Source organism: Strix aluco, chromosome 28 (genome assembly GCF_031877795.1).
Source record: "Strix aluco isolate bStrAlu1 chromosome 28, bStrAlu1.hap1, whole genome shotgun sequence".
In the NCBI taxonomy this organism is placed as follows: domain Eukaryota; kingdom Metazoa; phylum Chordata; class Aves; order Strigiformes; family Strigidae; genus Strix; species Strix aluco.
This window is the reverse complement of record NC_133958.1, coordinates 6,962,749-7,075,352: the sequence shown is the minus strand read 5'-3', so window position 1 is coordinate 7,075,352 and position 112,604 is coordinate 6,962,749. Positions and strand designations below refer to the sequence as shown.

General features: G+C 54.4%; 6 protein-coding genes across 10 annotated transcripts; 2 read left to right on the top strand and 4 right to left on the bottom strand.

The window, feature by feature from the left end:
* Positions 1 to 6,491: 6,491 nt before the first annotated feature.
* ANK1 (ankyrin 1) lies at positions 6,492 to 74,696 on the top strand. Of its 3 annotated transcripts, XM_074807895.1 has the most exons (45): positions 6,492 to 6,632; positions 43,970 to 44,071; positions 49,638 to 49,736; positions 50,554 to 50,652; positions 51,336 to 51,434; positions 51,548 to 51,733; positions 51,872 to 51,970; positions 52,554 to 52,652; positions 52,989 to 53,087; positions 53,533 to 53,730; positions 53,814 to 53,912; positions 54,273 to 54,371; positions 54,626 to 54,724; positions 54,915 to 55,112; positions 55,279 to 55,377; positions 55,466 to 55,564; positions 56,685 to 56,882; positions 57,112 to 57,210; positions 57,587 to 57,685; positions 58,003 to 58,101; positions 58,203 to 58,295; positions 58,484 to 58,556; positions 58,957 to 58,980; positions 59,907 to 60,009; positions 60,297 to 60,444; positions 60,620 to 60,717; positions 60,802 to 61,026; positions 61,446 to 61,600; positions 61,774 to 61,985; positions 62,111 to 62,315; positions 62,503 to 62,599; positions 62,988 to 63,216; positions 63,381 to 63,506; positions 63,593 to 63,712; positions 63,929 to 64,013; positions 64,275 to 64,349; positions 64,901 to 65,032; positions 65,214 to 65,360; positions 66,973 to 67,525; positions 68,174 to 68,432; positions 69,442 to 69,543; positions 69,718 to 69,801; positions 70,067 to 70,234; positions 70,525 to 70,646; positions 72,433 to 74,696. In XM_074807895.1, exons 1-44 carry the CDS (start codon positions 6,507 to 6,509, stop codon positions 70,621 to 70,623), a joined length of 6,006 nt encoding a protein of 2,001 aa, XP_074663996.1. In that variant the 5' UTR covers positions 6,492 to 6,506; the 3' UTR covers positions 70,624 to 70,646; positions 72,433 to 74,696. The 3 variants fall into 3 exon arrangements, with proteins under 3 accessions (XP_074663996.1, XP_074663997.1, XP_074663998.1); XM_074807896.1 differs by lacking the exon at positions 69,442 to 69,543; XM_074807897.1 differs by lacking the exons at positions 69,442 to 69,543; positions 69,718 to 69,801; positions 70,067 to 70,234; positions 70,525 to 70,646; positions 72,433 to 74,696 and having other exon boundaries at positions 68,220 to 68,363.
* Positions 74,697 to 75,375: 679 nt separating this feature from the next.
* Positions 75,376 to 77,615, top strand: NKX6-3 (NK6 homeobox 3). Its single transcript, XM_074808266.1, has 3 exons — positions 75,376 to 75,757; positions 76,793 to 76,962; positions 77,039 to 77,615. The coding sequence occupies exons 1-3, from the start codon at positions 75,376 to 75,378 to the stop codon at positions 77,267 to 77,269; spliced, it is 783 nt and encodes a 260-aa protein (XP_074664367.1). The 3' UTR covers positions 77,270 to 77,615.
* Positions 77,616 to 82,842: 5,227 nt separating this feature from the next.
* Positions 82,843 to 90,100, bottom strand: GPAT4 (glycerol-3-phosphate acyltransferase 4). Of its 2 annotated transcripts, none has more exons than XM_074808262.1 (12): positions 89,931 to 90,100; positions 87,094 to 87,163; positions 86,492 to 86,789; positions 86,242 to 86,316; positions 85,720 to 85,809; positions 85,508 to 85,601; positions 84,929 to 85,044; positions 84,650 to 84,705; positions 84,234 to 84,319; positions 83,904 to 84,032; positions 83,744 to 83,823; positions 82,843 to 83,223 (listed from the first exon to the last, which is right to left on the bottom strand). In XM_074808262.1, exons 1-12 carry the CDS (start codon positions 90,093 to 90,095, stop codon positions 83,115 to 83,117), a joined length of 1,368 nt encoding a protein of 455 aa, XP_074664363.1. In that variant the 5' UTR covers positions 90,096 to 90,100; the 3' UTR covers positions 82,843 to 83,114. The 2 variants fall into 2 exon arrangements, with proteins under 2 accessions (XP_074664363.1, XP_074664364.1); XM_074808263.1 differs by lacking the exon at positions 89,931 to 90,100 and adding an exon at positions 87,576 to 87,692.
* Positions 90,101 to 92,825: 2,725 nt separating this feature from the next.
* On the bottom strand, positions 92,826 to 94,072 carry LOC141916127 (protein phosphatase 1 regulatory subunit 3C-B-like). The gene is given in 2 exon segments (XM_074808264.1): positions 92,826 to 93,312; positions 93,314 to 94,072. Coding segments are annotated over 2 exon segments (858 nt in total). The 3' UTR covers positions 92,826 to 93,213.
* Positions 93,940 to 100,679, bottom strand: GINS4 (GINS complex subunit 4). The gene is made up of 8 exons (XM_074808267.1): positions 100,578 to 100,679; positions 100,300 to 100,386; positions 99,902 to 100,015; positions 99,352 to 99,449; positions 98,951 to 99,039; positions 98,485 to 98,575; positions 98,267 to 98,373; positions 93,940 to 94,114 (listed from the first exon to the last, which is right to left on the bottom strand). The coding sequence occupies exons 1-7, from the start codon at positions 100,677 to 100,679 to the stop codon at positions 98,277 to 98,279; spliced, it is 678 nt and encodes a 225-aa protein (XP_074664368.1). The 3' UTR covers positions 93,940 to 94,114; positions 98,267 to 98,276.
* Positions 100,680 to 101,005: 326 nt separating this feature from the next.
* On the bottom strand, positions 101,006 to 107,760 carry GOLGA7 (golgin A7). Of its 2 annotated transcripts, none has more exons than XM_074808268.1 (5): positions 107,515 to 107,760; positions 106,053 to 106,205; positions 105,674 to 105,775; positions 104,875 to 104,938; positions 101,006 to 102,300 (listed from the first exon to the last, which is right to left on the bottom strand). In XM_074808268.1, the coding sequence occupies exons 1-4, from the start codon at positions 107,623 to 107,625 to the stop codon at positions 104,891 to 104,893; spliced, it is 414 nt and encodes a 137-aa protein (XP_074664369.1). In that variant the 5' UTR covers positions 107,626 to 107,760; the 3' UTR covers positions 101,006 to 102,300; positions 104,875 to 104,890. The 2 variants fall into 2 exon arrangements, with proteins under 2 accessions (XP_074664369.1, XP_074664370.1); XM_074808269.1 differs by having other exon boundaries at positions 101,006 to 102,297.
* Between the last annotated feature and the right edge of the window lie 4,844 nt (positions 107,761 to 112,604).

Sequence of the window (112,604 nt, the reverse complement as noted above, 5' to 3'; positions counted from 1 at the left end):
TGCCCTTCAGGGTGTACCTAAAGGATATTAGATCAATAATCCCTCTTACTTACAGATGAAGTCTGAACCTGGGGCTGGAGTCTTGCTAGATACTTCTCTGCTCTGCTTTGTGGGCAGGCTGGGACTAGGGGTATTTTGCAATTCATGTGTCTAATGGTTTTCCAGTCGTGATCAGTAATGCATAGGGCAACAAGGAGGGGGGTTTAAGATAAATGCTATGGCCAGGAACAGTCTTTGGAAAAGTTCTCTGCATCTCACCTTCCCTTTAGCATCCCTTCCCTGCATTCTAGTAAAGCTGTGCTTTAAGGGCCTCCAGAGGAGGAGACTGGGCCCAAACCATCATGTTCATTAGTCTGTGATGGACCTATTCTTCCCAAATTTATCTAACTCATGTATGGCTTGGTGTTCATAGAATCCCATACCAGTGAATTCCACGGTTCATTTTTATGTTGAGTAGAAAGAATGTGGGGTTCTTTTGGTTATTTTAAATGTGCTGCCTCTGATTCTTCTTCTGTGTAAAATGATGAATTGTTTTTATTATTATTTTTTGTGTTATCTGTATCAGTCATAGTTTTCTGTGCTTCTTTATGATCTTTCTTCCAGTCTGGAGATTCTGTGCTAGTATGTGCTGTCCCTTTGTGTATCACAGAATTGCAGAATGATTGGAAAAGACCTCTGGAAGTCATCTGGTCCAACCCCTTGTTCAAGTAGGGTCACCTAAAGTGAAGTGCAGACAATTCTGTGGTGCTTGGCAGAGCTGCTTTCTAAACTGCCTGCCAGTACTTGGGAGATTCCTTCCAGCCTTGCTATAAGCATTTCATGTCTCTTCATAGAATCATTAGCACCTTTTCCCTATTTTTATTTGAATGAGTGCTTTATTAAACAGAATGGCAGCTGAGCATCCAAAGAAAGGAGGCATTATCAGGTGTAAGCTTGCAGGCAAAGGTGAAGAACATTAGGATAGCTATGCCTAAGCATATCCAGGCCCCAAGAATGGCCACTCAGTTATTAAAGTCTGCACTTGCAGAATAGCCTGTCAACAGTGCGAGGCCTTCTTTGACTTGGTAGATAATTACATCTATGTTAATAGGACTTGCACCTTCTCTGAAAAATGTCTCTCTTATGGTCACTCCAGGCACTTTCATGTGTATCTCTGAGTTCTCCTGAATGCTACTAAGTTCTGAGCTGTGATGTTAGCTTGTAATAGTATGTCCCAGGCCTGTTTTGTTAATAATAACTTTTTTCTTAGATGGCTTTTAGAATTCTACCCTCTGAGTTTGTTAAATGTCCCTATTCTTTAATGCTGCTGCTTTTTTTGAGCAAAGCAGCCTTTTTTTTTGGAGCATCTAGCAACACTGCCTAAAGCTGCCTGGAAGAGGGAAAGAGAAATAGACAACTGAGGTCTCACACATTCTCTTTCACATGTTTCTCACTGTGTGGAAAAAGAAAGAACACAGTGCCTGATGCACAAGACAGCAAATGGATTAGCAGGTTAAAAGCAGCAGTGACAAAATACAAAACTTCTGCAAGAGACTCCTAGGCTCAACAGACTGGGTTGAGATGAGGGTTCTTAGCTCTTCTGCTGCCCCCGTGCTACCTTGGTCACCAGAAGAGTCATGCCCTAGCCAGCATCTTCTCCATCCCACTTCCTTGAATGGACAGTGTTGGTAGCAGGTGTGGGGTCAGGGCTGGCCTTTCTCTCACTTGCTGCCCTGATCATTCCCAGAGCAAACTTAGGAATTTTCCTTTTTAGCAGCTGAGAAGCATCTCCTCAGAGCTAGGCAGTGTCCTCTACAGTTGTGGGCATGCACAGTCTGATTTGCCTCAGCATGTCATTTATCAGTCCCAGGTTTTTTGCCTGTGAAGGAAAAATTTAGCACAAGCACTATAGCAAGAGGTCTTGAATTTCACTGTTTGACACCAGCAGCTTAAGCCATTGCTCCTGCTGAGTCTTCAGAGTCCATTTCTCTCCTCGATTGAGCATGAGAGCCTCAGTTCATACTGCCAGCCCAACGATAATGTGCTGTTGACTCATGAGCATTAGCGTTAGGGCTTGCATTGCTGTGCAGGCTGCGTGCTAGGACACTTGCTCTTACGCCCTGGTGTCAGAGCTCATGCCACGGCTGACGTGTGCTATAACTGTGCGTGCTGCCTGCCAGCCTCAGGTTGCAGGATGATTCACTACTGGTGCTAGTGCCTGGGTTCGTGCTGTAGCTGCTGAGCATCCCCTGATGTCTGTCCTACTGCACAAGCATCAGATTTGTGCTGTTAAGCTGTGTCAGTTCTTGTCCTGGTGTTAATGCCAGGGCTCTCAGTGATATTTGTAACTAGCTTTCAAATGAAACAAGCTAAGGTGCCTTTCTGCTCCTGGAACGTCAGTCCTGCATTGTGGAATTGCTCTGTACTGACCCTCCAGATTGCTGCTTTGATCTCACGGGGAGTAGTACCGTAAAGTGTAGGCTGGAGGAGGGAGCAGGCTGTTCTTGGGCAGCCAGGGCCTGCTGTGTAAACAGGGCTGGAGTGAGGGAGAATTCAGCTAACTGGTGTGGCTCTTCCCTTTCCCCGCAGCGGGGCCTATGTAGACAGCAGTGGCTGCAACAATCTTCTGCTCGCGCTCTCTTGTGTTTAAACTGTTCATGGGAAGCAGGCACAGTTGTTGCAGAAACAGTGTCAAATCTTCTCTCTGAGTGCTCTGAAGAGTTGAATCAATACAGGATTAATTTCCTCCCTTTTTTCTTCTACGGAAGCCTCTTGAATCATTCCATGCAGCATCTTTCTTCTGTAGCCATTGCTAGTTGCTGTCATATCCAGACATTCCTTACTGTTGTTTTACCATCTTCTGATACCAGCAAGCTGCATGGGTAATTTTTGCAATAGGCCAGAGCTGTGCGGATTACGGAAGAACTCTGCCTCAGGCTAGGGAAAAATACCATGCCTGCTCCACAAGCCCTGATGATGGCTCTCACTGGTAAAGACCATATCTAGTCCTCACTGGCAAAGGCCGTTCTAAAGTTGTGCTTGTTGGTCCTCGAGCTGTCTGACTTTTACCTGAAGTACAGAATAAAGTCGGCATACAGGGGAAGCAAAAGAAGGCAAGCAATGTTTCTGAGCCTGAGTGGAGGGAAGGGGGGAGAGAGTGTTTGTACCCTTTCCTTATTTGCCTGGGATCTTGTGTGGCAGGCTCATCAACTAGCTTTGGAGAATTGCCCCAGGTCCTAATAAGGATTCTTTTTAAGATACAAGAATGATTCCATGGCGAGAAAGTTTTGGGATAGGCGGTTGGCTCTTCAACTTGTGGGTTCCATCCACCCCATCCTCTTCAGCTTTTCTCTGTAATCATTAAGGGTTTAGAGCCATTTTTGAAGAACTTTTATTCTGATTTCAGAATCAAGGGCTTTTGAGAAACATATGAAAAAACATGTAACTTCTGGTAAACCTAAGAGAGATAACAAGGTCCCAGCGCCTTGCCTGACCTCTCTGACCCCATCTCTCTTTCCTGACTGCAGCTTTATGTAGTCAGTGGCAAACATGGGGCATCCACAAAGACTGCTGCAGGAAAATATTAGGTAGGATATAAGGGAATCTGCAGTGAATTGGCTCTGCTAACTACCTGGTTGACTGTGGTGGAGTTCAGCCTGTGGGCTGTAATGTGTCAAGGCAGAGTCCTGAATTCAGAATTGAGGAGTTCATTAAAACATTCTTGTTCCTTCTGTGAGACTGGATCTCCTTCTTCCTGTGTGCACACTGAGGGGGGAGCAGGTTTTCAGACAGTTTCAGGAAGGTGCTTTTCTGTTTTGTCCCCTGGACCAGCAAAAGCATGACTCTGCTCACTCCCATGTCTTTTTCCCTATATCCCAGTTCTCATTTGATGATTACTGCTCTTGTCCTGTGCTATGCTCACTCTATTCTGGCTTATAAGGAGTTAAGAGGTGGGATCTGTTTGTAGGAGGAGGCAATGTCCTACAGGCATACAGGCAGAGCCAGAGTGTACTGCCACTGCCTGATGCCATTTAGCTGTGTCTGTAGCAGATGCTTTGTTGACATCAAGAAAAAAAAAAAGGATGCCTATGCCAAATTCTGGAGTGTAGCACAGCTATCCCTTGACTGCAAGTGTGCAGACCCTGCCATGTAGCGAGGCTGGGTTTCTGAAGTCTGACCCAGCTTACGTCTTGGAACCTGGAAGGCAGGACTCAGGTTAGGGGTGAGGTGTAAAGCTACAGCAGCGCCTTGCTACAGGCTTGCTAGCCGTGCTGGGAGCTTGGTGTGCCCCGCAGCACTGAGAGGCTGCTGCCCAGACATAGTGAGTACATGGGAACTGATACTGTTGTATATAGCAGAACTTGGTTTCATTCCTGAGTACCCTGTTTTGAAAGAATCAGGAAATTCCTCAGAAAGAATTCTAAACTAGCAGAAAGCTGGTTTAGGATGCAAAGTCAAACATACAGAAGTGAGGAGCTCTCAGTGTATTATGGTTAATTGTGACAACTGTTTTGCCTCCTAGGTGCTTATTGTTGACCACAGGTAATTTTTTTTTGTTTGGCCTCTGCCTCATTTGTCCTGCAAAGTGCTCATGCGGAAGAGAGGCAATTTGGCTGACTAGTGCAGCTGTGCTCCTGGCACCTCCTGTCTGTGGAGCCTTTCACTATGAAGCTTCTATTTAATTTTGTAATTTTTTTTTGCATGGGCATTCATAGGACATTGCTATATAAAGATGTGCAGCTGTATCTAGACTTGAGTGTATTATTTATCCATGTGGGTACAGTACACAGAACTAAAGCTGTCCTTGAAAAGCCTTGTAAAATTTGATGATTTCCTGTTCTTCATATTTTATTAGGACCTTCTCAATCTTTTCAGTGGTCATATTCTTTAAAAACAATATGATACACCAGTCTCCTGTTTTTAGCACCCTCCTTGGTCTGTGGGTGAAGTAACAGAATTGGAAGAACTTCAAAGGGAAAAGAAATGTAGGAAAATGTACTCAGACAGAAAAGTGACCTATAGTGTCTGTACAGTTAAGTCTGCATCTCAGCTTCTTGCCAGTCTAAATAACCTGTAGGTGACTGTCACGTAGTTGCTGAGAAATGGACTTTAATCCCTGCTTTGCCACCTTTTGACACAAAAGGGACCCCATCTGTCTAGAATTGGGGGGACTGTGTCAGAAAAGTGCAGTGTGTGCAGGGCTTCCACCTGGGCAGATATCCTAGTGTTTTGTCCATGGGCTTGCACATAGGGGACAGTTCTTCTGAGGGAGAAGTAGTGAGCTGATAAAGGCAGGGCTGCTCAGAAGTGCCTGCATAGTAAAGCACACTTTGCTGCAGGTCATGTTATGGTCACCACTACCAAGTCCAGCCCAGTTTTATCCTGGCCCCCTCACACGCTGGTGCTGTGTGCAGGAACCAAAGTTACACCTCCAGGCCTGACCCCTGCGTTCCAACATGGAATTGTTTGTGCTTTTGGAAGGCAGTGGCAGGTGAAATGTATGGATGTGTGTGGAGGTGGGGTGGCTGACTCTCCAGGAGCCTTGACTGGGGATCCTCAGGGAGGACTTGAGCTCTGGTGATGCCTGGATGGGCAGGAACTGGTGGCTCTGGTTTACTTTTTTGGTGCTGTGTAGTCAAAGAGCAGACTGAGCCTTTGGTTTCTGTCTCCCATTCACAGCCAAGATCCCTCCCCTCCCCTTGCTGCTCACTCAGTGGAGAAATGCCAGGAGGAAAGGATGCTGTTAAGCTGCACTTTGCTCCAGTACTTGGCACATCCTTTGCAGTATCGGCTGTTTTCTGAGCAGAGATGCTGCCTGCCTCCTAACCGATGCAGTGATTCCCTATTGCTCCCCTTGAAAGGAGCTGGAATCATAACCCAGAGAGTGAGCGAGTGATGCAGCTACTGCACAGAGAGTGACTGAGAGGAAGAAAATTGGAGAGACTGGAATATGTGCCTGCCTCAGCAGCACTGCAGTGGTAAAGCCACTGACTGACTACATGCAGGTTACTGTTCTTTATGCATTGCTACAGAGAACCTAGAAGTCGGGATGAAATGCATCAGCCTCCTTTTCCACTGCTTCTCTATTGTCATCATGCATTAATTGCTGAGAGTTATTTTCCTTCCTGTGCCTGACTGCCTGCATCTCTTCTCGTACTGCAGGAGAGACAGTGAGGGAGAGAGCACAGCACCAGCCCGGTGTCCTGTCCCACAAGGAGGATTCTGCATGATGTGCCAGTGCAGTCAGGGACTGCTGCAATGGTGCACAGAACCTCTGGAACAGCTGGATTTGGGATTATTAATGCTTTATAAAGGTGTCCCAGACTCCATCTAGCAATTAGCTGGAGACATCAGCTGCCCTTTGGGGCTTGCTGACTGCTTTCTATTTTCCTCTCGTTGCTGGTTTCGCTCTCATCTGGGTCGACAGCATTTAAGCTAGGGGAAGGGACTTTCTTGGCCAGGAATTGGAGGGTGCTGTGTGGAAAGTGCAGGTGTGAGCTCTGGAAGGAACTGCAGTCTGACCAGCCATGGCTCAAGCAGCTAAACAGCTGAAGAAAATCAAAGATATTGAGGCTCAGGCTCTGCAGGAGCAGAAGGAGAAGGAAGAATCCAATCGCAAGCGCAGGAACCGCTCTCGGGACCGGAAGAAAAAGGTCAGTGGCACTGGGGCAAGCAGCCCTATATCCAGATGCCTGTGCTCGTGGCAGTGAATGCTGTTTGTGTTTCGGGGTGGGGGTGAGGGGGAGATGACAGAGGGGCAGTCTGGTCCCTGTACAGATCTATGTGCAGTCAGCACAAGAAACAGTCTGCCAAACAAGAGGGCAACTTTGGGGGCCAGGAATCTGCTGTTTGCCCTGACAGCTTACAGAGGGCTGTATAAAAAAGCCAGGTGAAGGGAGAAAGGAAGTGAGGGGTTTGTCAGGGCAGCTAAAGAGACTCGCTCAGCCCGGTAACAGATTTGATCTCTAGGATAAAAATTGCTGGCTTTTAGCTTCATGCAATTTCCCAGAGTTGCTCTGTTTGCAGAGCAAAGGTGGAAGAGACCCCCACCCCTTTCTCTAGTGAAGGAGAAGTTTTGATGTCCACTCCATGCCCTGCTTGATCTCTGCCAGAACACTGAAACCAGGGTACAGCAAGAGTAGACCACTAACAGAGAAAGCAGTTTTGTACAGGGGACTGTGAGCTCTGCTGCTGCTTAGGGCAGGCTATATTTGTGAGTGGGATACAGGTCATCCCTCCCAGTAAAGGCATGTTACTTGGTGGCAGCAGGTGAGTGGAGGAGGGTCAGGAGCAAGAAGAGGTGTCTTTCCCCTCTGGTGACACAGACATCCTGGAGCCTTGGGTCCACCAGCTGTTCCAAGCTGTAGCTCCTCTCTGGAAAGTCACTGCCAGTTTTTTCTTGCCACCAGGTTCCTGCAGGAACAGGCATGTTGTTAAGATAGCTTTTCTGCCCCTTGAAGACCTCTTGAACTGAATATTCTTCTCACAGCAGGGCCTGAGGGTGTATGTGCTATGCATCAATGCAGAGAGGCAGTGAGGAGAGAGGTGGAACCAAGGGTAATCAAGGATATATGTGAGAGGAGGTTGCAATACAGGGATGTCTTAGGTGGGCTTCTCCTCTGCCTTTAGCAAAAGTCTTGGAGATTTCCAGGTGCCTCCTCTGAGCACAAGCCTCACAGCAGAGCTCTACTGCTTGGAGCATCTCAATAGGTGCGCCCTGAGAGTCCCGAGAAGAGTCTTGCTGAGGTGCTGGGGACAGGCACTGCTAAGCAGCCCTCAGGCTTTTATTTTTCCTGCCATGCTGCTGGACAGCTGCCGGTTCAGGCTGTTTGGGCTAGTCCTGGACACTGGAATTCCTAGATTTCATTCATCCCTGTTTCTAGTGAAGGCTCAGTCCGTGACTCTTTGTGAGAACCACCCTCTTCCCTTCTGCACCCCCTGTCCCACAGTGTATCTGTGTCTTGGTGATGGATTGGGAGATCCAAGATACCTAAAAAGTGCTTGCACTTCCTCATGTGGAAGGTACTAGAGAGGGCACCTTCTCACCAGCTCCTTGTGAGAGACCTGAGTTGCACTTGCTACCAAGACACACTGTGATGCAAGTAAGGGAGCTGGAGAAGCACCACTGAATACGCCCAAAGGGATCTGCTTCCCTGGGATGGGATAGACCTTACAGCGATAAACAAGCCTTTTGTAGCATACTCTTTGGGATTGTCACAGCATGGGGAGCACTGAGCAAGGTCTCTTTGCAGACATCAGCAGGGCTCTGGCGTGCTGAGGAGGAGTCAATCTTCAGCCATCCCTTCCTGAGTGGTGAACCTAGGGAACACACTGGCAAGGGAGGCCTGCCTGCCTCTCAGCTCGGTGACTCTACAGTCAGGGTGGGCAGAGCCCCTGTTCACTGTCCTCTTCCTCTTGGGACCAAAGCTGGGTGTAAGGATGTTTGCTTTTCTTAATGCCAGGCCATCTGACCAGGGCAGTCCAGGAGGTGTCTGCGTCTGCAGAGAGCAGCTAATTAGGGGGAGATCAGTGGCATTCAGGACAGATGGGAAGTCTGCAGACAGCAGCTAGGAAGCTGGTGTGGGGTCTTTCAGCTGCCACGCTGTCGTGTCAACTGCTGCCTTCTTCAATGATAACTCCTTAGTGCGTGTAGGCCCAAGGCCTTTCCCTGCAGGGCCTCTTTTACTCAAGACTGACAGAGCAGTCTCCTACCTTGCCAGAGAGCTGTGAACGGGTTCTGGTGTGAAGAACCACCAAACCAGGAAATTCTGCTATTGGGCCAGCTCTCTCATCCCCTGCCCCCAAAGCCCCTCTAGTGGTAGTGGTTTATTGTACATGTCTCCTTGGGGCCAAACTGAGGGCTACCAGGATATGTTGGAGTTTCTCATTCTGTTTTGCTGCAGCAGTTGTGGGGGTTTAATCTGTGTTTGCCTGGGTGTCTGTTAGTGCTCCTTCAGTCTGCATGGGATTCGTGTTGTGTCTGTGCAAAAAGTCTGTCTTTTGAAAGGCTCCTGCGCTGGCCACTGGAATGGATAGAAACCACTATTGTGTCACAGGGTCCCTCTGCTCCTCCGCCTGTGTCTGCCTGTTGTCTCTTGCTTTGTATACAGATACAGGCTCTTTTGGGCAGAGGCTGTTTATTTGCTCTGTTTGTACGCTGCAGCATATCAGTGTCTTGATTTATGACTGAGCCCACCATGCACTGCCGCAATGCAAGTTACGAGTAGGGGGGTAACCTATGATCCAAGGAAGTGCTAGTGTGACACAAAGCAGTGGAGATGGCCAGAGGAAGGAGATGACGGCCCCAGAACAAATTTCTTCTCATCCCATGCAAGCTGATGTTATGTCTTGGGACATGAGAGCTTTGTGTCCTTTAGCATTTCCAGCCATTTTTGTGTGGATCCAGCCATGCGTGTGTCCCATGAATGGCACAGTTGAGTCCTGCAAGAACCGTGTGTCCTGTGATACCTGGAGGCAGTGAGTGAGTTCTGTTATTTAATGCTGTGTTACCCAAAACCCTTCTCCTTGGACCATGATTATATTTGTTGCTTTTTAGTTTCCACTGCAATTTCTTGGCTTTTGTATTCAGTGCATGTAATAAGAACCTGATTGACCTTGTTCTGTCCATTTTCATGTTGTGTGCCTCTCATTTGTGTCTCAGCACAGGGGCAGTCCAGGTGTATAACCTTGTCACTCCTCCAGTATTCCCTGCCTCCAGCCTCTGTAACTCAGATGATGAGAGCTGATGTTTCATTTGACAGGGGCTGCATCAACGATTTAAGGAACGGTGTCTTGTCATTCACCCTTGCTCTCTGTGCAGCCTAGCCACACTTGTGTTTTGGGCCGAGCTGTCCATTAAACAGCCAGACATGTCCTGAAGAGTGCTCCTGCTCTGTGGGCTCTGCATCATGGCTGGAGGTTGCCTCAGTCTGAGGATGACCCCAGGGAGCAAGCTTTCAATAGTCCTGCCTGTTCCCACATTTAGTCCAAGTGCTGAATTGTGAGGAATTATGAGGTCTAGTATAATGTGTTGGTGGCTTTTCAGGGTGCCCTGCAGACAGGCAGGTGTGACAGAGAGCAGCCCGTGAGCAAAGGAGGGTGTGAATTGAATAACAGAAGTTCACTTGCCATTAGAGAATTTGCCAAGCATCATCTGGGTTGGCTTCTTGCTGTTCCTGCCGCAGTATCCTAGCTTCAAATCTCTGTGCATTTTGCTTAGATGGGCAGTTCACAGGGGACCAGAGCCACTCAGGGGACCAGAGCCACTCAGTTACAGCTGCTGGACTGCATGTGGAGTCTCTGATATGGCCAGCTGCACTGACAGGCAAGCAGTGACGGACAGTAGCAGTATCAGTGCTTTGGATGCAGCTGTCTTTTTTTTTTTTTTTTTTTGCAGTTCTGGGAGGTAGTGATGGTCAAGAACACTTCCTTCCTTTCACTGCAGGTGTGCTGTGGTCAGGCAAGCTCTACAGGCAGAAAGCCCTCACTTGGAAGTCACGCAGAGCACTTAAAAGATACAGTCCTGCCTTCTGCAGGGTTAGTGGGGAGCAGGACAACACATGATGAGAATGTGATGTTTTGACCCAATTTGTGAGGCAGGTCTGTAACTTGTTATGTGAACACACTGTTATCGAATCCTTTTTGAGTTGCACGTGGCTTTGTTGTGGTTATATATTAAAGGTAGAAAATGGACCAAATCCTTTCCCAGGAATTTTGGAAGCATTAGCATAGCTCACCAAATGGATTGTTACAAAGGGCCCAAATTTCTAACCCCAAACTGGGGCCCAGAGTACTTGGCTCGAACTTTGTGTCAAACATGCAGCTATAGGCACCTTGCAGCTGTACCAAGTGCTCCCAGGATAGGTTGCTGGTGCCTGCAGTGCCTTGCAACCTGACAAGCTTTGACTGAGACCAAGAAGTAAAATAAAAGTTAATACTTTTATGAAAATCATTCTTCCTATTGAAGTATACTTATTCTGGTACCAAATTCAGCCAAATATCCAGTCAAGCATGAGGAGGGGCAGAGACGTTCATCTTGAGGAGTACAGAGAGGCAGATACCAGCCGTGCTCCTCAGTTGGCAAGTGAGCATGCAGGACTCATGAAGCAGGAAGCTGGAACCTCTGAAACATAGTCTATGACGAGAGTTATGCAGCGAATAAGACCAATGGCACTTCAGTAACAGCAGCAATGCTAATAATGTCCAAAGAACTCCTCAAGTGCACATGTGAGAGCATGTGCAGTCTGTGTGCAGCGTAACTGTGGCTACTGGATTAAATAACAATCTAACCAGATGCTCAGAAGGAAATTCCTATGATAATTGCTATCAATGTTTAAATGATAAGTTATTAGTATGAAAGATGTGATACATCCTCTCAGTACATTCAGAGTAAGTTTTGCTTGGACATCTAAAGAATAGAGGACAAAGCTGTCTGAATTTACCACTTTTTTTTTCTTCTTTTCTTTGGGGGGGTGGGGGGTGTTGGTTAATGAGGAACAAACGGCTTTTCTCTTTCCACTTCTGTCTGGTTTCTTTGTCTTGCAAGTGTCCAAGGATAAGACAGTCTCTTGTTACGGATTTGTAGACCATCTTGCACAATGCAGTCTTGAATGGGAAAAGAAAATGATTCCTAATAAGACCCTCTCTGCATAAAACTCCTTGCCTTTTTTCTAGTTGTCTGTTTCCTGGAAACAGCACACAGACCAGTTTGAGGGTTCATGACTCTCTACAGTACAGGCTAGCACCCATGCTTGGTGCAGTGTTTCTTATGCATGCTGCAGCAGGAAATATTTTAGTGCTCACTATATCATACTGAAATACATCCCAGCAGGAGAGGCTGGGAGGGTGCTTCAGAGGGAGACAAGAAATTTGTGAGAGAGGGTTTGAAATAGGTGGGAAAGAAAGAGAGAGGTGTTTCTGTTTGGCAGGAGCTATGGCGGAGAAAGCTCTTGCACCAGCTAGAATGAAATGGTGGGGAAGGCCAAAGGGAGCACAGAGGAGTGAATGACCCCCTTTGTGTTCTCGAGCATGCATAAGGAATAAATGTGAACATAACTGGCTGACATGAACTGTCAGAAGAAACTGAAAGCTGAGGTGTGTGAGGTGAGTTGGAAGAGGAGCTAGATCCTGGATGGGCAGCTCTGAGAAGATTGAGGCGACATGGAGGATGCTAATGAGAATGCTTTTGCATGAAAGAAATTTTGTATGCTTAGGAAGCTAGGGAAATGTGGGAAGTAGAACAAGTCAAGTAGGGTTTGGAACAACAGCCACAAGTTCAATTGGAGGAGCAATTACAGATGATTCCTTAGTAGGACAGTTGAATGGTCACATAGGGTGACCACGCTTGTGCTTGTTGTGTAACAAGCAAAACAGCTCAGTCACCTGCTGTTCACTGATGAGCTGTATCAGGGTGGAACTTAAGTCCAAGCTTAGGATCCCTGAGTTGGAAAATCCAGACACCCCTGTCAGAATTATGCAATAAGCACATGAAAAACTGGGGTGAGAAATCGCTACTGGAGTGCTGCCAAGGAGAAGCCACTGGGGCTATTCTGTCTGCTTGCCTGCCATCCTTTCCAGGGGCTGTCGCTAATCAGCAGCCTTCAGCTCACGCTGGGTTTAGAGGGGCTGCAGAGAAGAGTGATGGACAGAAGGAGGGCAAAGGATTTCAGCAGATCTGGGGTGCAGATGGCTTAGAACATCTCCAGGATAACTGGACTTCCGAGCACCATTGTGAATTCCTCCCATGAATGGCTGGCCTGATGCAGTTGCTGGATTGGGCTGCCTGGATTCTTGCATTCAGTGGCAGTAGATCCTGCCAAAGATGTGACATAGCTGTCAGCCACCCTGGGGCTTCACTGGCTGCTGGGAGCTGTGTGGTTATCTAGCCTGCAAGCTGGAGCTCATCAGCAGGAGAAAGGACCATGCCACCTGCAGTCTCAGAGCATAAAGCTGCTTTGTCTCCTTTCTCTGCCTGCTCCTAGAGCAACAGCTCCAGCTGTGACTTCTGTTGTCTCCCACTGCAAGTTTTGCTGGTTCCATCAGCCAAAACTCCTCCTGCCTCTCCTTGCATTGCAAGAGCAATGACTATGCAGGCACCTTCCCTGAGAAGTTAACCAGCTTGTGGTGTGGCACAGCATTGAGGAAGGCACCTTTGGGACCATGTGAGATCAGTGCCAGGTGAGGCCATGAGGACACCGGATGCTCCAGCTCTTTGCAGCCAGGATTGGGTGTCTGGACTCCAGTACTCTCTGTCTGAGGCACTTTTTTCTGCAAAGGAATTGGTATCTTCTGGCTGGAACATGATGCTACTGTACAGTGGCAGGGAGAAGGGGCATGGGATATCAGGATGGCTAAAGCCTTTCAGACTCAAGGAAGCCCTAGCTTTTACCACTCTGAATGTAACCAGAGGGACAGTGTAGAGGAAGAATTAAATTGTGTGACTAGGAATGGGCTCAATCGTTAGCTATCTATTCTGTAGGCTTTCAAAAGGATTTTGCAAATGAAAAGGTCTGTCTTAAATCTTTCTGTGGGTTGTATGTGTGCTAGGTTCAAAGCAGAAGTACAGTGTTGAATCGTTTCTGCTGTAATGTCCAGTGTAAAGCTGGGAAGTTGTTTTGTATACACAGCTGCTGGCAAATTGGAGCAAATTGTGAGCTCCTTTACAGGTGATCCGGTGCCCTGAGGAGGATTTGTACCCCACCTCTGCTCAGTGTGCCAATGTGGAACTGCTTTGTGTGACTACAAGGTAACTGTGACCCTCCAAGCTCTGTCAAGGTTGTTGAGGAAGCAAGTTCCATTCAGGGTTTGGGGAGAATTATGTCAGCTGGCTGCACTGTCGAGAGATTTGGACCTCTGATTCATAGAAGCTTAATAAATATTTAGTTCTTGCTTTAGGCTGGGTTGGGAAGTACAGGGGCTGTGTGTGACGATGACTTCCTCTGATGCTGTTTATCTGACCTGCCACTGGAGTCCTGTACAAATGGAAATTCTGTCAGGATTAAAAAAAGCATCAGTGCTGCTTTGTACTGTACTGCTCTGCTGTCTGAGGCCTATAAGGGGGCATTTTTCTCACAAGCCACTAAGGTTTCCACTCCATCTCTCTCTGTGTCTCTCTGGTATGGCCTCAGCAGGAAGAAGAGGCTGTTTCAAACTTACCGTTGAGTAAACTATGTCCAATTTCACTCGCTGCTGCTCACAATCACCCTGTAGCATTTTTCTATTAGGTTGCAATGCAGCATGCGCTGGTTATAATGGGAGCATCTGTGCTCCCAGCATTTGTATTTTCTTCCCAGTGTTTGCATTAAGTATGGGGGAGGGATGGCAGAGGACAGTGCATGGCATAGTTGTGTGCAGGAAGGAAAATGGCAATGCAAAAATTACACAGGTCTCAGTGTTCCTTCACAGTGGGGAGGTTACAGGAGTTTCTGGCTGAGCACAGTTTGTTGCAATGGGCACAGATCAAGAGCTCTCTTAGATGGCCCAGTTAGAAAAATCAGAACATTTATATGGTAGCAGTTCCTCACTGGTGTTTACCTTTTTCTTCTTTCGCTGTCTGCCTTGCCCTTTGCAGGATGTGGTGCCAAGAAAGCCTAGTCTCTCAGATAATGTGAGCTAATATATAATGAACCATGTTTGACTCGAAGTCCATGCCTTTCCCAGTAAATAGTTGTCCACAAATACTAAAGTCAGTTGTAAGTGAAGAACAGCTTGTACAGTACTTAGCTAGCAAGGCATTTTAGAGCCTGTGCCTGTGTCCTTTCCTGACATTTCCAGGCAGGAGGGAAATGCAGCGCCGTGATGGGAGGGGGAGTGGCTGGCGGGTAGAACGCAGGCCCAAGTCAGGCATCTGGATGTGAGGGATGCCAGGTCAGAGCAGAACTGCTGCTGCAGGGACTCGTGATGCGGGAGGAGGCACTGAGCGGAAGCTAGTGCCATTCTGCACTGCTGCTCTGCAGGCTCTTAAATCAGTCAGGTAATAATGGCATCTGTATCTGCTTGGTGAGCCCACCAGTTATCGAGGTACTGGAATGAGGTGAGCAACATTTGAAACCTTGTAGCATTCAGAAATCTGTTTCAGGAGCAAGTTCTTTCAAACTGTGCCCTATCCTCAGCACCTGGTCCCTTGGCCAAGGTGTCTCCCAAGCAGGGCACTTGCTGTGTACAGGGAGTGAGCCCCTTGCTCTAGACAGGAGGACGAGAAGCAAAGGACAGTGCCCTTTGTGAAAGTCCTGTGCTTCACAGCCTGTGGGGCTCGATTTATTCATGCTAGGAAGTCGCTGTAGTGTGCTGAAGCTGAGGTACAGCAAGCTAGATCTGAGCTCAAAGGAAAGCAGCTTTACTGCTAAAATTAGAAGTTTAGTCTGAATTATGCTAATTTGTTTTAATTGTCTAAGTATGTCAAGGTTCTTCAGAAATGTACCCTCTCTGTGCCGGTCTGGAAAGGTGCAGCATTGCTGGGGGCGTGATGGAAGGATGGGTCAAGGATTGCAGAGATTTCTGTGTTCCCTGTCCTACTTATATCTATCTCTCTAGCAGTCCTCACCTCCAGCTCTCAAAGTGCCGTGAGGGTAGATTCTGAAAACATTAGCGCTGGATTGGATAGACCAGCCTTGTTAAAACCTTGGATGAGTAGAGGGCAGCCTCCTGGGTGCAGGGAAGTTCCTGACACCTTCTCTCTCTAAGGGCACTGCTCAGTATGGCAGAACCATCTGAAAAGTCACATTTCCTTTCACAGCTGAACTATGTCATGTTTTGAGCTACAACGCTGCAAACAGCAGCAAAATTCAAGCTCCCTTCCTATTTGCAAACCAAATTTTGCTGACTGGGTGAAACATTAAGCCAGAGCCATACATTTCTGTGTAGGGGCTGCAAATGTAAAGGACTATGTTAAATTGACGGCTTCAAAATGTTACAGCCTCAGTGAAAAATTTACAGCAGAAACAAAGCAGCAGGTATTCACTGAAGTGTCTTGGGAGGTGGAGGGAGAGAATGCAGCAGCAGGAGAGCATTTAGAAAACAGACGAGGTTTCTATATTTATACAGAGATGAAGAAAGAAGGAGAGAGTGTGCGTGCATGCGCGTGTTTGTGTGTGTGTGTGTCCCCAGGTCACTGAGAAGACTTCTGTTTAAGCAAAAAGGTACCGCAGCAAGACAACAAGCAGAAATGAAGGCTATGGTCCTTCACTACACTGTGGTGATAGGACTTTTCAGGGCTTGTAGGGTGCATTCACATGCGTATGTTGGACCTTTTAAATGGGAAATGCAGAGAACAGAGTGCTGAAACCCTTTGCAGAGTATAAACTATGTTAGATTGTCAACTAATCTGATGGTTTCTGCAAAGGAATAATAAATATTTTCACCTTTTTACAGTGTCATTTGTCCAGGAAATGCATAGTGTATTCAGAGCCCATATAGTTCTGTCATGATGCCATGCCTGGAATGGGGAGCACTGTGTCTTTCCCAGGACTTGCTGATTACAGCACAAAGCAAAGAATAAGATAAATGCTATGAGAATGTGCTGTTTTGGTGGGTGAGACAGACAGGTGTGGGGTGAGCTGAGGACAGTTTCCAATTTAACAGTGTACTTCCCAACTTGTACAGAGCATCTCTGAATGCAGGGAAGATACCGCCCCTTTCTGTGGATGCCCCCATGAGCACTGTGCAGATATCTGACTGCTGGCCATGGGCAGCAAAGACACTGACCTATCAGTGTGACTGCTCCATCGAGATTGCGTTCCAATTCTACCCCTGTGTCATCTGGCTCTTTCATGGACCTTGAGGCAGTACAGATGCCTGGCGTCCTAATGCACTGGATGGGATGTACTCTGATGGTCTGTCATCTATTTTAACGGACATACTGGGAAAGAGAAGAGGGTAGTGTCTGTGCTGTCTCCTCACAGGGACTAAGCTGTCTGCTCAGCTGTCTGATCGCCTGAACCGGCCTGTGGTCACACAGGGCCTCAGAGCCTTGTCTTGGGCAAGTGTTGTGGGAAATGCTATCCTAGGTTTTCCAAGCATTTGACCCCTTCCATCTCCAAATATGCTCCTACTAAACTTACTGTCTTCTCAGATACTTAAGCAGGTTGCTCTCCTTCCTCTGTCCCCAGCTGGAGGCACTGCCTCTCAGGCCTGAGAGCTGTGTCCTAGCATGCATACATTGCTCTGCTTGGAGAAGCTGTTCTGCTGGGCAGTAGATGCTAGTTTCTTCCGTAGCCCAGATGTAAGTTGTCATTTACAAGTTAGCTGTTGTGAATGGCACTCGGAGACTTTGGAATCTCTTGTGCAAATACAGAGGGTCCTGGGCATTTCCCATCAACTTGCTAGCTCCTCTCATCTAGCAGCCTTCTGGGTAAAGTGCTGGTGATGTTGTCATGCCGTTTCCTGGAGTATGCCTTGGCTGTGCTGCTGGAGGTACTATAGTCTGCTCTGCTGCGTGCCTGGTCTCTCTGACTTAGGAGTTTGCCAAGAAAGACATGCTTGTGCTGGTTCTTTGAATGGACTTTGAACATGACTAGCTTTGCTGTTGGAACTGGAGAGTCCAAAAACAGTCCCTTTTGCTCCATTGTTCTCTATAATCTTTTAAAAACAAAGTTAAACTGGTGTTATCAGCATGTGGAAAGATTCAGAAACTGCCAGCCTTTTTAACACCTCGTATTAGTTGGCTGGGAGAAGCAAAATCTTAACATGCAACATCAAAACTGTGAAAAGATACTGCAACACAAGGCAAATTCTTACAAGTCAGTTGTCCCTCTTTTTGCAGGTGTCATCTGAGCTGTAGTGGTGGAGCAGAGAAATGGCTGCTTTGGGCTGTACTTTGCTTCTGCTGGAGAGCATCTGCCAGAGCTTTAGGTAGAGATGAGATGCCAACAAAGCTCTTTCTTTCATTCATGTGGATGGGGAGAGAGTAAAAGGCCTCTTCCTTTGGTCTGCCTGGCCATCAGATGTACTGTGTTGATGACTGAAGTGTGAGCTTTTACTGTGTGCTGTAATTGTATGCACACCTATTCCTTTTCTAGGTTCTTACTCTGCAGTTTGAATCAATAATGTTCTGCTGTAAATTATTTCCATGGACTGGGTTATAGGAGTAAATCGTGTCTTCTTTAAGGTGCTAAGCTTCAATAATCCAGTGTCCTTGACTTGCAAATCTCTTCACGGAGCTTTTCTTGTTTTGGGGTGTTGTTTGTTTTTCTTACCCCTTTTCCCTTTTTCCCCTCCATTTGCCCTGTGGTGGATGAAAGTACTCAAGCTGATAGTGGGCATGGGGAGTGGAGTGTGGCGTGGTGGTGTGCTAGAGAGTTGTCAGAAAGGGAAAACTTACCTTGTCTTGACGTTGGACTTGCTTTTACTGCAGTGGGGAGAGTTATGGTTCTGTTTCCCATCTTTAATGCTGAAACAGAAGTTATATCTGTGGGCCACTGTCTTTGGCATGGGGGTATTTCAGCTCTAGGAAATGCCTGCATGGGGTCTGTATTTGGCCTGCAGGCTGTAATTTTCTAAGCTTTTTCATTCTTCAGCTCTTTTCTTGGCAGAATCATCTCAGCTCACAGTGACAGTAGATTTGGTCCAAGCAAGAATTGCTCAGTGGAGCATGGCATGGCAGCTCTCTTTACACGCAGCTTAGACGTGCCACTGCACTGATGCATATCAACGTGCTCCTGTTAAAGAGCAACATGATGGTCAGCAGGCTGACCCCCTTTCTGTGAGTGCTGGGAAAAATGCTTCCTGTCAAGCCTGCTGTCAAAGGGCTGTGGAGCTGAGATTGCAGTAAGAGGAGCTGCAGTATCACACGACAGAAGTATAAAATATCTGCTGCCCATCAGTACTGTATCAGCAACACTCCTCAAAACTTGTGAACTCATCCTTGCCAGTGGCGAGATACGCCTCTTGGACCTGCCAGAGGAGTTCTTCAAGGCCAGCAGCAGCTCAATAAGGCATAGACAAGATCACCCCCTCTCCATCCAGAGTGTGAGGCAGTAGCATTCGCTGTCTCCCAAGAACATTTCAGCCGGGACCAGCAGCACCCTCTCAGTGCACCACCAGCAGCAGCCACAGAGGGGTCACATGAGGGACGTTTATTCTGCCTTTCTTGTACTGCCACAGACACTGTGGGTGAATTGCAGGTATTTGGGCAGAGGAGCTAGCATCTTTCACTAATTCACTCTGCTTTAAAGTTATGCTTTAGAGCTAAGAGTACACTGAGGACACTTGGAGCAAGCAGATCCAGAGGCTCTGGTCACAGCTGCAGTAGTGAAGCAACTTCCTCATGAAGCTTGGAGGCAAGGTCCAGTCACTGCCAAGGGGAATTGCGTACTGGGAGTTTTAGTCTGAACAGACTTCGTCTCTGATGAGGTGGTGTGTTTTGTCCATTTTGCTGGAAATAAATGCAGCATTGCACACAGAGGAGCAGAATGGAGGGTGCCCAGTAATAACTCATGCACCTGTAGTTTGTTCTGGACAGAAATAATCTATCGTAACATACTGGGAGAAAAAAATTGCTCAGCAGAGGAGAAAACTTCAGCGTTTCCTTTATTGTTCTTGTGAGATTTCTGGGGTGGGGGAAAAAAAAAAACAACAAAGCAAGTAACACACTTTTGTCCTCTTTCTGGAGCTGCAGCCACTGCAGTTATCTCCCCACCCTCAAGCTGCCTGCGGCTTACTGCCAAGCTTTGCCAGCAGGTTACTGGGATAATGGTAGGCTTGTTTAATGTTGAAAAGTGCCTGGAAAATATGCACACATCATTTTTATGTTTAAATTGAGAGGTACATGACATGCTAGTGATGTGATTGGGAGCTACCAGGAAACTACAGAGATTCAAGGAATCTCTTTGGGTGCCCAACCATGAAAACAAGGATGTATTTTTGGCTAAAGCAGGTACTTAGACTCTCCCTGTGCTCCTCCGACTTAAAAGGAGGAAATCTAAAGGTTTTAGGTTGAACTGCCTTTGTGAGCATCCTCTGTAGCTGCTGTCAAAGATCCTGTGATGCTTTTCCCAAGAAAGTGTGTGTGTGTATGCATGCATGCACACATGTGTGGATTGACTCCTCTGTTCAGCCAAAATCTTTCTCGGGTAATTGCATTCTGCTTCCTTCAAGTCCCTTGTTTCTCCAGTTCCTGGAGTTCTCTGTAGCATTTCTGTGGTCTGCTGAAGGCTGCCTCCTCTTACTCAGTGTATGAGAACACTAGTTTAGTGAGAGGGCGAATGAATATATGGGAAACTTTGCAATTGTGGAGTAGGCTGAGTCTTGAAAGTGGTGGAAATGGCAGAGTGCAGGACATAGATGTTCTCTCTGTAGGAGACTGCTTCAGGTTTCTGTGTTTCATATTGTAAAGCAAATTCTGTCAGAAGTGTAGCATAAAACCCCCTCGAATGTTTCAAATCTTCCTCTGTGCCCTCACATTTTGGAGCCTCTTGGATTGTACCGAACCACCCTAACCTGGTAGCTCAGTAAGGGCACGTGGTACGCAGGGGTCAGTGTCTAGCATTTCCTGCCACTGACAGCACTGGTTTTTTGCAGAGCCTTAGGGAATCCTAGTGCTAAATGCTACAAGAGTGTTCATCTTTGAAGGTAAGCAGTTGTGCAGTCCTTTTGAGCTTGGAGGTGTCCTTGCAATGCAGGGGATCTCTGTGAACTGCTGGAGAGGGGATCAAACTGCCTGTTCTTCCTGTGGTTTGCACAGCCTGTTTGTCATTTGGAATTACTTCCTCCTCCTCCGCCTGTGATGCAGTGGGAGATGGGGACAGTGTTATGCTGCATGTTACTTGGCTCCACTGGCTTTTCTGTGGCCTGTAACAGCCCTTCCTGATTCCCCATTAGCTGCTCTGTGGCTAGCACTCCTGCGGTGCTCAGCTCCCAGCGCTTGCTGCCGGCACTGATAACCTGGAGTAAGAGCATCTTATTTTTGAATCGGGGTGGGGGGACAATTTTTTATTAATAACCTGAATTACCCTGTGAAACAGCAGCTTGTCTGATGTTAAATATTAAATTTTACTAAGTGGGTGAGCTGGAGCACAGAAACAACAGAAGTGACTTGCTGTGGCAGGAGATGGCAGCGGTGCCTGCCAGTGTGCATTAATCCTTGCTCCTTGGAGAGTCTTCCATCTTCAGGGCAGTCAGGTGCTCCTTCATGCAGCTCCCCAGCTTCTGAATGGCATTTTGCATGCTTTAAAGAGATCAGCACATCAAAGGCTGGCGGATCCTCTCTCTGGCGTTGCCATGGCAGCAGCAGCTGAGAGGATTTGGATGTTTCTGGGATGGGACTGTGTTGCTGGGTGTGTTGGGGCAGAGCAGGGCTGCTCCCCAAGCACCGGCATGCGGTGTCGTCATGGACACGAGCATGCCTGGTGCTGCCAGTAGCATGTGGATCTTCTGCTGGTAACAGGACCGTCTGCCCCAGTTTAGGGGTGCTGTGATGCAGACCTCTGCATCTGAACTGCTCACCTCAGCTCCCTCTAGTCTGGGAGAGAAGGAGGGAGTCTCTCCCATGCTGCGCCGCACATGGAAATAGGTCAGCTGAATTATACCCTTAGCAATGCTTGTTTCTCTCCACTGGCTCTCCAGGGAGCCGAGGTGTTGCTTCAAGTGTTGACTCTGTAGGTGCCTAACACTGTTACGGTGAGCCTGCCCGCAGGATGTCTGCCTCAGGTGCCTCTTCTGTCCCCTGCAGCTCTGCACGTGCTGGATCCAGTGGATTTCCAGGAGTGAACATAAACCTGAGCTTTAAACACTGTGAAAATATGATACTGGTCTGGCTGGGCAGCACACTACAGCAGCATGATCAAGGGGTCTGCTGTCCTGATTCTCACTAGTAGTCTGTCAAGCTGTGTTTCCTTGGCAAAATGCCCCATCCTCCTTGTTGTGTTTTGTGAAACTGCCGTTTGGAATTCAGTGCTGTTTTGTGAGCATTTCTCTTTTAGGTGGGTGATCCTGGCATCTCCAGCCAATGTCTGCTGAGGGGACAGGCACATGTATGACTTACTCTGACATGCACATAGCAGATGTCCTTTGGGGGTGTGATGGTGGGCACTAAGGAAAAGCTGGGTGGTTTGATGAAGGAGAGTAGGCAATTTTGAGTACCCTGCCTGCTCCTTGTGCTGCCACAGCATAGACAACCATCAGTCTTGTGGCCTCAGTGCTGTTGGCCACTGCAGACTAAAGGAGATGATGAGGTGGTAGTAATATGCTGTACCATGGTTTGTGGTGAGTGTGGCAAGCTGTCAAGTTTCTGTGCCATCAGCTTACAAACTCATCTGCGCCAAAAGGTGCTTTCTGTTTTCATTGCCTCCATGTACACAGTATAAACTTCCCTGCTTTCCCAAGACGAGGCTAGGCTCCCTAATGGGGCTGGGGACCCAGTGCTTCTACAGGTAGAGGCATTCCAACAGATGTATCTATTTTCTATGTAATATCTCTGAAATTATGCTCTTGAAGTGGAAGGTGTGCCCATGGCAGAGGGGTTGGAACTCAATGACTTTTAAGGTTCCTTCCAACCCAACCCATTAAGTGCAAAAGAAGTGCATTTCTGTTGTCCATCTCCGAGAGTCAGGTAAAGTTCCTGTCTCCAGAGAGCTTCCATAGCACTAGCTGTGGCCTATAAACCAGGCTTGTCTTAGGGCATAATTGGACTTTTTCAATAGCAATTTCCTGCAGAAGGTCTAACAAGACCTGGGGTATGTCTGGTCTGTTTGTGCAGGCATCCACTCTCAGGAGCTCCTTATTGCAGCATGTCACAGTATTTTCCCAGACTGTATTTACATTGTCACAGTTCTGACCTGTGCCTGCAGGTGCAAAACAGAGGAGCTGGGGTGCACATCAGAGAAGAAAAAAGGCAGGTAAAAGGATGTTGTTGACAGGAGTAGAACAGAGACCATGAAAGTCATTATAATACATTCAATTTTCTCTTTGTGAATTTACCCTGAAGTAACTCTGAGCTGATTTTGCTGCCAGGCTGCAGGGGACCTGTGGGAGAACAAAACCTGATTTGTTCTGTAGCATGGATTCATAGGAGCACTTAGGGGTGCTCCACTGCTGCCTGGGTGGTGACTTGCCAGTGCCTATTCCCTAAACTCTGCCTGGTCCTGCTCTGCAATGCAGAATTCAATGCTGGACTGAGAGCATCTGCTGACATGCACAAGTTTTCCAGAGTTTAGATCAGGGTAAGCTAATCCAGAAACTACTGTTCTCTGGTCCTGGTTTTGCTTCTTTTCACTTCCACCTGTGCTTTAGTTCCCTGTCTCTAAAATCATACAATCATGGAATCACAGAATTGTTTAGGTTGGAAGGAACCTTTAAAGATCATCTAGTCCACCCCCCCTGCTGTGGGCAGGGACATCTTTCACTAGATTGGGTTGCTTAAAGCCCTGTCCAACCTGACCTTGAACACTTCCAGTGATGGGGCAACCACAACTTCTCTGGGCAAAATGGGGGTAGCTGAGTGAATATGTTCAGTCTGTGCTCCTCTGCTGGCTCAGGAGCAGATTAAAATGTGAGTGAGGATGTGATGTCCTTCCTCGCCACTTCCATTGAGGCTTCCTTCATTTACAGGTAGTGCTGGGGTGGCTCTCAGCGAGGGGTACAAGCTGATGCCAGACCAGTGGGTTTTAGAGCATTCTGGAAGGATGGGCAAAGCACAGGGACCAGCTCCTGCCAGCCCTGAGAGCAGCCTGCTCCCCATTGCTGTGCTGACAACATCTCACAACTGGGAAAGCAGTGAAGGGGAATGAACAGATAGATGTCTTCAGGCTACCTCCTGTGATGCTGCTGTGTCCTTGCTGTTACCCCATGTCTTCCTGGGTAGGCACGTCTAATGCTCTTGGAGCAGTTGGAAGGACCTCAGTACGGCAGTACTGATACTCCAGGAAGCTGGCTTAACCTCTGTAGGTGCTGAATTAAACTCACTGAATGTCTAAGACGGAGGAAATTTCAAGCAAGTGTGATTCTGAGAGTCAAGACTGCTGTCCTGAACTCCCCACAGCAAGGGGACTTCAGGGCGTGTCCTGGTCGGTCTGATGCATGATCCCTCTGCAATAAACAGCAAGAGGGCTGAATCCTGCCAGGGTGGCAAGGGGGGATGTGGACAAAGGCAGCATGCCCAGAAATCTGAATGTTTGCTCCTATCTCTGTGTGTATACTTTTGTAGGCACATTGGGCTGCAGGGCAAGTGTGAACACCAAGCAGGTTGCCCTGGGAAAGGCCACAGAAGGGCTAGCTTTTCAGAGGCCTGTTTGACTCCTTGGTTAAGAAGGGTTATGTGAGTTTGTACGTGGTGCATAAGTAAGCATGTCATTGGTATTCCTCCATCCTTTCTCATCTGTGTTGTGCCCTTCTCTGAACTTCACCCCTGGCCTCTTTTGGAGGTCAGATATGCAGTCCCTGTACCACAAGGTCCTTGCCATATCAGGCTCACAGCATCCATCTCTTGAGGCTGTTTAGAGATCCCTTTCCTGAAAATGGTGATCCCTGATCTTTTCTTCTGAAGTCACACATGGAATTTCTTCTCTGTTTCATGTTGCTGTCTGGGCTGAGCCTACAAATGGCCCCTCTATCCCTGCTGATGAGTTCAAAAGCATTTGCCTGATGTTGAAGGAAAAAAGGCTGCTGTTCCAGGAGTCCAGAGCTTGTTTTCTGGCATTTGCATGACATTTGAAGAAGAGAACAATAAATCATGTGCTAAGCGAGTTATGGGAAGAGTCTCCCCTATTTTCTTTGGCCTTAGTGCAGTGTCCTACGTGCCCCACATTGTAGAGCGGCATTTTTACAGTACACGTTGGGGGAGGAACGATGGGGACTGGGTAAGAGAAACTGTGTGAGACCTCTGTGACTTCTAAACAAGAGTTGCCTAAGTGAGGCTCATAGGGTAGGTTTGTGGGAGAGATTCTGGAAAAGCCCTCTGTGGCACTGGGGGAGTTAGCACTGGTATGGGTACCTAAGTGCTGCAGCACAGAGGTCCAGCCTTCCTGGTGTAGCGTCTAATGTTATCCTAAGTACATAAGGGAGCCGTTGTGAAGCTGTTGCAGATATATGAGGGCTGGTTCATGGCTGCTGTTCTGCAGAGTGCACAGTTGATGTGTCCAGTGATAGGACAGTTTTGTCTGTACCTGTGCTGTAGTGATGTTGACTGCTAGAAGCTTTGTCCTGCTGTGAGATTTCAAGTTGCAGGTGTGTGGTGGGCACCTTTAAGAGCAGAGCTGGAGAGTGTGATTTGTTCAGATCCCATTTTCCAGAGAAGGATTCATCTAGGCTGTGAAGAGGAGCAGTTGCACTGGTGTTTTGCAGGTGGCAAGGAAAGTTCACTTCCAGCAGTAAACACCCCCGCATGTCCTGTATGGTAGCTGACAGAGCTTTGGGAGGCAGGTTGCAGAGAGGCTTTGTTCCCAAATTTTTACTGCTGAGGCCAGGGAAGAGTGCTGATACTGCAGACATTCAGTGAAAAAGGTCCACTGGGAGAAATAAAATAGTTGATCTCCTTCAATTTTAGAACAATACTGAGGCTCCCATTAGCCCTGCTAGGTCAATGGAGCTCTATCCTCACTCCTATTCTGCAGAGTTGCTTACTTTCCAAAGTAGTGTATGAGTGAGTATTTCTGAGACTCTGGGACTCTGCTTCTCTCTCATCCAGAGGCATCTTATGTAATTGAATTAGACCTTAGGAAAAGCTACTGTGCGATGAAATCATCCTAAATGCTGATCAGTGAAAGCAGGGCTGTGGGCATACAACACAAATGTGCACATCTCTTCTGAATCATTCATTAATTACCCTTAAATGGAACTCATGGGTTTCAAGATTTCAAGTGGATTTTCTGCTGATCTGCCAAACTGTTCTTCAGATCATTGCAGTAACTGGAGAAAGGTGCAGGCTGTTGTACTGTGAGCAGGATGCAGTGACGTGGGCTGTTGTTCTTGCTGTAATGTTCATACCAGGTTGTCCAGGCGTGGCAAGGGTGCTCAAGAAATAATGAATCAATGGTATCTGGAAGAGCTAATCATGACGAAAAGTTGCATGTAGTCATCAGAACATGGATGGATGTGCATTGAAGAAAGCATGTGACTCTGTTGCTTGCTCAGCAAGGTGATTAACAAAGGCACAGGCTTCCAAGCTCTTAGATGTCTGTATGGGATTGGACTCTGGGAAAGAGTAGGAACGTGCAGTTGCACTCCAGACCTCAGGGCATTAACTTTTCAGTTCAGAAGGCTTGCATTAAGCCTTCAGGTCAGGAAGAGCAAGGACAGCAGGACTGAGAGGCTGGAAATGTGCTGTAGAGCTGCACTCTGCAAACAATTGCATCTTTTGGGCCTGTTAATATTGCAGCATTTGTTGTGCTGGTCAGTGTGCCTTGCTGTCATGTCATGCACAGTCACTCAGGAGTTGGATTACTGCTCTGAGTGGATTTCTTGGTGGAGAGGAGCAGCTGCTTAGTCAGCTGCTCCACCCTTGCAGAAACTGCCTTTCTCTGAGCCAAGCACTGCAGGTAGAGAAGCTGTGTGTTTGCCTTGCTCACTGAGACACAGCTGACACCTACTCGTGCTGATTGCAAGGTGTGTGATCAGTAGGCGTATGGGGCTGAGCAGGAACATTTCTCTGACTGCTTCCTTCATTTGCAACTTCCTGTGGTGGTTTAAAACATGGCCTTGAGCTCAGATAGTCACATGGGAAGTGTTTCAATTATAGTCTGGGAAACAGTAAAAACACAATGTTTTTCCACCTTCATCCCTCTCAAAAGTCTCATTAAGTTGGACTTCATTCTGTTCAAGTATTAATTGCCTCTGGGTGAAAACAACCATACACATGGCACATGCTTCTGCTAAATAGCAAAGCATCAAAATAGCACTGGAAGGAAGGGAGTGGGAAATGGGGACCCTGTCCCAGACTTCTGTCTTGTTGGGGCCAATACAAAATCTGCAGCCTTTATTTTCTATATCTTGTGGCTGTGGAGGGCCTGTCCTTGGCACTCTGTCTCTTCCATAAGCAGAAGCAGTATTCAGCTCTGATTACTGCTCAGGGCCCAGTTTCCACTCCCCGAAACTCTTCCTTGGCACCACCCCAGCCCAGACAACAGTGGTCTCTCTTGGAAGTCTATTCTCAAGTGGGTTTAGTTAAGGGAGCCCTTATGCACAGGAGCAGCTCTGTACACATTGCAAACTGGCTACTGGGTCAGAGGATTGCTTATGTAGGGCAGTTCCGTACCCATATGAGTGTACTAACGTTATCACAATCCCTTTAGACATCACCTCTAAAAGAGAGAGAGGAGTGACCTTGTGAGTGTGGAGTTTGCTTTCGGTGGAACTGAAGCTCTGAGCTCCTGGGAGAAGAGTTAGTGCTTTGTTTTGGGGTGTGGGGGTTTTTTTCTGTTTTGGAGTGGGTTTTTTGGTGGGGTTTTTTGCATGGGAGCCAGAAGAGCAGGGACAAGTCCTGCTCTGTGAGCTGCTGCAGCATAAATATTTCATCATAATCTCAGTGACTCTCTCTGAACAATCCTCAGGAGCAAATATTAGTGACAAATAGGTTTTGCTAGCACTTTATAGTTTTCACACACATTCTTTGCAATGCCTATTATGGACTTTGTTGTTGATGGTGTAACCCAGTTGTTGCTTATCCAGCTCCCAGGATGGGAGTGTCTAAAGACCCAGATCAGAGATACGCAGAGAATGGAGACTTCCCGTGACTTGTTTTCCTTTGATTGTACCTTGACCCTGTTACCACAAATTCATGGTAACCTGCAGCACAGCACTGTCACTGGTGTTGCCTACAAATGGCTGGGCTGCATTTATAATTCCACCAAGCTTCTTGCTGATCCTCCTCATTTTGTTAATTCTGCCCAGCTGCATGTCAGGTCTGTCAAGAGGAAAAAGCTGAAAGGGTTGCAGCCAACTGTGGTGTGAACATTGATTGGAATTAGTTTCATTTTTGGTGCAAACCTTCCTGCCTTGTTATTGATATCTAACCCCTTCATCAAACTCCAGAGAATGTCTGTGTCAAATCACAGGTGTACAGCTAGTTTTGTTTCTTGCTGTGAATATTAAAATAGAGACTTCCTCCTCTCCTCTATGAGCTCCATGCAGAACTCTGGAAACCCAGCACGTTGGCTGGAGAAGCAGGTGACAGGATTGCATACCTCACAGCGTGCCTGGAGGTTGAAGGCTTTTCTTGCTGGTCCAAGCCCAGAAGAAGATATTTGACAAATCTGAAGAGAAGAGGTTTGCAGAAATGGTTTCTGTGTTCTTGTCAAACTGCCTGAACTAACGTGACTGAGCAAGAAGTTCTTGGTGCAGAACACAGCATCTGGGTGTGTTACAGACTTCAGAGACCAGGTGGCTGCTGAGAATAAAGGTACACGGAAAGTATGGGGTGAGATTTGAGTTCTTGCTCTCCTGCTCGATGCTCAGCAGCAGAGCAGAGGATTTCTTTCCAAGAGGAGCAGAGTGCAGCCTGACAGGTGGGGACTATGCATTCATCTGCTCTCGCAGGAGGTCAGTCTGCACTGCCTCCAGGCATGTATTACAGCCAAGTGCTGGATATCTCTCCATCTTGAGATCCCCAAATAGGCATAGCATTTAGGCATCTCAGTGGATCTGTAATCTTGGAGTTACAGCAGGACCAGTGGATCCAATAGGATCAATAGCTGGGGTAGATTAACTGCAGCCTGGTAAGGCTCTCGTTACATCTTTCAGATTGGTACCTCCCTGAGTGAAAGCAGAAATCTGCACCATAAAGCAGTAATTAAGAAGTGATTTGCCCTTGGTCCATATAGTGGGCATAATGCCAAACTCTGAGTTCCCAGAACTGGGATTTTTCAGATTCAGGATGAGTTGGGTGATGCTTTTTGCTCTCAGAACTGCCTGGTCTCTAACAGGGGGAAAACCAGTGGATGTTAATCCTGTGGGCAAGATGTCCACTTCTGGTCCACTGGATAGGAGAGCTGGATGCAGAGGTTGCTGAACACTTTCTATCTGTGCAGAAATCTTCTTTGCAGCCAGGATAGCACAGAACTAAGTCATAGCATAAACAATGGGCCATGAATATTCCTTTCCTTTGGCAGCTCTGCAACTTTTTCATGTCTTCACTCTGTGAATCTGACTTCCCAAGTTTTTGTGCCTGAATGAGTATAAATAAAATAAATTGGTGTGATAAAATTTTCAGTTGCATTGCCTGGCTCATCCAAATGATGAGCAAGATGAACACCTTATGATTCATGTCATAAAATGCCAGAGGGGCACATGCTATGAAGCTGTCTGTTCAGTATGCATGCAGGGAGGGGCAAAGGGCTGCTTAAACGTCCCAGTTTTGGGCTCAGACTGCTTCCTCTCCAGGAACTAAACAGTGATTACGTTGGCACAGGGCAGCTGTCTCTTGGGAGTAAGAGAGTAGGCTGCTTCATCTCCAAAATCTTGCCTTTGGAGGCAACAGTGCACAGTTCAAGAAACACAACCTGAAGAACATCTATTCGTGTTTCTGGATTTCCTTTGGGAATCACAGCTCAAATAGTTCTGAATTGATGGATGACCATGAAACAGTTTCTTAGATCAGGGCTATGATGGAGAGAGATTTCGTATGTCCGTTAGCTGCTGAGCTTTGCAAACCCAGTCTATTGGATTTCTTGCAAGTTTTCATTTGTCCCATGCTTCTGCGTGCTGGTTTTTGGACTGATCTGGGGAGAAGTACATGTAAATTGGCTTCACCCCCACCCCCTGCAATAAAGGAGATGGAGAAGCAACTAGGGAGAGAGCAAGGGCTGGAAAATCTGTGCATAGCAAATCTTTGCCCCCCTCCCATCATACGACATTGCATAGCTCCTCCTCTGACAGAAAGCTGAAGAGCAGGTGTTGGTGTGGACCTTTCACATGGTTCCCCTGTTGCTCATGACACTTTGGAAGCTGAGGGATTAGCCATCTGAGAGGTGAGGCATCAGCAGCTCCTACAGACTTCCTGTGAAGTTGTGGATCACCTTGCCAGAAACCACAAATGCCCCAGGAAAGCAAGCCTCAGCCTTGCTCTGCTCAGAGGACTGCCTGCTCTGGGCAGCAGAATGTCTAGTTCAGCACTGCAGAGCATTGTTATCTGCTTATTTATGCCTACATCACTGCTGTTCTCTATTAGCAGGCGGAAGCAGCCTGACAGCAGCACTGTGTTTCATCCCAGCTCTCTCCTTGCATGAATCTGAGTACCTTCCATTATCCATAGCTGGGCAGCAGTAGCAGAATTGCTAAGGATTTAAATTATTCAGCTTCTGCTGCTGACTCAGCTTTAAAACTGCATTCATGTTTCCTAAGATAATCGTTTGTTGACCAGAACCAGGGAGCCTGGCTGCTCTGTGGAGCCTCAGCAGGGAACAGGAGCACAGGGAGTGGTTTCTTCTGTAAGCAGAAAGGGGACATGCTGGAGTAAGGTAGTGTACCCTTGTCCTTGTGCCAGGAGGGCACAGTGAGTGCTCGAAGAGGAGCAGCTCTCCTTCGGTGACTTCAGCCCCAGCACCGTTTCTCAAACTGATGAATTCAGGAAGAGCTGCACTTCATTCTCTGAGCGAAAGCACACACAGTTTTCTCAAAATATTGAAGCCCGCTGTTGAAGTTATTTACTCTTCTCCAAGCTAATGTGTTTAAGGTTCTCTGCTGCACACACTACGCTCCCCATTCCCTTAAATGAAAGGAAACGAACAGCTGAGGACACACTAGCAGCAGCCAGCAAAGTGTCTGGTGCTGGGAGATCACTTCTCTAGTTACATGGAAGATAACAACACAGAGGAAGGAGCCTTGCATTCCTTCACAGCTACATCATAGTGCAGTTGAAGAGTTTCTCCAAAGGTCAGAGGCAGAACTTTGTATCTTGAAAAAAACAGAACTCTTTGTAGGTGAAGGAGTACTTTTCTTTAGAGACCTCCTCTTCCTTCTAAATTTCTGACAGAGAGCTTCCCTCCGCCCCACCAACTCTGTCTGAAGTTGCTGCTGGAATTCAATGTTTTTATCTTAGGTGTAAACCTGGAATGCAGTGGCACTGAGGCACCAGGGCTGCTGAGCCTCATCTCAGGACAGCAGAGGGAGAAATTATTTTTCCTGTGGATATGATGGATATTACAGCATCCAGGGAACAGCACTTAAGACAATACTTGTAACCCTGGTTCGCAAAAATCCCCTGAAGCCCACAGCGGTTCACAGTGGCCTAAGTGGGAGTATTATTCGCTGTGACTCTTGGCCACTTTTTCTCAACATGAGTTTGCTCTTTCTTAGAGAGTATTCCTGTTATGTCCATTGTAAATCATTTCCCTTTGCAAAGCTCCAGTTTAACTCTGTGTCAGCCTTTGTGGGTGCAGTATGACACTGACCTGTACAATTTCCAAGGCTTTTCAGGGGACATTAATATGCTCAGATGTCACTAAGGAGAGGACACAGTATAAAATCTTAGGGAATGAGTAAACCAGCCAATCTCAGTTCATGGTCTGGAAACAGGTAAGTGTTAAGGAACTGCCTGAAACCTTAGTATTTTGAAGTGTTTTCATGGAAATGGAAAGAGCTCTTGAGATTAAGAGCTATTCATTTATTAGAGCTGTATTTGTTATTTTGCAAGCTCTCCCAGGCTCTGATTTCTCAGACAGGATTGTGTCCATACTGTTGGTTTCTCCAGAAGTGCAAGTCACGTCAAAGATGTCACTGTTAGGTATAACAGGCAAGATAATGGTGACAAACTGCTAGTAAAGCAAGTTGCTCTAGGGTATTAGTTTGCAGCACTGATACATGCAACTCACCTGTCTGCAGCTAGATAGGGGGAACTTCAGAGATGCCTCAGGTGAGGTGGTAATGAGTGAATGAGACCTAGTAGAGGGATCAGTTGGAAGTGTTCAGAAAAATATGATTAACAAGGGACAGCAATTAATATATCAAAGAGACCAGTTCCCTTAGAGATGGAGCATGCACGAGCTCCACAAACAGCCAAGGAAAGAAAAGGTTATTAGTGCACTACGTACTTCAAGGCAAAGTGCTCTGTTCTCCCTCTTCTTCAGGGAAGGGAGGAAGCAGGCACTACCTGCCACCTCACAGGACCCAGTTCACTCGTGCTCCGCAACCGTCTTCACTTCTAGAGCTAAGAAATGTGACTGATAGTGGAGTTAACCCTGTGAGCTCCATACAGTTGCCTCAAGACAAATATCTAGTGCCCTGTGATATGCCCGTCTGCCTCAGCTGCTGATCCATGGGTCTGCCACAGTCCAGTACCTGCCAGCCCATGTGGATGTCATGGATAGCCTGGGGTACCTCAGTGACCTGAGCTCTTGCTGCTTCCAAGCACCTCCTTTGAGGTATGGAGATGTTGCTGGAGGGCTGTTTGCAGGCAAAACTCCAGGTCTCAGTGCAGGAGCAAAGGCTTCGTGGCTTGGCCAGACTTGCCAGGACTGTGTCTGGTGGTAAAGTTTCTCTGTCCCTCAGAGGAACTCTGACCTGCAAATGACCCTGTCAGGGGCTCTTGAATTTAGGCACTTTTCTCCTTTCTCACGGTTGCAGAAAGGCTCTACCTCAGTGGTGGGGACCTGGGGCAATTCCTTGTTACCACTCACCACGTGGCCTGTAGGCATGTGCCAGAGCACCCTGTGGTTACCCTTGCAGTACCCCACAGTAACCACAGCTATTTCCTGCTTTGCACACAGTCTCAGGGTTTCCCTCCCTCAGCCATGCTGTGGCTGTTGGCCTGTGACGTGCATGAGGGAATCCTGGGCTGGAGCCAAAAGGTGAGCGCCACGTCCCCTCCTGCACTGTGCAGGGCTCACCTCTCCACCCTCACGAGGAGGACAAGGCATCATTGGAGAGAGATTATCCCATCCCTGAGTTAGCCTGTAATGGGTTTGTGGAAGTCACCGCTGCTGTTGCTCACTGGTGCCAGAGGCTGCACAAATCAAAGCTAAATCATAGTCCCGGCCTGAGAGAGCTCCCGTGATAGAAGGAGCGGGGGGGGGGGGGGGGGGGGGGGGGGGGGGGGCACCCATTCAGCAAACAGGTGGAGCAGTCTCATGGGGAACTTTTACACTGCTTTTCCCTGAGGTGTGTGGTAGGACATAACCCCAAATAGATTGGAGGGCACAGATCTTGTTTCTAGGGCTTTGTCAAGGGTGTGTTATCCTGGTGGCTGCAGGACCTGGAGAAAGTTTGCATTATGCTGAGGCAGCAACTTTGAATAGGCTCATAATCTCTGGCTGGTAAGGTCCTGTCTTCAGGGTGCAGAGGACTGGTATTTGCATTCATGACATGCAGTTATGCACGGGGGGGGAAAAAAAGGATCTGAGACACTGATGATGTTGCTCTGTAGGTTCAGAGCAGCAACAGTTTTTAGAGCAAATGTAGTGTGCCAGCCAGCAGTTGCAGTGCCCATCCTTCTGACAATTAACATTTGAGCTCTACCTGAACTGGAGGTGGAGTCTATTACAGCTCAAATACCAGAGGGATCCCAGACTTCCAGGGAAGTGCTTAATTGCACTGGACAAGGGGCAGGTGTTTTCCTTAGACTGAGGTAAGGACTCTGCTTTGCTCTAATGCTTCAACGCGGCCTTTGATCAGTATAAAAATCTTAATTTCTATGTAATGCAAAGCATTTTTCCATCCTAACAGGTTCTCTTGATTTACGTTTCCTGCCTCTCAGCTGATAGAAGCTTTCACAGTGGTGGGCTGGACTGTTTTATAGGAAGTCCCTAGAGAGAGAGAGAGCTGGCAGAGCTGTTGTTTTTTCTCCCTGAAGCTGCAAGTGTCACAAGCTGTATTTATCTGTATGCTGTCCAGGCCTTTCCAGGTGTGATCACCTCATGGCCTTGCATTCACTGGTTTGGCCCCAGTACGTGGGAGAAAGTGCCTTGGCCTTCTTGAACCTGGAACTGGCAAAAAGGGCCAGCTGAATGGTAGCTAGAAACCAAGCTGTGTGGCTCCCCTGCAGTCCCCCAGTGCTTTGTCAAGGTGGCCCCAGTGCAGCATCTGGATCCAAGGTGGGGTTAGCAAAACACTAGCAGAGGATGCCTTCTGCCAGCCAGCATCGCTCGGCACGTGTCACCTTGAGCCAGAGCACGAGGAGAGGGTGGGATGGGAGCGGTCTCCAGGAGGTCTGTTCCTTTGAACAATTGGTGTGACTCCCTTGCGTGTCTTTCAGAGAGGGCATGCACCAACCACTGTGGACCCCTTGCCTTCTTGCTGCAAGCAAGGATCTCCTGAAGGGATGCTGGAGCAGGAGTCTGCTGTGCAGGTAGAAGGGGGGAAGGGGCGCGTTCATTGTATTGCAGTAGGCTCCAGGCCCTTTGTAGGGCCTGGAGCTGCTGTCACTAGACCTCATTTGCCACTTCAGTTCCATCTCGGTGTCCTTCATTTGGGACTGTGCCCAGCCAAGGTCTGCAGAGACCGGTGAACAATCTGGGGTCTTCTGCTAACTGCCTCTGGCCCAGCCTGCTTTGTGCAGCACAAAGAGACAGTGTGGTTCTGGCCACAGAGCTGTTTCGTTTTGCTTTGTATTTCTGAAGTTCCATCTTCCCTTGTACTGTTTGAAGAGCAGGGTTCACGTGTGTGGGCTCCTCCCTGTTTACAGCTCACAGATATGTTTATGAAGTGCACCTCAGGCATGACGCTCACTAAACACTTCGTGTCCAGCCTGGCAGCTCTCCCCAGGCCCCTGATATGGGACAATCTGTAATCTCCAGACTCCAGGCAGGAGCCTCCCCATGCAGGCAGGCACGTGTGAGTGGTGATAGGGTGCAGTCCTGCTGCTGATAAACCTGTTCCAGACTGGCTGCTCACACTTGGTTTGGCTGCAACATTCAGTGTAAGTGAGCTGATCAGAGCTGCGGACCCTGGCTGTCCAGGGTGAGCTGACTTTCTCCTGCAGCGATGCCGTACCTGCATTACTTGAGGGTGAGTACTTGGGCATGGTAAGGGGCTTGCTGGGCAGCACTAGGGGGAGAGGAATCAGGTCAGTTCTCGGGGTGTTGGTTTGCACACTGGAGTTTAGGTATATCCTGGCCAGTAACATGGACTTAAGTCTGGTCCAGTGAAAATGGCCCTTGTCCCCAAAAGATTGCCACTAAATGGACCATAGAATGGCAGGAAGGGTTTGCTGCCCTTCTTAGGTCGCTGGGAACTTGCCTAAGGCCATGCTGGAAGCCAGTGGCAGAGACTGGTGTTGAATCCAGACTGGCTAGGTCCCTCTGTGCTATACTCGCCTCATCCTCCTCACCACTGCTTCGTTGGCAGAAGGAAGGTACCCTCAAGTGTTGGGTTTTTTCACTATTGTAATGGTTGATTTCTGTGCTATCACCTTTCTTATTTTACCCACCTGAAGCTCTGGGAGAGGTGCATAGGATGACGTTTCTTTCTAGGCACAGTGCTGCACTAGCTCTGCTGAGGAGCAGGTGGCTGTGCTGCTATGGCTTTGCTCGCATGTCCTCACCAGGGATCAGCTGGCAGAGATATATTGCCAGGCCTGTACTTCAGGTGCTTTCCTGTCAATGCTTTCGTCCCTGCATGGCTTCCGGAGGCTGCACCCTGAGCGCTGGCCAGATCAGCCTGGCTGAAGGCTGCTAGCCGTAAATCTGTTGCAGCCACGGCACAGGGACTGTGCTGCGACTCCTCGCAGCATGCAGAAAGCCCCCTTCTCTGCGCTTTTGCTCGTGTAGGCAGGCAAAGCAGGTGTGGAGTAGCCCTGCTGAAGCAGAGGTGAAGAATGAGTCAGAACAGACTGCAGAAATGAGGAGCAGTTTATAAGCATCACTAGAAAAGAGAAGGAATTTTCTCCACAAGGCACCGGGGCAGACCCTGATGGCACGGTCTGGACTCCAGCACATCTCCTGCGTGCAAGGGCACTGCCGGAGCCCAGGGCAGGCTGGAGGCTGGTCTGCAAAGTGTGCCTTAGTCCCTGGCTCGCATCAGGCGGGCTCAGAGCATGTCTCTGCTTTCCCTCTTGCACTGGCAACCTGCTAGAGTCCTCTCAGCTCCCCGGTGTTCATTGCACACACCTGCCTGAGCCATGCCATGGTCTAAGGAAGGAAGTGCATTAGGAAAGTAGGAGATAAAAAGCAGTTAAGTGCTGCTGCATCTCTCTCAGCAGCTGTAAACCCTGTTACTTTGTTAGAAGAGGTGTAGTGCCTGAGCAAAAAGCTCTTGTCTGTTGTCTTCAGTTGCAGTCTATGTATTTTCTGGTAAGGTAAAAATAGCTTTTCTTTTTCAGGATATGTAGAGAGCAGAGTCTCCTGCTAACATCAAAGGAGAGTGACAGCTTTCCCCTGGGTGTCCATGGCCTCAGCTGACAGGAGCAGTAGCTGTGTTAATTCTTGCCTTGCTTTGGCTCTGTGGGAAAGGAACAATGTCCTCATCTCCAGATCCCTGTTCAGACCTCTGACCAGCCCCTGTTCCTTTCTCCACTCATTGCTGCTGGACCTAGCACAGTACTTCATTGGGGAAGTGGTGGTTTGCAAACGACAGAACAAGATCTTGATGCTACTACTCAGAAAATTTATTAGTAGTAGGTGGGAACTGAAAGAGGCAGGCTTTTGTAGAGCTGTAGAGTGTAGCACCAGGGGAGCCCTATCAGAAGGATCAGTCTGCTATGTAGGGGCAGCTCCTAAGTCCTTGCTCCATGCAGATTAAGCTGTTTCTGATATGCACCCTCCTCCCAGTCCTGAACCTGTTCCAGCTTCACCATCTAGCAAAAGGGACCTGTGAGGGGGAAAGGAAGGAGCCAAAGGGCAACTCAGATGCTGTCTGTATCTGAATATGCTCAGCAGGGACCGAGTTAACCTTGACCCTGAACTGCACCACCAGCAACAGTCCAGCGCTACCTCTCCTGTTAAGAGTGTATAGAAATGGGCTTTCCGAAAGCTAGTTTCTCATGATTATGTAATGATGGAGGATTAGGCATGATGGAGGGGCCAGTCTGGTGCCCCCTCTTCAGTATTCTCAGGATGCTAATTGACAAGTTGCCTCCCTTCCCACACACCTGCCAGGGACCCTCCTCCTTTTGCTTTGGGATTTTTCCTCTGCCAGTTGTGCTGAGTTCTCTTCCAGCTCTAACAGCCCCTTGCCACAGGGACATGAGCAGATCTTTCATTTCCTGCATGCTTCGATTCACCTGCTGCAGAATGGTCTGGGGATCTCTGCTGGGCATTCAAATCATTGGCCTCTGTGGTACATGCTTTGGGGAGGCCTGGGGCTATTGTGAAGTCTCTACTCAGCAGAAAGGAGCATGGACAAAGGGTTTACTCGGACTGGTGCATGAAATGAGAACAAACTTGCTTGGCAGATGCCTTCCAGAGATGACCTCTTGTGCATTGACTGTCATCAGTCCTATTAAGTTCTGTAGACCTGTCCTAAATCATATGGGCAAAGGTGAGAAGGGTTAGAGAATAGAATCTGGGCATGTGGATTTATCTGTCTTATATCATGTGGACAGGGATGAGGATGATGAGAGACTAGAATTTGGGGATATGGGTTTATCCTTTTATCTGATGAATTTTCCCAGTTCTTTTGCTTTTCTCTTTCATCTGGGTTTGCAGTATGTGCCTGGTAGCCTGTTCTCCATGCTCCGCTGGCTGCCTGCCTGAGGATTTGCTACTGTGGTGTCTCTGGAGATGCTGAATGCTGTCTTCTACTCAGAAGGCAGAAACCTGCCAGTAGGTTTTGCTTCCACTGCGGGGACCACCGAGAGTGCCAAGTTTCTGTGAATACAGATAGGATAGAAAGTTCCTGTAAGGCGGGCAGTGTGATTCCTCTTTCTGGGCATTTTGAGTTGAATGTCTGATTCAATTTTCCTGATCTTTCCTGATCATCTCAGAGAGACCTTAGGTGCCACATTTGACTGCTCTTAATCTTAGCAGCTGTTTTAGTGTGTTTCCAGGACTGACATATTCTTCTCATCTGTTGCGAAAGGCTCCAGATTATCACCTGCAGACCTGGGCACTTGATATCTGCAAGGCAGGGAGGTCCAAATGAGCTCTGTCTCTGGAGAAATCCCTAGATTGGGCAATTGCTTAAGAGTAACCCACTACGCTGATGTCAGGTTTTGCTATCTCTACTGGAAACAGTGCCTCAAAGGTGAGGATCATGCCCACTACTGGACACAAGCCCACATGAGCAAAGAAATGTCAAAGCAAATGTCAAGGGCAGTTGCAAGGTTTATTGCACTACCTCCTCAGCTGGCAGTGCTGACCTTAGGTTCCAGCACCCTGGCACTAGCAACTGGAAGTGCCTGGATGACCTCCTAGACATGAGTTGGACCTTTCCACACTGTCTAGGTAGGATACCCATAGCGATACATGGCTTTGGTGTCAGGATTCAGGTTTGCATCTCACTGCCCGTCCTGGGGCTCCTTGGTTGCTGGGCTGATTGTGTGCTGCCCAGCCTGCCAGGTGTTTCCCGTCCCTGTCTGTCTGACTCCATTTTCCCTTGTCCACTGGCCGACTGGCCAAGTACAGGAGGAAGTGTGTCTGCTGGGCAGGGCCGAAAGTCACTGCTGCCTCCCCCAGGTAGGGCCAATGGTAAAACTGCGCCTTCCCCTTAGCAGCAGCACACGACTCTCGGAAGGGGTTGTGGCCTTCCTGTTGCTGTTTCTCTGCTGTTCACACAGCTTGCACATCCCAGTTTGCAAGATGCCTCAGCTGACTTTGCTCCTAATGTATCCCAGAGAAAGGGTGGCACGTGTTGCGCCTGATGGGGTTTCGAGAGAGTGTTAGAACAACGGAGCTGCAAACAGATGCCTGTAGTGTGCAGAGCAGGAGCTGCTAAGCTCCTTGCTGGAAGGAGCACACGGCTTCCAAGGCACACAAAAGAGTTTGAAGATGCAGAGTTATCATTAGTGGCAAAACTCATGAGACAGCAAGAAACCTGTGTAGTGGTGTAATTGGGTGTAATTGTTTTCAAGATCTTTGCTATAGAGCAGCCATAGGAAGCTTTTCATGCAGCAAAGCCTACTGCTCCTCACTGGCAATGTTCTCCAGTAGCTAGTCCTGGAAGAAACAAAACTGAGCAAGTGCCAGGGCTGGCAGGAGGGTGCCTGCCCCAAGGACAGTGTACCATGGGCCTGGTCTGCATCCTTCTGCATGCAGGGACTAAGGCAAACGTGCCACACAGACAGCTTCCTTCTCTTCCCATGCAGGCATCAGCTGTGTGGCTCAGCACCAGAGCAGACCCAAACTTCCTGGCCACTGGGTCTGACTGCCATTTGGCAGAGAGCGCTTTGCTCCCCAGGGCACGGGAAGTAATTTGTTATTTGAAAGTCTGCATTGCAATTCCTCTTCTCTGGTGTAAGAGCAGCACTGTTCTTCAGTGAGACCAAAGACTCTGAAGATACGCAGCAGAGATCAGGGAAGGGGAAAGGTGGGGCTGAATGATGTGACTGAGAATTGAGACTCTGGGAATGCGATACCTCTGGGTAGAGAGTGAAGAAAATACAGCCCATTTAAAAAAAACCTCACAGTGACCGCAAGCTCCCCCATTCTTCCCTCTCTGTAGCTAGTCCTAGCAGCTCTTCCAATGGAGCAGGGAAATCAGCTGGTTTCAGGTGTCAAAGCAATTTGTTCCTGCAGGCAGTGAGAAAGTCTAGTGGATGCTGGCAGCCTCTGCCTGGGTGTGCGACCCCTCACCTGCTTGTACCATGTCCTGGTGGTTGTGCAGCATGGGCAGGGCTGCTCTCCAGGGACTGCTGGAGTCAGATTTGTGGGAAATGGCACACAGTCCCTTTCTTTTGGCATCTTTGGCCCTGTTCATAGCAGGACATGTTCCCAGGCAGTCCCACAGGCCTGTGTGCGCATCCTTGCAGGGAAGGGGTCCCACCTCCTTTGGAGCTCCTCAGCAAGAAGCCAGCTCAGCCCTTCCTCATTCTGGGTGCCGTATAAACAATGAAGGAGTTGCAGTCCCTGCTCAGGCTGCCTCATTGCTCCAGCAGACCTGCAATCAGAAGAGACAAGTGGGCAGATAGGATAAAGAGCGGAGTGTAGCAGGATGCATGCATGCCTTTTGCCAGTCTGGAACAGTGTGTTGACTTGCTTCTTTGTGTCCCAGAAAAACACTGTGAGATCAGCACAAGTCCCTGAATTAATTTGGACTTGGGAATCATCTACGTGCAGCATTTAGCAGCATGTACAGTGGGCTTCTGACAAATGTGGCCACCTTTCACAGAAGGAGGCAATGTTGAGACCCTCCCTTCCTTTATCAGTGATGTGCAGAAGGAGCTGGTGGGACCTCCTCCCTGGGTGGGAGTGAGAGCAACTGCCAGAAGAGATTAGAGCAGGACTCCGACCAAGGCCAGAAGACGCAGCAGGATTACTGAACCTGTGACTGCAGCCCTTGAAATCCAGCCTGGGCCTCTGGTTTGGCAGAATTTCCCCTTTGCTTATTGCCTTAGCCATGGCTACAATGCAATGGGCTTGGTCAGGTCCAGGCTTCTCATGTTGGGGTGAAGGGGCTAGGACAGTGATGCTTTGTGGGGCAAGGCTGTGAGGGCAGGCAGACACGTGTGAATAGGAACAGAGGAAGCCGCTAACTAGGGCCAGGAGAGCAAAAGGGAAAAATTCAGATTGTCAGCAGACAAAGGGAGCTTTTTCCTGAAAGAAAGGAAAGAGGAGGACAGAAGTACAGCCTGATGTGCTGTGCTATGCTTTTTACTTTAGAAGGTCTTGGAGCACTTTGCAAAGTCCAGATCTGAGGCTTCTCCCTCAGGGAATTGCTGTCAGCAGCCTCCTGACACTTCACAGCTTGAATGTCCACAAGTCTGTGGAGCATGACACCTGTGTGTAGGACTTAGCAGCTGTGTAAGGGTGCAAGAGGCACACAATGGCAAGTGAGGCAGTTTATGTTCTCCCCTGGAATAGCTCCTCCCTCAAAAATTTATAGGAAGGCAAAGGAAAATCGAAAGAAACACTGCAGATTCCAAAGAAAGAAAAACCGGTAGAGGCAGTCTGCATCTGGAAGCCGTTGCGGTGCATCCTGGGGCACACAGATAGCAAGTGACTGCACGTGCGTGTGTGTACAAATACCTGGGGGTGCATGTAGCATGCTGTGCTACGCTTTGTGCTTATTAGTGGACGGTAACTGTGCAGTGTGTGTGTGTCTGTTTAGGTACGTTGGTGTGCTGATGGGGATGTGTGTGTGTATCTTTCAGATATGCGCATCTATTTGTGTCCATTGGGTCTCTGCATTTCTTGCTGTCACTGTTCCCTTTTGCTGAAATTCAGGAGATGGCAGTGACCCAATCTGTTCCCTGCCTAATCTAGTGACGTCTTGATCTCTGTGACACCCCAAAGTACAGGAAGCTGTTGTGAACAAATGCCCCGAGTGATAGGTAGGCAGTCCCAACATGCGCATTGACATCAGAAGGGCAATATGACTGCACATTTATTTCCTCTGCTTTTGCCATCTGAGCTGAGCTATCCCTTCTGCTCTGGATGCATGTGTTGTCTGGCTGCTGGTGTCTCATGTCGGGCATCCCTCTATGCATGCTGAGCATGGGGAGCAGAAGGGCGGTACCGCTGAGGCACTCAAGCTTCAGCACATTCTCCAAGGCCCTGGCCCCCAGCATCCAGAGGGTCAGGAGGGAACCACGACCCTTCTCCTCTGTGGCAGGTGTTACCTGTGAAATGCAGGCTCCTGGGCATGTCTGTGGGGCTGCTCTTCCCCTGCTGTTCCTGGGGTGGTACCTGCAGCTCTGACCCGCTCCCTGCATTTGGCAGCAGTCATCAGCTTTCCGGAGGCGGCTTGATATTAAATATCCTGTCTGACACAATAATGGAGAGAAAATGAACAAATTCCATTAGTGGCTGGCGATCCCTGCAGGGTCTACGTTGGAGCGAGGAGGGAGCCTGTATTTTTAGATAGAATGCAATGTAACTTACTGGCTCTCTCAAAGCTGGGGAGTAGATAACCAAGGAGGGAGAGAGGGGACACCAGGCTCAGGTTTCAGCTGAAGTGCCGGACTATGGCAGCACGAAAGGGCAGGTCCGGTCCAGACGTGGCTGTGAGTATACAATGCACTTCTCCTTCGTGCCCACAGAGACCTCTGCTTTGCTTTTCTGCTTGCTTTCTGCCTGTAGTCTCTGCTGCTAGGTATGCTGGGGCTTCGGGAGCCCCTTTGCTGCTGGAGCCTGTAGAGTTTTGCCATTTTAATCTTCACAGCTCCATGTGTGTCCCATGGGTGGGAGAGCCTGGCTGAGCTGTGCTTTGACTTTCCAAGGGCTTTGCTGTTGAAGGTCTGTGCTGTGGCTGGCATGCTGGCAGCACAGCTGAGGTGCTGCCCTGTCACTGATCCTGACCCGAGATGCAGAGGCTTCTAGCAGGGTCTGGAGTTGGAAAAGCGCTTTGCATTCAACCTGTTGCTTGAAGCTGTCAGTGTTTCCTCCCTAGACCCCAGACAGCATGCAGGGCTCAGAGTGCAAACGTGCATTTCTAAGCACAGCGCTGGTGCTGCCTTCTGCCTCTTACAGTAGATCATCCTGTACGAGCAGAGCCCTGAGGCGCCACGTCGCGTCTCCTCTGTGCTCACAGCCCTCCACAAAGCCGGCAGCTCTGCTGTGAATCTGGGGGCTCTTCCCAGATGGACAGGACTGTCCTCTGAGGTGGCAGCAAGTGGAGCCAGCTGGCACAGGAGGTCGTGCGATCAGCACATGCCCCCCCCTGCACGCGGAGGCTGCGCACCAGGGCAGGGCATGGCAGTGCTGCCCTCCACCACCCGTCCCTCTGGCCCCGTGGGCTGCCCCAGAAGGGGCCATGGCACCAGCCACTGCTGCAGGAGCCAGGGCTGGGTTCTGCAGGGTCTGCCCAGCACAGCAGGGGCCAGGACACCCTGTCTGTGGCCCTTCCTTCTGCAGGCGGTAGCAGGGCAGTGGGCCCAGGACGTGGCTATGCTTCTCTGGGGTAGGAGGGTCAGGCAGAAAGGATGGGCTGGGGGAGGCAGATGGAGGACAGCAGAAGGCAGCCAGGTTGTGCTACTCCGAAGTCCAGATTTGAATGGCTGAGGCTGCAAAGAGGAGGGAAGAGAGGAGCCCTGAACCCGTGTGGTGCATCATCCTGCCTAGGTCTGCCTCCAGTGCTGTCCTCTGTGGCCGTGCTGCTTCCAGCTCCTGTCCAGGAGCTTCCTAATCCTGGGTGTTCACAGCCAGGATGCGGGCACTACAGGATGGCCTGTGATGGTAGGGTGTAGGCTCTTGTAGCGCAGGACATCCCCTGGTCAGTCCCAACGTGAGTGGTGCGGGAAAGGGTTCTGTTTTTCTATTGGAGCTGAAGGCAGAGGAGTGTGGGCTGGACCTAGCAGGCAGGCACCAGCCCGTAATTACTGGTCCAGGGTCCCAGCCTCACAGAGCCACATCACTGCAATTCCACCCTGTTGTACTCCAGCTTCTGGTGAGCCATCCCATGGTCTTCATTTGCTGCCTTACACTGCTAAATAGTGTTGCTCAAAGTATTGCTGTGCCTTGCCTGGGGTGGCTGTGTTTCTGTGGTGCAGGGAGGCACTGCCTTGTTTCTGTTGGAAAAGAGAGTTGCAACTTTCCTGGCTGCGGGGTGCTCAGTCGGGGTTATTGTCCCTGGTGCTGGTGCTCGCACTCATTGCCGTGGTGCCCAGTGGTTTCTGGAGGACAGCAGGGGTGGGCCCACCACAGCTGCAGTCTAGACATTGTCCATCGCTGCAGTCTCTCAGCCAGGACGCAGAGGTGTCTCCTGGGCCAAGGGAGGCCGTCATGGTTGCAGGAGTCCCCTTAGAGCTTCCTCCCCAGCCCACCCGCAGTGCTGGGATGAGCTGCAGACCCGTGTGGCTCTCCTGCCCTGTCATCTGGATGCTCTTCACTCTAAGTCCAGGTCCCAGCCCTGCTTCTTCCTGTCTGATTTGGGGCACTTCAGTCTGTCCCAGCAGTTCCCACCTTGACTTGCCCGGCCTCTGCCTTTTCTGCAGGTCTCTCTAGCCATGTTCTCTGCAACTGAGTGAAGAGCCGGCCCTGTGCTGGTGATGGGAGAGAACTGGGGCACTCCGAGTCTCACGCTTTTCCTTTTTTTCCCCAAGGCTGATGCTGCAACCAGTTTCTTGAGAGCTGCAAGATCCGGGAATCTGGACAAAGCCTTGGATCACCTCAGGAATGGGGTAGATATTAACACCTGTAACCAGGTAGGTGAAACCCACAGGGCTTCTGATACCATCTCTAGTTCACTGAAAACGTGCCCTGTAGTGGCTCCTGCAGGCACAGGGACAGCCACGGCACCCCTTTCTTACACGGCTCCCATAGGACGGAGGCAGGGAGGTTCCCCATGGGTGCTCACTTGCTCTGCTCTGCATAGCTGATTGGGAGCAGCTGCCCCGATCCCACAGTTCCGTCTGCCGTGGAGCAGAGTGTAAGTTGGCTGGTAACGAGTTGCCTGGCAGAGGCATTTTAAAAGCTTTGTGGGAGAGGCTGCGTGTCCTGACCCCACGCCCCTCCTGTGCCTCATGTGCCTGGCTCCCGATGAAGCATCAGGGAGTGGGAAAGAGGAGGTGCTGCGTTAGGTGGAGCGCAATGGCAACTCTGCTGGGTGGGGGTGATTTCCTGGGGGTGATCTGCCCTGCAAAGACACTGTGCAGTCTCCAGGCACGTGTCTGCAGAGCTCCGGCATGCCCAGCTGAGACGGGGGGTGCACGCCACCCTGGCAGAGCTTGGAGCCATGACTGCCAGCACGGAGGGGGATCCCTAGGGTGCAGAGTCGAGTGTCCTGGCAGACCCCATCCTCCTCTGATATGCACCACCCCCTGCCAGGCTCCAGGCAACCTGCAGCCCCTTGTCCCTGCCTGTGCTGGGCAGCTGGCACAGGAGCTCCTAAGCAGAATTGAGCTCAGGGGAGAGGCCATGAAGGGCAGTCGGCGGCATGGTCCCTTTCCAGGGAGGCTTCCATAGCTGAGCCGGTTGGAAACAGGTTCTGTGCTGTGGAGGAAAACAGCTGACCAGAAGGCAGATCTGGACCAGTTGTCTTTGGGGCAGGGAGGGCAGCAGTAGCTATAAAGATCTGGGAAGCCTGGCAGTTTTGCCTGGAGGATGGCAAAGGGCATTAACAGGTAAGCAGAGAGGGAGATCTGAGGCTCCTTTAGGGTGACAAGCAACTGGGACAGCTGGAAGAGGCTCAGCTGCTTATCAGAGGGCAGAGCAGATAGCTGTGAAGAGTGTAGCACAGTGGCTGGGACATCGCAGGAATCACTCTTGGGGATATTCCCCTTGCCTGCAATGCTCAGGCTTTCAGATTCCCAGAAGCTGCAGCCTAACCCAAGCAGGGAATGTCTGCAAAATGCCAGTCTTGGTGGCTTGGGAGGGGCTGGGCAGGTGGAGCCCCTCCTAGCCCAGAGCAGAGACAGGTCTGCCCCAGGAGAGGAGAGCTGCAGGCACAGAGGAACTGTTTGCACATAATCGACGGAACATTTTGATCTGTGTAGCTGCCAAATGCAAGTAGCTCAGCCTGAATTGGGGTAGGTGCTGTAGGAAAAGACTCAGGCAGGGGGCTTGGGCTGAAGAGGGGGAACAGACAGACTGCACTGTCGGCTGCTTTCCAGAGCATTAGTGATGCTGGGGAGGCTGACTCAGCAGGTAGCATAAATGTGTATTCACCTGGTTCAGTATCAAGTCCCCAAACCACGCGTAGTTCAGACCTGTGCACTGCAGTGGCCAGTGCAGTTACTGCAGACAGGTTCCCCCTGCAAATGTCACCGTTTCCTTTTCTTTTCTGACTGATGGTACCGTGCAGGGATGCTGGGCTTCTGCAGGCCCCCAGGGCACTGCAGCTTGCATTCACCTCTCTGGGACACTAGATGAGGTTTGGGGAAAGCTCAGGAGATGCTAATTTTGTTCATTACTGTATTATCTGGATTATTAGTTGATAATCAGCATTCAGATACTCTCAAAGACTTCTATCCTGGGGCTGTGTGGGGACATAGGGGATTTAGATCAGAGGGCTCTTGCAGGGAGAAAGAGGTAGAAAATTTTCAGTTTCAGACTCATTTGAAGATGAGCTTTTCTGCTGGATCCCGTTGGTGGGTTAGAGGCTCTGACCTCATAACGATTTTGGAGATGTACAGGGTTTGAAAAGAGGAGAGGCCATGTGACATGCTCTTAGCACTGGGCTGCAGGACTTGGCTTGCACTCAGTACTGAGCAGATCGTGTGCTTGCACCCAGCAGGATCTTCCAAGTTGTTGTGCTTCATTTCAGTATTTGGGCCAGTCGTTAAACCCAACTACTGCTCCCTTAGTCTCTCTTGGGGGAGCAGAAGCCCCTGTAATTGAGCCACAGCAGCAGGGCCAGTAGCTGGAAGCAGTCTCACTGCTCCTGCTTCCAAGCGCTTAGCTACAAGTGAGCAGAGACAAATAGGTGTTTAATGCACCCACTGCTCCCTTGCAGACCTCTGGGAAAGCAAGTCACAAGGAGCAGGGAGATCCTGATGCTGATGTCTGTGCTGCTCTCCTCTCCAGGAAGGACTGGGGATGCTGCCATGTGTGGCACATTCATGTATGCCCTCTGTGCAGAGGCTGGAGTGGAACCTGGCAGGGAAAATCATCTTACTTTGCCTGTTCACAAGCAGCTCAGAATTCCTCCTGCCAGTTTCTGGGGTGTCTGGAGGGGCGAGAGTAGGTGGGGGCTGTGTTTGGTCACGCTGGCCCATGCCTTGGGGTGGGAGACTCCACAAGCAGAGTGCACCATGGATGTTCACTCATTTTCTATGACAAGCCTAAAAGCAGAGGGAGGATTTCTATGTCCGCTGCTCCTGTACCACTCTAGTGTAGAGGAATGGTTCTGGAGAGGGCTCTGCAAAGAGTTGAAACAGGGACACCCAGCCACAAGGTAAAGATGATGGCTTTGAACTTCTTCCTACCCCAGAGAGATGGTCAGTCATCAGCTGTCTCCACTGACTGGCTGCGAGTCCTGTTTCTAGTCAGATTTCTGGTGCTGGTGAGGGGATTTAATGCCTTGACGGGGAGCACATGGCTACAACAGTATGAGGCACTTCTTTCAGTGATGTCTTTGCACTGGTTCCTGCCATCTCCCTGAGGTTAGATGGCATTTTTGGGTTTTCTTCTGAGGAATATCAGACCTGTGGGAAAGGTCCAACCTCACATGTCCTGTATAGAATAAAGAGGGATATATGTGGTCAGACCTATCCCACAGGCCCTGTATTCTTACTCAAGTGCAGAGACCTTGACATGCCATCTGATCTTCATCCCGCCGATTTCATCCCCTTCATTGCTGCCATCTGCATCAGCGTCTTCATCATCCGCCTCACTCGTGTTTCGAATTCCTGCGTGCTCCCATGTCATCCATGAGGAGCTGGAGGCCTGAGGATGAGCGTGCCTTGCTGCCAGGACCCTCACCAGCCCGAAACAGCGCTGCACTAGCACATGGGTGCCAGGAGATAGTCTCTGGGGTGGCCAGTCACAGTCTGTCGGGCAGTCCAGGGCAGGGCCCTGCTTTGGTACAGGCTAAGTGTGAAGTCCCACCTTTTGTGTTTTTCTGTAGGGCTGCGTTTGTCACATTGACAGCCAGCGACTGGGATTTCTGGGAAGTGTTTGTGGTGCTTAGTGAGGAGAATACAGCACCTTTCAAATTAAGCACATCCTGTGGCGGTTTTGGGTCGGATGAGCTGTCAAGCCAAAGCAAATGTGCAAAACAGCCTGTATTGTTCCTGGAGCAGAAATATCGATGGGCCGCTGGGAAACAATCTTCTGCAAACATTGTGCTTATTGCTGTAAGGGCAGAGAATAATGATTGCTCACAGGTTTTCAGCATTCAAAAGGTTCTTTATGAATCCCTTGCGTAAAAGGGCATATGTGCTGAGGAGAGCAACGGAGCATCTGTGGTCTTGCATTCCAGGCATTTGTTGCATGAGTGTAACCAAGAAAAATCTTGTGTGTCTGTGGCCATGTATCCAACTTGTGAGCTCATGAAGGTAAGGGTGTCAGTGACCATCTGTATGGGGTTGTGGAGGTGTGTCTTAGCCAAAGAAGCTGGGCTTGACCAAGGCGATGGGCTCAGCGCAGCCAGGCCTGGTTGGGAAGCGTTTGCTTTCAGTGGCTCTGTTCTGTGGGTGTTGCAGCATTCCCACTTTGTTTTCCCTTGGAAGCAGGCCTTTTGTGCTTGAGGCTCTAGGGGACTTTGGAGTTGATATGCTGAGGAAGCCTGTGAATTTTTAGGTGTTTTTTCTTTGTGCTGTAATCAGAGTTGAGCAAAAGAATCTGTGACTCTCGACTATGAGCCTGGATAGCTGGTGCTTTGAGTGAGAGAGGGTGGAAAGCCTTTTTCCAGTGTGATAACACTCCTGAAGCTGTTCAGAGTTTAACTGGAGTGTTGAGGGCTGGAACCAGAGCCTCCCTGGGCATTTTCTGCTCCCCAACCTATATTCAGGTGGGGATGAAGCAATTCTGTGAAGTGACCTTCCTGTACTCTACAGGAGCCGAAACAGATGGTTGGGAGGTGGAGTACTTGGGCAGGACTGTGTGCTCCCAAGGAGCTGGCATCTCTCTGCCATGTGACAACATTGCGTAGGGGTGAGTAAACATAGTGCATCCACCTGGGAGAAGTGAGGGACGACGGAAGTTTGCCTTATGGGGAAAAAGTGACATCTGAAATTGCTGGTATTTAACCTCTTTGCCAGCAAATACCCCAGCCCTTTTGTTCATGTCTGGGAAGTGGAATAGGGTGTCAGAAATAATGGAACAGAAGCTCTATTAGCAACCTCTAGGATGCTGACTGGCCTGACACCTCCATCTGACAGCCCAGGGATGCTAAAAGGGCACTGGCCAGCCCTGTGCTCCTAGTGCTCAGATTCCATCTGTAGGAAAAAGGCGAGCTAAACTGGGGCACTTGCAGAGATGTTCCTGAGAAGTCACTTCAGTTGTTTGGGAGCTTCCTGGAACTGGTAGAGCTTAGCAGTGGCACAGTCAACACTTTCTCTGCACCCTTTTCTGCAGCTGAACTCTGAGGGAGCGAAGCTGACCCTCTGCTGAGCATGGGCTGCAGGATGGGGCTGTTGGTGGGCAGTCTGCAAAGCCAGGAAGAAGCCAGCTGCTGGACTGGAAGCTCCTGAACTGTTGTGAAATTTGGCTGCTGCTTGATAAAATCATTGACCCAGGCTGAGCTTCTCACTGCACCTCTGTCTGTGTAAATGTTAAAGTTTAAGGTTTGTATGTGCATTTACACAGCAGCTATGGTGCATCCTCACCCTGGGCCGTACACAAAGCTCAGCTCCGTGCTTTAGGTTTGAAAAGCCTGACTGTGGACTGGTGATTGGGGGGGGGGGCACCCCAAGGACAGTCTCTTGAGCAAAGACAGGAGTTGACACTGGGGGTGTGTCATGAGCAGGAAGGACTGAAACTGCCTATGGAGCCAAACGCACGCACACGGAGCTGTGGTGCCACCCATCCGTAGGAAATCGTCTACGGGGGCTGCACGTTTTGCTCATGGAGAAACCTCCAGCACTGGTCAGCACCTCAGCGTCCAGCTGTGTGCAGTTGCCCTGGCAGCATGGAGCTAACCGTGGCTGTCGTGCTGGATGCCAGTGCAGGGCTCAAGGGCACAGCAACGGCTCCTGCTCCCACCAGCCTGGACTTTCTCCAGCGTGGGCCAAGTGCCCACAGTCGTGTCTGCACAGAGCAGGGGGTTCCCCGGAGAGCCCCAGCCCCAGCAGGTGACTAATGCCCCTCTTCCACCTTTGCTCCCTCCAGAATGGGCTGAACGCCTTGCACCTGGCCTCCAAGGAGGGCCACGTGAAAATGGTGGTGGAGCTGCTGCACAAGGAGATCATTTTGGAGACAACGACCAAGGTGAGGACAAGGGAGTCTGGTCACATTAGTCACAACTCCGCACCCTGCTATTGCTGCCAGACACAGCAGCAGTAGCTGAGCAATGAATCATGCTGTTTGCTTTCAGCCCCTGGAAAGGCTGTGCTGGTGGCAGTGCTGCTGGGCTGGGGCCTGGAGAGCTGTGGTGCTCCATAAATAACATATCATCCTCCTCTTGCATCACCACGGCGGGGTGTGGTTCTTGCTCGGTGACAAGCAAGACAACGGTGCAAGCAAGCGGGGCTGACAAATGAGCAGCCTCCAGCACCATCTGAAGGGCTGTGAGAGCAGGAGGGGGCCTGGCTTGCCACCTCCCCAGTGCTCTGGCAGGGCTGGGGCGCGGAGCGGAGTCTGGCATTCTGCCACACCACCCAAAGGCACAAGTCGGAAGAGCCTGTGTCTGCATTTTCCAGCCTGTTTATCATCCCTTAGCTCTGCTGGGATGCCTTGGCTACCAGGGCACACACTGCAGTTTTGCCTGAAGACTGCCAGCTCAGCTCCCCCATCCTCCCTCCCCTCCTCATCTCTCAGTGCTGGAAATACACAGAGCCTGACAATGCTTTTGCTGCCAGTAACTTCATGGAGAAGATGAAATCACTCTCTTTGCTGGCCAGCAAATATGAAGGGCAGCTGCCTGGTCTGTAGCAGGGATGAGACATGGAGCAAGGGCTGCATGGCCCCACAGGCTTCCGCTGGCCAGCTGCTCTGTTTGCACGTGTGTTAGCACATGTCAGGCCCATCTTTCCCTGCCATCCTGGGCTGCTCCAGCCCCTGAGCGCTGCCCTGTGGTGTCTTTCAGAAGGGAAACACAGCCCTGCACATTGCTGCCCTGGCTGGACAACTGGACGTGGTCCGGGAACTGGTGAACTATGGGGCCAACGTCAATGCGCAGTCACAGGTAGAGTGACCTGGGCTGGGGTGGGAAGAGCACCCGGCATGCATGGTGGTGGTGTCCTCATGGTGGGAACTGGGCCCAGCATGGACATTTCAGCAGCCCTTGACAGTTTCTCTCCAGTCCTGTTCAGGGGCAAGGACTGCTCTGCCAGACTTCTGAAAGAAGATGAGTGTGTGAGTGGTGGGGGAGGGAGTCTTGAGGGATGGGGGGAGACCAGCATGGTGTCTCTGCTGAGGGAGTCCATGGCAGCACTCACAAGCATGCTGAACTCAGCTAGGAGGACTCGTGGCCAATGCCTCCCTGGTACAGCAGTGAGGTGTCCAGCAACCTCTGCAGCTCTGTACACTGTGCCTTCTTCATTCTCTCTTTCTTGGGCCTGGTGGGGCTGCAAGCTCTTCAGCTTTTGCCTGATGGGAGAAACGTCCCTGAAGCAAGGGAGAGTAGTGCCTCCTGGGTTGACTTATTGTGAAGCATCCTCTGGTTCCTTCCGGATGTGGGGAGCCTTGGGCTCCAGCTCTCTATTACTCCACTGTTGCCAATTTCTTCCTTTTTCCCACCCACACTGTGTGTGCTTTAGCCCCAGTTCGATGAGCTGGGGATGTGGGTGTTGATGGGGTGTGGGTCTGCAAGGAGCTTGAGAAACTTGAGGAGGAGTTGTGTTGATGTGCATGGCCCTGTGTTTGCAGAAAGGCTTCACGCCCCTCTACATGGCAGCGCAGGAAAACCACCTGGAAGTTGTTAAGTTCTTGCTGGAAAATGGAGCCAACCAGAATGTAGCCACAGAGGTGAGATCCCTGGGGAGGACCCTAGGGCCCTACTTGTTGGGGCTGCTGTTGGATGTGCCATGTGCTGCCATGGCTCCTCAGCTCTCCCCCTCTCACCTGCCTCTCCTTGGCAGGATGGCTTTACGCCACTAGCTGTGGCTCTGCAGCAAGGGCATGAGAACGTGGTTGCTCACCTTATCAACTATGGGACAAAGGGTAAAGTCCGCCTGCCCGCCCTGCACATTGCAGCCCGCAACGACGACACTCGCACAGCTGCTGTCCTGCTGCAGAATGACCCCAATGCTGATGTCCTCTCCAAGGTGTGTGGCTTTCCCATCCTGTCTCTGGGAGCTTTCCCACATCCCCAGGGAGAACAGCAGCTTGGTATGCTGTATTTATTCATCCTTTCAGCAGGGAGCATGTGTCTGGCTGGGCTGATCCCTCCTTCTTTCCCCTAGACTGGATTTACCCCCTTGCACATTGCAGCCCACTACGAGAATCTCAGTGTGGCCCAATTACTGCTGAACCGTGGAGCCAGTGTCAACTTCACACCCCAGGTGAGTGCAAAGTAGGAGGGCCGCTGGGACTAGTACTGCTCCAGCACCAGGGGAGGATGCTGTGCATCCTTTCCATGTAGGTACAGCGGCAGCTGCTGGGTGCGCTGGTGAGGTGGGACCATGCAGAAGGTAGCACACTGATGCATGGTAGGGGACCTGCCATCAGTAACCAGTGTGGGCCTTTTCTACTGTCTCCCCTCTGTTGGATGCAGCCATGCACCCCTGGAAGCTCTTGGGACCTTGTGTCCAGGCTGAGGGAAAGCTGGTGCTGACGCTGCAGGGCAGAGCTTATAGCCCCTGCAGTTGGCGTGCCTCTTCCAGTCCCATGGGTGCAGCCAGACCCATGAGCTGGCACTTTCCTGTGAGCTCTGCGCAGCTTCTGTCCGCAGCCTGAGCTGCAGGCAGGAGCAGGTGCTCACCCTCTCTCCAGCCTTATCAAACAAGCTGTTCCCCCCACCGTCTCTGGGCAGGGATTTAGCTCTCCACTGCCCTCTCTCCGTGTTCGCTCCCTGCCTCCTTTGCAGCCCTGGGGGGAAAAGAGAAGGGGTTGCTTCCTCTAACAGACTGCCGTTCCTTCTGTCAGAATGGGATCACTCCCCTGCACATAGCCTCCCGCCGGGGCAACATCATCATGGTACGACTGCTGCTGGACCGCGGGGCCCATATAGAGACAAGGACCAAGGTGAGAATTCTGAATCACCAGCAAGTACGTGGGCCGTCTCCCTCCCCGAGCTCCTTGTGTGTTGTGCATGCCATGATGCACATACCCTGTGAACATCTTGCTGGGTCTGTGAGGGAAGGTCCCTGGTGCACTAAGGGGATGGCCCGGGGTTTTTGCTGGGGCATGCAGAGGTGAGAGGAGGCTGCATGGCTACAGTGGGTGTGCCCTGGGAGCTGAGGGCAGGCTCAGTTTTGCCTTATTTTGCAAACAAGTCCAAAGTCCCTCTTACTCTCCTGGTGAGGGCAGCCCTGCCCTTCCTTGCCCACACTGAGCCCTTGAATCCTTCTCTCTCCCCAGGATGAGCTGACCCCTCTCCACTGTGCAGCTCGTAATGGACACGTGCGAATTGCGGAGATCCTGCTGGACCATGGGGCTCCCATTCAAGCCAAAACCAAGGTACCCACAGATCACTGTGGGCTTGTGCTTGGTGCCAGGTGCCAGGGAAGCACGGGGGGGGTAACAAGCTGTGCACAGTTGCTGCATGTCACCCGTGGCTGGGCTGGTGCTGAGTTTTTGGCCTGCCAAGGGGTAAGGAGCTTCCTGACCTCCTCCTTGGCCCTAGCTGGAGCCCTTTGCCTGAGGGCTGCGTGCTTCAAAGGGACCAGCCCTGAGAAGGGGTTGGCCTGGGGACAGCCTGCCCCGTGGCAGCAGTGCTGCAGGCCCTGCCCTCTGCTCAGCGTTGCTCCCCTGTAAGTCTTGGTGAGGGATGTCGGGGCTCCCCCCTGGGGAACACATCGTCTCTTCTGCCCCAGAGCTGTGGCCAGGGGAGCGAGGCAGGGGCTGGGTGGGATGCCGGATCCCCACCCTAGCCCAGCCCTGATGCCCCACTCCGCGGTCGCAGAACGGCTTGTCGCCGATCCACATGGCAGCGCAGGGCGACCACCTGGACTGCGTGCGCCTGCTCCTGCAGTACAGCGCCGAGATCGACGACATCACCTTGGACCACCTAACGCCGCTGCACGTGGCCGCACACTGCGGGCACCACCGCGTGGCCAAGCTGCTGGTGGAGAAGGGGGCCAAGCCCAACTCCCGGGCCCTGGTGAGTGAGGAGGGGCAGGCAGGGCTGGGGTGGAGGAGAGGGAGAGTGTTCTCAGAAATGACTGTCCATCTCTCCGTCTGCAGAATGGCTTCACGCCACTCCATATTGCTTGCAAGAAGAACCACATCCGGGTGATGGAGCTGTTGCTGAAGACGGGTGCCTCCATCGATGCCGTCACGGAGGTAGGTGGGCTGCAGCACAGCCCTGGCTCTCCTGCTGCTGCCTGTGCAGATGGTCCTGGTGCCTCTTCTGGTCCCCAGGCACCTTTTTCATTGTGGCTTAGAGCTCTTTGCAGCTCAGGACCCATTGAGCCTGGCAGCATCTCCCCACAGCTTACTCTCTGCAGGGCAAGGGGACTGGAGGGCCGGCAGCAGCTCTCTGAGATCCCGTCAGCTCACCTGCCAGGCTGTCAGGGCCAGGCTGGTCACCCAGAGTTTGCCTCTGTGCTGGAGTGTGCCCTGGGGAGGGGGAGGAGGGGGCAGGAAGACGTGTTGGCAAGGTCATCAACCCCATCTTGGATCCTGGTCCCTTTCTCTTTGCAGTCTGGCCTGACCCCCCTGCATGTGGCTGCCTTCATGGGGCACTTGCCCATCGTCAAGACCCTGCTACAGCGTGGAGCCTCTCCTAATGTGTCCAATGTGGTGAGTCCCACCCTGACTGGGGCTGTGGGGACTCAGTGTGGCGGGGTCCATCAGGATGTGAGGGTTGCCCAAGTCCTGCTCTCTCTGCTCTCCTGAGCAATCCCTGGTGCCCCTCACTTTGTGCTGGCAGGAGGAACTGGTAGGGGCCAGCAGAGGCTGTGGGCACTGCTCTCCTGTGCTCAGACCGGAGGAATGGTGGCAGGAAGGCATATCCCCTCCTATGGCCTTGACACTTTATCCTGTCCTTGGTGCAGAAAGTGGAGACGCCCCTACACATGGCAGCCAGAGCTGGGCACACAGATGTGGCAAAGTACCTGCTGCAGAACAAAGCCAAAGCCAATGCCAAGGCCAAGGTGGGTACAGAGAACCTGTGTGATAGTCCAGCTCTGGGAACAGCTGGTGCTGGTTTCTTTGCTCTTGCCTGCGCAGAAACCAGCCTGCCAGGAGCTGTGCAACAGCAGGAGCAGAGCTGGGGCCCCTTTGGCATGACAAGCAAGGGACTGGTCTAGATCTGCCAAAACAGCTTCTCTGCCTCCCTTGCAGGATGACCAGACTCCTCTGCACTGTGCTGCACGCATTGGCCACACCAGCATGGTCCAGCTCCTGCTGGAGAGCAACGCCAACCCCAACCTAGCTACGACAGCGGGGCACACGCCCCTGCACATCGCCTCTAGAGAGGGGCATGTGGACACGGCCCTGGCCCTGCTGCAGAAGGGAGCTTCCCAGACCTGCATGACCAAGGTGGGCCGCTGTGGCCACTGAAGGTGTGACCCAGCCGGGCCAAGGCCGGGCAGGCTGGTGGCACGGTGTCCCTGTCACAGGGGCAGCCGCCTCCTGTGCTGCAGCAGGCACCAGTGCTCTCCTCCTCACCCCTGTGCACCCTGTGATGGGCTGCCTTTCTCCTCAGAAAGGATTTACCCCTCTCCACGTTGCAGCCAAGTACGGGAAGGTGGATGTGGCAGAGCTGCTGCTGGCACGTGACGCTCACCCCAATGCAGCCGGGAAGGTGTGTGCTGCTCCTGTGGCAGTGGGAGGAGTGTTTGGTACGGGGGAAGGCTCAGTCTCACCTGTCTGTGCCCTCTCCCCCTCCCCAGAATGGCCTGACCCCGCTGCATGTGGCCGTGCACCACAACAACCTGGAGATCGTCAAGCTGCTGCTTCCCAAGGGGAGCTCCCCGCACAGCTCAGCCTGGGTAAGGCTGGTCCAGGTGTCCCTGGGGGTGTGGGGATGCGCCGTGTGTCCAGTGCCTGCCAGCCTGGGGCCAGCATTGCCTCTCGACCCTGGCGCTCAGGGAGTGGACAAGGGACCGATCACCACTAGCCACTCTCCATGCCTGCTGCCGACGCCTGCCCGTCCCTTGCAGCAGACAGTGGGGCAGGCAGGGCTGCTGGGCGCTCGTCCTCTGCCAGCAGACAGGCTATGCCGGGAATAGTCCCTGCTGGCAGCTGGTGGCTGTTGCTTGGGGACATGTTTCCATGGCAAGCCCTGCAGAGCAGCGCAGCGGTCTGGCAGTTTGGGAAACCACAAACGAGTGTTTGCATGCAGCTATGAAGCAGTGAGTCAGAAAACCCACGAGCTCGTGAGAGTCGCCCCTCTCTGCCTGAGTGTGGGGAACATCTCCCCAAAGAGCAGACCGGCAGCCTCAGTTCCCACATTGTTTGCAGATGCTGCATCCTCAGAACAGACAAGTGGCTGCTGGTGCCGGCCCTCACCATCTGGCACTCCCCTCACCCCCTGCGCAGGCTGCCGCAGACTTGCTGGGCAGCATTGGGAGCAGCCGGTACCGGCACCGATCCCCCCTCGCTGGTCTGTGTCACTGGCAGCCTGCGTGTCACCCCGGGCAGAGGGGGTCTGCCAGCTGCTTTGCTCCTGCGGTGTGGCAGCACAGGCAGCGCTCAAGGCCCCGCAGTCCCTGCCTGAATACTAATCCTACATATTGCGCGTTTTGCTCCACACCTCAGTCAGACACGTTCTAGGAGGTGTTTGTCTGCCCTGGCCTCTCGCAGCTCCAGGGTGGCTGAGTACTACTGTAGGAATCAACGTGTGGAAAACTCCACGACAGTCGATACCAGTCGGACCTGGGGCAGGTGGTCTTTGAAACCCCTGTGCTGACTTGGCTGGAAGAGTGGGATATGGCATCAGCATTGGGGCTGGTTGCTGTCAGGGAGATGGTTGGGTGTGAGCCTGCTTGCCTGAGCTCCAGAAGCAGCTGGGAAGGGCAGGCCTGGCCTGGAGAGGCAAGGTAGCACCTTCTGTCCCTGCTGCTCTTCTGGGCAGGGCCTGAGCGCTGCAATGGACCTCTCTCTCTGCAGAACGGGTACACCCCCCTGCACATTGCTGCCAAGCAGAACCAGATGGAGGTGGCCAGCAGCTTGCTGCAGTATGGGGCCTCTGCAAATGCGGAGTCTGTGCAGGGAGTCACCCCCCTACACCTGGCTTCCCAGGAGGGGCATGCGGACATGGTGGCGCTGCTTTTCTCCAAACAAGCCAACGGCGACCTGGGCAACAAGGTAAGTTGTCCTGGCATGTCCTGCCAGGCTGGTGGTGAACAGCCCAGCAGGGAGTAGCAGACGGGGTGGTAGTCCAGGCCCCGGGGCCTCCCTGCATTCGGACAGCAGCGCGCTGGCCAACAGCACCGTCTTGGTCAGTTTTGCCAGGTTGGAGACCTGACTTAGAGTCTCTGCTGGTAGAGCTGCAGTGATGGCATTGCCACCGTGCTGAGACCTCCTCTGTTTGCAGAGTGGCCTGACTCCTCTCCATCTTGTGGCGCAAGAGGGGCACGTGCTGGTTGCTGATGTTCTGGTGAAACACGGAGTCACAGTGGACGCAACAACCAGGGTAAAGTAGTGCATTGACCATGGCTGTGGTGCAAAACACATGGGGGAACTACCTCTAGGCCTGCTCCAGGAGGGGCATTACTTTTCTTTTGTGCAAGAATCTTTCCTCTCACAGGCATCCTTACCATCTTGTCTGTGTCTTGGGGACTCTTCCTCCTCTTCTCCTCACCTCCCTGGAGGGATAATTCTTGCCTGCTTCCACAGCTCACCCCTGTACCCCAGGGCACAACGTGGTGTGATCAGCAGTGTGCCCTCTGCCCTGATCCTGGGCTCCTGGGCAGCACCTGCACACATGCTCCATCCTATATCCATGGGGGCTTGCCAGAAGGGCAGGAAGCACCACTGAGGGCAGGCTGAGACCTGATCTCATCTTTCAGATGGGCTATACCCCACTCCATGTGGCCAGCCACTATGGGAACATCAAGCTGGTGAAGTTTTTGCTGCAGCATGAGGCTGATGTCAATGCCAAGACTAAGGTACAGAGATGTCCTGTGTTCCAAGGACCCTTCTGCCCTGGGCAACAGGTTGTTGGGGGATGCATGCAGGTTGACAGGGAAGGCTTAGCCTCCCTCCGTGCTTCCACTTCTTCCCCCTCCTGTCTCCATGGCTGGAAGCTGCTGTAGTCTAGCTACAGCCCTGGGCAAGTGCTGGGTTCTGCAGAGCTCTTTGCTTACCCCATAGAGGAGGGATCTGCCTTTGTGCTTCAGGCATGAAGCACGGTGTGAGGCCCGGGGGCATTTCTGGGGCAGCAGACTCCCAGAACTGACGCAGCACCCTCCATCTTCCCCTGCAGCTGGGCTACACCCCTCTGCACCAAGCAGCGCAGCAGGGCCACACGGACGTTGTGACGCTGCTGCTGAAGCACGGTGCCTCTCCCAACGAGATCAGCACGGTGAGTACAGCGCTCGCCCACGCCTCCTCGCCCCGTGGCAAGCTTGGGTGCCTGCCCGGGCTTCCCTGTGGCTGCTGTTGACATGCTCCATCCTTACACAGAACGGCACCACTCCCCTGGCCATTGCAAAGCGGCTTGGCTACATTTCTGTCACAGATGTGCTCAAGATCGTCACAGAGGAAACCGACATGCCGGTGAGCCCTGGGGACTGGGACTAGCACCCTGTGGAGGAGGGCCAGGGCTAGGGGAATCCAGGCAAAGGTCCACTGGGCGCAGCTGGGCAGGGCTGGCAGCTGGGTGCCTAGCCCAGACATGAGGAGGGAGCTGCAGGTGGCTGCGCAGCAAAGGGCTGGCCTCCTCTGACTCTGCTCTGCTCCCGCAGTCAGTCAGTGACAAGCACCGCATGAGCTTCCCGGAGACTGTAGACGAGATTCTGGATGTGTCAGAGGATGAAGGTGAGGGGCTGGAGCTGGGTCGCACCATCCCAGGGATCTGCTGGCTGGGCCGGTGTGGCAGGCAGCAGCCCTGGGGACAGGCACTGGTGTTCCTGTGGGCCAGGGTGGGGGAGCTGTGTGGCCCCACGGTGGTGGTGTGGAGAGGACCAAGGGAGCCCATCAGACTTCTGGGTGTGGCACCTCCTGGCTTAGGTGCTTCCCTGCACTATGCAGGAGGGATATGCCTGAACCTCTCCACTGTCCCGTGCCGCCGGGACAGTGTGCGGAGAGCCCTTGGGCAGGCAGAGCCCCACACCATGCCCTGCTCTGTGGGGTGGCACCAGCCCCCAGCCCAGCTGCAGCTGGTCTGCTCCTGCTCCCTCCCACCGAGACCTCACGTTTGCCTCTTCTTACTTTGCAGGCACTGCTCATGTCACAGTAATGGGTATGAAATGTGTCCCCCTGCCCCAGCTCAACGGCCCATTTCACCCCATGGCCACTAACCATCCGCACGCCACATCCATCTGCTGAGTCTTGCTGCTGAGCTGGTGCTATCCAGTGCAGGCCCTGCCATCCCGTCCTGCCCATCTGTGTCCGTGCTGCTTGCTGTGGTGTGACTGCATGAATGGGGCTGTCCCCTGCTGTGGGGGAGCCCTGGCTCCATCTCGGCCCCAGGCCCTGTGCCCAGTAGCCAGAAGAGTCTGGTTCTATGACAAACTCTCCAGTGCCCCTCCACCACCACCCTGTGCCATCCTGGCGGGGGGCAGGGATGAACCCGTGTGCTCGAGGGTCTCTGTGCTGCTGCAGTCCCCTCCACATCACTGGGAGCGGCCTCTCGCTGCTCTGGGAGGTGCTGGACTCCCTCCTGTAGGGCGTTGGTGAGAGCCGAACCCTGGTGAACTCCTCAGCAGATGTTAACTGGGCCAGCAGGCAGCGCTGGCTGGGCTCCTGCCTCCAAGGGGGGGGCTGCGCAGATGCACTCGGCAGTGTTAGGGCATCCTTCCCACGTTCCCAGCCCTGCCTGCACTCCTGTCCCCAGCATCCAACGGCAGGCTGTCCTCGGCAGGCTCTGCTCTGTGCTTGGTGCTGTGGGAAGGGGGCTGGCTAGCAGCCGAGGCTCCTGAGAGCTACCACAGCTCCTGTCCCACTGGCCCGCAGCACGGGCCTTGTCCCTACCAGCAGACCCCGTCTGGCAGAGGGCAAAGCCACGCCGTGGCTGGCTGCGACCCAGGGGACAAGTGTGTGTGGCCAGCAGTGGAGGCAGAGGTGGGCCCTGGCTCCAGCCCTGAGGAGGGATGGGGGCAAGGGCTGGATGTCTGTGCGCCCTTGTCCTTCTGCCTCTGTGCATGCTGAGCCAGCTCTTGGTTTCAGAGGAGGAACTGGTCGCACCAAAGCCCAGGATGCCCGATGCCAGGGACCAGGAGGGCAAGAGGGAGATGCTGGAGTTCGTGACCACAATGACACTGGAGCAAATGTAAGAGGCACTGGATGGTGGGAAGGGAGCGGTTACAGGGCATGGGGCCAGCCTGGTGCTGCTCTGGGATGCCAGCAGGGCAGGGATGGCTCTGGGCAAGGAATGGATCACTGAGCCCGCACCGGTAGCAGAGCAGACAAAGCTAGTCGGCGGTGTTTCTGCACCAGGACATGGGTCCACTGCTGAGTTTGCCTTTGTCCAGTGGCCTTGGGACTCCCTGGGGATGGCCGGGGGCTGAGGGACCCAGGCCTGTCACTTCAGTGGCTGGCACTGCCCTCTCCTGGCAGGGTGGAGTCTCCAGCTGTCCTGCAGGTCCCCTGCATCCCACCCGAGACTGTGGTGACCAGAGTGGAGGAGACTGAGCAGGTAGGACCCGTGGAGACAGAAGCTGAGCAAGTCAGCCTGCTGCATGCACCCTCGGTGTCCCCGCAGGAGGTGAGCGTGAGACACAGGCGTTCCTGGGGGGAGCCCCCCGTCACCACACAGCCAAAACATGGGGTGGGTGGTGGGGACTGCCCAGGGAGGGGTGTGTGACTGTGGAGGAGTGGGCAGGCTCAGCACCCCCAAATAGGACCCTGTGCCCATAGGGGCTCTTCCCTGCCTTACACAGCCCTCCAAGGAGTTCGACGAGGACTCCCTGATCCCCAGCAGCCCTGCCACCGAGACCTCGGATAACATCAGCCCAGTGGCCAGCCCCGTGCACACAGGGTGAGTGCCCAGCCCGCCTGGCACGTGCACGCTCTGCACCTGAGCCAGCTGCAAGGTGCCCACCTGCCCATGCCTCTGCTCCAGGTTCCTGGTGAGCTTCATGGTGGACGCCCGCGGCGGCTCCATGCGAGGCAGCCGGCACCATGGGCTGCGCGTGGTCATCCCGCCCCGCGCCTGTGCCGCGCCAACCCGCATCACCTGCCGCCTGGTGAAGCCCCAGAAGCTGCCCGCGCCCCCGCAGCTGGCTGACGGGGAGGCTCTGGCCAGCCGGATCATCGCCCTGGGGCCCGCCGGTGCCCAGTTCCTCAGGTGAGCACAGCTGGGAACAGAGTGGATGGGGCTGCCCACGCTGGGGCCGTCCCTCAGGGCTGGGGATGGATCCGGGCTCCTCTAGAGTCTCTGCCAGATGGGGCAAGAGCTCTGCCCGTCTCTGCTTCTGGGGGTCTGGCGCAGGAGAGATCCCACCTCCGGCCAGGCGCAGCATGTGTCTGGGGTGGGTCATTCCAGCATAGTGGAGCAGTGGCCATGCTGCAGTAGGAAAAGCCCTGAGCAGCGTGGTCCCGCTGGGCGCAGAGCCCCGTTTCCCAGAGAGAGGGGTGTGAACAGTCCTGCCTTCCTCCTCCAGCGGCCGTACAGCATGGGCAGGCGCTCTGCCCACGGCTGCCTTGCTGCCTGCGTGTCCCGGTGGTGGTGTGTGGGTGCAAGCAACCTCCCTCTTCTGTCTGCAGCCCCGTCGTTGTGGAGATCCCACACTTCGCCTCGTATGGGCGCAGAGACCGTGAGCTGGTGGTGCTGCGCAGCGAGAACGGCTCTGTCTGGAAGGAGCACTGCAACCGCTACGAGGAGAGCTACATGGACCAGCTGCTTAACGGCATGGATGAGGGTGAGCGTGCCAGGCTGGGCGGGGCTTGGCACCATGTGGGTCCCCTCAGGCCGGGCTGTGGCTGGCCCGGGCACTGGGGTGGAGCTGAGCACAGCGTAGTTGGTGCAGAGGGGGTGGTGGGTGACAGCCGTGGGCTTGGTGTGTGAGCACTGGTGGCCGTGCTGTCCTCGCAGAGCTGGAGAGCCTGGAAGAGCTGGAGAAGAAGAGGGTCCGCCGCATCATCACCAGTGACTTCCCTCTCTACTTCGTGGTCATGTCCCGGATTTGCCAGGACTGTGATCAGATCGGCCCCGAGGGAGGGCGTTTGCAGAGCACACTGGTGCCCATGGTACAGGCCACCTTCCCAGACAGCGCTGTCACCAAGGGAGTGAAGCTGGCCCTGCAGGTGAGTCCCGAGAGCCCAGCCTGGGGCCCAGCTGGGCTCCCGCCATCCGGGGTAGGCAGCAGGCCCAGGCTGTGCCCCAGCCCGGGGGAAGCTGGCCCTGATGCCCATGCTTGTGCTGCCCACAGGCACAGCCCGTGCCCGACGAGCTGGTGACCAAGCTGCTGGGGAACCAGGCAACCTTCAGCCCCATCGTCACGGTGGAGCCGCGCCGGAGGAAGTTCCACCGCCCCATCGGCCTCCGCATCCCACTGCCGCCGTCCTGGAAGGACAATCCCCGGGACAGCGGTGAGGGTGACACCACCAGCCTGCGCCTTCTCTGCAGTGTGATCGGTGAGGCTGCCTGCCCCTGTCGCGCAGGCTAGCGTGCTCTCTGGTGGGGATGGGCTGGGGCACCTCAGTGGGATGCAGTTCCTGGGAGCTAAGGATGGGTCACGGCAGTGGAGAGAGCAAATACCTGGGGGATGCAGACTCCAGGCTTTTGGAAGGGCAGCGTGCTCACCTTTGCTTTCTGCTGCAGGAGGGACAGCCCAAGCCCAGTGGGAAGACATAACAGGCACCACAAAGCTGGTCTATGAAAACGAGTGTGCTAACTTTACCACCAATGTGTCTGCCAGGTGAGTCCTGGGCAAGCATGTGCTCATCTGGGGGCATCTGCTGCTCCTCGGGCCCTCCTGGGGTGCAGCCTGTGCCAGGAGGAGCCTCTTGCCCCTGTGCTCCTTGTGGTGCTGCCCCATTCCCACACGCAGGGCTGTTGCCTCCTGCCTCGAGACTGGAGCACGAGCGCTGCCTTGGCACGTGTCAGGGGATGTTCACATCAACCGGGTGTGCCGAGGGAAGGGGCCATTCTTTGTGCTTGGGTGGGTCCCCCTCAGGGATGGGGCTGCTCCTGTACCCGGAGCTCTTGGGGCACTCTCTGCAGTATGGTTTCCTGTCGGGGAGGGGCAGCTCTCCTGGTGCCACTGGGAACCTGCCCGGCAGCGCCCTGACCCAGCCCTCCCGCAGGTTCTGGCTGGCTGACTGCCCGCGCACAGCCGAGGCCGTGCACTTTGCTACAATGCTGTACAAGGAGCTGACAGCCATGCCCTACATGGCCAAATTCGTGGTGTTTGCCAAGATGAATGATGCACGGGAAGGCCGACTGCGCTGCTACTGCATGACTGATGACAAGGTTGACAAGACTTTAGAGCAGCATGAGAACTTCACTGAGGTGGCCCGCAGCAGGGACATTGAGGTTTGTCCCCAGCAGCGTGCGTGGGGGGCAGCAGGGAGAGGTCTGCCCAAGCAAGGGGAGAGTGATGCCAGTGGACTGATGCCAGGGAGGAGAGTTGGGGTTACCTGCCCTGTCCAGGGACAGGAGAAGCACGGGGTCTGAGCCTGTTTTCTGCTCCCTGCCAGGTAGTAGAGGGGATGCCTTTGCACGTTGAGCTCTCAGGGAACCTGGTGCCTGTCAAGAAGGCCACTCAGCCCCGCACCTTCCTCTTCCAGTCCTTCCGGGAGAATCGTCTTGTCATCCCCATCAAGGTAATGGCAGGGTGCAGGGCTGGGCTGCAGCTGGGGCCCCTGCACTGCCCTGTGCCAGGCCACCTAACAGGGCTCTTGGTGCTCAGGTTCGGGACAGCAGCCGGGAAGCCAGTGGCTCCCTGTCTTTCTTGCGCAAGGCCATGAAATATGAGGACCTCCAGCATGTGCTCTGCCACCTGAACATCAGCATACCGCCCTGCACCAAGGTCAGTGCTGGGTCTCTGGCACCTCTGGGAGGGGGCAGTGGAGGCCCATCCTTTCCCTGGGTGCAGGAGACAGACCTCGCCGTCAGCTTTTCTTCCTCAGCTGCTCCACCTGGCCATGCCATGCCACTCTGGGGCTGCGGGAGAAGCTGTGGTGCCAGGGCAGAGCTGCTGCCCTTTTCAGGCTGGTGACCCCTTGGTTTGCCCCCACTCTCACAGGGGAGCGGCAGTGAGGAGCGGAGGAGGACGCTGACGCCGTTGTCTCTGCGGGAGCGGTACAGCATCCTAAGCGAGACCAGTTTCGGTACGCAGCCTGCTGGGACTGTTCAGGCCCACTTGCCACCTGCACTTGAGCTGCCCAAGCCTGGTGGAAAGGCTGGGCTAACCCTGTTGCATTTGTGCACGTGGCAGCTTCTGTTTTTTCCCTGAGGGTTTCCTTGGCACTGCCTGCAGGGCAGTGCTGTGCCTATGGGCTGCAAGACCCCCATAGCCAGCACCCCTTTGCCCTCCCCTCCCCGGTGCAGGGCCCTGCGCCGCTGAGACTGTGACTCCTCTCCTCCTCCAGGCTCTCTGAGCAGCACGGACAAGGCAGACCAGAAGATGGTTGACATAGCAGAACAGCTGGGCCTCAGCTGGGCTGGTGAGTCCACACCTGACAGCTCTGAGGGTGCACAACACCCCTTGGAAAGCTGACCCTTAGGAAGGCTGGAAACACGCTGCGGGGTGGAGGGAATGTGCTTTGCAGTGTCAGGAGCTGGGCCCCGGTGCAGTCGGTGTGCACGCAGTCTGCGCTAGCTCCTCTGGCAGGCTGGCCTGGGCTCCAGCACTTCTGCTGGACTGTGAGTGTACCATGGCACTGAAATGAACCTTCTTGCAGCTGTGCATGCATCACAGACACCAGGCGAGGGTTTTGTTCCGAGTTGCACATGTTGCTGCTGTTTGTGGAGGCCCAACACTGTTGTTGCAGCCACACACCCAACAGCAGTACCTGCGCTTCTCCTTAGCATGAGACACTGCTTCAAGCTCTGCCCCGTCCTAGCCCCTGCTCTTGCACGTTCTGCCGTCTTCAGCTGTATGTGACGGGGAGGAGACTCTGTGCTGGGTCTGGCTGAGCTCTTCACAAGCTTTTTGGCTTGGGAGCTGGTGGTGGGTGCCGGAGGGTGTGATGCTGAGATGTAGTGTCTCCCCCAGAGCTGGCACGTGAGCTGCAGTTTGGGGTGGATGACATCAACAGGATACGTGTGGAGAACCCCAACTCCCTGCTGGAGCAGAGCATAGCCTTACTCAACCTCTGGGTCAGCCGTGAGGGCAAGAGTGTCAGGAGTGAGTATCTGCAGTGCTGTTACAGGCATGGAGGTGGCAGGGCTGGCTGTGCAGAGCAGCTCAGGGATTGCTGGCTGGCTTTACGCTGCTGGTTCACGTACGCCTGCCTGTCTGGAGGGTGTCTGGGGCAGGGCTGCGTTCCCCCGACGACCAGTTTGCTGACACCGGCTTTCCCCTGCAGTCGAGAGTCTGTACACGGCACTGAGGAACATCGACCGCAGCGAGATTGTCAACACGCTGGAGGGCTCCAGCCGGCAAAGCCGCAGCCTGAAGGGCAGCTGGCGCTACACGGACAGAGACTACTCCCTCTCACCGTCCCAGATGAATGGTGAGTCCCAGCTTCTGGCAGAGCCCGCGGGAGGGCCCCGGGGGTGGGCTCTGTGCAGGCAGATCGGGGCCAGTACCTCGCCTGACCGGGGTGCGCCAGCATCCCACTGGGAGCTCAGTGGGTGTGAGGCGTTGCCGACAGATGCAGCCTCTTCACTGGGGCTTCTGCTGCAGGACACTTGGCCCTGCCATGCTGCCTTCTCAGAAGCTCTCCAGGTGGGGCGGACACGTTCCTTATCCCGACGTGCCAGTGAGAGCTGCCTGCCTGGCGAGCTGAGCAGTGTCCAGGGAGCTTGCGGGGTGCTGGCTGTGGCGGTGTGCCCAGGCTGGGCCCCAGGCGGAACATGCCTGGATGTGGGGACGCAGCCGGTGCCAGCTGCAGTGCGTGCCATCAAGGAGCAGGGATGGGGCTTTGCGCTGCTACAGCCCTGCGCTGTGGAACTGGCTCATCGCTCTCTGCCTCTCTGTCTCTCCCCTTGTTCTGCTCTCTCAAACATGCTGCCTAGCACCATCAGGTGCGGGCATCCCGTGGGTCACGTCTTGTCACCTCTCTCCTCTGAGCTCATCCTGGCCTGTCCTTCTCTCATCTTCCTCCACTGCCTGTCTCCACTGTCTCCGCCTCAGCTGAGCCCTTCGGGAGCCACGTCCTGCTCCAGCGACTGCACGTCATCAGGGACTGCCCCTCTCACGGCTGTTGTGCTTGCAGGCAGCCACCCCGGGTCTTCTCCTCCTGCACTGCCCCACGCTCCTTCCCTCACTGGCCCTGTGCTGCTTGCCCCTGCCCAGGCACCGACACAGGGGAGGGGTGGTCCCAGTGCGGGGGGTCCCAGCTGTCCCCTGTGCCTCGGCTGTGGCTAGCAATCCCTGGCTGCCTGGGGAGCAGAACAGGTTCTCTGATGATCTCCAGGGGCAGAAAGGGGGCAAGTGGCTCAGGGCTGGAAAAGGCTGAGCAAAGCCGCTGGCTTGGCTGTGTGCGTGTGCCTGGGCTGTGCATGTGGCCCTGGGTGATGATGAGGACGTGACCGCTGCTTGTAGCCTGGGAGACACCAGCAGGGTTGTAGGGCTCTGGCTGCATCCTGCAGGGCCCCAGGGTTGCATGACATGTACCAGGGCCATCCTTCCCTGCTCACGGTGGTACTGCCAGCCTGCTCCGCTGTGCTGTGGAGAGGGGTTGACTCTGGGAGTCGGTGCCTGCCAGACTTGGCCACCTGAACTCCGGGCTGACTGTCAGCCAGCTGATGCTGGGCAGGGCCTGTGGGCAGGGACCCGGGGGCTGGTGGAGCAGGGTAGCAGAGAGCCCTGTGTCCTGCAGCGTGGATGGGGCATCGTGTGGACCCCAGGCCAATGCTCCCTGCAGGGAGCAGGCAGCCCCAGGGCCTGCGCAGACCAGCCCCAGGACTCGAAGGGAGGCATGGCAGCACTCGTAGGGACCGTGCAAAGGAGGCAGCTGCTGTGTGCGCAGCCCTGCTCAGCGCAGCCGCTGGGGTCTGTGGCACAACCACCGCTGTCCCTGGGGCAGGCACCCTCCCGGAGGCTGTTTCCCTTCTCGCCCCACTGTGCTTGCGCGTGCGTGAGACGGCTGCTGGAGATGTTGCCTCTGTCTGCCCATATAGGTTACGCTTCGCTGCAGGACGAGCTGCTGTCCCCCGCCTCCTTGCATTACACGCTGCCATCCCCGCTGCGTGCCGACCAGTACTGGAATGAGGTGGCCATCATGGATGCTATCCCCATGGCTGCCACCGAGCAGGATGCCCTGATGGAGATGTCCGACATGCAGGTGTGGTCCTCGGGGCTCACCCCCTCGCTGGTGACTGCTGAGGACTCCTCTCTGGAGTGCAGCAAGGCTGAGGACTCGGATGCCACAAGTGAAGGCCGGTTCCCGGGGCAGCTTCTAGCAGACACACATGGCCCAGACCACTTGGGCTCTATGGACCTGGTTGAGGATGACACAGTGGACTCAGATGCCATGAATGGCCTGATTGACCTTCTAGAGCAGGAGGAGGGGCAGAGGCCAGAGGGGAAGATGCCAGCCTGTGATCGCCAGCCAGAGACCGGGGAGCAGGACCCGGAGACTGAAGCTTCTTTTGTTTCAGTTCAGCAGAAAGTGCAAGCCAGGGTCACGACATCACCTACTGTTAGCCATGTCGTGGACAAGAGCGCAGACAGGTACTGCAGCCTGGGGCACTGGGGTGGCCGTGGGAGGGGAGCAGAACTGCTTCGCCAGCTATTGCCCTGTGCTGGGCCAGCTGCAATCATCTCCTAGCTTTGCTTGCTTCTCTGCTGGTCTGCAGCTCAGGAGCACGGGCATCCCCAGCAGACAGAGCAGTGACTTGGGCCGAGTGCCTCGCACCTCTCTGGAGATGCCCTGGGGGGCTCCTTGCAGAGCACCTGGGAGGGACCCCGGGCAGACAGCCAGGCCCTGCATGGAGGTTGTGCTTAGCAGAGCCATCTTAGCCTGGGCTGCGTCCTCCTGCCTTCCCAGTGGCATCGATCCTGTGAGGTCCGTGGCAGAGCTCAGTGATGCTCCACAGCATCGCCTTAGAGCCTCGCAGCTGGGCCGCGAGGCATTGGGGTGGGCAGGGAACGTGGCAGGGAGGAGGCCTGTGCCCGTTGTGCGTCTGCGTTCTGTGCTGCTTGTGCCGGGCGCCCGGCAGCGCCGTGGGCTGGGGAGCCCAGCGCCTGGCGGGGTGCAGGCTGCGCTGGCGTGCCTGCCAGAGGTAGGCTGCTGCTCAGGGTGCAGCACTCCATGGCAAAGCTGACGGCCTCTCTCTCTCTGTCTCTCTCTCCCTGTCCCTGTCCCTCTCCGGTGCCCAGGCTGAGGGACTGGAATGCAGAAGGCTCCTTTATCTCCTGCCTACAGGACCTGACAGCGGGCTCCTGGCAGGAGGGGGTCACCCGAAGGCTGCTCCCGACGCACACCACGGCCTCCGGGGCACAGGGCCAGGAGCAAGAGCAGGTCCTGGTGCCGGCCGTGGAGCTGATGCGGGTCAGCTCTGCAGAGGACAGCGACTGGCAGCCCCAGCACCCCATGGGCGGCTGGCAGGAGGAGGCAGACAGCGACTTCTTTGGGCAGATGAGGGTAAGAGCAGGGGGACCCAGCCCCGCAGGAGGTGGAGACCCTCTGGACAGCCCTTTCCTGAGCCTGCCGCAAGGCCAGCCGGGCAGACCAGGTGCTAGCAGAGGTGCAGGTCTCCTGGCACGCTTCCTGCCCCCTGCCCCTGGGGGTGCCTCTCAGCCCAAAATAGCCGGCTGTGCTTGATACCTGAGCTCTTGCTCTCCATTTATAACCCAGCCAGCCTCCCTGCCTGCTTCCTTACTGAGTATCTGCCCTGGCTGCCAGCCCAACAGCCTGCTGGAGCCAGAAATAGAGCGGGTCTGGGGTCCAGGCTGGGCGGTGGGCTTCCTGCCATGACTGCACAGAGCCGGCAGGTACAAGGTGAGGGCAAGCACCTTTCCCTGGCCAGGGCGTGCACAGCCATCCCAGCAGCTTGGCTGAGCTTGGTGGCAGTGGCTCAGCTTGGCGGCGCGTGACTCCCAAGTCACGTGCAATTCCAGTGACACCCCGAGCCCCTGGCTCCTGCCCGGGACTCCATTTGTCCCATGACGGAGGACTGCGTGCTGCCCTCCCGCCACAGCCAGGACGGCAAGTTGTTGGAAGGCTGACGGAGAAAGGGGACAGGGCTGTCCCGGTCACCGCCTGGCTGGGGATGGGTGGTGCTGTCGCAGTCCTGGCCCCATGACTTTGACAGAAGCTGTGAGCATGAAGGACGCCCCACCTGCCTGCTCCCTTCTCGCCGCCCACAGCCAGCTGAGCTGCGGCTAGGGTTACGGCAGAGCCGGGCACTGACCCGCAGCGCTGCTCCTGCCCCGGGGCTTTGCCCGTCCCAGCCAGGCAGCATGGCAGGGCTCTGAGCAGTGGGCTCAGACCCGTGGGGCGTGCACAAAGCTGCGTGTGCTGAGGCAGGATGTGGGCTTTCCTGGCCCAGCTGCTGATCGCCCTGGTGCTGCTGGCCTTCTTCCTGGTCAGCTGCCAGAACGTCATGCACATCGTCAAGGGCTCTGTCCGCTTCCTGCTCCAACAGGCCCACCGGGAGCTGGACAAGGAGCTCGGGGAGAGCCAGGGGCTGGCGGACGACGAGGAGGCTCTCTCCACCACAGTCGTCCGCCGGCGGGTCCTTGTGAAGGTAATGAGCAGGGAGCTGAGAGACCAGCCCCGGGGCTCTGCAGGGGAGAGCAGTAAAGGGACGGGCAGGCTGGGAGACAGAGGCTGTGGGGTGCATGTCAATTGTACTGTTCTGCCTGCAAAGGGTCTCCCCTTACACCCGTGAAATGCCCTGACATCCCTTCTGTCACTGCAGGGGAACGAAGTCCTTCACCTGCCTGGAGAGCAGGTGACTGAGGAGCAGTTCACAGATGATCAGGGCAATATCATCACCAAGAAGGTGAGTGATCAATGGCATGGTGTGGGTAAGCGGGTGCTGCGGCCTTTCTCCTCTTCCCTCCGCCTGGCTGCCCTGCTCCTCCCTGCAGCCCAGGGGCCCATGCAGGGCACCCGCGTCACACCGTCTTCGGTTACGGTCACGGCACTTCTCTGGTTGGACCCAGCACGTGGGGCAGAGGCTGCACACCATGGGCCAGGCAGGGCAAGGGGGGGGGACGTGGTGCCCTGGGGCGAGTGGTGATGTCCGGCTGTGCGGGTCTCCGCAGGTCATCCGGAAGGTCGTGCATCAGCTGGGCCCTGGTGGCAGGGATGACAGGCAGGAGCAGGAGGAGCTGATTCTGGAGGGCTCCCTGCAGGAGCCCCAGGACCTGGAGACTGAGGACGATCACTTCATGAAATACTCCATCCTGCACCGGGACAGTCTGGGGGCCAAGGTACAGTGTGGCTCAGGGCCCTGCCTTGCAGGCACCCTGCCTGGGGCCAGCACTGCCTCTGCAGGACTCGCAGGCTCTGGGACTCTGCCACCCTCTGTCCTTTCTTCTGCCCTGTTCTCCCCTCCTGTTTCCCCTCTAAGGCTTCCAGGGGCAGCTCTTGCCCACCGCACCACTCTTCTTGCTTGGTGTCTTCTGCCAACTGACTCTGCCTTTCCCTCTCCTGTCCTCTTCTCTATGTCTGTCTGTTCACCTGGCTGATGTCCTGCTTCCTGCCCCTGCGGCTTCCTCAGGAGGAGGTGCGAGTGCGTGTCCCGAAACCAGAGGTCTCCGGGGGCAGGATGGGGGCTCAGATAGTGAAACGAGCCAGCCTGAAAAGGGGGAAGCAGTGACCCCTCAAATGGCCTCTTTTGAGGTAACCCCACCTTTGCTCTTCCTTCTATCCCAGCTCCCCATGCTGCTGCCTGCACTGAGCTGCTAGTCCTGCGCATCCTCCTGGGGAGAGTGTAACAGGGCTGTGCCCAGCTCTTGACCTGCAGAGAGGAGTTGCCATGCTGCAGCAAAATGCTGGGGGTGGGCAGCAGTGTGCCCTTGCTGCTAACCCGCCCCTGGGCCCAGGGCCTGGGTGCAGCGGGCACGGGGTGCCCCGCTCTGCAGCGATGCTCCGGCCAGCTGCTGGCTCAGTGCTCCGCAGCGGCCACAGCGTCCGGGGTGCTTGGGGTGATGGTCCCTGGTGACAGGGCCACGGGGTGGTTACTCCTGCTGATGCTGGGCTACAGCAAAGGGATGATCTTTGTCCAAAACCGCTCCAGGGAATGGATAGCATGTGTGTGGCGGCTGAGCAGAGCTGTCCCTGTCCTGCACGAGCACTAACTGTGCAGCCCTGTGGCAGATGAGACCTGGGAGCCTCGTGCCCCCGCCTCCCCTTCCCGCAGGGTGCAGCGGGCGCCGGCAGAGCCATCAGCCGAACGAAGGGTGTCTCAGTTTTGCTGGGCCGCTGCCTCACAGCGCTGTGGTGGGGAGACACAGGCGGCTGCTGCTGCTGCCAGCCACGCACCGTGGCAGGAGAGGATGGCAGTGAGGAGGGCTGGAGCTCCTGGGGCTGGGAAAGGGAGTGCAGGCCACGGCAGGATGCTGCTGGCAGACACCAGGGCAGGAGGGATGCAGGAGTGGCAGGGTGCAGGAACACGATGCTTGCAGGAGTTGAGGGCAGGGGACCTGTCTTTGGCCCAGGACATGTCTTCCATTGATACCCCATGTGATCATCTCTTGAGCCTTGTGCGTTCCCTGCTCCCCTGCCTTCCCTGTTGGGGGACTAGACCGGGCTTGGGGCAGGGTGCTTGGCACAGCACGCTTGGACCCAGCTGCATCACTGGTCTCTGCATGCTTGCTGCTGGGCTGGCAGTGCAGCACTGGGGGAAGGTGCTGCATGCTGACCCGCTGCCAGGCACTGCCCGAGCTGGGGAGGAGGCTGCCGAGCAGGGGGGTCAGTCCTCTGGCCTCCACGGTACATGCATGGCTGTGTCTGGCTATCTGTCCTCCCTCTCCCTTCTCTCTGCACTGTGTTAGTGGGCTCTCTGTGGGTGCGCAGAGGCTTGTGCTTGTGAACACATGCTCACACAGACCATGTCCCCACAGCTACTCCCTGCCCCACTCCCCAGCAGTCCCTGGGTCTGCCTCTCTGGGGCAGCGCTCCTGCTGCGCTGCTCTCTCGCTGTTTTCCGTAGCGTCCGAAAGTGCCCCAGGGTGTGCGTTAGGAATGTACAGAGTCTTCCCCACTGCTGTGAGAGTGAGGTGCAGTCGGTCACCCTAGTTCAGGCTGGGGACTTCTCAGGGCTGGCCTCCTCTACCCCAGAGCCTACAGCAGCCCTCCCGGCTCCTTCCCAGAGCCACATTGCCTCTGGTTCAGCTCAGCTCTTGCTTGTTGCTGCTCTCTGCAAGCTGGGACAGCACCACCAATACTATCTACACCATTGCTGCTGGTCCCAGACAGGACACTTACTGGTGCTGTGTCACTGTCTCTCTGACACCCCCCAAAACTTGTCTTGTGGTAGCTGGGCAGGATGGATGCATGTGGGACAAGCACAGGGCGCAGAAGGGGCTGGGACTGCCATGTACCCGGTTGCCCCCACCCTTTCTCCTGACTGTGCCACCACGAATGCCTGGTAACCCTATCTCTGTCTCTCTCTGTGTCTCTCCAGGATCTCACCTCGACACCAAACCACTGAACTCCACACACGTTCTGATACATACCTGAGAAGAGAGGAGAGGAGAGGAAAGCAGAGAGTGGAGGGGAGCAGGGCTGGCTGTACATGTTTCTATAGTCTAATGGCATGATTTCTGTATGAGACATACTTACCGTCCTATCCGCATGACTGACTGACTGCAAGACGCATGAGCTACAGTACTTAAAACTGACGGAGGGGCCTCCGTCCCTGCCCTGCTGCTGCCAGGAGCCCAGAGACAGCAGCACGCACCAGGGGCATCCTCTCAGCAGATCTGGGAGGCAAGAGGTGGACTGGCAGAAAACGAGAGGGAAGGAGATTCTACCCTCGCGCGTTTGCGTGTGTAAATGCATCCCCATGCCGGTGCTCCAGCTGCAAGAGGGAAGCTGGGGCAGTACGGCGCTGCTCGCCACGGAAGGAGAGGGGCTTGGCCTCCCCATCGCCCGTGCTGCCTCTGCTGGACTCGCTTCTCATCCCTTTCCGTGAGTGCTGTGTTATGGGGGGGGCAGCAGTTGCCAGGGAGTGTGCAAGAGGAGGGCTGCAGGGAGCACAACTGCCCTGGGCAGAGGGGTTGGAGCAGGGCTGCTCTTCGCTCCCGCCAGGGCAGGACTCTGGGCTGAGCACTGAGCTCGTTGCTTGTGTTGAAAGTGTAAACTGTACAGCAATCAGCCTTGTGTATATGAACCAATAAATACTATGCAAACCCCTAGGGACACTCTAGCAGTATGTACAAAGCACTAACAGCTCTGCTCCCAAATACCTCTTCAGGCTGCAGGATGGGCAAAGCCTCTGGAGTATGTGAGCAGCTCTGGTGAATGGAGCTGGGAGGCTGCAGGAGTGAAAGGGCAGCAGCCTGCCCCTGCCTTGCGCCCCTCCAGCTGAGCCTGGTCCCTTCCCGGCCTGAAGAGAGCAACCCACAGCTGCAGGCCCATGGGCCAGTGCGTGGTGCCAGCCCCAGGTTGTGTTGGACTCCAGCTGGGGTGAAGCTGTAGGCCTGCACTGAGGTGCTTGGGGCCCGAGGAGGAGGGGTAGTGAGACAGAGCAGGGGATGCTTGTGCCACGCACGGGGTTTTGCTAAGCTCTACTCAGCACAATATCTGCTCAGGAGATGAGCCAGGAACTGGCAGGAGCCAGCTGCCCTGCACCACGCACCCCGTGCAAGGGCTTTGCAGGGTCCCCTGGCCTCCCTGCCAGGGCACAGATGAGGATAGCCCGGTGACCCCGTGGATGCTGACCCTCCCAGGACCAATCCCAGAGACGTGGGGGGCTGCTCCCCCGGTGCCTGCGCTTTGGCCAGGTGAAATGTCGTGCTGCGGCAGCCTGGACCCAACAGTCACCCTGGGAGCAAGGTCAGCCCCGGGGCCAGGGGCTCTGTCAGGGCAGTGGTGATGGGCAGAGGCAACTCTGCGGTGTGTGGTAGATGGAATCTGCTGCAACACTTGACCCCAGGAGGGCAGGGTGCAGGTAGTGGCTGTAGGTCTCACGTCCCTGGCGCTGTCCTTTCCCTAAACAACGTGGGGGCCTGGCCTTTGTAGCACAGTGGTGTGGGAACCCCCTGCTCTTTCCCCCGGAGGTGGCCGTGGACCTGTTTGGCAGGGCCTGAGTTTGCTCTCTGTGGCCATGTGCAGAATGAGCCTACCTCCAGCCTCGGGCCCTGCGATGGCGGCCCTGGCAGGGCAGCCCCGTGTCACGGTGGGTGCGTGGCTGCTGGGGACAGCCCTGGCTCCCCTGCAGTCAGGCAGAAGCCTCGCTGCAGCGAAGCAAATGACCCAGCTTAGCCCTGGAGAGCAAAGCAACCCCTTCGCACCCCGAAGTTGAGCCATACAGGCACAGACTCCATCCGTCTCCCTTGCTGTGTTCAATAACCTCCCTTGACCCACTGCGACAGCTGACTCCGTAGCATCACCGTAGAGTTGTGTGTGGGTCCTGTGCTTTGGCCTCGTGTGCGCCTTAGGGAATGTGCTGTGCTGCAACCGTGCCCGGCACCTGCAGTGACATCGCTTCGCGCTCAGATTGCTCGTAGGGCTGGTAGGGGGTGGCTGCACCCGACATTGAGCCTAGAGAATGCTGCAGTCTGCACACTAGAAGCTTTTTAGAAGTTTTAAAAATTACTTTTATTTCCTTTTTTTAATTGTTACGGAAACAAGCCTTTTGGATCTCCCTGTCTTAGCCCCTGATGTATAGATCATTTCCCTGTACACCAGCTGTCAGACTGTCAATTAATAAAGAAACCAACCCCGGCCCTGTCTCATCTCTGCTTCTCCGGGGGCGCGGGGGCAGCCGAGGCTGCGGGGCCAGGCGGGGGGGGTCTGGCAGCTGCCCCTGCTCTGCCCTTGGTGGGGAGGCCGGGGGGGCGGACACTATCCGCGCCGGGATGGGCGGGGCGCGGTGCCGCTGGGGGGGCGTGGCGGTGTCCCGACGCAGGGGGGCAGCGGCACAGCTGGGCCCGGTCCCCGCGAGCCCGGTCCCCGCGGGCCCCGTCCCCGCGAGCCCCGTCCCGTCCCCGCGTCCCCCCGCCGCCGCCTTTCAAAGCGCAATTTGTCTGGGCCGGGCCAATCGCGGGTCGGCGCCGCGGCGCAGCCAATGGCGGCCGAGGCCGCGGGGACTCGGCCAATGGGCGCCGCCACCTGCGGCCGCGCGGCCAATGGGCGCCGTGTATGCTAATGAGGCTGATCTTTATCAGAGAAATGTTGGCTCTGGCCAAGCCCAAGTTGAGGGTCCGGAGCTGGGGCCACCTCGGCGGGGTCAGCCGGGGCCGCCCGCCCAGGCCCTGCCCGTGGCCGACCCTGCCTAGGCCGTGGCCCCCTGGGCAGCCACCAGGGCCGGCCAGGGCGGACGCCGGGGCCCGGTAGCCCCCGGGCCAGTGGGGATGGGCCGGCCGTCGCGCCCCTGGGGAGCGGGGCTCTGAGGGCCGGAGCCATGGACGCCAACCTGCCGGGCACCTTCCTGCTCAACGGCCCCTCGCTGGGCCCCTTCCCTGAGGCCAAGGCACCCGTCTGCCAGTACTCGGTGCAGAGCTCCTTCTACAAGCTGGGCCCCCCGGGGCTTGGCGCCCAGCTGGCCGCCGGCACCCCCCACGGCATCTCCGACATCCTCGGCCGGCCCGCGGCGACACCGAACAGCAGCCTCCTCCCTGGCTACCCCCACGCGGGCGGATTTAACGGACTGAGCTCCCCGGGCGTCTATTACGGGCCGCAGGTGGGGGCCCTCCCCAAGGCCGGTGGCGAGTACCTGCCACGGGGCCGGAGCTGCTGGGCAGAGGCGGCCCCGGACTGGCGGGGCGGCCGACAGTGCAGTGGCCGTAAGTACAGCGGGATGAGGTGGGCGGGGGGCGGGTGGGGGCCGAGGAGGTGGGCGCCTCGCAGAGCTCCAACCCCCCGTCACCGGGGCAGGGACGTGCTGCCCAGGCTGCATCTTCCCCTGTTGCCCTGCGCGAGGCGAGGCTGGTCACCCTGTGGGCTTCCCCGGGACGGTGGGAATGGCCCTGGCGCCAGAGCTGCTGGACCTCAACTGGCTTCAGAGGTTTCAGCTCAAGAGCGGGGGCAGCTCCAATGGCAGAGATTAACTCTTTGCTTAGCCCCCAGGCAAGGGAGCCCGCCGTCCCGTCCCGGAGGTCCTTCATCCCTCCACAGCTGCTGGGGTCACTGCCCGGCCCAGCTTGGGGCAGAGCCCAGCAGGACAGGCAGCCCCGGGCTGGCAGCACTGCCTGCCTGGTGGAGGGCTGGCAGGGGGATTGCAGAGTGTGTTGCTGCCTTGCCAGGGGGTGGGATGGGTGCACCCGTTGTCCCGTGGAGAGCCCCGGGAGGCTCTGGGCCAGGGGATGGATGCAGCAGCTCAGCACCTGCAGCCGTGGCCCCCTTCCCCCTCTCCCGCCAATGGTGCTCGTGGAGCAGACGGGTCGGGTGGCTCCGCTGTCTGCTCCTGGCGTGGCTGTGAGCTGACCAGCTCTGCCTGCCTTCCCGTCATGCATCCTGCAAGGTGTGGGGCACGGGGGCACCGTGTTCCCAGTGCTGTGTGGCTCTGGGGTCACGAAAGACTGCTAACGACCCTTCCCCTCTCAGCACAACAAATCAGCGCTGTCCCCGAGCCCGAGGTGCGTGGCCCGGTGCTGGCTCCGTGGGGCCCGTGCAGAGGGCAGCTCAGCCCTCCTGGGGTGGGGCTGTAGCCTTGAAGCCAGAATACAGTCCTAATTTGGAGGGGAACCAGCGTGGAGGGACTCTGGGCACTGAGGGCTGGTGGGTGTGCTGGTACCGTGCTCAAGAAGGGGAGAGCTGCCCAGAGCCATGCTCTGCGGGGAGCCCTGGTGCTCACCCGCCTCCCTCCTCCTCTCCCGCAGCCCCTGCTCACCTGGCCGACAGCATCCACAAGAAGAAGCACACGCGCCCAACCTTCACCGGGCACCAGATCTTCGCTCTGGAGAAGACTTTTGAGCAGACCAAGTACCTGGCGGGTCCGGAGAGAGCGCGTCTGGCCTATTCCCTTGGCATGACGGAGTCCCAGGTGAAGGTGAGTGTTGGTCCCCGTGAGGCACGGGGTGCGCGGCGTGGTGGCTGCTAACTGAGCCGGGGCCGTGGGGTGGCAGGTCTGGTTCCAGAACCGACGGACCAAATGGAGGAAGAAGAGCGCCCTGGAGCCCTCCTCGTCCTCGCAGCGGGCGGGGGGCTCTGGCGGAGAGCGGGCAGCCTCTGAGACCGAGGACGACGAGTACAACAAGCCCCTGGACCCCGACTCGGATGATGAGAAGATCCGGCTGCTGCTGAGGAAGCACCGCGCCGCCTTCTCGGTGCTGGGCTTGGGCACACACAGCGGCTGAGGGCCGGCACAGCCACCCCCTCAGGGCCACGGGGTGCCTGGCCTGGCCGCCCACCTCCTGCCAGGGGGGTGACTCCGCGGCAGATGCCCGGCTGTGGGGAGGGGGCGGCCGCTGCCCCCCTCCTGGTGGCTGCTGCCCAGGGTTCGTGGCCAGTGGGGCTGGAAGCCATACGTGTGGGCAGCATCAGGCGCAGCCGTGCTGTCGGCATTGATGAAATAAAGGTCCCAGCCCCAGCCGAGTCCCAGCGCTTGCTTCATGGGCGTGCGGTCCAGGGTGCCCTTGCGAGGCTGGGCCCGAGGAGGGGCTGGGATAGCACCTACGGGGCAGGGTCTGCGCGCCAGGCAGGGGAAGGGGCCGTGGCTGTGGTGCTGTGTGTGGGGCAGGAAGAGCACACGGCAGCGGGGCAGCCCTGGGGATGTTTCCCAGGGTTTTCCCCAGTTTGGGCGTGCACCGGCAGCGAGACGTGCTGGTTCAAAAGTCACTGGTTGGGGCCTCTTGTTGGAACCTCTTAGCAGCAAATAAATATCATTTATCTTAATGGTGTGAGTGAGAGCCCATTCACCTGTCGGGACTGCAGGATTGATGTGGTGTCAATAGCCCCAGTGTGTTTGCCTGCCAGCCTGGTGGGCCCCCCTGTGCTGCACCCCCGTTCCACGGGGGCTGTGCGTACGCACACGTGTGTGCACGTGGGGCTGCGTGACCCTGCTCTGGCTCCCCATGGGGCTCCCCATGGCTCAGCCCTTGCACCCCAGTGGCGGGTGCCACGTAGGGCTGGCTGTCCCCAGCCGCTCGGGATGCCCAAGGGACTCCTGCTCGCGTGGGCATGCCGTGGGGGCCCAGCGAGCTCGGCAGGTTGTTCAGCCGAGAGTGCCAGCTGGGTGTGAGCAAACAGACCGGCCGTGTCTCGGGAGGAAATCGATAGGAGATAAGGTGCTGCCGGCCCATCATATAGGGATTAGCAGTGTGGCACAGGCACAGAGGAGGTGCTGCCCTCCCCTGTGGCTGCAGGCAGCATCTGAGGACAGGGCAAGTCCACCCCTGGGGATGGCTGAAGCCCCCAAAGCGCTGGGGCTTTGCAGCGGCCCTGAGTACCAGCCTCGTGGTGTGGGGCTGGAGACCGTCCCTGCGCGACCCGTCCGCCCTTGGCTGTGAGGCCGACAGTCGGCTTCAAGTCCTCTCCAGTCTGTCCCTCTCTGCTGCGTGCGGGGCCGGGGGCCCTTTGCAAGGAGCCCTGACCACTCAGCAGCCCTTCCCCAGGGCGTAGGGAAGTCTGATCTCCCCCTGTAGGTCCCCATCCAGCCCCCAGCAAGCACGGGGCTCGCAACGCTCCCCCCTCAGCCGCGCAACTCCTCTGCTGCCTCGGCGGGACGGGTTCCAGCAGGCAGCAGAGCCCATGAACCCTCTGCAAGACGTGGGAGGCCAGGTCCTGGGGTGGAGGCTGCACGCCCCACGCGCCCCGGCCCTGTGGCAGGGCTGGGAGAGCCACGTCACTGCCCGTGGGCAGAGCCAGGGCTCAGCAGGAGCAGGGTCCGCATGCTGGGAGAAGTGAGGGGCTGCTGTCGGGATATTTTTTTGACATTTTCTAAGCTGCCCAGCGTGGCTGACAATTTTTAATGTACTAACTGCCTGGTCCAGTGAGCTGATTAATTGGTGCTGTGGAAATCAATACAAAACAGAAAATTAAAACAATTTTAAAGTGATTAAGTAGTTTAACACCTGTCTGATGCCACGTCAGGGCTGGGAGACAAATAAAGCAGGTGGCAAAGGGCCTGCTGCAGCCAGGGAGAGTGACAAATTGCAGCCGCAGCCTGGCTGCCCCGTGCATCCCTGCAGCCGGTTGGGTGCCCCCAGCAGCGCTGCTCTGCGCAGGGCCCCAGCGCGTGTGCCCAGGACCACCCTCCTCCCGCCGCTCTGCCCACCACCGCTCCTGCCGCCCCGCTGCCCGCGCCGACAGCACCGGCCGCTTGCTGCTGCGGTTTGCTGCGGTTTGCTGCGGCGGAGCGTCCCCTGCCAGCACGGGGGTCTCGACAGGCCGCACGGAGCCTGGTCAGTGGCTCTGCCCTCCCCAAACCCACCGTCCACCCCACGGCCTGGGGCTGGGCAGCCCTGGGGCGTGCAGGCCGGGCTCCGGTGAGCGCGGCGGAGCTTGGGGCCGGCTGCTCCGGGGGCGTGTGGGTGCGAGCGCGGGCAGGGCAGCCTGGCAGGCAGATGGATAGCGGCTCCGCTTCAATTCTGCATCCCTTTTCTCCCAGACAAACCCCGTCGGATTTTCATAAATCAAAGCGCCACACTGTTTAATAAAAATTTATTGACTTACAAGTGATTATTTATCAAAAGGCCATTAATAGCGGCTCCGGGAATGATGTGCTACTGGGTGGTGCGTGGAGACTAATAGCAAATCAATGCCAGCATCCGGGCAGAATGCATATGAGGGCCCCCGGCCCCAGCGGGCTGCATGGCTGCTGCAGCCAGAGCCAGCAGCCCCTACCCCATGGGCCGCCCAGCGCTCCCCCCGGTTATTTATCGCTTACAAATGAAATGATCGATACTTTTAATCTAGAGCTAAATTTATTAACTTTCTCATCGGAGAGAGACATATTGACTGGGGGCATGGGGAGGGGGGAGCCAAGGTAAGATGGATGTGTGCCTCCTAACCTGTCCAGCCAGCTCCCTGCCTGCTGCAGAGCATCCCAGCAGTAGTGGGGCTGCTGGGGATGGTCCCTGAGCACGGTGGGGCCGTTGGAGTCCCCGCAGAGCTGGGGAGGTGGGCAGGCACGGGGAGGTTCCTGCACATCACCGGGGCCTCTGCGACAAAGGCCGAGGGACCTCACGGAGGGCACCCGCAGCCAGGCCCGAGAGCCTGGGGTGCTGCTGCAGGAGACCTGCCCTGGGGAGAGCCGCTGCCCGTGCTTGCAGGGGCTGTCGCGGTGTTTGCCCGGCCTGAGGGCGATGGTACCCCTCTAGAGATGAGAGTGCGGGGTGCACGGCCCTGAGGACGGGAAGGGAAGGGTGTGGGCGAGCATGCGGGAGCCCATTGCCCGCTGGGGAAAGGTGCGGGAGACCCTGCCCGGGCAGCAGGGATGAGTGGGCAGCAATGCCCACGTCCCCCGCCCAGGGCTGCGTCCCCGGCTGCAGCTCAGCACGTGGGGAAAGGGCACCCCCCAGAGAGCGTGACACTGCCAGGGCACACCACAGCTCTCGGGAGCTGAGGGACTCTCCAGAACATGATGGCACAGCTGGGGGCGGGGGGGGGGGGGGGGGGGGGGGGGGGGGGCGGATTTCATCCAAACGGCCCCTGAGCAGGGGAAAAACTTCGCCAGCCTTGGGGCCAGAGCAGCAAAGCTGAGTCAGGCAAAGCTGGGGCTGGATCAGGCCATCACCCCGGCCAGCGGCTGCCAGGGCTGCCAGGGAGGTCAGCAGCAGCTTTCTGGGCAAGCACACGAGCAGGAACTGGAGCAAATGCAGCTCCTAAAATGTTATCATCAAACTGTACAGGCAAGTGCTGCAGGGTCGCACACACCTGGTAACTGAAGCTTAACTATGCTACAGGTTAACTCCCATAATACATAGGCTATACCCAGCATGTTTTATACAGTTAAAAGGTGATGGTCAAAAAGCTCTGCATAAATATAACAACTTCCAAGCAGCTAAGGGTTGTGCTTTTATTTTCTGTCTTTGGGTTTTGGTTTTTTTTAAGTAACAAAGCAACAGCTCCATCGGTTAACAGACATGGATGGAGGATTGGTGAACTGGTGTTAGGAGCTGTGCTTAGCGAGTTGGGTAAAAACGAGTAAACAAAAATGCTGGTGAAAAGATCTTTAACACCATTATAAACTCCTACAGAAAGAGGGGTCCTAGCCTGGGTAACTGAAATTTCTGTTAGTAACGAGCAGTTGTGTCTTGTGTTGGCAGCACAGGAGCAGAAGCAATACACCTGTAGGTGTTGTTAACCATCATCTCCTGCTTGGCTTCAGCTGCTTTTGTTTTGTTGTCTTAGGTGGAAAGGAAAAGATACTGGGCTTTGTTTCTTCTTTTTTTCCCCCTAGATCAATTGTCACAGCTGAAGTTGGGCAGAAGAGAAGAATACGACCTTGGGGTACAGGGAAAAGCAGGGGGCCAATAAGGGTGTCTCCATCACCAAACCAGAACAGCCAGGTTTCTCTTGGTGAGGCTGGATGTTAGCGGAGATCGTGTGTAACAGGTGTTTGTGTAGGTAACGTGTCGCTGTGTGCATATTTATAAAGAATCGTATTTTGAGCAGTACAAATAGCAAAGGTAAATCAATTCAGTATAGAAATATTTCCCGTAACTGTACGTTAACAGATCATACGCTATTAAGTGTAGCTTTACATCACGGTGAGGAAGACCGTTCCCCCCCTCGGGTATCGCACTGGGAGCAGTTGATTTGTGCCTAAGTAGATGGTCCTGGGGTAGGTGGAAAATAGCAAACCATGGAAAAGGGGCTCCTCCCATGCGGGGACAAGCTGTACACACCCGCTCACACCTTGTCTGTGCGCGGGTGAAGACTGACTGACCCAAAAGGAGGGTTCTGGAGTCACGAACGACGCAAGGTGCGGCGGCTGCACAGAACCGAATAATGCAAGTGAGGGTATGGGGAAGGTCAGGGGAGTTTCTGGACTCTTCGCCTCTGTTGCTTTCTTTTCTCTCTCCTTCTTGGTATCATGGTGTTTTACCCAAATAAAAACAAGCAGGAAGTAAACTACCTTGAATCTGTGTTGGTACCTAGTGCACAGAAATTGAGATTTAAGGACACTTACACAGAACAGCTGTCCTGGCCTGGGGGCAGCAAACACCCCCGGGGTAGGAAGGAAGCACCAAAGCATCTCCTTTTGCTTTCTCCAGGTTCCAGGGAGCACAAGCGGGGAGCAGTGAAACGGCCTTGGCCTGTGAGAGCAGAGGACCCGAGGGAAGGGCTGAGGTTTGGGGGAAAATAGGGAAAACTGGAAAGTACATGGGGTGAATGCTCAAATGCAAGTATGTTTGTTGCATAACATACTTGCAGGGCTGAAAGGGAAAGGGGTACCACCTCCGGCACAGGATTTGTTTCCTTGCAACAAGCTCTGGATTATCTATGCACATGTTGGTGCACAACAAGATCAGATCCCACCACTTCCCTCAGGAGACGTTTAAAAGGGGATCTCCCGCCCCAGCCCGGGCTCCCCCCGCAGCAGGGACGGGTTCCTCAGGAGCCCCACACCAGTGACAACTGCCTGGCAACCCGCCGTTCACCCCCCGAGGAACCCCAGCGAAGAGGCTGGTGCTCGGATGCTGGACAAGGGTCAGACCTCGACAGGAGGGTGGCGAAAGGAAGAGGGGGGTTTCTCCTTCTGGCAGCAAAGCTGGAAATGGCCCGAGAGAGCACACGCTGTTCATGCGGGGCCTACTCTGCAGACACAAGGCACAGGCTCACGAAGGCTCCCCTGGTTGTCAAGGCAGCTGATTTCAGCGCAGCTCACCAGCTTCTGCGCCGTGGGAGACTTGTGACTGACACACAGGCACATCAAGGCATCAGGCCTCCCCCTGGGCCCGTAAACACCATATGGAAGCATACGAGACCGTAAGTGTTTCGTTTAATATTGCCCCTGCAAGGGGCTTCACTGTAACAGTAACAAGAAGGCATCTTTGCCCAGAGCTGCCCAGGGCCCCAGACTCTGGGCAGTAACAGCGCCTCCGGGGAAGAGCAGCCAGAGGGTGAAGGAGCAAGTCCGAGTGGCTCTGGAGTAGCCAAAGTCCGAAGATCCGGAACTGCTTCAGAGGAGCCCCTGCTCGTGCCGGGGGCAGGGGCCTCTGGCCAGGCCCAGTAACGGTGCTGGAGGCGGAGGGCTCAGGACCGGCTCCGGTCTTCATGGTTGCCTACAATCATTTTGCTGTAGAGTTTCTGTTGCTCCTCCTTGAACGTGTCTTTCACCTTCTCCCTCTTCAGTCCTCCATCCCTGGGGAGAGAGTCAGACCATCAGAGGAGCTGCAGGTGTGAGCGGTCGGAACCTTCGGCTGGGGCTGCTGGGAGCAGCTCAGAGCCCCGCGACAGCCCGGCAGCTCCGCAGGCGCGGCAGGCCAGCCATGCCGGGCAGCCGCCTCCACACCGCGCTCAGCATGGCAGCGCCAGCAGCCCTGCAGCAGGCTGGCCCCACAGGCCCCCCCAGGTGCTGAACATCTCAGTGCCCGAAAAAGGAAGTTCCCAAGCTCAACCCACCTCACCGAGCAGCATCGAGTCAACACCAGGGCAGCCCAGCGTGAGCTGGGATGAAGCCCTGGTGCCCGACACGCACAGAAGCCAAGACTCTGGTGCCTGCTACCGGCGAGCAGTTGTGGAGGTCACAGGGAGGATGTATCTCTACTTCTCCATAGGCCTACTCGGCCCAACGCAAGGCAGCTCTGCAGCCCATGGGCACACGCCAGGGCCCAGGAACAAGGAACTCGGCACCAGGAAGAGAAAAGCCTGCTGGGACTCACCAGAGCAGATCCACCAGGCCCCCCTGCCTGGCAATGGCTGACTTCACTCGATTGGCAAACTGGACAGCGTCCTCTTCGGGCTGCGGCGGAACAACACAGCTCAGCGGGAGTGAAGGGCCCGAGGGGCAGCGGCCAGGCGGGCCAGGCCCACCACACGTACCTGTCTGGTCATCGGGGGCAAGTACCAGACGCTGCAGACGATGGCCCAGCTGGTCATCATCCGGAGGAGGTAGGTTACCATGCCGTACTTGCTGCTGTTCCAAAAGGCATCTCCGAACTGCGGGTCATACTACAGAGGCAGAAGAGCTCAGAGTCAGGCAGTGGCTGCACCCTCCCCGAGGCTCTGAGTTCCGCTCCAAGCCCAGCTACAGGCCAGCACTCCCAGAGCACTGCATGGAGTGACCTCAGCTTCCCCATGCCCCCAGGCCTGGGCCAAGGCTGGGCTGCCAAGACTGAGCTCTGACGCAGAGGAGTGTTTGCCTTCTCATACCTTGATGGCTACAGGGTAAACTGTGGCTCCAATTTCAAAGCTCCCCTTCTTGAACATCATCACAGACGTGTTGTTGATGCAGGTTCCTGTAAGAGGTGAGCACAATCTTCTCAGCTTCCCTTTGCAAGTCAGCTCAGAAGTCTAAGCTAACACCTAAGGTCCAGGCTACGGCACCCAACAACTGCCCTCTTAACACTCCAAACCCTGCTCTCTGCACACAGGATATGTCTCTGGGACACCATGGATCTGACTTCCACATTCTGCATCCAGCGAGCTCTAAAGATGCAACATTCCCTTTGTCCCAGCAAAGGGTCTCAAGGCCCTTGGCTGCACAACGAGGGAAGGAACAGGGGCGCGCTGCTGTCCCTGTGTGCCCCCTCCACCAGGTGCTGGTCTGGCCCCGCTCCACAACTCACCTTCCGGGAAGATAAGAATGGGCAGTTTGCTCTTGTCCTGGACATGCTCCGTGAGCCTGAACAAAGAGCATCACCAATTAGCAGAGGGCACAGAAGCCATCACTACCAATTCACAGCATGGTCCTTATCCAGCCGTTGCTGGGGACTGCCTGGGTGCCAGCAAGAGCGGCACGGTCTCCCAGCACCCACAAGGCAAGGCAGCGTCCTCACCCACGGGAAGTGGGCAGCCCCCCGCCTTTCCCAGCCTCCAGACCCCCCTACAGCCAGCAACTGCCACACCTTTTGGCGACAAGGTGACGATCTTTGACCTCAGAGCGTTCGAACCAGACGTGGGGACAAGCTTTCACCATGGCTCTCTGTATCACACCCATCAGCCCGCCGTGGATCTGACCCACCTGAACAGGGCAGGAAGACACCAGTTACAAGACCTGAGGACACATGGAGGCCAAGGCAGCTCCTGGATTCACAGCCAAGTTGAGGTTCATCTTTCTACCCCCGCCCTGGAAGGGCTGAGAGGGAAAGCCCCAGGCTCTGAGGGGAAGGACAGCTGCAGCAAGCCCCAAGTGCTTTCCATGCTGCAGGAGGTCCAGCTGGGGAAGTGCTTGCTCTTCCGTGGACAGCAAACCCCAGAGCTCTGCTGGCAGAGCAGTGCCCAGAGGCCCCTGGTGCTCAGAGTCCCAGGCCAAGACAAGAGGGTATCCATGCAGAGGGTTGGAGAGCATGATGTCACGTGGGGAAGAGTAGTTCTGCACCCACAAAAGCCTCTCGCTGCCTCCTGCCCGCCCCACGCAACATGCTGGCTGCTCCTACCACAGATGTGGCCAGGCCCTGCAGGCAGGGCTGGAGCGCAGACCTTACCATCGCGTAGTAGCCATCGCTGGCCAGGATGATCACGTCGATGGGAGATGTGTGATTGGCCACGCAGATGCCTCCGTTTCGGGGTCTGTTTTCTCTAAATGCAAAACAAAGGTACAGATGAGGACAGAGGAACGAAGGGCGAGGCCTGCAAGAGGCGCAGCATGGAGCAGCACGTGGGAAGGGGCACGCTGCAGCAGGCAGAGCCTCCTTACCGGTCGTGGTAGGTGATGATGGCGGTGAGGGCACGCACGCAGATCCGGTAGCACATCAGGTGGACGTGCTTACTCAGGAACTCCTTACACCTGCAGCACGGGACAGAGACCATCACCCCCCAGGGCTACAACCTCCCCAGTAATGGGGCCGCTCAGCCCAGCTGCCCCAGGCCAGGAGATCCAACTGATCCACAGAAACACTTCTCGTCCTGGGTTTCGCTGCCAGCTTACAACCACTGATTCTTAACTCATGAGAACTAAACCTTGGCCTTTGCTCTTTTCTGTCCTTGCTCCTTTCAAAGCCCAGGGCTGAGTGCTCTGCCACAGGTTAGTACTCACATCTAGGTCCTTTGTTTAAAATTACAGGGTGTCTGTTGCCAAGAGGCTACAGATGCCACGACAATGCACCGGCCTTGCCTGCAGCAGGCAGAACAGATCGGCCTCGCAGAAAAACTTGAGGGTTATCGGGTCTTAAACTGCACAGGGGTACCCCCATCCCCTCTGTCCCAGAGATGAACTCACCTTCCATTTGGCAAATATCCCACCACTGTAGTACCCGTCACCAACAAGCTGATGCCAGTGAATGCCAGGGCTATCCTGCAGAGAGAGGGAAGCTACGCGATAGCAAAATCAGGCCACGAGCCCCACTCATCAAGCAGCTGGTCTCTCCGGATGACGATGAAGAGGGTCTGGGGGTGGAGACCAGCTGCCCTCCGTAGCGGGAGGAGGCCGCCATCCCCCGGTGCAGGCAGGCCGCTGCAGCAGCACTCACCTGAGGGGCAGCAGGAAGCAGTAGCGGATGAGCACCCCCAGTCCCCAGAGCACAGTGAGGCGCAGGCTGATATACTGGAAGTTGTAGTTGGTCCTGCTCAGCAGGTTCCAGGACTCCAGCTCTTCAGCCGAGAATCTCTTGGTCACTTCATCATCCATGATGGTCTCGATGCCTTTGCGGCAGAAATAGAAGATATCCGAGAGCTCAAACTCAGGGGTGTCCAGGGCTTTGCCACTGCCACTCCGGCGGATCTCCTTGATCTCCTCTTCCAGCGACGTTGGCTCCTTCGCAATGATCCCTGCAACACGCCACAGGCAGCTCTGAGCAACGTGCGACCTGCCCGCTCACAGACGGCCGAGAGCCAGGACCCTCCACAGGCCCCGTCCCTCCTCCAATGCAGACAGGCATGAACCAGCCCTCTCCCACTCCCCGGGTGCTTCCCCCAGCTTCCTCACGAAATGGACCTCTCCATAGCTCCCTCCAATCCACCTACACGAAAAGGCTTCCAAGCATACCTCAGCTGCTCAGAGACACCACATTTATCCCCTTCTCCCCAACAGAATATTGAACTTTCTACGTACCCCTGCAGGGCAGGATCTTACCATTGACATAGGGCTTGTATAACGGATGCTTCTTCTCCTTGGCCCCACGCTCTATTCTCAGTGTCGCCCACTGCAAGAGACACATGACAAGATTCGCAAGGCCTGTAGCTCCACTCCTTACTGCCCCTGTTTTACAGTCGACTTCCAGGGAAGAGCACGGTTAAGGGGAGAAGATGGAGCTAAAGCAGGAGGCTTCTGTACAGAACTGGAAGAATGAGTGATGAACACAACTGAACTGAGGTGGGAGCAGAGACTGGCCCGGGAGGAACATTTTTACAGCAGAGATCTGCTCGCAATGGGACAAGAGGACTGATGGGGGGGTGACAGGCACAGGCCAGCCGCGATGCGCACGCGTCTGTGCGCCATTGTGCGGAGCAGAGCCCCGCGGGAAGCAGGGAGTGCCAGAAAGGAAGAGGAGTGCTCAGTGGCGAGACAGCACAGTGGGGTTTTCTGTGGCCCCTGTTCCGTGGGCTCTGTCGCACCTGTCCCATGGCTGCCAGCGCACAGCTGCTGGGTGGAGCGTGCATCTTGCTGGGGTGCTCCGCACCACAGCGCAGGGGGCCGGTCACAGGACTGGTGCTGGTTTTCAACCCTGGCTTCTTCCAAGCTCAAAGCAGAGACTGTGCTTCCAGGCTGCTGCTAGAAACATCAGGCTGATGACAGGAGGGGATCCTTCCCCCCCTGATTCAGCTAACGGCTACTGCTGCTTCTCAGCTCACCAATCAGTCCACAACAGCAGCAGCAAGCACCCTCGGACAGCGCTCTGGCAGCTGGCTGCCAAATCCCACGCCCTGACTACCTGTTATGCACAGAAATCTCCCTCAGCTAGTTCTCAAGGGCACTGGCAAAAACTGCAGGCTGGATTTCTGACCAGTCTTCCTGCCTGCCCCCCAGCCTCATGCTCTTCTGCACTACACAGCCCCTGGAGAAGAAGCTTCTCAAGGACTTGTGTACACGTGCTTATTGCCCCAGGCCAGCTGTGCCATCAGGGATTGGGGAAGAAGGGGGAGCCGCGGGGAACTCCTGGTGTCCTGGTCTCAGCCCATGCCAGCATCAGATCTGGAAGGAGCGATGTGGGAATACTAATTGCATGTGGAGTGTCCAGCTCATCTAGCAGCCTCCTCTGCCAGCAGAAGGAACTGCAGGATTGCAGAAGACTGTCGAGACACTGTCATCCCAAGAGAAGTCAGAAGTGGAGCTCCAGCCCAGCAGGAGCTGGGCAGCCTACGGAGAAGGCGTCCCTCAGACACGTCTCCATCCCGGCTGTGGCAGCAGAAAACCCAGACTCACACCCGGGGAGCACCAGGCAGGTCTCCCACACCGCCAAGAGATGTGGAGCCGTCAGCCCAGGCCCCGCAGCACCGGCCGTGTCCCACAAACTGCCAGACTCAAACGCTGCCCCTCTGGGCTGGGTTCGCAGCACTGGCCCCTCGAGCTGCGAAAATCTTTTGGGTAAATAACGCTCCCCAAAAATACAAATCTGAGTGACCAAACGTAGTGAGTGAACTTTCCACCAAATCTGTGAGCAGAGTGCTCCCCTCTCCCACCACAAAGACAAAAGCTGAAATAGACTTCAAAGTCTTTTCAGAAAGTTTCAAAATTAAACACCAAAACAGGTGTTGAGATTAAACGTTCCTGAATTGAAAAAAGAAAAAAAAAAAGAAAACAAGGTGAAAAGTTCCATTTCAGATAAACCAAACTTATTATTAATTTTTTCTCCAGGTTCACTCACTAAATTTGAAGTCAGGTCTTCAGACATCTGTGTTAACAAAGCACCTCACAAAGCCCGGGGTCTTCCCATGCACATCTCAGGCTTTTGGGAGGACTCAGAGTTTGAAGAGCTGAGTGTTGCCAAGCTGCAGGGCTGCCTTCCCAAGCCAGCCGGTACAGACACGCTCCAGGGAAAGACCAGCCCTCCTCAAACAGCAGCAGCTGTACCACAAATCCTTTAGCAGCTTGAACTCCACATTTAAGAGCCTAAAACCTCCCTATCAAGCACAAGACAATCATTTTCCTTTTGCTTGGGCTGCCAGGGTAGGGTGTTGTAGGCTTTATTGACTAGGAGTCTGGCAAAAATTCTGGTCTCACCAGGGACTTGCTTCAAGGAGAGGTGTTGGCTGTGAGACAGCCCATAAAATTAGTCTGCCAAGGGCAGGCAAGGGAACGGCATGACCCCAAGCTGGAAAATTCCACTTGGCCTCTCTGTGCCAAGAGGGTCAGCAAGGGCTGCTGGTCGTCCTCAGAGGCTGCGGGTCCAGACACGGCTGCTGGGCTCAGCAGATAAGCAGGCAGCACTCTGCGACAGAAGGTGTCGAGAGCTCTGGGTTCTGGCCACAGACCGCTCAGGGCTTGCTGTACAGAAAGTTCTGCCTTACCTCCTGCTTTTGCTTCATCCAACCGCATCCTGAAGAGGAGCAGCTGGCTGACCGCAGCCTTGTCCCTCCCCATCACACCCTACAGCCCTTCTGGCTTCCTTCCACATTGAACCGTAACAGCACTCTGCCCCGCCTGGGACGTTAACCCACCCGAGCACATCGACAGATCCTGCTGGGCTACTGCTCGCTTACAGGCCACACTACACCACTACTTTACGTGAAGACTTACTGGGTCAATTACTGGGAAAAAACAGCCCACAAAGAGAGCTCCAGTAAACTGCACCTGGCTGAGATGACCCAAAGGGGTCATATGGCACCAGCACATGTCACCAACCAACCAACCAACCTCCCACCCCAGTCACCCGCAATGCTCTGCTGAGGGGCAAAAGCCTCTCTCTGCCTAGCATGACCACGCTTGACCAGACCCCTGTAAATACAAAAGATTCTCAAGACATGACTTACCTGAAAAATCTTTAATAAAGTTTTCATGTAAACCTTGCGGATGCCAAAGGAGACTCCAAAAATTGCTGGCACAATGATGAAAACCAGAAGCAGAGTGAAGAGGACAGTGATGGAAATCCCCAAGAGATTGACAACCAGGCTGTCAAAGGGGAGCAGGAGGAACATGGTGAGGGGCCCAGGCAAGGCTGGTGCCCTGCAGCCAGACAGAAGGGCTGCCCGCAGCAATTAACGAGTCCTCCTGTTATTCAGCAACAGTCTCACACATGCACCGAGTCCGCAGCCTGCTCACAGACCCCATTCCAAAGTTCACATCCTTTTTGGGCTCTGGAGAGAGGGAACGCAACAGGATCAGGGAGAGCGGTTGGGAAAACAAGCAAATAGTCTGCCAGGAGCCCAGGTGAGTTCAGACAGTGCGGGCTGAGCAGCTCAAAGGAGAGGGAACACACACACAGGTTCCTCCATGGGCGTGCAGTGGGCACTGCAGTGACACAGCCGTGTGAAGGGATATCCTCCCACGGCGCCGCTGAGCCAGCCCCGCTGTGGGACAGCTTCTGAAGAGCCTGGCAGCGGAATCCCCTCCTGGTTGCTGACAGCATGCAGAGTCTCTTCACAGGGACAAGGTGGAGTCCATCCCTGAGCCTGCATTGGAGGAGATCGAGGGAGTTGGCACTTGGGGAGCCTACCGTATGTGGAGCTGTTATCGTTCTTTCTGTGAGGACACGGGCACTAGCGCAGATCCTTGCATGACGCCTGGAATGAGTTTAATTCCAGAGGCCCCTGGCATCCAGTCACGCTGAAGGGTCGTTACAGTCACGGATGAAGCCTGCGTCCCAGGAAAGCTCTTCAACAGTGTTGGCTTCTTGGCCGACAAAGCACTCACATGCCACTAGCCCTAGTGGAGGAAAGAGAAACCGAAGTCAGGCAAGTCATGCAGCTCAGAGAGACGTCAACACAGAGAGGGTGGCAGGCAGCCAGGGACAGCGGGCTCTGAAACCTGGAAGGCAGTGCTGGGGCTGAGGTCACATCACTCAGAGCAGCTCCTGAGACATGGCAGACTCAGACGGGCACTCCAGCTACTGCCTGGCACTGTCACAGACTTGGGAATCCCTCCCCGCTGCCACCTGTCCTGTATTTTCATACCATCCACACCTCAGATTGAGCAGACTTGTCAAGAACCACGCCTAGAGCACAGGACGCTGCAATCAGGTCCCAAGTACCGGAAAGGAGCCAATGGAGAGACATAAAACCCGTCCTCATGACAAAGATGTGATCAGCTCTCTCATTTCAGAGGCATCCAAGAGCACTGAGCCAGCCAGGTACCCAGATTCCTGGGAGGGAATCACTTCCTCTGCTCTTGTACACAGCTCACCCCCTGGTCACACAGGGCAGCTTTACAAACAGTTCAGGACAGGAAGTTAGCCCAAGGGGAGAATTATTGCTGATGATTAGCCAAAGTGGAACTTGTTGGGGCACAGGGACCAGTCAAAGGTCAGACACCTGGCACTACAGCCCTTCCGGGGGAGGACACCCACTGCAGCAGCGGCATGCACAAGCGAGGCCAGTTGGGGCTCATAAAAAGAGACGAGTCTGCCCCGGGGAGCCTTCCCTCCAGATATCACCTTCATCTGGCTGCGGAGTGTCGACCCGGGGACGGGATTTAACAGGGACCCACGAGCCCACAGGAGCAGAGGAGAGTCTGGGAAGATCCTCTTGCTCCCCCGTGCAGCGTGTTCCAGCTGCTGGCTTAGCTCTGCTACACCAGTGGTGCCAAGAGCACTGTAAGTGCTCCACAGGAACAGGCGCGTCCACACGAACCATGTCCTGGGAGAGGCAGCTCCGTGGCCGCACATGTCACTGCCCGCTGTGCCAGAGCTGTCACCCGTCAGAACCGGGACTGGTGCTGGCACACCGGTCGGACCGGCCACGCGAGCCGGCAGCCGCTGCCCTCAGAGGGGCTCCATTACCGCATCCTGCGCCCCGTCACCCCGCGTCAGGCCGCCTGCACGGCCGGCGCCCGCCTGCGACGAGCCCTGGGCCAGGGCAGGCAGCCCTGCCTGCCGGCTACAGCCCGCGGGGCTCACGGCAGGCCCGGGGCAGCAGCAGCGCCAGGCCGCCGGCGGGCACAGCGATCGCCGTCCCGCGCCGGCTGCCTCCGGGCTGCAGCGTCAGGTTCAGCACCCGGCGGCCGCGGGTGAACCGCGGGGGAGCGGGACGGCGCGGCCGGGGCTGGGCGCGGGGCGGCGGCCGCCGTCGTTTTCGGCTTTATTGACCGGGGCACGGCCCACGAGCGCAGCGAACCACGGCCGGGCCGGGGCTCGCCCCGACGACCTTCGGCCTCGGCGAGGGCGCGCCAGGCCGCGGGTGCTCGGCGGGGGGGACCCGCCCCGGAGGGCCGGGGGGTGCGGCCCGGCCGCGGCACCGGGGGGGAGGGGGGCGGGGACGTTGCGGCGCAGCCGCGCGGTGGGCCGGGCCGGGCCACACCCGGCACGGGGGGGGGCGGAGGCGCTGCGGCGCGGCCCGCACCACCGCGGGGAGGCCGCCCTCCCTGAGGCGGACGCCGGTTAACGGTCCGCGACCGAGCCCTGCCCGGGCGCCCGACCTCACCGGGAGCAGCGCGGGGCGGCGGCCCGAGCGCCGGGGGGGAGGGGGAGGGAGCGGGGGGGGGGGGGGGGGGGTCGCCGGGCCCGGCCGGGCCGAACCGGGCCGGTCACGCACTCACCTGCCACCACTGCCGCCGGGCCCCGGCTCCGCCCCCGCCACGTGCCGTGCGCGCCCCCGCCCCGCGTGCGTGACGTCAGCGCGCCGCCCGCGGGGCCGCGCCCGCCGGCACGTACCGCCGGCAGAGGGCGCGCGCGGCCGCCCCGGCCCCACCCCCGGCGGCAGCGGAGGAACCACTCGCGAAGCGCCGTCACTTTATTAACTCCCCGTTACAGCACCCGAGCCCAGAGGCAGCCCCGCCCCCCCGGCAGCCCCCGCGCTGGGCCCTGCTCGGGACCGCGGGGCGGGGGGGGGGGGGCGGCGGCCACTGCCGAGACCCTGGGGGTCGCCACGGGGGCGACCCCCGCCCCGGCAGCTCCACACGAAGCCCTTGGGCAGCACCGGGCCCCGCAGGGCCTCTGCCCCGGCCCTGCCCGCAGAACCCACAGGCAGGAGTTAGCGCAGCCCCAGCAGCAGCCAGGCCCGCGGAGGATGAACCGAGCAGCGCCGTCTGCAGCCGGCACCTCCCTAGAGACCCCTCACGGCAGGACACGGAGGGACCGTCCCCCCTCCGCTCACTGCTCCCCTACAAATAAGGAGTCCCCGTGTCCAAGCAGCGCCAGCTCTGCAGGCGAGAAAGGACCAGGGTGGCAGCCCGAGAGGTGCCCAGGTGCTCCCGGGCCCCGCCTGGCACTCTTCCCAGCGCGGCAGGGAGGGCAGGTCGTGCCCGCGTGGCAGATCGTGTAGTTCCTCCCATGGTTGTTGTCCCAGTGGGTTTTCTGCCCGCACTGGAAGGAGATGCAGAACTCTGTGGCCCTGTGGGAGACGGATGGCTTGGGCAGGACGAGCTCGAAAGAGAAGACATCTGTGTCGGCCGAGCCGTACGTGCTACGCAGGTACTGGCAGGAGATGTCCCGGAAGCTCTTCCAGCCCTCGAAGGTGATGCAGACCATCACTTTCTTCTCGTACTCGATGTTTCTGACCCTCACTGTCCCCGACAGGGCACGGTCCTGGACCAGGCAGTTCTCCAGGCAGACAAGGTTGCTGTGCAGGCGGCTGCAGAAGGTCGCGTAGTCTGCAGAGGGCTGCAGGAAGTCCAGCACGTACCTGCACGCTGCCGGGCATGAGTCCCGCAGCCCAGGCTGGAGGCAGGCGAGGTCAGACAGGGCATGCTGCACGCCACAGAGGTCCTCCTCGATCTTTGAGAAGAAGCGGACAGCCGTCAGCGAGAGCCCCTTCGTGTCAGCGAACACAACTGTCGTCTTCTGGCCCTCGGAGCTCCTGGTGCTATCTCGCCGCTCGGGTTCTGCGCCCAGCTTCTGGTTGAGGCAGGACCGGAGGGGTTTGCGGCCCCGGCTGCCCCGCAGCTCCTCATAGGAGTCCAGCAGCTTGCAGAGGGGGGGCGAGTGGCTCAGGCAGAGCCGCACGGCCAGGTCCACGAGCATGGCTGGGGGGCGGTGGCCCGCGCGCTGTACACCTGGAAGAGCCTAGAGGCGAGGAGGGGGTCAGGCGGTGCGTCCCCGCTGCCGGGCCCCGCTGCCGAGCCCCCCTCCCCTCCGCTCGCCGCGGCTCATCGCGTCCCGTCCGGGCCGGTGCCGGCGGCCCCGCGCCGTCAACGGGGCCGTGGGAGCGCCGGCGGCCGGCCCGCCCCGCGGCGGCAACAGCCAATCAGCGCCGGGGACGCGCCCCCGAGCGGCCAATAGGGACTCAGGGCCGCCCCCGCGGGCGGAGCCACCGCCGGCCCGTCCGCTCCCGCCGCAGCCGGGCCCCCCGGGGCGAGGCCGTTAACGAGGCCCGGACCGGCCAAGCCCCGGGGGAAGGACCGAGGCAGCCCGGCACCGGAGACCACCCTCCCTCTCCCGGGAACTCTTCTCCCAGCCGCGGCCTTCTCACCCCGGGCAGGGAGAAGGGAAGAGCCCAGGATCCTGCGCTGAGCTCAGCTAGGACGTGGGCTAACAGGCGGAGCAGCATGGAAAAACCTCCTAACGCCCGAAAAACGTGAGTGCTTTTAGAAGATAAACGTGTTCCTCTCGCGTTGCCTTTAGCGGTGGGAGGTTTGAAGTGTTTTTACACATCCCTTCTCAGATGTTTGCCCAAAAGATGCTCTTTCCAGGGTGTCCAAGCACAAAGAAAACCCCAGTCTCGGCTCATCCTCTACCAAAACTGAATGCAACTCCGTTACACCAGTTCCCTGCCCTGAAAAAGAAATTCACTCACCCCTGAGCAGGCAGGAGACACAGGGGTGTCCCTGACACCTCTATCCAGAACCACCTGTGCCGTTTAGCTCACGCGTGACTCCTCAACAGAATCGTGTCAGCTGGATCACTCACCCGCCCTGTTCCACCCGTTAATCTCCCAGCGCCGCCCAGGCATTTACGCTAAGCAGCCCTGACCCTTCCTGCTGACAGCACAGGTTTCTGCCAGCTCACAACACAACCTATTGGTATTTACACACGGCTTTCCATCCCCACCGTGTCCGAGTGTCCAGCATAACGCAGGACACCTCTCGCAGGAGACGGGAGCTGGAACCCAGAGTTTGGCTGGCAAAAATCTGCAGCTGGCAAAACCATCAGAAAAAGCAGCAAAAGAGTCAAAGCAGCACCATCCCCTAGACAGGCATGTGGCACTTGTGTCCCTGCAGGCCAGACGCTCCTGCCCGGTGAGGAGCAGGACAGGGACCTTGTGGGTGAGCAGGAGCCCGATGCCCCCGAGCCGGGGTCAGCTCCTGGCCGGTCCTGCCCCCACTGCTGCAGCCACGGTGAGGCGAGTACTGGCTGTGTGGACAATTGCCCAGTCAAACTTAACAGTGCCAAGGTGAAAGTCTTCCAGAGGTGCTGCCTAGACATTCTCCAGGTAGCTCTTCCCCAGCACGCTTCTGCAGCAGCTAATTAATGACGACTTTGGCTGGGAGATCCAGTCACCTCTGAGAAGCTGCCCGGGCAGGGCACAATCCACAGCCCTTCCTGGGGGGCTGTACAGAGGTATCTGCTACTGATTCCTAAGGATTAAATCCAGCCTCCTCTTAAAGTCTGTACTTACAGAATCTTCTTTACCTAAAGGGATTCATTAGGAACACTATAAACCACACATGCAGAGCCACTCACGCTACAAGATGCAGTGTCACCGCTGCCTGGCAGAGGAAGGGGAGTGTCGGAGGAGCAGCAGGCCGTTCCTCACAGACCACCACGCAGGGAAAACCCTGCCCTGAAGAGCACGAGGCACCATCTGCCCACAACCAGACGGGCACCGAGCTGAGGTAGCACAGGACACCCTGGCTTCTCCAACTGGAAGAGGCACCAAGAACTGCCTGTCCCCCCTTGCCCCAGCAGCTCTTCCAGAAGGGAGTTTGACAGTTTCTACCCTCAGAGCCGCAATCAGAAGCTGTACCAGAACCCCTCACTGTGGAGGGAGGGTCTGCAGATCATGAAGAGCAGAAAGCTGCTTTCTCCTCAGCCCATGATTACAGTCATTCTGTTTTAGTGAAACTGGCCGCCACTGGTCTTAGATAAGGCATCCCAGCAGCTACAGACTGAAGCTTTCCAGAAAATGCCCTGTGCATTTGTTCTATTGATCCAAGTCTCCCTTCACAGGGAGCTGGATGCTCTGCTGCAGAAATCAAATACAGAGCGCTGGCCAGGTAGGAAGCGCATGAGTTAACACACAAAGCCTAGAGGTGAGGCAAAACCAGGACTCCTGTTCTCATCCTGCAGCAAGAGAGGGTTCTGGGAAAGCTCTGCCAGCCTCACGCTCCATCTCTTCCTAAACAACATGAAGGCACCACAAGCCCCTACAAGCTTACAAAATCCCTCAGAGCTGCTCCACTGTGCTCAGGTGCTGATCCTGCAGACCATCCTGTACACGGGCCCTACCTGCTCTGGAGTACGCTGACAAGGCAGCCTTGACCCTGAGGATTAGCTGTGAGAGTGGTTCAATCTCCCCAACATCAGCCAGTCCAAAGCAGCAGGCTGGGAAAGGCTGGGAAAGGAGCAAGGCCTCTCACCAGCCCCGCTGATCTACGTGCAGAACTTCAAGAGGTGAAACAGCAGCACTGAAACCCTCTGTGCAGGGTCTGCTCTGGTGCTGGCTTTACGCCAGGCCTGTGCATGTAGCAGAATTGCAGAGGGAAACACAAATTTTACATGGACAGTATAAAGCCCCCACGGCTCTGGCACAAACCCCCTGAGCATGAGCCAGTGGCTCTGGTTGAGAAGAGGTTTGTGACAAACCTGCAAATGCTGTCAGACATTGCCAAAGCTCTGATGGCGATTGCACCATTTACAGTCTGATCAGAGAAAACTCAGCTGCCCGTGGCTCACGGAGGCACTCACTCCTTGGCCCAGGGCAAGAAACACCATCATCAGCACAGGGTCTAGGGAGCAATTCCAAATCCAGGCCTACTCTGAAGGCAAATCTCAAACACCTGTATGGCAAGGGTGGGTATTTTACAAGGATAGCACTATTATTGCCAAATGCCAGGAAAAAGCAGCGTAACTCTGCTCTGGCCGTAACTAGAAGAGGCTGTACCAACACAACAGGCCGCACAAAGCCCCTGCACCTGCCTCTCCAAAGGCAGAGCTTCCCAGGAAGGACAGGCTTGCTGTTTGGCACGTGTAACAGTGCTTCAAGGAAGGAACAAGAGGCAAGTAGGAACTCTGAATTCCTAAGCTCCTGGCCATATGCCAGTTGATACTGTCAGAAAGACAAAGGAACAAACTTGGTAAACTCTTCACCCTCCCTTCCCACTGCAGGTAACGAGCTGGTGCTAAGTACCCCACCGAGGACCCTATGGCTCTCCCATGACATTCCCTTTGCTCTGAGCTGCAGTCTCCATCCTTAACGTGTTCCCAATCCTTCCTGCTCCTTCTGCAAGAACCAGGATTTGCTCTGCCAGCAAGTATCTTTATGTGTGGTGGTTTTTTTTTTTGCTCAATGGATCACGTGGCAAAGATGGTGCAGAAGGTTCCCCCCCTCCCTGGTTCACCTCAGGGCAACTGGCCACTTGCACAACATCCAGCGTTCACAGACCCCATGAGGAGACCAAAGCTGATGGGGGAAGGTGTTTACAAAGCTGGATGCCACACCATTCGGTCAGTCAGTTTCCACCCAGTAACCTAATTTAAAGAACAGTGCTAAACTGGCAATAGCTGCAGGATTAAAAAGAGCACCCTGCTATTTACAAAGGCTGTGTTGGCCTTTGAGAGCAGACACGCTCTGTCCACGTCCGCTGTCAAACCAGCCCGGGCTCTGGAGAGGCAGCAGCTACACTCGTCCCTCCCTTAGGACTGTGGCAAGGCTGCTGCAATGCCTCTCTGGAGGGAGTGCTGCGACACAGCCTGCCCTCAGTCGGGAGCACCAGCGAAGGGAGCCTGGCTGTATTCCAGGCACGTCGTAAGCAACCAGGAGTTTGATGAGCTGTGGGGGTAACGAGCGCCTCTGCATCAGCAGAGGGAAAGGTGTCCTGCCGGTTTATTCGCCTGCTTTTTGCCACAGGTACCCCTGCTGCTGCCCTGCCCAGCCACGCCACCTCCGGAGGGGACACGGCCTGGTCCCACGCCGAGCTCTGCCGTGCCGCCCTGGCCCCGGGGCTGCCGCCGCCATCCCCCGGCGTCACCGAGGCCCTGCCCCTGCCCCACACTTACCGCTCACCCCTCAGATGAGCTGCACTGCTCCCGAGGCCACCAGCGGGGCGACGGTCTTGTAGCGGATCAGGTGCTGTGACCCCTCCTCCAGGTCGATGGTGTACTCTCTGCCAGAGACAGACGCCAAGTTCAGTCGCCTCTCCCATCTTGCTGTGAGCCACGAAGCTTTTGCGAAACTAAATTATTTATGTGCGCTGCATGGGGAAGCACCCGCCTACCTCTGCTCATCCGTCTCTGGCTCAACCAGGATGTTCTCCTGCCGCTCCAACACCCTCAAGAACACAAAGGAGTCCAGGTTGGGCCTCGGAACTGCAGAGAATGGATTCAGAGCACAAACTCAGCACTCGCCTCTGCTCCTCTGCAGGACAGTGAGCAAACAGAGCGGTACGAGGGGCAGCAAACCCATGGCCAGTAAAGGGAACGCCAGACACTTCTAATCAGACGTAGTGTGTGCTGCCTCAACACAAGGCAAGATTCGATGGCAGGGGTCAGCACGACCCTCTGGCAGCAGCACCAAGCCACGTACCACAGCAGAGCAGCATTGTGGCACTGTCATCATGTCACCTCCGCTTCTGCTGAGCACCCGCTGGAGGACTAGCCCTTAACATTTCATGCTTCCCAGTGCCTTCCCCACACCCCTGCAGCTAGAATTTTCAGGTCAGGCTGGAGTCTGGATGTACTCACCTGATTTTAGGAGAGACACTTTCTGCAGGTTGGGCGGCATGTGTTTTAGGGCCACGTTTTTCAGATAAATCTCTGTGTTTGCCATGTACCTGGAACAAATCATTAAGCATTTACTGGTTTAATCATATACAGATTTGCAGGGAGAGTACTGATTCAAAACACCAGCAAGTGGCACCTCCTTGTCCCACAGGCATGGCCAGAGACAAACCTAATGGCTCAAAGTTACCAATGTTATTTTATTTCAGCTCTTTCCTTGTCCATAAGGAAACCTCCTAGTAAAACCTGTGATTCTTACTGCAAACTTGTCCAAGGTTAACAGTCTCGAGAACTGTTCAACATAACACACAGGTGAGTTCTAACACCTATAAAAAGGGAGGGAGATGCATCCAAAACATACTCACTCTTTAGCAAAAGCAAACTCCTCTGGCGATAGAATGGAAGGCTCCCCTTCGGCTCGAGATTTCTCCTTCTCCAGGACATGGGGGAAAAACTTCTCTATCTGATATTGGAACAAAACCCCACAGACTGAAGCAGATCTGTCCCAGTTCAGTGCCTACAATCCCCACTCCCCAGAGGCTTCCCCTGCAAGCAGCAGTCCGCTGCTGTAGAGGTGTACACAGCAGCCGCAGGCCTGCCCGAACACCCGCTCCTGGAGTGACAGCAGGACGGTCAGCTGGGGTCCACAGGCTGCACGACCAGATGTGTACGTGACAGGACTCAGGCAAAACATGCAAGTGTTCAATTGTGCCACCCTGGGCTTTGATGAGGTAAGAAAACACAGCAATGCTGTGATCCCCGTACCCAAGGAATTAATTCCTTTGGGTTGCACTTCAGAGGACACAGAGACAGAGCACGCTTTAAGTGCCTTGATGAAGCAGGAGGCCTTACAGGGGTAAAAATCACTCCTGAAGTCACCTTTTTTTATCCTCTGGGCAGCACAGCAAGTATTACCTTCACAAGCCTACATCGCAAGTAGCTGCTGAGCACATAACGGATCCTTTCAATCTCCATGCGGTGAATGCTGACCTTCAAGTCCCCTCTCTTTGCCCGTTTCAGGTTTGCCTCCTGCAAGGAAAAGCAAGGGGAAATTAAATGGCTGAAATGTCAAACAAGAAACAGAGAGGAAAATGGATTTTGTACATAGGGTCCACAAAACCAGATTACAGCTGCTTTTGGTGACACAAAGCACACTATTTCCTTGTATCTCCCAGTGCCCGCTGCAAGATACACTCAGAGAAGGTGCTCAGAGCAGCCTTATCTCAGGGACAGCCATCCCAGGGGGACCCAAGCAGGTACCTGACACGCCAGGCAGCCAGGGCCTGCCCATACCTTCGGCCAGCAGCACCTACCATGTGGTCCAGCTGCTCCACAACACACTCAATGATCTCGGGTTTGCTCTCCAGCAGCTCTGGAGCAAACTTCTCATTCAGCCAAGCCTGGAAGAAGGCACGCTGTAAGTGGAAGCGAGGAATGTGCCTCCCAGAGAGGCCAGAAACTCATCCTTGCCCCCTCACCCGGCGAGCCCGGCCCGCAGCCGCCCCCCATCTCTCCCCGAGCCCAGGTTTCAGTCACCCCCCCGCTCTCCCCAGGGGCCCGGCCCGCAGCCGCTCTCCCCCGCCCACACCACCTGCTCCAGGCTGCGGATGAGCTGCGCCGGGGTAAGCACCAGCTCCTCGCTGCCCCCGTCCGAGTCCCCCTCCGGCCCCTCGCCGCCCGCCGCCGCCGCCATCCCGCCCCTCTCCCGCCAACCGCTGCGGCCTCCGCGCATGCGCAGCCCCCGCCCCGCGCAGGCGCCCGGCGGGGCCCGGCTCCGCCCCCCGCGCCCAAGATGGCGGCGCAGCCCTGAGAGGGCGGCGGAGCTGCTGTGGGCGGGAGCCGGGAACGGCCCCGGGAAAATAAAGCTGCATTAAACGTGGACAAAACGGGTGCGGCGCGGGGACTGATCCCGAAGCGACGCCAGGTCTGTTCACAACAGGAACCTGCTGCTGCAGCAGTGAAAACCTCACCCAGAGTGCTCCCTCGGGCAGGGCAGCGCTATCAAATAGGACACAGACACAGTTTAAGAAAAAATTTACTAATCCATTAGTACTTCTGCCAATATTGCAACAGATGTGAAAGGCAAACACTGTTACAGTTTAGAAAAAACAAGTTTTATACAATTAAAATATTAAACAAATCTCAAAAAAAAAAAAAATCAGTGGCTGAGTAATAAGCCTGGAATTTCACATCCAGTATTAGCACCTACAGTACCACCAAAAGCCAAAACACTCGATCCATTCTGCATAAGTCTTCTCCTCTAAATTCTTGAATTCCTTCTACAATCGGACAATGACGCTCACAACCTAAACCAGGACATCCTTGCTTTGATAAGGGAAAAGGATAAGAGAAAAATATTAAGCCAGCTTGGTTTGTAGGAATTTTACTTTTGCAGGTATTGCTGAGGAATGTTGATGCGTGGGGGATACTAAATAATGCACAGTTCTACTTTTCAATAGTGTGCCAGCAGATAGAATTAAGAAACCATCTTACACAACATCTAACAGTTTGTCAAATCAATGTTCTCCTATAAATTATATATAATAAATCCATAAAGAAACAGCTTTACACTTCACATATTAATCAGAGAAGGGTAGGAGTTGTTACGTTTATTGGTTCAGCATCCATTTCATTGTACTTACTGTTTTATGAATGAATAGACTCCCCTCTTCTGGTGAGCATTGACAGATGCAATAACAGCACAGATACAGTAGTAGAAAAAACACCAGTATTAAAGTCCGACTATTCCTCCCCCTTCTAGGAACAACCAAAACATTAAAACAAACAACACTTTGCCATCTGGTTTTCCACAAGAATCAGCACAGGAAACGTAAAATGCTCGTTGCCTTGAGTCACTTCTTGCCAGGCAGAGGCACTGTGTATCTTCTCACTCCAATACTGAACTGGAGGGAAGGCCTTGCTTCTGGAAAATTCCCAACTCTGACTTGAAGCTTTCCAAAGCCCGATTGATGTACAGAAGGGTTTAAGAACTAGGGAGGAAGAGCACTGCACTTATGTGACTAAAACTAGACTTCTGTTGGGCTAAGTGCCCCGTTTCTTTCAGAAGAGTACGTAGCTTTACCACTTCCGCTTTTTCTTGAAAAAAGAAAACCAAAACTAAAAAGTGATCTCATTGCTTAAAAGTTTGCCACAAAATGGATGCTGACCAGCTAGGTCACCCCATGTGGAGCAGTTTTAGGAAGTTAGTCCTTGTAGTAGATGGCACTGTGGATCTGGCAGCAGAGAAAGGAATGATGCTCTAAAGTAGGAGGTAGGGGAACTTTGATACAGCAAGTCCACTGTCGAGCTATCTGCTAGAAAAGAAGTTTCATATTATTAGAAGCGATTACTAAATAAAACCAACCAAACCCTACACAAACCTTCACATAGCTATATCCTGTTATCTTAGGAGGTATGTAGCAGGAACAGTCAGGTTACCACGTGCTGTGGTCAGAGTAGCAGGAACAGAAGCCAACACTCTGGATTTCACTTGTCTAACAGGAAATAAAGACCTTCATTACTTACTTTCTGCATAACAAACATAAATATTTCCCATCTCTTTTCTGCACACATTGCCAACAACCCAGTCTTAGACTACCATCCCAGGATCTGCAGAGTACCTAAGACAAGGGAGCCAGTTCAAAATTGAGGTTTCAAAAGCAAAGCTTGATGAAAGTTCAATAGGTCCAGTGACAGTAATTTTGCAGTTCTATACTGCACGCAATTAGCACGATCCTTTATTTTAGCCTCTCTCAAGTACACCAAGCACTCTTTTCACTTTGTGACCCTGCCACATAGTATCATGAAAACTAAGTGCCTTTCAGCAACTTTTTCCAGTTAAAGCTACCAAAGCCAGACATTGCTGGCCACTCTTAACTGAAAGCATCACAGGTAAAGATACCAAAGTGAGAACTGCAACAGCATCCAGCTGAAAAACTGCAGTAAAAGGTTTCTGTATGCTAAAACATTCGGGGACAGAGCCATGCAAAGATTTTTCCACTTAAAACTTTTGGGTAGGGTAAGATCTCAAATACAGTAGCAGATCTCAGAGTTCCTCTGAATTTTCATAGATGTTGCAGAGACCATTAGGAGTCCTTAGACAACACCACCTAATCCTAGTCAGAGTCATATTCTCTACCGCTATAGAGGATAGAAAGACAGCCCACGTTTTGTAGAGCCCATGCAGGCCGCGTTCACGAATGGATCATCTAGGACAGTGCGCAGGCTCCAAATGACTAGGACAGGATGAATACCTAATAAAGCTCCAGTTCCAGATCAGGCTTACTTGGGTACTCATGCTGCTTTCAAAACAGCTATTTACTGACCACAGATATTTTCAATTCATCAAACTATCCAGAACTTCATGATACAAGTCTTTCTTCATTTTAGAAATTTCAGTTTTTTGAACACTGACAGAACTAGCTTTTATGTAATTGCTCAAAATCCACATCACCTAGGAAAACATTCTGCAATAATTGCTGTGAAATGAGTCACGACAAGTGGCTTGTGCCAAACATAAGCAGATGCAGTTGATAAGACACAAACTTATTCCAATAGCAGAACACCAGTGCCATGCAACACAACAGAATCCCAAGTGGTAATAACCAGATAAAGGATATTTTGAGACAGAATTGGCATCTACAAGAGATGCCAAGTTACAAGCCAGGCTGGTTTAGAAACAGGTATGCATCAGCAAGAATCTTCACCGTTTTGCTTTACCGGTACTTCTTGTCATTGTTTGCTCCAGCTTGTAGTAGATTAATCTGGTTTATATGCACTGTAAATATGGGTCAATCATAAGCAGACTACCAAAAGAGAAATCCTAGAGACATGAGGCAGAGGCAGGTTAGAAAAAGTACTGAAAGAATTTAGTAATACTACCAAGTATAGTAACTTGCACTCTCCCTTTAGGCTGTGTAAGATTTGACTCTTAGAATATGCCATATTCTAAGATTCAGGACAGCAGGTAAGATATTCTGTATGGATACAGTATCTTATCAAATGTTTCTGAGCAGAAGGGGTTTGGAAGTATCCCACCACTGGGCACATGAAACCAAAGTGTCACCCCAGGCAACACTAGCTCACTGTTCAGGCCCTTCTGGAACAGAAGAGCTGTCGTTCAACAGGATATAGAAGTGAATCTCCTATATACTTAGAACCAAGAAGGTAAAATGTCATTACTCACATCAATTTGTTCAGGATTCTGGGGCTAATAATATTGACTTCTGGGCAAAATACAAGGGGATCCTTAACATCTGTGGTTATGACCTTGATTTCACAAGTGCTTGAAATGCAGAAGCTTTTAAAATAGACCCTGATCTGAGGTACCACAGAAAACGTTTGAAAGGAAAAGCTGTCTCCTTCACAGCAGTATTGGAAGAGCAGGTGCAAGTATAGCACCATTAGTGATTTTTCTTGAATATTTCTCACATACTATTACTATGAAAACTGTCTGGAAATCCAAAATAAGCATTTAAATAGTGACTTTTTTTACACCAAGATTTAAGGGTTAGTCTTAAGTTTGTCTGCTCAGAACATTATGACAGAAAGGCCTCACAAGAATAATTTAAAAAAAAGGATTTTTTTATCTACAGAACAGAGAACAATTTTGGACACAATACAGCACAAATTAGGTTTATGCATATTTACACAATCAAGACCTGAATTTCTCTAAGGTAAATCTGGTATCTGATCTCTGTTCACATTCAGTGGTGTAATGCCAAGTATTGATAGCTCTACTTAGAAAAACTAGTCCACACAAGATTTATGTGAACAGCCTTTGATTACATACAGTGGTGGGACAAATACTCTGTCTCAGTATGACAGAATCCACCTCTCTGAGCACAGAAAACAGGTTGAGATTGATCCAGTATAAGGTTAACATGTACCTGAGACTCCACAGTTTTATCTTCCACTGGTCATACCTCTGTCTTCATAAATGGTAATTTCAATCTGCACAGAAAAGCTGTTAGGGAAACATACTATAAAATGATTATGAAAACACACACCAAAAAAAGGCAGAAAAAGATTCAGATATTAGAACCTTCAATCTTTCTGCCTCCATATCTGCTGTTTGAAGGCGGTTGCAGAGCTACAAAGCAAACAGAACAGTACAAGATGGATGAGATCAGTGTCCAGCCCAGGACTGTTCCGACAAGACCTCAAGATGCTGTGCATGGAGGCTCTGCAAGCCTTCCGCCTTCTGCCATACTTCAGGAAAGGCTGTGCACTAGACAAAGGTAACGCTTCTACAGTTCAGCTATAAGTCACTAACCAAACTGAAAATGCTTTTACTCAAGTTGAATGTTTTTTTTTCCCAGGAAGTGTATGCACAGAAAAATGCAGAAAACATATTGAGAATGATGAAGTCATGCAGGTGACAGCTATAAGCTATTTAGACAAATACACAGATAACCCAGCTGCAAGGAATTAGCCTCAGCATGCATTTAATTGGCATTCTGTGTTTCAGGTTGCTTCAGTTTCAATATTCTTAAGAAATGATACACGTTACTCATTCTACCCCTAGATTTGCTGTGCAAATGTTTGTGAACAGTACACAACAAAGAGTAACACGACTAATCACATATTCTGCTGCATCACAGATCAAGCATGGCCAGAGGGTGCCACACTGAGACAGCATCATGGATGGACAAACCAGGAGACAATCAGAAAAACACAGAAGGATACAACTCTTAGTCCTCTTTCAATGGGGTCTGTCAGAAGGAGGCCCTGAGGAGCATAGATCTTCTCATTCTGTTCCTGAATGAACTTGGCAATTTTCTTTAGAACCTGGTAATAGAACAGCACAGAAGTCACGGTTCCTGCATCAGGTTTCCCTACGTTAGAGTCAGAGCTCCAGCAATATCACAGGTATAGCAGTGGTGGGAGAACCTAGCCCACAACTAGAGACAGAACTTGTGCGATTCCTCTGAAGCACACGATCATTACGTTACTCAGATTGACTAATATGGTGCAAGTCACAGAAAACCTACCAAGAGATAAGTCTTTGATTGAAGTCTGAGGCCTACTGCCCCCCCAAGTAACAAGATAAACAAAAGAAGCGCACCTTTTCGTAATGTGTTTCCATGCATAAGAAGATGGTGTAGGCAGTCAGACAGGCGAGACACCCTTCAAGGTAAGATTGGCCCCCGAGTTTTTCAGCTTCCGCGTAGAGGTTATTCAGTGTTCGGACAGTCTCTTCAAACTGCTGCCTATCAATCTGCAAGAGAAGTCAAGTTCAGTTGTCATGCCCTGCACACTTCAGAGCTCACCCATATCTTCAGACATCTACCTTCATTTATGGCTTATTTGCACATCCACACTGTGCAGCCACTGTGTTCAGAGCCAAAGTCTGATGGACGCTTTGAGTTACAGACCTGTAGTTCTTTGTTAAATATCTGCCAAGTGATTAGATCGGGTCTGAATTGCAACACAATGTGAACACAAACCAGTTAAGAGTAACATAACTAAACCAATGTGCAATCCAATTGGAAAAAAAAAAAAAAGGCTTAATTCACATGCAAAGAGATCTACTGGATTAAAAAGAGCAGGTAGGGAGTGGATTGACAGAGCTAACTTAGTATCAGTAATGCCTTGCCACTGTTGCAGTGCTGGTCAAACAAGCTCTCAAGAACACAAAACAAAACAAAGAAATGAGGAAGAGAAGAGAAGTGCAGTGAGGAAGAGAAGGCATTAGCAAGGAGTGTTTGTTTTGCTGAAACAAATTGAAGATATTACATCTGCCAGCATTAACAAAATGAAAGTACTTGAGACAGTACTTGTGAGGCTACTGAACAGGCTCAGTAGAACTGGCTGGACTCCGCAAGAGAGGACAGTGTTAGTGCACAGCAGCACAACAATGCATGCTTTATTCTCACAGACATAATGAACTCATTCTATTTTACTGCTACAGAAGACAGCTGCCTTCCTCAGGATTAAAGGAAGCACAAAACACCAGCGTTTCATAAACAGCAGAGAGAGAAGTTTTTATTCTTGTGGCTTTTCACTGCAAATTAGAACTATTTGCTTACCACAATTGATCAAAATGCTTTTTGGACAAGAAACAACGCTTTTATGGAAAAAAAAACCCCACAATATTCAAAGCAGCATATGCCTTTGAACTTTGAAATCATGCCTCTCTCACACTACGCAAAGGGCTGTAACAAGAAGAGATAACAAAGCGCTGGCTGCCTTAAAGACAGATATGAGACCTTAGCACGGCACCCCAGGGGTGCGCCGGAGGGAGAACTGCTCCCAGGACAGGGACACGGGGGAGAGACCCCACCTCCCTCCTACCCCTGAGGACCGGCCCTCGCTCCGGGAAAGGCGGTTTGTGCCAGGGACCTACCACGGGCTCCGGAAAGACGGAGAACGGGCTCGCGGCCACGCGAGTCTGCCAGGTCACCCGTGAACGCCACCCGGGCGCCAGCCGGTCCCTGTCCGCACGCCCTTACACCCGCGGCGGGGCGGGCGGCGGGGGCCGGCCCCGAGCCGCCCGGAGGGCTGGGAGCGGGCCCGCCTCGCCTTACCCTGTTCTCCAGCTCGGCCGGGAACTTGCTCTGGAACTGGCACCGCGTCCCGCCGCTGTAGTCGCGCTGGATGAACACCTTGCCCGACACAGGCGCCTGCTGCGGCCTCATCGCGCCGCCGCCTCTCGCGGCCGCCGCCGCCTCCTCCCGCTCTGCTCCGCCGGGCGCCGCCGCTCACTTACGGCTGTCGCAAAAGCGTCGGGACGACTCCGGGCTCGGGAAAGGGCGGAAGTGCCGTCCAGCGCAAGCGCCACCGCCTCGCCGGGAGCGACAGTGCGCAGGCGCAGCGCCGCAAGGCAGCGGCGCGCAGCGTCTGCGCATGCGCGAGCGCCGCCCGCGTCCCATTGGCTGCGTGGTCCGCCCGTCGCGGGCGCGGTTACCCCACCGCGGGACGCGCCCCGCCCCCCCCCGAGCACATGGTACCGCCCTGACCCCCGCCCGCAGCCATGGCGCGGCCCTGCCCGGCCCCGCCCGGCCCGCTGCTCCCCGCGGCTCCCCTCTGCTCCCCTCTGCTCCCCGCGGCGCGGGGGGGCCCGGACGGGACGATCCCGGGGGGGGCGGGCGGCTGCCGGGCTCTCCCCGCGCTCTCCCCGCGCTTCTGCCGGCCCCGCCGCCTCCACCGACGCTCGTCTGGGGGTCCCGGGCCCGGCGCTCCGCTGGCCCCGTGGCCTCCCCGTGCTGCCCGTGGCGGCGGCCGCGGCGGGCCGAGCCGCAGGAAGGTGGCACTCGGGCTGGTGGCGGCTGCGGGACGCTCGCTCCTCGGCCTTTCCTGCCCCAGGTGTTAATTTCGCGATGTTTTCTTAGGAATTCGATCCAGCGGGAACAGAGCGGCGTTTGTGGCAGCTTTATTCCGAGCTGGTTTTGCTGATAAACATGCGATCGCTTCCAGGCCCGTTAGCCTTTGACCCCGGCAGTCCTGCTTCTGCGAGGCATAAGCAAGGTCAAAGGTCATTTAGTTTAAGGAAAACCTGGAAACCATTCTTACCAAAACCAGGGGAGCAGCAAGGGAAATTATTGACAATTTCAAACCAGGATTTGGTGCCCTCTCTGTTCTCCCGTTTGAGACGCAGGTGGCCGGGGAATGGCCCAGCGTGGCCCCGCTGCGGCTCCCTGCACCCCACAGAGGCAGCCCTGAGCCCCCAGCCCCTGTCCCCAGCCCCGCCGGCACCGGGCACGGGCGGCTAAGAGGGTCCCTGCTGGGGTGCTGCTGGCAGGGGGAGGCAGCTGCAGGGCTGGACAGGAGCCGATACACGCTCGCCTGGGCCTACAGGCCAAAGGCTGTTTTGGGGTGATGTCCTGCCCCCCAGGGCTTGCTGTGGGGTTTCGCTGCCTCCTGTTCGTCCCAGTGTAACGTTCTGTGAAGCTGCTTTGTCCTGCATGGGGACTACATGGGACAAGGCTGGACTCGTGGGTCCGAGGTGCTGAGCAGCAAGACAGGGACCCCATGAGCAGCACCCCTCTGCTGAGGTCCCCATGAGCAGCACGCCTCTGCTGAGGTCTCTTCCCTTTGCGTGTAGAGCATCGCACGGCTGGGCAGCCTCAGAGCTGCAGTGATGGGCGTGAAAGAGCACTGGACATTTTCCAGAGCCTTTGGGAGCCCAGTGGGGTGTGCTGTGGGCAACAGGATGTTAGATTTGCAAAGAGAGAGTTTAGTTTGAAAATTATTTAGGCAGTGGGAACATTCACATGCTGCAGCTAAATGGCCTCTGGATCTAATGACATTATTTAAAAACATTTTAAATGAACAAAAACATAAGGCGAAGGTGAACCTTCTGGGGAGGTGGAGTGCTTCTGTTCAGTGTAACAAGTGCCATGGCCTCCACAAAACCCCTGAAAAATGACAGCACCCTTTCAGCTAATTCAGAAACCAGGGGAACCGGAGAACGATACAACTAATTGAAGATTTCTGTGGTCTCTACAGCAAGCTGTGCCCATGGGATTAAAAAACCCCCAGACACTAATTACGGGCACAATTACCGAGCCTGGGCTTCAGCACAGTCCTCAGCGAGTGTTTTCAGAGGTCACACGAGAGATGCTGGGAGCAAGCCTTTCTGCAAAAGCTGTCAGTGAGTTGTTTAGTGCATGTCTGTGTTAATTAATGAAGTACTTCACAGAAGTACTGCAGGAGCTTGAGGTCCAGTGGCAGCAGAGTCTTACAGACACACCATCATCCAGAATTAGGAAACTTGTCTTGGTAATCCCTGTTCCTAATTCTGTGATTTGTGCAAATGAAGCTGATTTCTTGTCTTCAGCATTCCTGAGAGTCTTTTTCTCATCTGGAAGTTGTGAAATCATAGATACTGTTCCAAGGTTCAGAAGTTAGCTAATCAGTGACATGTTTATTTAAACAATTATTGGAAACCATCACTTGGTGAACAGAAAGTAAAGGGAGGCAAAGCATTTGGGACATTTGGTTTCATTACTTGCTTACCGCAGCTGCTCCTTCTCAGTCTGCTGAAGCTTCCAGTTTGATACACAGAAGAGCTCCCGGGCATCCCGAGGGGGAATGAACTCAAGTGCAGACACGCTGGCTTGGGCCGTTTCTACCGGGTCAGTGTCAGAGCAGGCTGGAGGGCCTGACCTGCTTCCCAGGAATCCGGGCAGCGAGGCTGCTGTGCCGGATGGGGAGGCGTCCCCGACCCTCAGCAAGGCTCAGGGAGGGAGGACACGCTGCCAGCCGAGTGCCACGGCTGTGCGGGACCTGCGGGACGCTGTGCGGGGAGGGAGGGGGCTGCTGGGCTTGGTGGCTGCAGGACCGGGGGTGCAGAGCTTCCCCAGCGGGCTGCTCAGACCCTGCTCTGCCCGTGTTCTCCAGCTCTCCACGGAGGCAAACTGCTGTGCCTGGAAACTGTCCTGCTCAGATCACAGTGGGACTTGCAGAGTGCTAGGGGGTGTACGAGTCCTGCCCCTCTGGAGCCGAAGCTGTAGGGGAAGAGGGGCATGTGCAGGGGTGTCTGCCTTTGCCCAAGTGCCAGAAAGAAGCCGAAGCCCATGTTCCCCCTCACTGAGCAGCACGGCTTTTTCCATCACTCTCTGGTGACATCTGTGGGTCACAGGCTCACCGTCTGTGCCCTTCATGCCCTTGCTGTGGCTTGTACACATTACTTCTTCTCCCTAACCCTCTTTTCTCTTGTGAGAGGACAACCAAGTTCCCAGCCCTGGAACGCTTAACCCTGAGCGAAGCGAGGAGGCTGCGAACCCTGGGGATCTCTCGGCTCGCAGCCTGTCTCAGTCCTTGTGTGGCTTCGCCCCGGTGCTCCTGGCGTCCGGCTGCCTTGGGGCTGGCGCGTGAGGAAGAGGAAAGCCACGGCCTCTCCAGTGTCCAGGGCTCTCACAAGCCACAGCGCTGCTCTACCCGCTCCTTCTCACAGCACAGAGCTGCAGCTGTGGAGCGAGACAGAGACGTGCCTGTGCCCGGTAAGGGAGGGGGCACGCCTCCAGCAAGCAAAGCTTTTGGTAAAGCAGGGCACTAAGCCTGGGAGAAAAGACATCCTGTTATTGGTTAAATCAGTCTTATGTTTTACCCCCAAAGTCTTTCTGTCTCAGTTGATGGCAGCTCTGTTAATAACCAATTAACTTAGTTAATTAACATTAATAATGTGGGTCTGAGATTATTACAAATCAGGAAATAAATAAAACCTGTCTGCTGTTTCGGTACTTGCCTGTGAGCCCCTCTGGAGCACGTGTGCGTGAGAGACGCGTTTGGAGGCAGCCCAGCCCGTACAGGTCCTGCAGCGGAGCAGGCGTGGGGCCCGTTCTGCCGTTCTGAACTGACGTGAGCCAAGGTTTTGTTAGGAATTACTGGTGCACTTGTTGGCACATTTGCAAATGTACATGGAGCCGAGTGCCACAAATGCACAAATGAGTTGACCCACCTCTCTTGAGGAAATGCTCTGTCTTCATTAGTTCTTGGCATCATCCTGTTTAAAGCACTTTCTGTTTTTTTCCAAATCTTTTTCATTCTTGCTGAGAAAAGGATTATGAAATTTTACAATGCAGTAATAAACTATTATTATTTATTAAATAAGAAGGCCCTGTAAAAAAATAGAAGCAGAATTCAATCCAGATGCTATCTATTGCAAGGGCATTTGAAATTCCAGATGTTGATAGTAAAATGTGGTCTCTAATTCATGCTCTTAGAGACAGAAAATGCTCCTGGCGGGGTTACCTGGCCCTGCTCAGTGTGGCTGAGCATTGTTCCACAGGCCAGTCCGTGTTTAGAAGCAGCCACAGTATCTAAGGGTTCGAATTTATTCCTTTGCTGAACATACTTTTCTGCATTTTTATGGCTAAGAGTGAGATTGTAAGCACATCAAATTAATGTTGTACTTGTTTTATGAAGGTAATAAACCAACAGCTTGCAGGACTGGGCAGTCCTGTACGCAGCAGAGCAAAGGGCTCAGGAGCCCTCGGGTGCAGGCACTTGTGCTGATGTCAGTGGCCAGTGTTGGAAGAAGAATAACGTCAGCATATTCAGCGCTATTCACCGCTTGTTTCTTTTGGGCGCCTCAAGCAAGCCTTTTTCTTGTGCCATGTCATGTTTGGTACTACTGCTAGTGCTCTGGCAGCCTGGAGAGATGCTGATGCCTTTCCAGTCCCAGACCAGCTGAAATGTCTCTCCCCCCGTGGTGCGAGACAGCCTCTCCTGCCTCAGGGCTGCAGACCTCAACACTGCTGCGAGAGGAAAATCATTTGATCATATTTACCTTTGGTGAGAGTGGCCTCTCAGCTCTGCCACTGCTTGGAAAAGATTGACCTAGCCCAGATTTTTGTCTGTGGCTTTATCTCTGGCTGTAGGTAAAGCTGATGGAGTAAGAGCCGAACAACCCCAGAAAGCACAGACTTGCTAAAGTAGGGGAAGGCAGCTACTGTGGTGCAGGGGTTGTCGTGCGTGGCTGTTGTAGGCAGCTGGCTGATGAGAGAAGATTAGTGTGGAGCATCAGCGATGCCGGATCAACAGGTCAGAGGCATTTTGATGATGTGGGGAAACAACAGATGATCGGTCTGTCTGGGCGTGAAGGCTACGGAGATCCCAGACATCAGGCTTGGACTAACCAGGACTAACTTCATTTCCTGTTAACACAGATGGT

Excerpts from the sequence above, each read along its gene's own strand:
- GOLGA7 (XM_074808268.1), bottom strand. The coding sequence starts at position 107,625 with ATGAGGCCGCAGCAGGCGCCTGTGTCGGGCAAGGTGTTCATCCAGCGC. Across the intron at positions 105,776-106,052 it reads TGGAAACACATTACGAAAAG|GTTCTAAAGAAAATTGCCAA; the intron begins GTGCGCTTCTTT and ends TTCTATTACCAG. Across the intron at positions 104,939-105,673 it reads TTGAAAGAGGACTAAGAGTT|ATTGAAATTACCATTTATGA; the intron begins GTATCCTTCTGT and ends TTTTCTGTGCAG.
- NKX6-3 (XM_074808266.1), top strand. The coding sequence starts at position 75,376 with ATGGACGCCAACCTGCCGGGCACCTTCCTGCTCAACGGCCCCTCGCTG. Across the intron at positions 75,758-76,792 it reads CGGCCGACAGTGCAGTGGCC|CCCCTGCTCACCTGGCCGAC; the intron begins GTAAGTACAGCG and ends CCTCTCCCGCAG. Across the intron at positions 76,963-77,038 it reads TGACGGAGTCCCAGGTGAAG|GTCTGGTTCCAGAACCGACG; the intron begins GTGAGTGTTGGT and ends GTGGGGTGGCAG.
- GINS4 (XM_074808267.1), bottom strand. The coding sequence starts at position 100,679 with ATGGCGGCGGCGGCGGGCGGCGAGGGGCCGGAGGGGGACTCGGACGGG. Across the intron at positions 100,387-100,577 it reads TCATCCGCAGCCTGGAGCAG|GCTTGGCTGAATGAGAAGTT; the intron begins GTGGTGTGGGCG and ends GCCTTCTTCCAG. Across the intron at positions 98,576-98,950 it reads AGTGTCTCTCCTAAAATCAG|TTCCGAGGCCCAACCTGGAC; the intron begins GTGAGTACATCC and ends CATTCTCTGCAG.
- GPAT4 (XM_074808262.1), bottom strand. The coding sequence starts at position 90,095 with ATGTTCCTCCTGCTCCCCTTTGACAGCCTGGTTGTCAATCTCTTGGGG. Across the intron at positions 86,790-87,093 it reads ATACAAGCCCTATGTCAATG|GGATCATTGCGAAGGAGCCA; the intron begins GTAAGATCCTGC and ends GGCGTGTTGCAG. Across the intron at positions 84,320-84,649 it reads CATTCTTATCTTCCCGGAAG|GAACCTGCATCAACAACACG; the intron begins GTGAGTTGTGGA and ends CACCTCTTACAG.
- ANK1 (XM_074807895.1), top strand. The coding sequence starts at position 6,507 with ATGGCTCAAGCAGCTAAACAGCTGAAGAAAATCAAAGATATTGAGGCT. Across the intron at positions 51,734-51,871 it reads ATGCTGATGTCCTCTCCAAG|ACTGGATTTACCCCCTTGCA; the intron begins GTGTGTGGCTTT and ends TCTTTCCCCTAG. Across the intron at positions 52,653-52,988 it reads ATATAGAGACAAGGACCAAG|GATGAGCTGACCCCTCTCCA; the intron begins GTGAGAATTCTG and ends CTCTCTCCCCAG.